This window comes from Amblyomma americanum, chromosome 3 (genome assembly GCF_052857255.1).
Source record: "Amblyomma americanum isolate KBUSLIRL-KWMA chromosome 3, ASM5285725v1, whole genome shotgun sequence".
In the NCBI taxonomy this organism is placed as follows: Eukaryota; Metazoa; Arthropoda; class Arachnida; order Ixodida; family Ixodidae; genus Amblyomma; species Amblyomma americanum.
Genome location: NC_135499.1, coordinates 108,459,367 through 108,603,545, shown reverse-complemented (window position 1 = coordinate 108,603,545; position 144,179 = coordinate 108,459,367). Strand labels below are relative to the sequence as shown.

The 144,179-nt window shown below is 47.9% G+C and overlaps 2 protein-coding genes, 6 non-coding genes and 3 pseudogenes across 8 annotated transcripts; 9 read left to right on the top strand and 2 right to left on the bottom strand.

Moving 5' to 3' along the window:
- The first annotated feature begins 54,087 nt into the window (after positions 1–54,087).
- On the top strand, positions 54,088–55,137 carry LOC144123969 (uncharacterized; annotated as a pseudogene).
- A 10,115-nt stretch (positions 55,138–65,252) lies between these two features.
- On the top strand, positions 65,253–71,247 carry LOC144123968 (uncharacterized; annotated as a pseudogene).
- A 5,361-nt stretch (positions 71,248–76,608) lies between these two features.
- Positions 76,609–78,213, top strand: LOC144123967 (uncharacterized; annotated as a pseudogene).
- A 24-nt stretch (positions 78,214–78,237) lies between these two features.
- LOC144123966 (uncharacterized) lies at positions 78,238–101,152 on the top strand. Its single transcript, XM_077656667.1, has 4 exons — positions 78,238–78,242; positions 81,978–82,774; positions 94,823–95,031; positions 101,006–101,152. Exons 1-4 carry the CDS (start codon positions 78,238–78,240, stop codon positions 101,150–101,152), a joined length of 1,158 nt encoding a protein of 385 aa, XP_077512793.1.
- On the top strand, positions 81,540–81,611 carry TRNAI-UAU (transfer RNA isoleucine (anticodon UAU)). Its single transcript has one exon. It is a non-coding gene; the product is annotated as a tRNA-Ile (tRNA).
- TRNAM-CAU (transfer RNA methionine (anticodon CAU)) lies at positions 81,713–81,784 on the top strand. Its single transcript has one exon. It is a non-coding gene; the product is annotated as a tRNA-Met (tRNA).
- On the top strand, positions 86,736–86,807 carry TRNAI-GAU (transfer RNA isoleucine (anticodon GAU)). The gene has a single exon. It is a non-coding gene; the product is annotated as a tRNA-Ile (tRNA).
- Positions 94,239–94,310, top strand: TRNAM-CAU (transfer RNA methionine (anticodon CAU)). The gene has a single exon. It is a non-coding gene; the product is annotated as a tRNA-Met (tRNA).
- A 13,709-nt stretch (positions 101,153–114,861) lies between the features above and the next one.
- Positions 114,862–114,933, bottom strand: TRNAM-CAU (transfer RNA methionine (anticodon CAU)). The gene has a single exon. It is a non-coding gene; the product is annotated as a tRNA-Met (tRNA).
- Positions 114,934–117,896: 2,963 nt separating this feature from the next.
- LOC144123965 (uncharacterized) lies at positions 117,897–119,904 on the bottom strand. The gene is made up of 2 exons (XM_077656666.1): positions 118,887–119,904; positions 117,897–117,907 (listed from the first exon to the last, which is right to left on the bottom strand). The coding sequence occupies exons 1-2, from the start codon at positions 119,878–119,880 to the stop codon at positions 117,897–117,899; spliced, it is 1,005 nt and encodes a 334-aa protein (XP_077512792.1). The 5' UTR covers positions 119,881–119,904.
- Positions 119,905–139,732: 19,828 nt separating this feature from the next.
- Positions 139,733–139,804, top strand: TRNAM-CAU (transfer RNA methionine (anticodon CAU)). Its single transcript has one exon. It is a non-coding gene; the product is annotated as a tRNA-Met (tRNA).
- Positions 139,805–144,179: the final 4,375 nt, after the last annotated feature.

Genomic DNA, 144,179 nt, shown 5'->3' with positions numbered 1-144,179 from the left:
GTCTGGTAGGCGTTCTCTGCGGGTGGTGTTAGCAGTAGGTCCCGCACCTCGCTGGCTGTCGCAGGCGGAAGGCTGCCCACCACGTGGTGGTATTTAGTGCTGTCAGCAGTGATGCGGCACGAACCAAAGTTCCGGGTCGCCAGTCCAAAACGGAGGTAGCTTCACGTCAAGTATGGCTACCGTGGGTCTGCCGGCGTCGCTTGGCTGGTTCATGGCTATCACGTCCGGGTCACCAATTATTGGCACGCGCGAGGAAAGCAGAGACGAGGCGTGGGGCTTGGAGTCTCGGTGCCAACTAGTTTTATTCTTTCTTTGTGCGCCGGCCCTCTCTCGGCGGCCGGCTGGCTACGGTCGACTACGGTCGGCTACGTTCCGCGCTGGCAGCACCGCGGCTTATCCGCGGCATATTTGTGTTCACCGCAGTGCACAGCAACAACACCTGCAGCCGACAGAAGCGCAAGAGTCTCTGCCGGAGACAGGGAAGAGTCTACGCCTCGTACAATACCTTTCGTGCACGCCAGATGTGAAGGGATGAAGGAACTTACCCGAAGGGGGGTAAAGGATGAGGAGTTTAGCAAATCTCTTACACAAGCGAGGTCTGGCGATCTGCACAGAATCCCGCCGCGTCCAAACTGGCGTACCTTTGAGATCGACCCATAATGAGAAGTCGCCGACTGGAGAGCAGCCCGAACAGCACCAGGGTTGTTCATCTTGATTACACCACCATACTTAGGCACCAGCATGACAGGGATACTGCCGACACCACTGCGCAAAAAAGCTTCTAACGGCAGGAGATCAGGGGACAGAGAAGGCGACCAGAGGGAGCTCCCCTGCCCGGGAGACTGGGTCGACATAGCCCGGGCTTACTGTCTTACCGCGCAAAGACGCAGAGAGAAAAGGCCGCAACCAGCTACCCGGAACTTAGCCCATCGATCCCAGCAGAGCAGAGCTTACGATCACCTCAAGCAGCGGTGACGTCTCTTCTTCCCAGGGCGACATCCCAATTTCGTCCTCATCGGCGTACCCAGTGTGCACACACATGATTGTGATAATAATAATGTTTTATTTGCATCTTGCATATTAGGTGGCAAGGCGGCGGGAAGAAAGCTGCAAGCAGGCAGCTTGACCATCCCACTGTTCCTGGTTTCTTTATACCGGCAGAAGGCGCACATCAAAAATATACGCACGGGTCTGTGCACTGGCATGAGCTGAGCCACAGTCGCTGCCACGTGCAGGCAGAGGAGGGTTGAAAAATGCGAGAGGAAAGATTGAAACAACAGACGCGCGTCGCAACAACCTCTTCCGCCCAAGCACCGACGCTAGCTGTAACAGATACCCCAGTTCCCTCCCGCCCCAGTACTGGATAACAGACAGTACTAATGCGTTGTAAAACAGCACCTTTACCCTTACTAGAAAAATATGCCTAAAGTGAGCGCGTGCAACAAGAGCCGAGGAGACTTTCTAGCAAATGTGTTCGAAACAGCTAGGACATGCTAACTAGCAGGCTGGTTAACTAATATCGAATTGCTAACTTTTTAACTATCTCTGGAAGGCTTTTTATGTATTGAGTGGCGTGTAGCCCACCGTAAGCAATATCCATATCAGTTTTTAGAATTTCAAAAACGCGATTACCCTCGGCGCTATGGTGCAACGAATTTTGGATATTCCGAGAAATTCCGTGCACTGCAGAGGTTTCTTTCCCTGCAGGTTTCTCGAAAGCGCATGATTTGGCGCCATGTAGCCGAAATTTGTTGGGTCACAGCACGGAGGGTAACCCTGTTTTCGAAATTCTAAAAACTGATATGGATATTACTTACGGTGAGCTATATACATCTCAGTAATTAAGGAGCCTAACAGTAATAGTTAAAAAGTTAGCTATTCAATATTAGTTTACCAGCCTGCTAGATAGCACATTTTAGCTATATTCTGCTGTACTCCACTCCTGAGAATGCTATGTGGAAAAAGGGCTCTTCTCCCTCAGAAAGCCTATCTTTAAAAATTCTGAAGTTTTAGGTGAAACACCCTGTTAAGCGCCTACTTGCAACTGATAATGTGTCATTTTCGACACACCGCAGGATGCATTTGAAAAGCGGCACAAGGCTACTGTGCTGTGCTGCAAAAAAAAATGTGGTAAAGATTGAATCTTCCTGTTGAGAAAAAAAAAGGATAGGAGAAAAAAAAAACCAAAACATTAGCAGAGCGTGGTTTCAATCTACGGACCTCTGGGTTATTGGCCCAGCACGCTTCCATTGCGCCACTCTGCTGATTGCGCTGCGCAGCAACGTAGCCTATATTAGAAGGCAAATTGTAGTACAGATTGAATCATACTTTTGTACAGATTGAATCATACTTTTGGAAAAAAGGAAACCCGGGTTCGAACCCGACCGCGGCGGCTGCGTTTTTATGGAGGAAAAACGCTAAGGCGCCCGTGTGCTGTGCGATGTCAGTGCACGTTAAAGATCCCCAGATGGTCAAAATTATTCCGGAGCCCTCCACTACGGCGCCCCTTTCTTCCTTTCTTCTTTCACTCCCTCCTTTATCCCTTCCCTTACGGCGCGGTTCAGGTGTCCAACGATATATATGAGACAGATACTGCGCCATTTCCTTTCCCCCAAAACCAATTATTATTATTAAAAAGGAAAGAAGAAAAAACCAAAACAATAACAGAACTCGGTTTCGATCCACGGACCTCTGGGTTATGGGCCGAGCACGCTTCCACTGCGCCACTCTGTTTTTTTTTTTACTGCATTTCGGAAATCATAGTCTCTATTCGAATGCACACCGTAAACCGGTTTCTTAAGAGGATTAGCTGGGCCTCCTGATCCTAGGCACGGCAACGAATGTCCTTCGCGCCGATGCAACGGGTAGCGGTCGCTGAATACCTGAGGAAGTGAGTGACCTTGACAGCAGCGGCCGAGCTTGAAAAACTCCCGCGCCTGGTCTAACCGGCAGCACTAACTCGAGGGCGTGTATGCCTGTTGCTGCTACTTCCTGTGCTTAATAACAAAAAACGTCGTCTCAACGGCTTACTTTTCTCCATCGAGCTGCTCGTATTGCACGAAGACGGTGCAGCTCGAAGAGAAGGGCCAATGTAACCTTGCAAAATCCGTTCGCGGTGCCGCATTATCTACAAAAGGTTTGCTGGTAAGAAAAAAGCCTGCTTGCAACATATTTAAATAAAAGCATTATTAACAACGTTTTTACATTGCAGTGTTATAGAAATTGTTGCTCGCATGCCCGCCGCCTTTTAAGCGTGGTTAGATTGCACTCGTGGTGCTCTATATGAGTTATTTTCTGGCAGTGTAATTTTATTTGTTTCTTGCATAGCTTGGATTGCATTGAAAGTCCAAGCTGCGGTATGTAGTCCAACAGTGCTCATTTTCGATACTTCTGAACACGTTTCTATTCTAAATTTCAATAAAGTGTTGTTTTACAGCATGCTGTCACTAATGCTATTCGAGGCTGTGATTCACCATGTGCCTGAATGCCTTCTGGTGAGCCGTTCCAGAGCATGTGCTGCAGCAACAGTGCCGAGGCTTCTGCGTCAATCTGGACAAGTTGACATCTCATGATGGGATGCTCTGGCCCCAGGAAACTAAAGAGTTTCTTCTTCTTCTTCTTCTTCTCCTCAAGTAATATGGCACATACCCCTTCCTTCTTCTTCCTTCTTCTTCTTCTTCTTCTTCTTCTTCTTCTTCTTCTTCTTCTTCTTCTTCTTCTTCTTCTTCTTCTTCTTCTTCTTCTTCTTCTTCTTCTTCTTCTTCTTCTTCTTCTTCTTCTTCTTCTTCTTCTTCTTCTTCTTCTTCTTCTTCCTCTTCTTCTTCTTCTTCTTCTTCTTCTTCTTCTTCTTCTTCTTCTTCTTCTTCTTCTTCTTCTTCTTCTTCACCCCAGGTATATGGCACATACCCACGCGGGGGGATTGGCCAAGGTGTAGTAGAATAAACAAAGAAGTTTCCATGGAAGATGGCGACCAAATTGTAGCACCAATCGTGAATTTTGAAAAACCAATCAATAAAAACAACAGAACCATATTGACAGTTAAATAACAGAAAGCATTTTGGTGAAAAGAGAAGAGCTCGTAGACCTTTAGAAGAATTGGCACATAAACCTACCGGTTGCAATTATGTAATCGTGGAGAAACCCGCAAATAGAACCCAATGCAAATCCCTTGGCGTTCGCACCAAACGATAATAATACTGGCAAAGATAAAGGGACCCCTAACCTGGAGAGTGGGACCTCCAGGAGTTCCCTGTTTTGCTCTCTTTTTCATTGTCGTTCAGATACCGCATCAATTTTGTTCTTAGGGAAAATTGATTCTATCCCTAATAACAATGGCGTTTAGACTTTCTATGGATTTTTAACTGACATTGTTGCCTTCCTACATATTTTTTTGCAATTTCATTGTTGATAAACTGCGTATATACAAAAGTCTGCTAATGTTGTTTGGTCATAAATCTCCAGATTGCCTCTACACTGCGTAGAAGATTTTTATTACCTAAAGACTATTCTACAAGATTTTAATACAAAAACTGTATAAATTTTATGAAAGTTTATAGACTTGCTAAAGATATTTTTTGATAGGCAATCGCTCCTTCTGGGTGCGTTGATCCTTGACCTATGACAAGACTAGCCTTTTTGTGGTTACAGACGTGTCTTTCTTTTCCGTTATACTCAAATTCTACTCTGTTTTCCTTCAAACACTGCAGTTTTCTTCACGCTGAGAGCAATGTTCGCAGCCGAGAGCAGCAGTGGCCAGTGACGACATACATTCTGTCCCAGAAACCGAGGCCGCGGAATGTCACTTCAGGCAAGGCTGCAAAGTGCCTTGCCCCAGCGGACCTCTCTTCGTATCTAAGCATCATGGTGTCAGGGGTTGTGCCACCGTTGTACCTCCTTTTATGTCAGCCTGTCAATAGCCGAGTGTAATTCCCAGAAAATTAGCCACATCTGCACCGGCCACGTAGGCTGGGGACTTAAAAAACTCTGAAACGGTTTTCAAGGTTATCGGCAAATGTACTCAGTGCGTAGAACGAATGTTTTTGAGCGTTCACACAAGGTAAGAGTCCTTCAAACAAAACCAGAGATTTATAAATAATATTTCAAAAACAGAATTTTTTTTAAATTTTCAATCGAATTCCTGACCTCGTATTGACTTTTTTTATAACTATTTTTCAACAATATATAAGGCACGAGTCCGGGAAGGTTACGGTGAGCGACACTGATCCCAGCGCTGCTTTTTCTGCAAGACTTACGTCACGCTAAACCTTCGGGAAGGGGTTAGTCGGCTGCTTACACTAGTCCCTATCACTATTCAAATCATCAGCTGAAGCATAGTTATGCTCTGGAACCCACCCCCTCATGTAATACCCGTTGTATGGGGCATTGAAGTAGTCATAAATAAATAAATAAATAAATAAATAAATAAATAAATAAATAAATATTCTGGTGTTGGATTTTCAAGTTGTTTCATATTACCTTTAAGGAAAAATGAGGAAAAGTTGGTGTGTAGGGTAAGTGTGCGCCAATGTTGTATATCATCAAGAGAAAATGAGCGCTGGACATGACTAAGAGAAGCAGATACGCTGAACGAAAGCTGAGCCAGCACTTGTACTGTGATTTAGCGCCTGACGGCGCACCGACATCCTCTGCTTTTGTATACCTTGTGCGTATGTGAGCGAGAGAGAGAGCATTTCTATTCTTCCCAAATGGGGTCCATCGTAGCACACCGACGAAGGGGCTGCTTTTCGCGTAGTACCTGTTTATACTGCCTCACATTTGGTCACTGGGCACTGTCATTTTCCCGGCGACAGTTTCGGAGCAGTGACTTCGAGGATATGCTTCACCAGTTCACACAACACATTCTCAATTTGATTGAATCTAATTTTCATTGACTGGTAATTACAACGCATGTGCTCACAGGTACCGTGGACGCGGAATTTTGCTGATAAGGCTCACTACCACGGTAGAATAGAGAGAGAGAGGTGATCTGACGGCGGAGCGAGGCGTTGCCAGTTAGTGTTTCTTATATGCATGTCGTGGCCGTAATTTGTAGCAACAGCATTGTGGGCCTTTTTTTGTCGCTCTTTTTGCTGGTGCCTCTAGGGGCGCGCGTTACACAGGCGCTTTGTTTCGATGCATATATCGTGCTCACCTGCTTTAAACGACGCTGACCGGTTGGAGGGAAGTATCAGTATACTTCATTCCACATTTCGTGCTATAATTCGATTCAGGGCGCATGAGTGACCACTTAAATGATGAACGTATCAGCGGACTTCTCAGCACATAGCTGCATTCTACTGTAAGTTCGAAGTTTAAGTGAAACGTTATTAATGTAATGGCACTGACTGGTGCAAGAGCACTAGGTAAGGAAAACCTTACACAGCTTCCAACAAGCATGCCATGTTTATAACTAGCTAGCTGTCGCGTGTATCGTGTCATGGCACATTTTTAAGTGTTTGATAATCAAATTGTGAATTGTACACGCGATGTATCAACCTGAAAAAAATTGTAGTCGCTATTTTCATTTTTTTGGTCTTAAGAAAACTAATATCAAACATTATAGACAGGTAGCTGATCTCGTCTGAAGAAGCCGGCATCCGTCTTCTTGAATGCTTAAAACAAAACTTCAAATACTGCAGGAAACATAGAAGAGAAACACAAAACCAGAACCAGCACCGCATTCGTTTGTCACGCAATTCTTGTATGCAAGAGATACTTTCGGGTTGGGATATTAATAAGAAAGGTTTGCGCAGTCACCGGCTCACGCTCGCCTGCGCGTCGCCTGCTCAGCAAACTGCGGGTCCCTCGACGGCCGGAAATGGAAGCATTTGAACAGTGAGTGGTAAGAAAGCTTCGACCTGATCAGAATTAGGCGGCTATAAAAATAAATGAGGCGCATATCAAGGTGGGGGCGTTTTGAATGCAAGATAAGCTCGCAAATTTCTCATTCGTGTTCTTCTGCTACCTAGCAACGGCGGAGAGGATAGCCCCTCGAAACACGTGCTGCCCCTAGCGGCGGCGCTCACTTCCCGTGGCAACAAGTGGCCGCTCTCTTGCCGCACAGCGACCGCGCCGTCGGATCACCACTCTCTTTTCCAGCGTGCTCAGTACGTTAATCATACAGCAGGAACCAGCGGCGCCAAATCAAATTAAACCGAGGTGTCGAACACCTAACTCTCAACTTCTCCTGCATCTTTTTTTTTCCCGCATACTTGGATCGTAGCGTCTTTAATTGGCGAAGAAAATCCGAAAGCAATTATATTTTTTTTATTTCGTTCACTGTTTCTCTTAGTCGTTCGTGCAGAAGTAAAGGTTCGTGCATTTGAACACTATGAACACTGAATATTTTTAACGCCTTTGAACGCAATGCGGCAACAGAAAACGCTTCCATGACACTTGTGGCTGGTCGCACACAACGTAAACTGACCAATCTAGACCATGGTTAGAGCTAATTTCTAAATACCTTGGTCGCTGCTACAGGTGGCATGAGTATTATCCCTTGGTTTTTTTACCTGCAGCTTTTCAGTATACGGAGGGTGTGGAGGCGGATGCAGGATTCGCGTGGCTAAGCGCCTTCAATGGACCAGGATGTCTGTAAATGGCTGAATGATTTTCATCCGCAAGCATTTCTCTTGAAAATGCATAACGATGGAATTTCAGTTTCTATATCTTCTCACAGTGTGCGTTATTAATTCATACAAAATGCGCCCGACCGATAGGAAGGCGGCTTCGGTTACCTCCTGCCATTCTTCATGTATGCCATGTACCTTACCACCATCCGCCACATTCACTTCGTGCCTTGTTAAAAATAACATGATATGGTAGCATAGGTAGCATAAAGTGGCATAAGAGGGTTCTCGCACAGTTTCCGCCCTCACCTTTCGACCATGTTCCTACGTCGCACACGCGCTAATACAGGACGTACTGCGCGGCCGCTATGCGCGAGGGTGACGCTGCTTAAGGCTCTCAAGGTTCGGTTGCGCCATCGACAATACCCTAACTTTCGGCTGCCCCCTGCTACGTTTGCCTTCTCCTGGAATCCACTCCGTTAGCTTTAAGAACCAGTGGTTATCTTGCCTTCGCATTACATGCCCGGCCCAAGCTCATTTCTTCTCCTTGATTTCGATTAGGATGTCATTAACCCATGTTTGCTTCCTCACCCACTCTGATCGCTTCCCCTCTCTTATCGTTACATCTATCTTTTTTTTTCTCCATAGCTCGCTGCTCTGTCCTTAAGCTAGAAGTGCGATGGCTAGGTACTGAACCTTGACGGACACTCGACACATCCAAGCATACAAGCCTGCGAAGCAACAACAGCATATATACTGCCCGTGCGGACCTGCCTTGAATCAAACCTCCTGGTTTCAGCTTACGGAACCCCTTCGTCCATTTGGGCTGAGCTCGTTGCAGTTCAAGAAGGACACTGCTCCGTGGCCGCCATAACTACGCTCCCTGCGGCCCGCGTTGTCATCCGCACTGACACCCTTCAAGTTGTCCGGTTCCTACGACGTGTTAGCCGCTGTGCAACGATATGTCAGGACATCCACCGGCTCGCGGCACGAATCCCGCAGCCAGTACGTATTGACTTTGTCCCACGGGATCTGCTGACCTCTCAAAGCAGGGCAGATTTAATGACCCGCTTTGCAAATCCAGACTCAGCACTGCCTCGGCTTCTTCATTTCGACAACTTTACCCTCCTTTCATCAAGAAAGGAACTCCTCCGGCGCCGCACACGTGCTCTCATCCCTCCGTGTGCGGTAACCCTCCCCGCGGTCTTACCCGTGCAGAGGAGGTTGCGCTTGGGAGGATCCGGGTCTGGGTTGCCCTCACACCTGCCGTTACATGGAAGCGGCCTCAGTACCGAGATTTGTTTCCTCGGCCAGGGTGTTCGATATGTAAACACGAGGACATTGAAGCTGACATTCATCACTTACTGTGCGACTGCCCAGCCCTCAAGCTTACAAGGATCTGGCACCTGAAGGTAGCGGGTCTTTCACCAAGCAACCCTGCTTCATACATTGCCTGGACGCAGGGATCGTGCCATCGTCCTCTACTGGACTTCATCAAATCAGATAGCCTTTCTTCATTATTTAATTACTACTACATGTTTCATCACACCTTCACCCATCATTGAAGCCCTAGGGTAAAACATTTCGCTTAAAAACTTAACTGAACCCCTTTGGTTAGCCTCCACTTTTCTGCCCCATTGATGAGCACCGTTAGGATACAGCTGTTGTGTACAGCTGTTGTGCTGTTGTGTACATGAATGCCCGTGACAGCAGAAGATTGGACATCCGTCTCTCTAGCTAAGCTAGTAGAGCACCAGGTGCGATATTCGGAGTTAGTGGGTTCGAATGCCCCTGGTGGCATGTGGTTGTTTTCTCTACAGCTTGCTCATAAATTTTGTTTAAAATTATTACCATATTATCTTCCACTGAAGAACACCACAAATTTTTTAAAGAGAACACCCCCTTCTCCTTAATTTCCCCACTAGACGCCATAGTTTCCGCGACTGTTGGTTCCGTCATGTATGATAACATACGGTAATTTTAGTCTCGACCGCATGAAACTTTGCATATTAAGGCAAGCCTCTATTTTTCTTCATATATTTGTTAACGTGAGAAATTGGGCATATTTGCACGTATTCATGGTTAACGAGCGAAAGAAGACGGAGACGAAGGAATGATGACGACAGCAAGACAATAACGCTATATATTCCATATATTCCATATATATTCTATTTGGTGCTCTATGCGATCAATAACTACAGGAAAACAACGACGCGTTGCCAGTGCACCGTACAAGAGGCATTCTGAACCAGAGCCCGTCACCAAATCAGGTTTTGTTTCAATGCAATCAATGCGGAAAGTTGGGCTAGTTTGTTTGTCATCATTAATTAAAAGACTAGCGCATAAAACTGGGACGCAGTAAGAAGACAGGACGGGCGGTCGTCCTGTCTTCCTCTCTGTCTGCGTCCCAGTTTTATGCGCTAGTCTTTTAATTACTTAATAATTGCGTTCAAGCTGCGCAAATTTAAAGGTTCAGGGCGAAGTCTATTTTCCAAAAAAAAAGCGACTACCGTGAGTGAACATGTCGCCCCCGTTCCTTCCTGCCCAGTACTCTCACTTTCACGGTACGAGGCCCTTTCTCTGGTCGCTGCTTCGGCATCGGCGGACAGCTTTGATGGCGACCGCGTTGTGTACTTGTTCGACGTTTTTCACTTGCTGTTCTTCCGTCTCACAACACTGCTCATGCCTGGAGGTTCTCCGCTGCGCAGCCGCAGGCAGTGTAGTCGCAGGGCTCGCTTTCTTGAGCTTTTCCGTCGAAGCGATGGCAGTGCGAGACTGCCTATTGCGTGGAGACGACGTCCCGGGTTCTTCCTATGTGGCGTTTCCGTCCGTCCACGATGCTGTACTGGCGCGTAGTGCCGATAACGTTTGGGCTCTGGAGGCCGCCGAAGACGAAGGCTCGAGGAGTGCGGGCACCTGGTCGTACCCCGTGAAGCGACCACGCCACACGTAATACGCGGCCACGACGAGCGCCAGGCCGGAAATTACTCCGATGTACAGCACGCACAAGCAGCCGGGATGGCGGCGGACTTGGCGAGGCTGGGACGGGCTCGGGCCGCCCCGTGCAACGGCGCGTTCGGCTTGGGGCGCTCCCCTGACGGTGGTCGTGGTTTCCGCCACTCTCGATGGCGGCGCCTCTGCGCGGAGCCCGCGGCCGATGTTCGACGCCGATGGGCACCACGTTGGTTACTGCTGCCGGGCACGCACCTCCGAGTTCGTGCAGATCTCTTGCGGGTGTCAGGGCCATGGGTGCCTGGTTGCCAACCGGTGTACGCATGTTTGTCATGGGCTGCTGGCCTTGAGCCCCTGGAGCCGTGGACAAAGCCCTTAGACGGAAGGCCATCACGTCTGCTCTCGATCTACTTTCTCTTCATCTTCTTCGCTGTCGGCAACCATCTCCACAGCGCAATACCATCTCCACAGCGCAATGTCAATCCGAAAAGAGGCTGCGGAAATTCCCGAGTCCCTCTCAAGATTAGAGTTCTTGTTACCTCTGTGTGAATTTTAATTCGACGAAACCCACCTGTGGCTGGCTAACCAGAACGTTGTCCGGTGTACTTACTTATAAATATGTACATTGTGTTATGCGCGATCTTTTTTTTAGTGAGGTAGGACGTATAGTGACCATTCCTGCAATTAGTCGTTGTGTGTTTCTCAGTTTTTCTCTTTCTTTGTCTGACTGTTTGAAGCCGGTTGTGTTGCAGTCTGTTCACATCAAGATTGCTGGGACTTGGATTGTGATGCCGGTTGCTCTTCGCGAGTAGCCGCTCGCCTATTACTGAGCTGCTGCCGGCCCACCTTGTCATCATAAGCCATACTACGCCGACCGCAAGCCAAAGGCCTCTGACATGCCTCTCCAATTAACCCTGTTCTTGTCCAGCTGCGGCTTACCTTATGGCCGCAAACTTCTTAATCTCATCCACCCCTCCAACTTTCTGCCGCCCCCTGCTATGCTTGCCTTCTCTTGGAATCCACTCCGTTACTTTTAAGGGTCAGCGCTTACCTTGGCTTCGCATTGCATGTCCTGCCCAAGCCAATTTCTTTCTTTTGATTTCGAATAGGAATGTCATTCACACGCGTTTGTTCCCTCTCCCACTCTGCCCAGTTCCGCTCTCTTAACCTGTCAGCTATCATTTTTCTTTCATAGTTCGTTGCGTTGTCCTTAACGTAAGCTGAACCCATTTCGTTAGTCTCCACGTTTCTGCCCCGTATCTGATTACCGGTAAGATAGAGCTGTTGTGTGCTTTTCACTTGACGAATGCTAGTAAACCGCTATTAACGAACTGAGAGAACCTGCGAAATGCGCCCCACCCTATTTTTATTCTTCTAGTTATTTCGCGTTAATGATCTGGATCAGCGGTGACTACCTGCCCTAAGTAGACGTATTCCCTTACCACTTCCAGCACCTTGCTACCAATTGTGAACTGCGGTAACCTTACTGGACTGTTAAACATTACTCTGGTTTTCTGCATGTTAATTTTTAGACCCATTGTTCTGCTCTTTGGGTCTAACTCATTGAATATGTTTTGCAGTTAATATCTTTAGAGACTAAGCAAAGTAATATCAGTTAATCGCAGATTACCAAGGTATTCTTCATAAACTCTTATCAGAATAGTTCCCAATCCAGGCCTCAGAATAATTCCTGCAATCATGCGGTGCACAGAATTGGCGAGTTTGTGTCTCCCTGCCTGACGCACTTTCTTATTGGAATTATAGTGCTGAGTTTGTGGAGGACTAATGTAGCTGTGCATCCATTTACAGATATCTTCCAGCATTTCAACATAAGGTTCTTCTACACCCTGATTCCGCAATGCCTGCATGACTGCTGAGGTTTCCAGTAAGTCAAATGCTTTCTCGTAATCAATGAAGCCTATATATAGGGTTCGGTTATATTCTGCGCATTTCCCTGTCACCTATTTGATAGTGTGAATATTATCTATTATCGAGTGTCATTTACGAAAGCCTGCCTGATCATTTATTTCATCAAAGTCTAAGATTTTTCTGACTCTGTTGGAGATTACCGTGGTAAATACCTTGTAGGCAACAGCGAGTGAGCGGATCGGTCTGCAATTTTTCAAGCTGTGGCCCACTGGTTTGGGAGCCAGTTTCGGCTGTGAGAGGTGGTTGGTTTTAAAGCCACCGCTGGACACCCAGTGGTAAAAATGGGAACAAGCATCCCCCGCCTAGCGCCCGGCTTTCTTTAAGGGTGTTCGCTTGGGAGAAGATCCGCAAACACCGCTGTGCCCATCGCGGGTAATGCCCAGTTTCGAACGACTTCGCATTCTGCTAAATGTGGTACCCTTCGGCCAACGGCGTTCGAACGCGAGCAGACCTTCGATGTGCTGCCACTGGGCGCGCGCACGCCCTAGCGCAACAGCCTCTCCTCAACCGGGAGGACACGGCAGCAGTTACCGCACCTGCAGAGAAGGTGGCGATCCGCGGCGTCAGCGGTTCAGCTCCTCCATGAGCGCCACGGTGTCTCCGTGACGACGCCTCTCCTCTCGCGGGATGCATACAGCATCGCCTGCAGTTCTGACCGAACGCACAACTCTCGCCAAGCTTTTGTCCGCTGGCACGCAGCAGCGTCAGTACCAGTCCTATAAAAAAAAACGGCCACAAGTGGGCTTTTATCGGGGTCTGGTATCTCTCCATGGTATAACCGGCGTCCGCTTCGGTGGGCGCGGTTGTTGCGACGTGCGCCTCTTTCAATCTTTTTTCTCACATCTTTCAACTCTCCTCTTTCTTCACGTGGCCGTGATTGTGGCTCAGCACGAGCTAGTGGGCAGGCCCGTGCACGTTCCTTTTCATCCTTCCTTCAGTCGCAGCTACAACTTTTGCCGTGCAAGGAGTTTAATGGTGGAACGAATCACTAGCCCGTCAACGCAGTTATTTAGTCCGAGGCCCTTTTCCCAAGCATTTCACCCCAAGAAAACTGGGCATCAGGCCGGGGGAAATCTGGTACCCATCAGAAAACGGGTGGGTACTCAGCGCCACAGGGCACTGGGGGTCGAATTCAGCATTTCCTGAATGCGAGGCGGATTCTCTGCCGTATTATAGTTCAGACGTAGTCTGCAGCATATCGAGTACCCGAACTCTTTTGATGGATCCTGTGAATCTGAAAGCATTTCACCGGAACTCAAAATGAACTTCACGAGGGCCTTAGTACAACAGACACGCCACCCAAACTCAAGGAAAGTAGACGCGATGCAGGCGCGAAGCCCTGCGCCCCATATATGAAAAAAAAAAAGAAGCTTCTGCTTGCACGATGTGACAAAGCTATGGCAATGGTAGCCACGGCGGTGGTGGAGGACTGAAAGAACTGCACAGCCACCATAGTCATAGTGTGCACCTTTTTGTGGCGCCACCAATTGCGGGCCTACCAATCCACATAGACTGCACCCATCCTCCCACAGTATCCCTCATACTCCACCCCTGTGAGTGGGAAGCCGTCCAGTCTAGCACGGCTCTTGACGACCAGCGTTACCTGATCGCCCGGGCCATCCAGATTTTCTCGTCAGACAGGGCCCTGGGCTAAGTGCTTCACTACGGGGGGTCTCTCTAACTTCATTTTATAATATACGCTTTTTTCCCATGCATAAAATTGCGCAGATAGAGCGGGAAGAGTGGTTTACATGGGAAATGACTCAAATAGAACACTATAACTCAAATAACACAGTGGTAAAAAACGAGGAGCGGTCCGCTTCGATTAGAGTAGAATATTAGTATTCTGTAAACACCATGCATCACCCGCTTCCTATGTCCGGAATTTGCACAAAGTACAGGTGCGAAGAAAAGTAAATGCAGCACGCCGGACAAGGAGCATGGATGGATGGATGGATGGATGGATGGATGGATGGATGGATGGATGGATGGATGGATGGATGGATGGATGGATGGATGGATGGATGGATGGATGGATGGATGGATGGATGGATGGATGGATGGATGGATGGATGGATGGATGGATGGATGGACGGACGGACGGACGGACGGACGGACGGACGGACGGACGGACGGACGGACGGACGGACGGACGGACGGAAGGAAGGAAGGAAGGAAGGAAGGAAGGAAGGAAGGAAGGAAGGAAGGAAGGAAGGAAGGAAGGAAGGAAGGAAGGAAGGAAGGAAGGAAGGAAGGAAGGAAGGAAGGAAGGAAGGAAGGATCGGTGGATGGATGGGTGCGTTCCATTCGAAACGGGGTTGAGAGAGGTGCCACCGTGCTCGGATTTTTTTCTTCATATTAATTGAACAGTCAGTCAAATTTTGGCGCTAAGTTTGCGAGTTTCTTTAAATACCGTTACAATACATAACTACCCTGCTTTTGAGCCACGAGTCTTCCAATCGCTTTTTGCGGACTTCTGCAGCAGATTCATTCACATGACGATTGTTATCTCCTAAACTTTAGCGCCTCTGGGAGAGTCACTATGCCTGCATCACGCATCCGGATGGACACCGCTGCATTAAAGCATTATCATGATCGTCAACATCATCATCATTACTATCATCATCATCATCATCATCATCATCAGTCTGATTACGGCCACTGCATGGCAAAGGCCTCTTCCATGTCTCTCCAATTAACCCTGTCCTTTGCGAACTGCGACCACTGTACCCCGCAAACTTCATCTTATGAGCCCAACTAACTTTCTGCAGCACCCTGATACGCTCGACCTCTCTTGGAGTCAACTCCGTTACCCTTAACGACCAGCGGTTATCTTGCCTTCACATTACATGCCCTGCCCAAGCCCATTTCTTCCTCTTGATTCCGACAAGGATGTCATTAGTCCGCGTTTTTTCCCTCACCTACTCTGCACGCTTCCGATGTTTTAACGTTAAACCCATCATTTTTATTTCCATAGCATGCTGGGTTGTCCTTAACATGAGCTGAACCCTTTTCGTTAGCCTCTGCCCCGTGGGTGAGTACCGGTAAGATACAGCTGTTGTACTTTGTTGTAATTATAGGAAGGTCAATTTTTCTACAGATTTACGCACACTACACATTAGTCATCTTCTATGTTAAATATCCTGTAGCTTCGTGTTCTAAGACTCCGTTCGAAGAGTAGGACAGTACCTCTAGAGTTATCATAGAAGGATTCCTACTTGGTCTGCCTTTTCCAACTTCTATAGAGTTTTACTGTCTCCTTCTTTTTCATTGAATTAATCCAGTTTTTTACCTGTCGCTTAAAGCTTAGTTTCTGTGCCCTTGTTTCGTGCATACTTACTGAGTAGTTTTAAAGTCCTTTCCCGCCACTGTGAGTGAACACTCTTTCTATATAGGTATTTTAACAATCTAGCTGTCCACCTTTTATCATCGTCCAGTTTCCTAATGCGTTCTTCGTATAACATTTTACTCTGAGCTTACCGGGCTTCGAACGATGCGCCACTAATTTTCCCTATACTGCCTTGACGATGGTTTTGCCATGCGCACCCAGTAAAAATCTTCCATCAGCTCTCTGATTTATTTGTAGTCCCGACTGAAGTTCTGCCCTTACACACAAAAGGGCAGTTCCAAATGTATGTGCTGGTACCATTCTTCCCTTTTACCTCTCAGTACCCCATTCTTGTACTCCCATAATGCCTTGTGCTTCATTATCGTGGCATCTCTTCATCCTATTGCCCAAGGAACCTGTTCATGCTTCTCCATGTATGTGTTTTCTTCATTTGCCCATACAACGAGATATTTGCACTCTGCGCTGACTGGGTATTTGATGGCCTTGTAAGCATCTCATCACTAGAATTGTTGTTAACATCAGACCTGACTTAGATGCGCTAACAGTGAGGCCTAAAGCGTCTCCTTCTCCAAAATACTTGACCACTGTGCGTGAAACTCTTCCCAGCTGTCAGCTGTTAATATAATTTCGTTCGCATAGATTAAGCCGAGGAGCCGCTGCTCTACGATGTTTCCATCTGCCTGTATGAGAGACTCTAACCTCGATTACTTTCTTGCAGCCTTCTTTCTATATATAGCATAAAAGCCATGAACAGCAACGGTGAAAGAGGACAACCATGCGTCAATCCTTTGTGCACTTCGACTGTTTAGTACTTCCTATCGCTTCATGTGAAATTTCAGCTTTATTATCTAGCTATATTTCTTTCAGGAAATGAATCATCTAATTACCTATATCTTCATCTTTCAGCATTTTCCCAGGAAGTTTCTTTTCATGTTCTCGTAGAGACCGCTTACGGCCACGAAGGATAAATGAGAAAATCTGTTCTCCCCCCCCCCCCCCCCCAAGCTATTTCTTACAATTAGGTAGGCACGAACAGGCTATCATCCTAGCGCCTACTGCTTCTCAACCCGCTCTGACGTTCTCCGAGTATCTTATTACTTCATATACATGTCTGAATTTTAATTTCATTACCTCCACTACCAGCCTGTATACAACTGACGTTATAGTAGTCGGTATCAAGGATTTTATGTTTGTCCTCTCTTCTTTTCCTTTATAAATCTGTTTGATTCTACTTTCACGCCAACTTTCCGGAAACTCCTGAATTGTTATGACTGATCGCAACGTTTTTAACGACGTTTCCTTTCTTCCTGGACCAAGCTAATTAAAATGATTTACTGGAACTTTGTCGATCCCTACGTATGTTAATTTTGAAATATTTACTCCGCCTTTTCCAGTTGAGATTGCGGAGCTCTAAGCTCATTTACAATTTGCTGTCCTGTGCTCCTTCTTCATTTGGGGAGATTAACCTATCGTCGCTCCTATATGAGTCTGCTATAACGGATGTAATGTAGTTAATAGCGTCGGCTCCCTGTAAACATCTTCCTTCGGCATCTTGAATCTGTTTGTGTTGATTCGTTTTACCGAGCCAGGTTATATATGGTAACTTAATTTCCTTGGACAACATTTAGTTGCACCACGAACTCCAAGCATGCAGCGATCATTGAACTGCTTTGTTTTACACTGGGTAAGGATTACTACTTCGATTATATGTTGGGGATAAAATTCTTATTTTGGTCTATTTGCTTTGGAGAAACCTGCGGCTTCTTTGCTTCTTCGTGTTCTCTTGAAGCCACCCATCGTGGTTTGATGGCCTTTTTAATTGTCGCATTCCACCAATTTAGTGGCTTCCTCTTTTTTTTTTCCAGTGAAAAGCCACTTGTTTCATTTTCGTACTGATCAGTTGTCCTGATTATTGTTCCACATTTCCATGCGCCGCTTTACTTTTTCTTCCTCGACGCCTGCAGCTATCAGCGCTATTTCTTCGTTGTTTAATATTAAACTCCATTTTGTGTTCTCTTCATTTATCTATTGATCAGTGATCAGATCTACAGAATAATAAATTTAATACCGCTTCCCAAACTGTGCTCCACCTCTTCGTCAGATTCCATTTTTACGAGCATGCTAGATAATCCCTGCGACATTTGGAAGTCATCCATTATCATCTGCCTGTTCCGGAATTGCCAGGTGATTTGTCCTTCACATTTAGTTTCTTTGCAATAATTAGGTTGCGCCTCTCACCGATATCTAGTATTAATTTCCTGTTAGAATCTATGCATCCATCCAGATCCTCGATGCGGCCATCGATGTCCACCGATAGAGTAATATCGGCACCGTCTCTAAAATATTCTGTATCGACATTGAGACACTTAACTAGATCCTTGTTTTCTTGGCTACGTTCCCCTATTCCCTATAAATATTAAATTTTATTCTTTCCACTTGTCTCTGGTTATTTTATGATCTATTCTCTCTTTTGCGTCACCTCCTAATATGGTTCGAAAAGTAAGAGTGCTACTTTACTTGCAGTAGCACTGACATCGGCAGCGCAGCTACTGCAAATATAGAGCTGGTCAGATATGTGAATGTATATAACCAGTCCCATTTTGTTATAGCCTTTTTTATAGACATTAAGACATTAAGACATTATAAGACATTATAGTTATAGACATTAAGACATCTTAGTGCTTTGGTAGACAGGTTTAGTAAACCTATGCACCTGAATTTATTTCCAGTTCATTAGTGAAATTTCACGCCCGCTGGACCGCGCAGCCATTATCGCGTTCCTGATGTTAACGCTTGCGTACGCCCCTTACCAACTACAACGAGAAATTGAAATTTTCACATTGAAAAATTTGGTGATGTTCTGCGGAAGTTTCCCAGCGTCGCAGCCACGCATTCCTTTGTTTGAGAAACAAGATTTAGATTCCAGAAGAAAATATTGTGGAGAGAAGTTAGCACACTGTTCCTTTAAATGCGGTTCAATTCGTGTGACGTCCAAGAAGTTCACCCAGACAAAGTCATTGCTTATGTTTGCGAGAAACGTTGTTAAGAATGCTCACTTGCGGACGGAGGCGAAAGTCCGAAATTTTCATGAAATGCATTCGCATCTGTTAATCAGGGAGGTGTGAAACGGCCTGTTGCTTAACAACAGCTACCAATGGTGGCAAAAGGAGGCGCATTTATGGACAACCGCGGCGCATTTCGTGTCGCACAGCATGTAATTCGAGCGGTAGGATATCGAAATTTGGGAGCGCGGACAGGCGGTAAATGTGGAGAAAGAGGTAGGTGGCGGACGAAACCATAAAAACTGCAGCATTTCTTCTTGAATCGTATTTTTAGCATCTTTACCACAAACTAATTATCAGTAAGATTTTGAAATCACAATCTTATGTGGATAATTATTTACAAGAAGTCTGGGTTTAGCCACTATGGGTGGCTCTGTTCCGTCCCTGTGGAGAGAGAGAAGCTCTTTAACTGAGAAATAGATTTTAGCCGGCACTTAAATGCGCTGAATTGTTACCCTGCATGGAGAATGGAGGGGGGGGGGGCGGTTCAGAACACAACCACTTACTATTTCGCAATTTAAACATGCCAAAATAATTCTTATCAGATACTATTTCCAATTCAAGCAGCCACTATCGCTTCTGAGGAGCAGAGAGATTAAGGCAAGCATCACCGTGCGCTAGATAGCGCGCGAAAGGTTCTTCTTTGACTGCACAGCGCCTTGATTTTGATCAAAACCAATCCGCCACTTTTCTCTTGGGCACCCGTTAAATGTTGTTGCCTCAAAAACGATAGCACATACCAGCGCCTAGTCCATACTATAGAGGAGGCGCTGCACATACCCACGGTGAGGGATTGGCCAGGGTTTTGTGCAGAGCCAAAACTCATCCAGGTTTATCTCAAGCCGCTCATAAATACAGAGGAATCTGAGAGAAAAAGAAAGATAACGAATTTTGAGAGATGTTGGGAAATCGAAATCACAATCGACGAAAGAAATCGGTGCGGGTTGAATAACTAAATTTTAAAGCACTAATCAGAAATAAAATAATTTTGAGAGGAAAGTAAAGCCATCAAGAAGTTGACACAAAATTCTCCACGATTCAATACCCGTCAAATGCTCTAACACCTTCCTTTTTCTCGCTGATTTCTTTTTTTCTATTGCTGGGTCTCCACTCCTGCTCATACTTTATTAAATAGCTTCAGTTTACTGACCTCGTGACAATTTTGCGCTGCTCGGATCTCGATAGCCGGAGGAAAAAGACGACAAAGAAGGACATGCCTACAGTATCGGCCTTGGTCCCTCTTGATTCTCCGGAGCTGCTTGTTCCCGACGTGACGTGGCTCTTGGGACGTGGCTCTTGGGACGTGGCTCAGCTACCCAGGCTGCGGGGCAGTGGCTAAGTACCTGGCGGTGTTGCGTTAGCTTGCTCAATTTCTCCTTCTTTTTGTCTGTGCCTGTTTGCTCCTGTTCTGGGGTGATTGGGTGCGGGACGAGCGCTTAATGTCGACTTCTTCTCCTGGCCAGGGGTTTTCCCCTTGGTCGGCATCTCTTCCTAAAGACCAGCTCCCACTTGATCTCTTTTTCCGCAGCGGTGTTTCAAGCATTCCAGTCGCATTAGTGCCTTCCGATGGAGGCGCTATCCGACTGAACAACCCGGAGGCAGTGCAGGCAGCCCTTCAGTCCACATCGAAGCACTTTATGCACATTACCGATGTCCGGCAGTTCGGCAGGGGTGGTGTTTTGTGCCGGTCGTCGGATAAAGACTGTATTGAAGATCTTCTAAAGTGCACGACCTTCGCCAGCCACCCGGTGAGCGCATTCATTCCGCCTCATCTAGAATGTTCCAAGGGCTTGGTCCGAGGGGTCGACTCTCGATTGAGCCCTGCGGAAACGCTTGAGAACCTCTCGCCTGCAGGAGTGATTGCTCTCCATCGCTGCAGCAGGCTGGTTGACGGAGTAAAAATTCCTACTGAGTCCGTCATTGCCACATTTGCAGGAATATTTTGTCCGTCAGAGATTAAGGTGTGGCCATTGGTTTTTCGAGTAGATGCCTTTAACTCTCGGCCCCTTCAGTGTCAAAACTGCTGGCGATTTGGCCACAGCGGCAAGGCCTGCAAATTGGCCTTACGCTGCTGTGCCTGTGGGGAACGTCATGGCAGAGAGGAATGTCCTGAACAGCAAGAGAAGTGTTGTTTGTGTAGCGGTGCTCATCCTGCTGATTCGCCTGACTGTCCTGCACGAGCACAAGAAGTTCAGGTGCTCGAGCTTATAGACAAGCGCAGATGCACGCGGAGAGAGGCTTTTGCCGCAGTCAAGGAGAGAGCCTCAGCCTACTCTAGTGTGGCCGCCAAATTCCCACCCATAATGGATTCTAGTTTGTCCCAGGCTATTACAGCGGCAGTTGAGAAAGCTGTGGCAAATGCAATGGATCGCATTATGGAAACCGTGTCCACGTGCATTTCGCAGGTCATAGCTGCTCAGATGACCAATCTTCTGCAGGCGTCCACCACTCCGCTCTTGTCTTCTTTGGCTTCGGAAGCTACCCCTCCTTCTGTAGTAATGAATTGCACTCCACAGGGCCAAAAACAATGTGAGCAACAAAAGGCCTCTCAGCCCTCTCCTTCGAATAGCGTTATGGACGCATCCTCTATGGATTGTATTGATATGGAGTCTGATCTCCGCGCCCAGAAACGAAGTGGGTCTCCTCTGAATATTGCAGGTCCATCTTGCCCCCAGTCAAAGACAAAGAAAAGTAACGCAAGTCAAAAGGCTAAGACCAGTATTCTAGAAAAGGCAGTCGCGGCTGCGGCACTTCCGCCAAGATAGGGTTCTTAAGTGTACTCCAGTGGAATTGTCGATCAATATTCTCAGCTTCAATAGATTTAAATTGCCTATGCAATCAGCTTCTACCAGATTTAGTTGCTTTACAGGAAACATGGCTAACTCCAAATTTCAATTATCATCTCAAGGGTTACCATCCGTTCCGGCTTGACCGGTCATCACGAGGGGGAGGGTTGTTAGTGCTCATATCTACACAGTTTTGCCACAGGGCATGCATTTCTTTTCAATATGCGGACAATGAATGTGAAATCCTTGCGGTTGACCTCAGTGTCCCAGGTCAACAGCCCTTTACGGTAGCTAATGCATATTTCCCGTCTGGTGTGCGTGACACTCGGCCCCTTGACTCACTCATGTCTAGTAGCCGATCTCAGGTTCTATTACTTGGCGACTTCAATTCGCACCATGTGACCTGGGGGTTTAAAACAGACAGCTTTGGTTCTAGGCTATTTGATTGGGCTTCTGGCAACAACTTGATCTGCAACAATTCCGGATTGCCTACGTTTGTTCGCAGTCAATGCCGCTCTGCCTTGGATTTAACTTTTTCCTCCCCAGGAGTCTCCGTTATGTCTTGGGCGCCTGTTGACTGTGCAACAAACAGCGATCATCTACCGATTAGTTTCAAGTTTGCGTGTAAATTAACTCTTCCTGAGCGACATCAGCGCACGTTAATAAATTACAATTGCTTTAAAGACACTCTAAAATCAGCCCTCCAAATCACTTCAGACACTCGCGCTCAGATAAGTGCCGAAAGCAAGGCTGCACATCTATGTTCAGTACTGGACCATGCAAGGCAAGCGTCTGAATTTTTCGTTAAGAGAACAAAGGGTGCAATCGCGAACAATTGGTGGAATGCTGAGTGCACGCGTGCATATAGACGACGGAAAGCAGCTTGGAAGAAACTTCTCATCAATCAATGCCCAAAAAATTGGCTGGATTATAGGTATGTTGCAGCAACATTTAAGCGCACTGTCGCCCGTGCAAAGGAGGAGTATAATACAAATCATTATGATTTCCTTTCCCAATCAGGAAGTAAACGAGCTTTGTTTAATTTCATGAGGCGCAACAAGGTGCTTCCTCCGACTGCCAACATTGAATCCCTCGTTCAGTCCCCTGCTGACATCGCAAAGGCCTTAGAAGATATTGCGTGTGGCCTAGAGCTTCGCTTTACATCTGCTTTACCTTCTCCTACTATATTCACATGCACCTCAAGTGATTTCACTGAGGTCTCTATGCCTGAGCTGTCGCAAATTGTTCTGCGCTTATCCCCAGCGGCTCCTGGCCCCGATAAGGTCACTTCATCTATGATCAAAATTTTGTTCAATGAATCTCCTGCAGACCTGTTGGCTCTAATTAACCATTCTATTAAAGGTCCTTGGATACCGCATCAGTGGCGTCTTGCTGAAATAGTTCCATTGCTTAAAAACCAAGGGGAGGGCTTAACTTTAGACAATATACGCCCTATTTCGTTAACATCGAACCTCGTTAAATTGGTGGAAAGGGTCCTTCTCAGCCGTGTCATGTCATTCATTTCAGAAAATGCTGTATTGAATCCATGTCAAATTGGTTTCAGGCCGGGTTGTTCAATTTGGTGTGCTCATACTGACCTTGAGAGTCGTATTAAATTAGCTCGCAATAGAAAACAGTTTGCTGCGCTTGTCACCTTGGATGTCAGTAAAGCATACGACAGCGTGGAGCACTCGACTCTATTACTAAGATTACAGGAACTCAACTTCCCAAGCTATTTTGTAGCCTGGATTTCTGTTTTTTTAGAAAATAGAGAATTTTACTGCTGCCAAAATGGTGTTTCCTCAAGGAGATTTCCACAGACAAGAAGTGCTCCGCAAGGATCAGTTCTCTCACCTGTTCTTTTTAACATTTTTCTAAGCTCAATTCCATGCATTCAAAATGTGAAAACTTATGTGTACGCCGACGATATTGCATTTTTTGCATCAGCAGGTGACATTCACACTCTTTATCGAACCCTGCAAAATTACCTCAATGTTCTTGACAACTGGCTAGGAAGAATTCATCTGTCCCTTAATGTGAAGAAATGCGCATTGTTAGTATTTCCAGTTTCTGTTCCTGTAAACATCTGCCTGGTCTATAGAAATAACATAATACCTCAAGTTCAGACGGTGAAGTATCTTGGTGTAATATACGACTCTACTCTCTCCTGGCGGCCACACATTGAGCAAGTTTCTGCAAAAGGAGTTCGGGCCATTGGCATCCTGCGCAGGCTTTGTAGTGCTAGGTCAGGCATGAGAAGGCATACGCTTCTGATGATTTATAAAATGTACGTCCGCCCAATTTTGGAGTTCGGGTGTGTTTTATTCTCAGGAGCTCCTGCCTATAAACTTCGCCCTCTTGTGCTTTTGGAGCGTGAGGCGTTGCGCCTTTGTCTCGGGCTTCCAAAATATGTCGCCAATGCTGTTCTGCACCTTGAGGCGCGAATGCCTTCGTTATCAGCTAGGTTTCGCCTTTTAACAGTTCAAACATTTTTAAAATTGTGCGACTCACCTCTTCACGCTTCCAGTATAATATTTCTTAGTCAACCTTCCGCCTTTTTTGGTGCTGCCTGGTCTCGATTTCATACCCCGCACATATGTTACGTGCAGTCCCTCCTTGATCACATAAATATTCATTTCACTGATGTCCGCCAAATATATAACAACTCCTCATCTGTCCAGATTGAATTCGATGACATTTTCCCATCGAATGCAAAGCTGCAGCCCTTCCCGCTTCTTCAGGGTCTATTGCAGGACCACCTAAGGTCCTTTCCCTCTCATGTTTTTATTGCTACCGATGCCTCGCAGGATCGCGAAAAGGCAGGTGTGGGAATTTTTTCACCTTCACTCGATTGGTCTTTTTCTCTCCGTCTTCCTGACTTCACTCCAATTTTTCTGGCTGAATTGTTAGCAGTAATCTTAGCCTTACGAAAATTAGAATCTACCGTTTCCCAGGTCGTGGTTATCACAGACTCTCTGTCCATTTGCTCTTTCTTATCCTCACCCACTGACTCTCGGCCATTACGCCTCTTTACGTTCCTGATTCCGCTGCATCTAAATTCGGTAAGGTTGCTTTGGGTACCAGGTCACATGGGCTTTCACTTAAATGAGGTTGCAGATTCCTTAGCAAGAGCCTCTCTCGGCGGCCCAATTGTTGCTGTCCTACCATCGTGTGCATATACAGCTGCGGTGAGGTTTCGCAGCTGCACAATATTTCAGGAATTTGCTGCCTCGGCTTTTACATCATCTCCCGAATATCAGCATCTTCTGCATCCTTGGAGTAGCAAAGACTGGCGCTCACGCAGACTAGAGGTCTCTTTCGCGCGTTTGCGTTGCCGGGTTCCCCTTCTAAATTTCTACCTTCACAGATCTGGACTGGCAGCTTCCCCACTGTGCCCTTTTTGTGCCGAACCTGAGACAATGGATCACTTCCTGCTGTTCTGCCGCCGCTTTTCTCATTTGAGGAAGCGTCTTTTGCAAATTCCATTTCATCAACTGGGCTTGCCTGTGTCTTCCGCGGTTGTTCTTTCCATTGGCGCTTCTTTGCTTGGACGAAGCGACAGGAGTGTGCGCTCTGCTGTGCAAAATTTTCTTCAAGAAACGCAGCGACTCCCATTCTAATTTTTTTTCCCGATCTCAGTCAGTAAGACATTGCAACATTACAGGCATTGTGTACTATTATGCACATTAAGCAATTGTCCCGTCTTCGATCTCCAAGTTAACTGAATCGCTTTCCTTCCCTCTTCCAATCAATCAGACTACATACTATTTCCACTGCTTTTCCCGTCAAAAATTTCCTGTATCCAGTAATTAACCGCCTGTGTCTTGGCCACTCCCCCGTAGTGGGTATGTGCCAGCAACGTTTGAGGCCTTCCTTCCTTCCTTCCTTCCTTCCTTCTGTTCAGTGCACCACACAGACGTGATATCAAGGCCGCTTGTATTAGAGTCTCGAGTCAGAGAGCGTTCCGAGACTGAGATGGAGCCAGCTATTAATGAAAGTGCGCCTTCTGGAAACGATGACACCTCCGTTCGCACATCATCGTCCTCAGAAGGTGGCACGAAGTCCGTCAGCCACGACTGGACCACCGGCAGCGGCAGCAAGGTGAGGTTGTCATCAAACCTACGCGCGACCAAGAAGTCACTAGAAGGTCCGATTACACGCGCGAATGCAACGCAACGCCTACGCAACGGTGGTAATGAATCCCATTGGTATGTATAAGCTAAATATTCAAAGAGCCATTCCAGGGAGTACATATTGTCATATAATGCTGCAATCTACGCGGGGATATAGTTTTTGTTATCTATTTTATAACTCAATTCTTTAATTTGTAACAAGTCATACATTTTCATAAGAAATGCTTACTGTTTAAATAAGGGCAGTTATTCAGCGTGCTTCGTGTGCCCACAGGTCAAGCAGGACACATCGAGTTCAAGCAAGAAAAAGAGCGCTAATTCGGCCCTCGTTCTGGGGTCACCCTCCGACCTCAGAGCGGACGAAGAGCTCCACCAGTCAGCGAGGGCGGCCACGGTAGGCGTCATCGCGGTGCTCTCCCTGAGCATGCTGATGCTGCTGCTGCACGTGGGGCGCAGATACCTCGAAGCCACGACCACCGAGGTAGTCTTCGAGAACAACTCCATAGTAGTGCCGGAGACTGAGTTGAGGACGCCTGTCACCTGGCCGACGCTGAAGGAGACGCCCTTTAGGCCGCCGGCCACAGAAGGGGAAAACTCCACCATGGAGGAGGCTACGGAGAGCCTGTCTGAAGATTTACCATCGAACGTAACGGAGCTCACGAGGGTGCCTACCTTAGAAGAACTTACCGACGATTCGTCATCACCGACGTCGAACGTGAACTCATCGGCCACAGAACCGGCAACGGAGTCAATAATGGAATCAACCGAGCATTCGACGGCGACGGAACCAACAGCACAGTCGAGTTTGCCCGAGAGGATTTAGTAGCGTGCGCGTGACGACGGACATGTCGACCGACGTCATCGTGGTCCGACCGCCATGTCTGCAGGTGGTGTACCGTAGACGAGCGAGTCAATACGAGCGACAATGTCAATAAACGCGTTCGTTAAAGATGTAAGCTTTTGTTTCCTTTTGTCCTTAGCGACTGCTTCAGCCCTTCCGTCTTAAATGAACCTGAGGCGTGGAGTGCAGTGTTGCGATGACAAGTAGCCTATATCACAGATGAATAGGCCCCTGCTGTTATGTCCTTTTCGAGGATTTTACTCTCAGCTCCTGATTTACTCCTCATTTCTGTAGACTTGCACGGTCGTTTGTACCAGTGCTTGTTTTTAGCAATGCGAACATGTTTTTAGCTCAATGTGCATTTCAGCCCTCGACTATGACGTCCCCATTGCCTGAATCGCTTTGGGACATTAAACAATCATAGACCAAACCAAACCAACCTTTTGTTTGTTTGTTTCTCCTTATCGTTTGTTCTGCTTTCCTTTGCTAAGTGCCCGCCCGTTGTTTTTTACTGTATATGTTTACATTAGGGGAGGAGAGAGCTACTCAGACTGGCTCCCCAACTTTTTTCCCAGCTGCACGGGCACAACCTTCAGTACTCCACACTACTACTTCCACCCCCACCCCGCATTCTCCATGTTCATAAGCAATCATATTAATTTCATGTCGATCATGCACGCGCTATTAAGATCCTCTGGGGTGGACTCGACTCTGCTGTGTCGCTGCCGATCGAGTCCTTTATTGATTCTGTTATTGACTTTGTTGTTCGTTCTGGAGCCGATGAGTTCGTGTTCGACGTTGGTTACGACGAATCGTCGGGAAGTTCTTCCAAGGTAGGCGCGCCTGTGAGCTTAGTTTCGTCTGCTTCAGCGTTGGCCGGGCGATAGGCGTCCTCCGCTCAGTTCGTTGTCCCCCCCTCCCCCTTGCTGAACCACTGGCAGGGCAGAAAATTGCGTCTTGAATTTCATCCGCTACATAACCCGTTTCTTAAACGCTTTTGTGCGCTTTCTCCCTAGGGACCTCTCCCGCCAGGACGGCGCCTTTCGCTGGTTCAGAATTCCTGGAATGATCGAGGACTAAACGTTTTTGTGTCAAGGAAACGTTTTTGTGTCAGAGCTCGTGTTTCCGTGCATTCATGTATGGGGTCCCCAACGCTATTTCACTAGGTCGTAAGGAGTGGTCTTCGTTTCGTGAGTGCCCGCAGCTAATATGGCGTACGTACTTATTATACCTCGACTGCGAAAGACCGCAGCGGTGGCCAAGTGGTTGAGCATCCGCCTCGTATGCGGGAGGTGCGGGGTTCGATCCCCAGTGCCACCGGGTACCCACCGGTGATACAATGGGTACAAGCTTTCCCCTGGTCTGGTGCTCAGCTTATTTAGGGTGAAATGCTTGGGAAATGGGTCTTTGACCCCACCTTGAGAAAAAGAAAAATACCTTGTGACATGGCGCTCTTTGGCCATAGCTGCCCTTGCGCCATAAAAATCCATCATCAACATCATCGACTGCGAAAAGGATGATATCATTTGCCACAATGCTCTGCTGCCGCTCGTTTTCATCCAGTTTAATTTTGTGTAAACGGGTTTTCATGCTAGATTCGAGACTGTATATAGGAAATGACCTATAGGAAAAGATAACGCAACTTCTGGGACACCTTTCCCTGTTGCTCTATTTTCTTGATGTCAAGGGTGAGTGTCTGTGAAAAATAATTCTGAATATTTTTAAACAGTGATGTTCAATTAGGGGAGTTGTATCTTGTCCAGTGATTTTAGAGAGTAAAATTTAACGAGAGCGATTTTTGCGGAGTTGCAGGAAATTTTCAAACTGAAACTTTCTAACTTTTTCTGAACTGTGAGAGTTTTCAAGCCGCTATAGGGAAAAAGCGCCAGAAAGAAAGATTTTTGAATTGCAATAATATAATTTTTTGTTGCGGCATGCACATAAGTGCTTTACAAAAAATCTTTATTCCTACATGCTTGCGCGCTAATGTTCATACACACGTTAAACGTAGGAGAATAATATTAATTTCATGAGCGGTGCTGCGGTTACGACGTCATTTGTAGCTTTAGGCCAAATGGCTCAAGAAAAGTAAGTTTATTAGACTTCACCTTGTATTTGTCACTCACTTATACTTGAACGTCTCTTTGTTCTTCACGATATTCTGCTAGAGAAAAATTGTTTTTTTTTTTGGGGGGGGGGGGCGGGTGGAAAGCAACTGGCGCAGTATCTCTCTAACATATCGGCCGACACCTGAACCGCGCCGTAAGGGAAGGGGTAAAGTTGGCACTAAGAGAAGAAAGGAAAAAAGAGGTGCCGTAGTGGAGGCCTTCTGAATAATTTCGACCACCTGGATATCTTTTACGTGCACTGACATCACACAGCACACAGGTGCCTTAGCGTTTTGCCTCCTTCGAAACGCTGCCGCCGCGTTCGGGTTTAAACCCGGGAACTCCGGATGAGTAGCCGAGCGCTCTAGCCACTGAGCCGCCGCGGCGGGTAAGGAAGAAAGTGCTTTTTCTGTGAGAGAGAAAGAAAAAATAAACACCCACTTTGCGCAGTTTCTGCTTTTTCTTTCACTGAAAACTAAAATTGGTTTATAGGGAAAGGAAATAGCCCAGTATCTGTCTCACATATCGGTGGACACCTGAACCGCGCCGCAAGAGAAGGGATAAAGTAGGGAGTGAAAGAAGAAAGGAAGAACGAGGTGCCGTAGTGGAGGGCTTCGGAATAATTTCGACCACCTGGTGGTCTTTAACGCGCACTGACATCGCACAGCACACGGGCGCCTTAGCGTTTCGCCTGTATCGAAACGCAGCCGCCGCGGTCGGGTTCAAACCCGGGTACTCCGGATCAGTAGCCGGGCGCCCTAAACACTCAGCCACCGGAGTGTTTCTTCATGTGGTTCGTCTTGTTTTTTCTTGTCTTCTGTAACTCCCTTTCTAAATACCGTTTCTTCTCGTGTTTTGCAACTACCTCTGTAAATAAAGCTGTTATAGCTCACCGAGGCTGCAGGATACGCTGACTATACCTTTTTATTAAAGTACACACAAAGCAGTGATCTTTTAATAATATGCGCAGTTCCTAATAGACGCACTCACTATATAGCAGGTCACTAAAAACTTATTCGGTCGTTCCAGTGACGGCGGCGGCGCCACGCGGCCTTTTTGCGGAAGCAGCGAGCCGGTGATCGCTCTGCGCGGCGCGTGCGATCGCAGTGGTTTGGAAGGCGAAGACACGTGTCAAAAATGAAAGTATTCTGCGGTTCTACAATGCTGGCACATTCCAAAAAGCAAGCAACTTTCTGCCAACACGTAAAAAGTGCAAAACGCAGACATTAGGTGCATACGCCAGGTTGCTAAGGCGCTTCAGCCCCTTGACCCGTGTGCTCCTCAGCAACGTACTTTATGGACGCTACGACAGCGCGTCTTCAATGGTTTCCAGTTCGGAGTTTTGTTGATACGACCTTTGTATGCATGTCGCAGTTACGTAAAAGCAGTGCAGTGCTTGAAGACTCAGTTAATGTGAAGTATATTATATTTTGAGGCGGACGTTTGCAGCAAACGAAAAACTTTCATCAAGCTCAATCCAGTCAGGTCAAGATCAAACACGGCTTTAGGGCCGTACATTGATTGCGAAATGGTGAAATGAATTTCAAGAAAATGTCAATTTTATCTTCATTTCTCTGACATAACATGCAAAGTGGCTGAATAACCGCAAACATTTCTTATCCAGTGTCGCCTGCTCTTTCGATCACAGCGCTTTTCTACCACTAGTCGAAAACACATTTTTAGCGATAATTCCGACTGTATCATTAAGCTTGAATGACCCTCTGGCTGTCACTCCAAACATCAGTATGCACTGCCTCTTCTACTACCGCAAATGTGACCAAAGCACGCTGAAGATAAACTATAAACTAGATAAACTATATAAACTATATATAGTCGGATACAGCTCAATCTGCTGTGAAGCTTCGCCCACATCATTGTTAGAAAATATAGACCGCTCGAAAACATTTTCTTTTTACCTACACAACCAACTGCTTTTTTAAATTCTGTCCGAACATAAACACATACCGTATTTTTGCGGGTAAGGACCGCACTTGTGGCACCAAATATAGCGTCAGACTGTCTGGGTGGCTTAAAAACTGCCCTGTAGAATTTCCTTTTTGGGTAAGCGTCGAAAGCGACCAAAATCACGGAAAAACATGTCTCCCTTACCCGGACGGAGGGTTTAATCACCGCAAAGAAGCGCGCCGAAAGAAACAGAAAGCGGAAGCACAGAAAAATTACTGTTCAAAATGTTTGTTGCGCTTTACTGTGATGAGTTTGGTGCACATTTCACCCATCAGAACCCTCTTTTCTTCTCCTCTTCCGCAATGCAGAATAGTACTAGGCACGATATCAATCCTTCTGGGCAACCTCTTTGCCTTAGTTTCATTAATTATATTTATCAGCTGCGAGCTAGCCAAGCTCATGTCGATAAAAGTTTATTTCGAGCCTGTAATGCAGCTAAACTCAAGCATAGGCTGTCATTAATGACTCAAAATGACTAACTGCCGCTTATATAGGCTCTAAATCGCACACGGAAGATGTCACAGCGTCAAGAAGCCGCTTTGCTTCTACTATGCGCACACCATGGCAGCAGAGCCATCACCGCCTCGTCCGCCATGTCGTACTGCCGCCGCGCCACCTAGAGGCGCTGGAAGGACCGAATATCGTGTGCAGTCCAGCGAGTGCAAAAGACTGCACATCCTTGAATTACTGCCTGTTTTTGTCGGGCGCGGTCGGCAAGGTTTTATTCAGAAACCAATTCTCCAAGAACAGCAAAACTAGAGTTATAAAAGCTGCGATGCACTGATTGGTCCTGATTTAAGCAAACACCAGTAAAGATTCTCAGCAAGAAGAGTGCGATCTGTACACAGAAGGTTTCCCACTGAAAAGGGAAGGCCTTTCTCGATGCTTAACTGACGCATGCATGCAAAACACTCGCGACTGTTTTCCTTAGAAAGCACGGAAGCAGCATAGAAGTCTCCCCTTGTTATAAGTGCATACGACAGGGTAGACATGTCCAGTATTTCACTCATAAATGGTATGAACACTACCAGAAAAGTGTTTCGAATGGCTGGCGATAATATTTTAATCAGGTACTCACAGATCAAGAGCGGCTCTCGTCTCACTAGAGGACAGCATAGTTTCCTGTCGCATGGAAACACTTATTGCAAGGGAGAGGCATATGTCGTGGTGCCCAGATGAGGCGCGTTTGCGGGATATGGTGTGTGCGATGCTGGATACGATGCGCGATAGGGGAGATGCGTCCCTGTGAGGATTGGGGACAGGATGTTTGATTATCGGCGATGATAGTAATTGAATTGTGTTTTCAGTGCGTACTGTTGCTTTAGTGGCTATGTAATCTTTTCGGTCAGCCTCCGCAGTCGTCGCTAACATTGCCATAGGAATTGTCACGTGGTTCGTATAGAGGGTTTCTTGTTTGTTGCCCCAGATGGAGCTAAGGGCTTCTGCCCCGCATAGCGCCTACCCTCGTGGAATTTCGGTGGCGTGTTTCTTGGTACTAGGCCACCCGTGATCTCCGCTTTCAGTTCGGGGATATCCCTTTTAGATTCACAGCATCCATCATTGGAGATTGGGCATCCGAGATGCTGCCGTATGAGCCTTATGTACGGGCTGTGCTTGAGCCTTTAAAGCTCAATGATTCTGTGGGCTTCAGTATGTATCTGGATTACACTGTCCGTGCCTAGTTACAGCAACATTCTTGCTACGGAGTACACGGTATACTATGTATCTGGATTACACTGTCCGTGCCTAGTTACAGCAACATTCTTGCTACGGAGTACACGGCATACCGGCTGTGATTCTAGCCGGTCTACGCATAGACTATCCAGTGATTTAAATTTAGTTTGAACTCAATATTTCAGGATCTTCAAGATAGCCAGAGATCATGGGGCACAGTGCACTATGGAAATGATTGCCCACATCGAAGAAGATGAAGAAGATGATCGAGAGCATGCGGCATGACCTTCCGTCAAGAGGCTTTCTCAACTGAGGCAGGGCCTCAAGGCCAGCCACCCATGACGAATATGCGTACACCGGTCGGCAACCAGGCACCCGGGACCATAACGAGGCCAGCACGATGTTGGAGATGCTCGTCCAGCGGCATCGGCCAACGTGGTGCCCATCGGCGTCGAACATCGGCCGCGGGCCCCGCGCAGAGGCGCCGCCACCGCGGTAGCCGAAACCAGCACCACCACCTTCAAGGGAGCGCCCGAAGCCGAAAGCGCCGTTGCCCGCGGCGGCCTCAGCCCGTTTCAGCCTCGCCAAGTCCGCCGCCATCCCGGCTGCTTGTGCATGCTGTACTTCGGGGTAATTTCCGGCCTGGCGCTCGTCGTGGCCGCATATTACGTGTCGCGTGGTCGCTTCACGGAGTACAGAGAAGTGCCCGCACTCCTCGAGCCTTCGTCTCCTCCGGCTTCTGGAGCCCAAAAAACTGCGGCAATAAGTGCCGGTACAGCTTCGTGGACGACAGGAATGCCGCATGGGAAGAACCCGGGATGCCGTCTCCAAGCCATACGCAGTCCTCCACTGTCGTGGCTTCGACGGAGAAGCACAAGAAAGCGAGCCCTGCGACTAGACTGACTAGAGGTCACCATCAAAGCTGTCCGCCGAGGCCGAAGGCAGCGCGAAAAGAAAGGGCCTCGTATCGTGAAAGTGAGAATTCTGGGCAGCAAAAAACGGGGACGACATGTTCACTAACGGTAGTTGCATTTTTAAAAAATATACCTCAACCTGACCATTTGTATGTACACAGCTTGTAGCGAAACCTGATCGCAGCCGCGCTCTGTTGAGAATGCGTCTTGTGCGGCGGACAAGAAACGAGTCGTTGTTTATGTTGTGTTTTCACTCGCATAGTAGAATAAATGGAATATATGGAGCAAATTAGAGCCTCGCTTGAAAATTCTATGTTTCTTGAGGTCACTACAGAAATAAACGTGCAATATCATGTGCTTTTTAACGAGTCGAATGACACGAAGCGAATGGGACGGTTGGCGGTAAGATCTGTGGTGTACATGATGCAAATGAGAGTAAGGAAAGGAAGACGTCCTGGAATCGGTCCGGCGCACTTTGATAAATTGAATAACGAACACCCTGAGGAGATATAGTCTTGCCCGATATCCTGGAGAGGCAATGCACCAAACTGAAATTCATTCTTACCCATCGCGAGGAGAATGGCATGGGGAATTAAAATTGCTCAGCCGTTTACAGCCATCCAGGCCTTTGAAGGCTCAGAGGCCCGCGAAGAAGGTATGCGGCCCCGCACACCGTAGAATCAAAAGCTACAGGTGAGAAAACAAAGGGACAATACGCATGGTACCGGTAACAGCAACCAACGTTTTAAGAGATGAACTCTAGAATATGGTCATTTTTAAGCAGTTTACGTTCTGTGTAGCGAGCCACGAGTCTATGGGCGGCGTGTTCAGTAACCGCATCGTAGTCAATAGCGTTGGTCATGCTATCGATTCTGCATGCACGAACCGTTCTTCCCGGATGAAACGACTGCGAGAAACAAGAAATGAAATTAAAAACTTGATCGCTGTACGATTTTCCTCGCCAGTAAACGACGCAATGGGCCACATACACACACACACAAAAGAAAATGCAGGAGAAGTTGAGAGTTCATTGCTATGCACCTCGCTTTAAATTGATTTGAGTTCGCAAGTTACTGCTGTCTGATTAACGTAGTGAGCCTGTGAACCTCCCAGGGCGGATGGCAGTCAGGGCTCGTTTAAGATAATGGAGACTGCTGTCATAGCCATGGTTGACTTCAGCACTCAGGAATTCTTACGGAAGTACGGTCCGGTAGCAGCCCATATTCAGGTGAACGCCTCAGGAAGCGACGGCCGCTTCGCTGTTCGTCTTCGGTTGGGACGGCTTCTTTGGCTTTCTTGTGATCTGTCTCCTTGTCGCTATGTGCGATTAACTATGCTGCTTGTTTTCCCTGTGCCGTTTGAATTTTTTGTGTCTCCCAATCCTGTCACGGCCTCTAAGAGAGGCCAACAAAATGTAATAAAAATTATATAAGAAACTGAACAAAATAAATAAATAAATAAATAAATAAAACTGCTACATCGGGACGGCTTGGGATGCTTTGGTGGCTTCCAGGGTGTGAGGGCGACAACGACATCCGTTAGCATCTGCACCAGATTTCACGTATAGTGGTGACAGCAGTCCAGGCAGTGAGCAAGACAATGAGTGAAAGCTATTAAAACTGTTTATTGAGCTGACCTGTTCCCCCAATAAGCTGAATGGCTCGGTGCTGGCGAAACCAATAAGCGTGCTCGACGGTCGTCGAGCAGAATCCCTGCACTTGTTTGCCGCGGTCAATTTAAAGGTGGCAAGGGTCCATCGAGGTAAGGAACCAAAAGCAACTACAACAATCAGGAAAAACGTGGAAGCAGTTGCGTGTGGCCACGATCAATCGGGATAAGTCTGGCTGCATCTGGCGTCACAAACTAAACGATGAAGCAGCCTGCCGGTGGCTTTGATCGTGAACGAAATCAACAGTACGAAGATGCATGGCAAATATACGTAAGATTTTACACAATTTTTAAAAATACGCTTTTTGTGTTAGAAGACCGCTTTTTTGGTCATTGCATTGGCAGAGGTTCAGCACATCAGAATGAAGGTCCCAACAACGAAAACCAACACTTAATAGTTAACTTGTAGCTTATATTATTAGGTGACTTAATTATCGAGAGGTGTGTAGCCCCGCGTAGATAATATTGTCGCCTAGTGGTGACTGCAATCCGGAGAGCAGATCAACAACTAATCAAGCGTGCTGGGTAATCGTCGAACATAATCCCCGCCGCTCTCGGTCGTGCTGAATATAAAGCTAACAGCGAACTTCCGAGATAAAGCTTGCCAAGTTACAACATCCTGCTACAACGTAGAATCGGCTCAGCCTGGATGCGATCAATGGAGATAAATTTGGTCGGGTCTTGCATCACAAGCAAGGCGATAAAGTGGCGTGCCGGCAGCTTCGAAGAATGAACAAACACTGGAAAGATTCGCAGCATTACTCTCCTCTCAAAGAAGCATCAAAGTGAAGATTTAAAATATAAGGCGAATAGAAACAAATAAAACGGATTGTGCAAAAATGAACACCCAGTGGGGAAACACAGCGTCCTTTAGCACGCAAAGTTGGGCTTTAGACGGACGACATGGATAACTTCTGGTCGTACGCGGCGTAGCTGGAATGCCGTCATTTCGTCAGGGACGACTTCTAAGTGCAGTTCTCCTAGCTGACGAATAACCTTGTAAGGAATTAAATAGGGGCGCAAGAGGTTTTCACCACATCCGCGATGGGCGCCCAAACCCAGACACGGTCTCCTGGCGTGTATTCTGCGTTGCGTCTTCGTAGGTTGTATGACTGTCGTCTGTCCGCTGCTGGTCTTTGATCCGCAATCGGGTAAGTCTTCGGGATTCTTATGCGCGCGGAAGTTAGAGGGCCACGTCGACGTTATCTTCTTCGCTGCGCGAAAATCGACGAGACTGTAAACGACGCTGAAGTTCCTTGAAGGGTTCTGCTTGCGGTGCCTCCCATTTAAACGGCACGTCTGCTTTCGTCAGTTAGGTCAGGGGCTCGTCGATGCTTGAGAAGTTTTTCACAAATCGTCGGTAATGTGCGCACTGTCCAAGAGAGAGAGCGAGATAAAACATTTATTATTTCATTGAAGTGTTCTACGAGTCAAGTATGCGGACTCCTGTGCTCAGGACTCCGGTGGCTTGGGCGGATGCTTGGACCAGTTTGATGATGCGACACTGGTCCTGCAGGCCATTGCTGGTCAGGGCTGCCTCCCACTGCTCGTATGATGTCTTTAATGTTTTTAGATGAGGTAGTTTTTGGGGACAATTCCAGGAAATGTGAAACAGCGTAGGCTTTTCGCCGCACCATGGACAGAAGGGGCGGTATTTGGAAGGGTGAATGAAGCTGTACAAGTACAGGTTAGGGAAGGTATTCGTTTGTATTCGCCTCCAAAATGTGGCTTCTTCTGTGGTGAGTTTAATATGGGGAGGGGGATATTTTCTACGATCTAATCTAAGCATCTCCAGCCGTTCCCCATAGTTTGATGGTAGAGGGGTGACGTACGGGCAAGGATAAGCTCGGTTTGTTAGCCCACAAGCTAGATCGTTTGCCGCCTCGTTGCTTTCAAGACCTGAATGGCCCGGGGTCCAAGTAGTGTTATGAGGGCGTTGAAGTGTAGGTGAGAGGCCCGACGGTATGAGCAGAGCCGCTGTCATTTTTCCGACTCTCCCTGTAACGTAATATTGACAAGCTCGCTTCGAGTCAGTTATTATGTGAGCTGATTTGTCCGCCAGATCACAATGCCTTATGGCAAGGGCGATGGCGGAGGCTTCCTCCGCGGCAGGATCCTCAGCCCGGAGTGAAGCACTCGTCAGTAGTTAAAAATTGTGGTCAAGGGCGATTGCAACAAAGATACTCGGTTCAGTCTACGCCGCAACGTCTACATAGACTGCTTTGCGATCTGACTCTAGACGCCGGCGTAGATGAGTGACCCTAGCCTCCCGTCTGCCTTTGTGGATTTCTTGATGCATATGTTTTGGGAGCGGAGCCACCGAGATCTGTCTTCTTAGGTTTGCAGGTAGGGAAGTGTGTCGCCAGAGGTCTTGTAGATCTCGTGGTGTACCAATGCGCTGAAGAATGGCTCTTCCGGTGGTGGTCTGATGGAGTCGGGCTCTCTGCGATGCTAAGACCGCATCTCTGATCTCCTCAATGGTGTTGTGGACTCCAAGCTTGATTAGACGTTCGGTCGAGGTGCTTGGAGGAAGGCCGAGAGCTGTTTTGTACGCGCTGCGAATGACAGTGTCGGCCTGCTAAGGTTCTCCCTTTGTGAGATGATGATAATGAAGGCCGTATGCTATTCTGCAGATAACCATAGACTGTACAAGACGAAGAGTGTCTTCCTCACGCATGCCTTTCTTGTGGCATGTTATACGACGAATCATACGTGTGATTTGGTGCGTGGCTGTTTTGAGAGTTTTTATGGCATGTCCAGCGCGTAGGTTACTTTGAATCCCAAGCCCGAGAATTCAAATGACCGAGACCTCTCGAATCTGTTGGCCTTCTACATAGAGATCTATTTGTCCAGAGTTTTTGTAACTTTGACCGTGCACCTTGATTACTTCTGACTTCTCCGGTGCACAGCGAAGGCCACTACTAGCGACAAATGTTTCGACAATCGATGCCTCTTCCTGTAGGGCTTGTTCCTTCTGTGCAAGGGATCGCTTAGTCGTCCAGATAGTTATATCGTCTGCATACAGTGTAAGTACTATATCGGGTAATTCCTGCAGCCGACGAGCCAATCCTGTCATGGTAATGTTGAATAAGAGGGGAGAGATGATTGATCCCCGCGGAATGCCCTTGTTTGGCATTGTATGGTATCTGATCTGGTATTTCCAATTCCAATTGTTGCAGTGCGGTCCGTGAGGAAAGCTCTAATGTAGTAGATGATCTTCTGTCCACATCCCAGGGAGTTCAGTTCGAGGAGGTAGCTATGCTCCGCGCTGTCCGGGGAATCTGCGCACAGCTTTCTTATCGGCCGGCGGTGTAAACTATGGGATAGGAGCTGTTTTTTGCGGGTGTGGGCGTACTACTTCCTTCCGGACGATGTCGCATAGAAACAGTGGCTCTTAATAAGCTAAGTGGCACTTCTCTCCTTTCATGGTTAGGCCGGACGACTTAATTGCGTCTAGTACTGTTCGAGGCCTTTTTAGGTGCTCATCGAAGTTCAAGGCGAAAACAACGATGCCATCTAAATATACCAGACACATTTGCCACTTCAGGCCTGCCAGCACTGTATTCATTGCTCGCTGAAACGTCGCTGGTGCGGAACAGAGACCAAATGGCATCACCTTGAACTCGAAAAGACCATCTAGAGTGATTAATGCGGTCTTCTCGCTATCTCTTTCACCGACCTCAATTTGCCAATAGGCGCTTTTGTGCTTCATCGATGAGAATTACTTGGCTTTGCAGAGCCCGTCCAGTGTGTCGTCTATGCGGGGGAGGGGTTAGACGTCCTTTGTTATGTTGTTCATCGGCGGTAATCAACGCAGATTCGAAGCGCGCCGTCTTTGCTTCTCACTAGAACAACCGGTGCCGCCCATGGGCTGTTTGAAGGCTGAAACACGCCGTCGCGAAGCATTTTTTCCATTTCGTCCCGCATGGCTTGTTCTCGCCGCGACACACGGTAGGGGCTTTGACGGTGAGGTCGGGAGTGCTGGTCGGTTATAATGCGATGCTTGGCAATTGGCGTTTGCCGGATCTTCGGCGATTACAAAAAACACTTGCTGTAGCTTCGAAGCAGAATGCGGATCTGGTCTCGTTTGTTCCGTGGCGTGGATGGGTTTAGGTCGAATCTGTTCGTGTTAATTTCCTTAGGTGCATCTTTTGGGGTTCGATGGGAGAGGGCGCAGGCGTCGCTAACGTAGGACAGTTCGTCGAAGAAAGGAATACTCGTTCCTTTGTTAACGTGCCGGTATCCTTCGATGATTTTCGCCAGCAGCACTTCAGCTTGACCAATGCGGAAATGTGCAATGCCTCTTACGATGCCGATACCTCGCTCTAGAAGTAATTTCTTCTTCTCCTCGATGAGAGTTTCCATGTTCATGGCCTCCGTGGCACCTACGGTAGCCACGACGCTTGATCAGGGTGGGGCGTTCACTTGTTCATCGACGACACTGAGGCCAACATGCTGCTCTGTGATTGTCATCGAAGGGACGGTTTCGTCCGTCGAAAGCGTGACGAGTTCGGATTGAAGGTCTATGAGCGCCTAATGTTCATTTCGAAAACGCATGCCCAATGTTACGTCGCGGGAACATTCCTATAACATTACGAAGGTCGCAGGATAGATATGTCCCTTGACAACTATTCGCGCTGTGATCTTCGTGAAGGCGTAATGAGGTGTCCTCCTGCGGTGCGCATTTGTGGGCCGTCCCAAGCGGTCGTGACTTTCCACAGTTGTGTAGCGAATGTTCCATTGTCCACCGAGTGATCTGCTCCTGTGAACACCAGACCGGTAACTTTACGGCCGTCGACAACCACTTCTAAGTCGGATGTCCTGGCTCTTGCTTTCGGGTTTATTAGTGGTTGGTACATCATGTAGGGAGAGCTTTTCGGAGTGGCGACGTCGTTTTGAAGGCGCGTTGTGTCGTGGTCAAGGTTGTTATTGTATGCGGTTTCGGCTTGTGGGGGGCGGCGTCTTCATGCGGCATGGTCTGTAGAGGATCTTCGGCGTTTCGCTCGGGAGCAACCACACCTCCGCAGGTTGCTGTCTTTACTTTCTTCTACGGGGCTGGGCGACCTTCTTTGCGGCTGCGTAGCTGCGGCGTGGTGACACAAAGCGCGAGGTTGACGGCGATGGTGAGCGCGAAAGGCGGTTTGGCGCATACTTTTCTCGGTGCAGGTACTCGTCGATTTCTTGCCGACGTTGGCCGAAGCGTGGTTGTAGTGCATCTATGGCAGATCCTCGAAGACAGATACGTGCAGTGACAAAAAATATGCCCGGCTTCACCGCAATGGAAGCACTACGGCCGGTTGTCGGAAGTCCTCCAGGCGTCGCATTTCGTGGGGCTTCAGCGCCGCTCGTAGGCTGTGCGGGCGGGGACAGGGAGGCGGCGTTCTGGAACAAGTGGTTCATGTGGGAGAGGACGTAGGGGTGTCTCTGGGGCTGAGGTGTGCGTACTGCAGCGGCGTACGTCATGGCCTAGGGTTCTAAGGCTGCCGGGGTGCCAAGTTCCTGTTTCATTTGTTCCCGTACGACATCTATGAGAGTCGCTGCTTGCGCCTGTGGGAGGATGGCAGCAGTTGTCGTAGCTTCTCGAGAAAGATTTCGCGGATAGCTTCCCGCAAGCTGTCGCTGGTGGTAGTCATCGTGTCCGAACGAATTACAGAGAAATAAGCAAGGCGGTTGTACTGAGGAGTCCGGACGCCGAGGGCCTTCTCAATGGTTCAGGCTTCTTGCTTGAATTCCTCTACGGTTTTTGGCGGCTGGCGGACAAGGCTGGCAAGGAGTTATTTGACGCCGCGCATTAAAATCTGAATTCTTTTTTCTTCAGTTATATTGTAATCAGATCGACGATAGAGGCGCTTCATTTCTTCGACCGAACCGCGTACGTGCTCGTTCGGAAGCTGAATCCTGAAGTCGAGGATTCATTCGACTCTTTCTTCCCTCAATTGCCCACGTCTCTAGGGAAGACTCGTGGTTTTGATACCACGTGCGTACTGAGCCCTCCAGTGAGAAAAAGCGTGTCCTATTTTATTCGCATCATCCAAGCTGTTGAACGATGCCACGCGTTCAAAATGATGCAACTATCTTCGGGGTCTTCGCCTAGGGAGCCATTGATTGTTGCTGGAATCCGCGGCCGCTGCAGGACGATGGGGGTTGACGTATGTGACGAGGCCATGGTTGACATTGCGGCGTCTTTTGGTTATCGGCTGCGGCCCGGCAGGGTCCCGAACTCAGGCTGCTCTCCCTGAAGACGCCGGCTGGCTAGGTTAACTGGTGGCTCGTCCTCTGGTGCGAAGCGCAGAGGGCTCGCGTCAAGACTTGAAGGGGGTGTCCGGAACATAGACGGTTACCCAGAACCTCCACCAGATGTCATGTAGTAGTGACTGCCATCCGTAAAAATAAAGCAACAATGGCGTCTGAACAAAACTCTTTATTTGGGCTGACTTACGCCTGCAATGGACTGACTCACTCGGCGGCATCGTAGCAACAAGCGTGCTCGGCGGTCGTCGAACGGAATCTCCGCCGCTTTCGGCAGTGCTGAATTTAAAGCTGATAGCGAACTTTCGGGATGAAGCGTGCAAAGTAACTGCAACATTCAGGAACAACGTAGAATTTCCTCCTTCTGGATGCGATCAATTGATATATATGTGATCGCGTCTTCCATCATAAACAAAGCGATAAAGCGGCGTGCCGGCAGCTTTAAAGAATGAACATAAAAACGATACAGTATTCGCGGGAATATTCATATTAATTTTTAAGATTTCGAAAACGCGGCTTGCCTCGGCGCTGTGATTCATCAAATTCTGTTTTCATAGCGCCAAAATACATGGGTTTTCGAGAAGCTTGCGCGCAAAGCAGCCTCTCCAGTGCAGGTAACTCGTCGAAATCTCCATTATTTGTTGGGTCGCAGCGTCGATGTAAACCGCGTTTACGAAATGCTGGGTGTTACTTACTGTCGCTGCACACATCTCAGTAATAAAGGAGCCTAACTGTAACAGGTAACAAGTTATCTTTTCAATATTTGTTAAACAGTCTGCCAGTTAGCATATCTAAGCTGTATTCTGATATGCTGCACCTCTGACAAAGCAATGCCGAACAAAGCGGCCCTCTAACTCAAAAGACCTTTTTTAAAAAATTGTGTAAATTCTTAGGTGAAACATCATGTATTTGGAATCCGTTCGACATACTCATTGTTTCTCTCTGAATAGATTTTTAAAGAATTTTAAACAGCTTGCTTCGTTACAACTGCACTGAGAAGTGATCCTCGAACCTGTGCTTCTAACCGATGACTCCTACGACATCACCGTGAAGAAAATATACTGCCGTGATTTGTCTACAAGGTACCCTTCGTGCTGAATAAATAGGAAAAACTCTATGCGTTGATTTCTTAACTTTTTCGATGCCAGACTGCCAGTTATTTGTAACGCAATGATGCCGTAATTTTTACATATTTGTTGTTTCGCCCTAGAATTGTGCATATAACTATTCGCTGAAAAGGTTTCGCCATTTTTCGATATTGGTGAACGGTGCTTTCTAGTTAAATTGTTATAGTGCTGCTTTTCCAACCAAATGAATGCCTTGAACAATGTCTTTGCATTTTTTTATGTAAACTGTCGTCTACTGATGGATGCGAGGTCCCCGACTATCTCAGTCTGTATGCGACTGCTTTCTAGCAGCACTCCCCCTCAACCTGGAGTTGGAAATAAAGATTATTTGTGATTGATATTTAACGAGGTTATGTAAAGCAGACGAATGACACGTGTTCCAACACTCGTCACCCCATCGCAAGAATTTTCCAGCTAGCATCATTCACACCGAAAATAACGGCGATTAAAAACGGCACTCGTCCTCTCCTGCCTCAAGTAATACACTCCGACGCGCCCTAGTAAAACAGGTTGCTACTGCGTCCCGCCCGAGAACACTTCACCCATTGACAACCGGTTTGTTTACTTCCGGTGGCTGCACCCATTTCTCTCCCGCCAGAACGCTGCCTTCCCTTCTCTGCAGTTTTTTGTTAATTTGTGCTATAATCAGGGAGGCGCCGCTCCCTTCTTGCCACGGCGATGGAAGTGGAGGCTGCTGTGCCTCTATTGGAACCCGGTTGGTCGGCAGCAGCCGCCCAGAGGAAGCGCCTGCACCGCCAGAGTGACTTGAGCAGCCAGGGCACTGCTGTGTACTCGGTGCCAAGTGAAGACTCCTCGTCCTCGGCCGACGGCGGTTTCATACCGGTTGTTGGCAAGAAGGCCAAGCGCCGACTGCGTAGAAAAGCCGAATCGACCTCATCGAGCACGTCAACGATCATCATGGCGCGAAGTTCCTCAGCGCATACAGCCTTCTTTGTGCCGTTGAACTCAACGGAAAACTTGAACCTACTGAACAGGCAAGCCATCTCTATTAATCTGGAGAGCCTCGTACCGGGAGGCATTAAAGATGTCAGAATCAACCCGTTCAAAAACGTCCTTGCCATTGATGTGGTGGAGTGAAATTCACTAGAGAATTTAACCGCAATCACCAAACTCCGCAACATCAGTGTACGCCCCCTTATTCTCCAGGACAGCGGCACTACGGCTGGCGTAATCTACAACGTCCACATGTGATGCATATTTACCCATGTTGATCAAGCCGGCAACCAACGGCATTTCCATCATTCAAGTTCAGCGGTTAGGAAGATCTACATGCATCAAGCTGACCTTCAAGCGTGACTGCATACCATCGTACGTGAAGGTTGGGCACTTTCGTCATCCAGTTCAACCTTTTGTGCCTAAGCCACTTCAATGCAGGAAGTGCATGAGGATCGACCACGTGAGCGGCGTCTGCATCAACTCCATCGTGTGCCCGCGATGCTCCGAGTCACACAGCGGTGATGTTTGCCGCACGACTGCCTTGAAGTGCGCCAACTGCCACGGCCCTCACGACACTTCCTCGAATGACTGCCCCGTCTAAAGACCGAGCGGGCGGTACTGAAGCAAATGGTACGAGACCATTCCACGCACAAACAAGCCGCCGCATAGGTGCGACGACGTCGTTCGCGCCGCCGAAGGTCGTCAAAGAAAGCAGTCACATTTGACAATAATGCCCCAAACGCAACTGCAGCTTGTCCGCCTCCACCAAAAACCGTACCAAATCAAGGGAGCCCGGTGCTTGGTGAGGCTGGACCTCCTGCCTCCGAAGCAACTTGGCCACCACTGCCAAAGCCTTCTACGCCTACTGCGCCAGGGATGTTGGCGCACTCAGGGCAGTGTGCAGCGCCTACGAGTGATCCAGCCAACAGGCACGATCAAGGCCATGGCCCAGATATGCAAGTGAATGCAATGCTAACGTCACTAATGAATGCCATGCGTGCTCTGCTTTCCAGCCTACGCACGCCAGCAGCAAATAGCGCACTTGAAGTGCTGGACGCGCTACATCCAGTTCTTGCGGCTCTACAGTAGACGGCATCATGGCTTCTTCGGACCTGTCTTTTCAAAAGAAATTCAAGCAAGCTTTCATTTTCCAATGGAATGCTCGTGGGCTCCAGTCCCGGATTTCTGATTTACGGCACTACGTCTACGAGAATCACTTCCCCATTCTTGCAAATTTGTGAGCCGAAGACCCCGGCAATTTTGCCACCCCGGCAATTATGCGAATATCCGGTTACGAGGCATTTTCATCACCCACGTGCAACAGACCCAGCAAAATCATCGTCTACATTCGACGTGAACTTACATATGTGCAACATTCAGTTCCTCGGAACGAAGACAATCAGTACGTTTGCCTGACTGTGAAGAGCCGAGACCTGACGTTTACGCTACTGGCGGTGTACTTGGCGCCATCCAGTCATTTCGACGCCAGAAGGTTGAGTGGTTTGATGGCAGCTACACCTGCTCCGTGGGTTATTATGGGTGACTTCAATGCTCATCACACCATGTGGCGAGGCGTTAGGAACAGCGTCCAGTAGTTTTCGGATGTAGAAACCATATGTAGAACCCATATGTAAAAACCATATATGTAGAAACCATAGCGACCATATCCCAACCTATCTGATTATTACCGGCCATTCCACAGTTTCCCCAGCCACGTGCAGGCAGCGCATTGACTGGACAGTTTTTAAATTACTTATGGAGGCTGCTTGCTCAGAGGGCTTCTCTACCGGTCTTGAACAAAAAGTTAAGGAGGCCATGGAACACGCCACCTGCCCCTTTAACCCTGTCGCTAACTGCACCGATTTTGACTTCGAATTGCAGCGACTCCGATCACAACGGCGCAGGGCAGAGCGCAGATAGCGACGCACAAAGTCGCGCCTAGACCTAAGAGATGCTAGGCGCATCCAGAAGAATATTCAGCGCAGAATTCAGGCACTGCAAACAAAACGGTGGAGGACATTTTGCCAAACACTTGATCCACGGAAGCCTTTGTCACGCGTTTGGAGGGTAATTCGGAGTCTTCGCACGTACCCTCAACAGCGCTACCCGTTCAAATCCGTAGCGCTCCACCAAAGGCGCAGTGTGGTTGAGGTAATCGAAGATTTCTGCGCAAGAATAACAGGCCATCCGAATCCAGGCGCAACGCTGAACTGCAACAATGTGCCACCCTCACGGGATTCTCGGATGGATGCACTATTCTCCATGGAAGAACTTGATGCTGCGCTGGCTTGTTGTAGAAGGTCATCATCACCAGGGCCCGATGGTGTGACGTAATCCGCACTTGCCAACCTTGGCAAAGAAGCTCGACGGGCTCTTTTGGACACTTATAACAAGTCATGGACTGCTGGCATAGTTCCTCATGATTGGAAGACCAGTCGTCTGGTTCCACTTCTTAAGCCGGGGAAATCATCGCTTGACCTTTCATCATTCCGTCCAATTGCACTCGCCAGCTGCGTCGGCAAAGTCATGGAAAGAATGCTGCTCACACGCGTGGAATGGTACTTGGAGCGATATCAGATTTATCCAACCTTTATGTCTGGGTTACGACGGGGCCGCTCTTCTATCGACAACGTGGTTGACCTTGTAACGTCGGTGCACCACAGCAAAAGTTTGAAAAGATTGACCGTGGCATTGTTTTTGGATATCAACGGCGCGTACGACAACGTAAGCATCAGGCCATTTGGACGCAATGGAAGCTACTGAGATCGGAGGCCGCACGTTCAGCTGGATACGCAGCTATTTATCAGAGAGGTCGTTTTTTGTCCTGACTGCAGACGGACCAAAATCTTTACACCGAAATTCGCGCGGAGTCCCTCAGGGTGGAGTGCTAAGCCCAGTTGTCTTCAACCTTGCTCTTATCGGCCTGGTCGACGTAATGCCTCAATCTGCTCATAAATCGGTATATGCAGACGACATCTGTATTTGGGCATCAGGGGTGACCCGTCCTCAAGTTTGTGCAAGACTTCAAAAAGCAGCATCGATATTGACATCTTATCTTCGCTTTCAGGACCTGAACATTTCGACCGAAAAGTGTTCACTTGTGGCGTTCACACGTAAAATAATGTCACGTTACACCATTCGCATCAATGGCGAAGCCATTCCCTCTGAGAGAAGCCACAGATTCCTTGGTGTTGTCATCGACAGGAACCTCTCGTGGAGTCCACATATCTACGGCATGAGAAAGAGACTAATTTCGTTTGTCCACGTCCTCTCCTTCCTCGGGGGAAAGTCCTGGGGCGCATCAGTGCACTCGATGCTACAACTGTACCGTTCCCTATTTCTGGGCTACATGCGGTACAGTCTTCCGATGTTCAGTTCCATTAGAAAAACAAATATCAAGATTCTTCAAAGTGTGCAAGCGCAAGCTCTCCGTATCTGTCTTGGACTGCCTAAATGTGCATCAACAGCAGAAACTGTTATTGTTGCCCGGGAACATCCTGTTACTACATACATTGCTGCTGACACCATGAGAACACATATTCGGCACCTCACACGGGTTCGCTGTCATCACCTCGCAACACTCCCAATAATTAGGCCACGTACTGCATTCACCAAAGTCATTGAAGCTCATCGCGCATATCTTCCATCGCAGTTCACATCTGCGTGAAGACCGAGCTCACCCTTATGGAGTCGTCATGAACCTCGGGTACACCTCTATATTCCTGGCATTACAAAGAAAGCTGGTGTATACTTCCCGCTCTCAAACAACTCACATTGAATCAACTGCATTTTTACCACAGTCACCGCATACATATTTACACAGATGGATCAGTTCACTCGACCAGTTCAGCGGGTTCGGTGGTGATACCGGCCAGATCCATCTTCATGAAAGTGAAGACGACCTCTCCAACATCTTCAACTGGTGCGGAACTCGCAGCCTTACGGGCTGCGGTAGTTCATCAGTCAAGAACCTCCACATGGGTGGACGGTTTTCACCGAATCTAAAGCAGCCCTTCAAGCCCTGCAAGCTGCGCTACGCCGTGGGTCGCAGGAGCAACTTGTTGCTGAGATCCGTCTACTGTACCACGGCACCGTTTCCAAAGGTCATGACATCATATTTCAGTGGCTGCCAGGACACTGCTGTATTAACGGTAATCACCAGGCAGATGCGGCGTCGCGTTCTGCTCACAACGACGGACTTCTAGTGAGGATCCCAATATCGAGAAATGACGCAGCGTGTGGGCTTCGCCCTTTGGCGCTGGAGCTCACACTTTCAGCGTGGAACACGGGAGAGTTTTGCAACCTCCGCCTCAAGGCACTGGACCCTGAACTGCGCCTTCGTCTTCCACGTAACTTAGAACGACGCGATGCAACAGTGTTATGCCGTTTATGGATCGGTGTTGCATTTACCAATTACTATGCTTTCCGGATGGGGATGGCCGACAGCCCTGCCTGTGAGAGCTGTGGTTGTGAGGAGACCATCGCTCATTTTCTCTGTGAGTGCCCTGCATTTGCGAGTGCAAGACATACACTGTGTTGTTCCCTGGACCGCCTCGATCCTCGCCCATTAACAGAGCAAAAGATCCTCGGTCCGTGGCCACAGCAGTCGACTGACCGCAAGGCATACAAGGCACTCTTTGCCGACTTGAGAGCGACTGGATTGAGTGACAAATTGTGACAGCGTTGTGCGTGTGTGTGTGTTACGCCTTTTTTTTCCTTCTATCTTCCTCCTTTTAGTCCCCTAATCCCTTTTCCCTAGTGCAGGGTAGCCAACCGGAACCCCTTTCTGGTTAACAACCCTGCCTTTCCCTCCTCCTCTTTATCTATCTATCTCTCCCGCCAGCGCAATCCCCTATGCATGTTTCACCGCTATCATTGCGAGTGCATCATGAACTGCGATCTGAAAGCAAGACTTCTGCAAGTGACCACTGTGTTGGTCTTCGCATACTACATACATGCCCTGTATGGAATCGACTGTGTGGAACGCGCGTCGTTCCCTCTCCCCTTCAGTTATAGCGCTACCGGCGGCCGCGCAGACGACTGGAAACCAGAATGACTAACCGCTTACCAGAGGTGTCGCCGGGACGTCAGGCTTGCAGCGAATGGCAGTGGTGGAATCAATGTCACTCACCATGTTACCATTGCACAGGTTTCGCATATATTTTGAAAAATAATTCCAGAAACCTTCACTACGAGGCGACAATCGGGCAGGAAGTTAAAATATTCAATTTATTAATATCATTTATAAATCAAGAATGGTCAAGAGCACTCGTTCTAAGCAATGAACAGATTTATCGGTAGCCTTCAAAATCGGTGCACAAGAACGTATCTTCTAGCAATTATATTCAACTATCGACAGCCTGGCGCACAAGGCGGTGCAAAGGTGGAACAACACTTCGTATCGTGTTGCTTGGAAACGGAGAGAGGTTTGCTGGAGCCTGTGGTTTGAAGCCCTATGTGAGGTTAGATTCCTTGGAATCGGCTTCCGGGACAAAATATACGTCCCTGGCCGCGGCAGCTTTCTGTTGCGAGGCTTGCTCTTAAGGCGATGAAAGATGAATTGGTTAAATGACACTGATGATAAATTAAATTCGATTTATATTGATATATTAGCGCGATATGCCCACAAAAACGCATCTGTTGCTAAGGGAAACGATCAGCATAGCCAGAGAGCCACCCCTTACGAAAATTTCTTTAGAAAGTCTAGAGACTGTCAGCAGTATTTTGTCGTAGTAAAGCGTGTAGAGTTTCTACAGACATGTCTTATCGACTAGTCTTTAAAGAATAGATATTCTATAACCAGTGTATGGGAAATTTCTCTATGCATGGCCGCAAACGCTTGGTGAACTTTTGTACTTTATAGTTTAATAACTATGAACAGGCAACAAAAGATCTCTAGGAACACGTTAGAGGCTATAAAAATCCATAGATATTCTATATACGATTTTTTATAAGGAATATAACAGATTTTTATCAAGAACGAAATTGAATGGAGTTGTCCCCAGAGTCTCTATCAGAACAAGAACGAAGATGAGAGGGAAACAAGCGAATCTTTCCTCAGCACCACAACATCCAATCATGAGACGTCAAGTCGTCCATACTGTTGCAGAAGCCTCGACAATTGTGCGGCAGAACTCGCTGTGGGACATCCCACGAGGAAGCGTTCAGGCACTTGCTCTCGTACAGCCTCGAATAATACTCGCGGCTGCAAGCTTGGTAAAAAAAAATACAATGAAACTTAAAAATACACCTATTCATCAGTAACGAAAATGAGCACTCTGGCACAATAGTCTGCAGTTAATACTTTCTGTGCCACCGAAGCCACACGAAAAAAAAAACGTTACACTACCAGAAAATAACTGAAATAAAACAATGTGATTGCAGTCAGACCATGTTTAATAAGCGGCTGCAAAACTAGCGACAATTTAAGGAACACTACAATATAACAATGTTTTAACAATGAATTAGTTTAAATACGTTTCGGGCAGGTTGTTTTCATACGCAGCAAGCCATTTGTAGAGAATGCAGCCCCGCATTCGGGTTTTGCAAGTTTGCATTGGCACTGCTGCTTCGAGCTCGATAGCTTTCGCGCAATACGAACACCTTGATGGAGAAAAGAGAGCAATTACGAAGTGTCCGATTGTTATTAAGCGGACACAGTAGCGGCAACAGTGCCACAAGCCCTGGACTTGGCGTTGCCGGATATGGCGCGGGCAGTCTATCCAGCTCGGCCGCTGCTATCAAGGCCATTCACTTCCCCAGGTATACAGCGACCGGCTCCTTTTGCATCTGTGCGAAGGACATTCGGTGCCGAGCCTAAGATCAGGAGGCCCAAATATGCCTCTGAAGAAACTGGTTTACGCTCTGCCTTAGAATAGACACTACGTTTCTGCGGAGTGCAATCAGCAGAGTGGCGCAGCGCAATAAAGAAAACAGAAGCAGAGTGGCGCAGTGCAAGAGTGCTGGGCCCATAACCCAGAGGTCCGTGGATCGAAACCACGCTCTGCTATCGTTTTGTGTTTTTGTTCTATCCGTTTTTTTTTTTTCAACAAGAAGATTCTATCTGTACTGCAATTTGCATTCTAATATAGGATAAGTTGATGTGCAGCGCAATCAGCAGATTTGCGCAGTGTACAGCGGCCATGTCTAGCCGCGGAAACAGGTTTTTTGAAACTGACAACGAGTACAAGTTCATCCTACCAAGTTTTCCTACAGGTAGCATAGTTTTTAATACACTTTTTTTCACGCTGACGTCCGTGCACGACCGTACCGCGTCGAAGATTTCCGTGACCCGTTGGCTCACCTCAAGTTGCTCCCTGACGTAACCGCCTTTGGGGCGTATCGGATGAGTCACGTCTGGGCGGTGACTTTCGACAGTGCTCACGCTGTCAAGAAGATGCTCGCCGCTGGTGAACTGCAAGTGAAGGAACGTCGGTGTTTGATAATTAACCCAGTAAACCAAGATGTTCGACTGAAGATTCACTGGTTGCTTCCCGGAGTACCAGATGAAGACGTGCGAGCGGCCTTTGTGCCGTACGGAAAAGTAACTGAGGCCAGGGCTGAGCGTTGGCGGGTACAAGACGTCACCGATAAAGGGTCGACAACGCGCCTGGTGTCTCTTTCGCTGAAAGCGGGAGTCAAGTTGGGCCATTGCCGCATCAGGTGAGCATCGCTGGTGAATTGATCATGGTTGTGGTACCGGCCAGGGCCCCCCCCTGCTTGCGCTGCCGTGGCAAGGGTCATGTTCGGCGTGAGTGCAAAATTCCGCGGAGTGGTGCGTGCCGTCGGTTCGGGCATAAGGAGAGTGAGTGTGCGCGAACGTATGCCAGCGTGACCGGGCGCTCTTCTAACGAAACAGCGTCCGAGCTGATGATGGATGAGCTTGACGCCGAAGAAGCAGCAACGGGAAAGGGAGGCAACATTTTGGAGATACTGGTGCCCCATTTAAACAGTGTCGAAGAGGGGAGCGGGAGGCTTGAGCCTGCTTCCAGTGTCCCGCAAGACGGATTGCCTGATGAGAAGGCTGCAGTGTTGGAAGACGCCGCCGCCCGTCCTAACGAGGCTTCGGAGAACGCTGAAATCAGCAGGAGGAAATGGCTGCAAGTAGCAGTCACGCTGGAAATCGACCTAGAGAAAAGAATTCCAATGCACCACATACTCCTGAAGAAGGCGCTGAAGAACCCCCGGCCAAAGCTCCTAGAGTGAGGCGTCCGTCTTTCAAGCCGCGGCCTAACGTTCCGCCCGACCCGCGGCAGGCGGCCAAGCCGCCTCCGTTGTTAGGTCGGCCGCGTGCACCTGGGTGCCTTCGCGTGCAGCGGCAGCATCGACGGACAACAGGCAGCGTCGCCTTTCAAGTTTCCTAGTCAGCGCAACCATAGACTGTTGGAGTTCAGGCACGTTGCTGCACGTCGCCTCCTTGTTCACAAAGTAAACAATAGGCAGTACAATTTGCTTTAAAAAGAAAAGATGGAGGGGAAAAAAGATGCAGCATTACGTACAGCAACGCTTAACGTGAGAGGGCTAGCCGCAAAGCGGCGGCAGTATCAATTAAATCGCCTTCTACTACAAAATGACATCGACATTGCGGCTATACAAGAGACAAAAGTAGAATCTGAAGAGCAAACTGACCGCATGTTGTTACCTTTTCGATCCTGCTATGGCATCTGTGTGAGTCATGCTGTTGGCACTTCTGGAGGTGCTTTGCTTTTGATGCGAAACTCAATTGGTATTGTTGTAGAGTGTAAAAGTAGACGCAAGTGGTCGTCTTATTGTTTGCAATTTTTTCTTTGCTCAGATGAAATGGCGAGTGATCTGTATATATGCTCCTAACAAGCAACAAGATCGCAGAGTTTTCTTTGCGGAGATTGTGCCCCATGTCAGTGCGAAGCGAAATTTTGTTTTACTCGGTGACTTTAATTGTGTTTGTATGCCTGAAGATAGGGCAAGGAGGCAACCTGTGCGCGAACGCAGCGCTCTTTACTTGAACACGTTGATCACAGAGCAAAAGTTCGAAGATGTAGGTTTGCTGCTATCGAATTCTAGTCTGCTACAGTACACTCATTTCCAGCGCGATTCTCACGCTAGACTTTATAGAGCTTACAGATCCGTCGCCCTCGTGCCACTGTGTAGCCATTACATGGTGAAACATGTATCATTCAGTGACCATAGCCTGATTATGTTTACATTAGGTACAAAACAAAGGAATTCGCGCTTTAACTTTGGAAGATGAATAACAAACTTCTCGAAGAAGAGACCTTCGTTAGTAAGACACAAGATAGCATACGAGAAGTACTGACAAGTGGGGCTAATAGTTTTGTTTGCGCGTGGAAGTGTTTCAAAGAAAACGTTGAGATGAGCGCAATCGAACACAGTACTGCGAAACAACACAAATCAAAACAGGCTGAGAGGCAATTACAACGCCAGCTGAATTTGTTACTCAGTCAAGAATGTGCGCAGCCGGGACTGCGCAATACAGAAATCAGAGATGTTCGTAGGCAGCTGGAAGTGCTAGACGATGATAAGTACAAGGGAGCAGTTATACAGGCACGGGCAGAAAAGCTTTGATTTAGTGAAATGCCAAAGAAACGGGCACTTGCGGATAAAAAGAAGTACGCAGCGAAAAATGATATCCAAGAGATAAGGCTCGAAAATGCAGTCACCCGAAACAACGAAATGATTAAAAGAGCCTTTGTCGAACACTACAGCGAATTATTTGGGTGCAGCCAAAAACTGGCAGAGGGTTTCGAAAGCACGGTTTTGGCGCTCAAGCGAAAACTCAGGGAAGAAAGGAAATAATTTATAGAAGCTCCAATTACGATTCATGAAATTAAAGCCATAAATAATCTTAGTCCGGGCAAGACGCCTGGTCCAGACGGTTTGGGCCCGGCTTTCTATGAGCGGTTTCGAGAAGTGGCAGAGGCATTACACGCTGTTTTAATGGAGGCGTACGAAAAGAAAGAGCTGCCACCGTCTTTCCGGCGAGCGCATATAGTACTAATTCCTAAGAGTAATGATCGCGAGAAGAAGCAATTGGTTTCGACTTTCAGACCTAAAACGATAAGGAATGTGGATTATAAAACCTATATGAAGGTGCTAGCAAGGAGATTGCAAACTGTCATGAAAGATGTTGTGGGACCACACCAGACTTGTGGCATCAAAGGAAGGTCAATAACCACTAACATTCACATTATGAGGAGAATTTCAGTGTTGTGACGTTTTCTCAATGCGCGCAGCTATGTTACAGGTTGATCTTGAAAAAGCTTTCGATCGCGTCCATCACGACACACTTTTCAACATATTGGAATATGTAAACTTGGGCTAAGTGATTTCGGCTGGTGTGAGAGTGGCATACAAGAGTGTTTCGCCAATATTGTAGTCACCAAATAAATAACTCACCGATAGCATCGAAATCCATTCCTGTGTCAGGCAGGGGTGCCCCTTATCCCCCATGCTATTTGCCATCTATCTGGAGCCGTTTTGCTTGAAAATACTGTACAATGAAAGGGTTAGAGGTTTCCAGTTATTTTCAACAGAAGTGAAGGTGCTTTCGTATGCTGATGATATTGCTGTTATTTGCAAGGACAAAGAAAGTGTCCAGGAGGCCCTGAACAATGCCACAGCATACTGCATATGTACCGGCAGTGTTATAAACTGGAACAAATGCCTGGGTTTCTGGCAGGAGGAGTAGAAAGACTCTTCTTCCGTATTTCAAAGTGTTCAGTGGTCAGACGTGCCTACAAAGTATCTGGGCGTACCAATTCATTACTACAAGGACACTACACAGTATTGACGAGAGGAAACTGAGCATGTCCGTTCGAAAACAACTAAATGGGGGGCAGGGATTTTTCCATTTTGCTCGCGCAACGGTGTGTAACCTTTTCCTTGTCGCGAAAGTATGGTACGTGCTGCAGGCGATATTCATGACAAGAATGTATGTTTAGAACCTGCACAGAGTGTTAGCTGTGTTTGTGTAGGGATCAACATGGGAGCGCACGAGCCGGACAAACTTGTTTCGCTCAGAGCAGAATGGTGGTTTGGGTCTTGTACACTTGTTTTTAAGTCAACTTGTCTCGAGATACGTTTTCCTGCAAAACCAAAAGGATCCCTTTTTGAGGGCAGTGATACAAGTGCGGCTGCAAAACTTTTTACCCGAATTTCTGGTTTGTACGCAATGGTTTCATCGTCGAGGTGTGCAGCGGTATTTGCGTGAAGTGGTTGGAGCTTTTCAAATATTGCAAGTGCGTTTCTCGATGCAGTACTTTAGTGGCGTAAAACGTAGGCTGTTCTATACTGACCTGTCAGATTTGATGTTACAAGTGCCAATTTATCGCATACTGAATGGTAATAGTAAGGGTGGTGATGTTCTTAAAAGTGTGAAGAAGATGGCCGTGCGGCCATCGGTGAAAACTTCCTTTTTCCACTTACATAGTGGCACACTGCCCGTGAAGCCATGGTTGGAAGAGAAGGGTATATATGTCCCATAGGGCACAAACTGTTTAATATGCCGCAAGGCAGAAACTGTACAATATATATTCTTGGACTTCTGCGATGCAGTCTTTCTTTGGGACATCCTACAAAGGACGCTAAGGAAAGACCTTCCAATAACGCCGTATGACATCCGTTTTTTGCCAGTTTATAACGAAGACGGTGCACCGTATGATTTGTTCATGCTGGTGGTACTGCATAGTGTATGGAAGACACGAATGGGTGTCCATCATGCAGATGAAAATATGCGACCCGCTAGAGAGTACTTTGTTGAGAGTATTGCTTACCTGAGAGATGTGTATAAGGAAAAAGTTGCCAAACCAGAATGGTACTCTCTGCTGAATGAACTTGTTGCCCTGAAACGGTTTTAACCTACGAGTGCTGTCTTTGTTAAGATAGCACCTTTTAATGTGTTGTATTTGTTTTTCGTGCCTAGTCGGCAATAAGAAAAAAAGCAGATTTGCGCAATGGAAGCGTGTTGGGCCCGTAACCCAGAGGTCCATCGATCGAAACCAAGCTCTGCTGGTGTTTTTTCTGCTATTCTTTTTTTTCAACAGTAAGATTCAATCTGTGCTACAAATTGTATTCTAATATAGGCTACGTTGCTTTGCAGTGCAATCAGCAGAGTGGCGCAGTCGGATTCTGCTTCCGGCCGCGCTAGCGAACGGACGCGTTATCATGAGCTCCGTTGGCGCGGTGTCAGCGGCCCAGCAGGGCCGCAGAAACAGGTTTTTTGCTCAAGATTCCCAGGGTTATCAAGTTGTGCTGCTGCAATTTCCAAGAGGTGCGTCCCTTTTGAATACCGTCTTTCTTCACGGTGATTTGAAAGCCAGGCCTTTCGTGTTGATGACTTTCGCGACAGGTTGGTTCGCCTGGGGATGCTCCTCGAAGTGCTAGCTCTGGGGGCGTTTCCAATGAACCACGTGTGGGCCGTCACCTTCAGTAGCCCAGAAGCGACGAAGAAAATTCTGGAAGTTGGCGGAGAGAAAGTTAAGGACAAATGATGCCTTGTAATAGACCCGAACAACCAGGATGTGCGGTTGAAGCTGTATTGGGTGCTGCATAACGCTCCAGACGAAGATGTTCGTTCTGCGCTGGCCCCGTACGGGAAAGTGACGGACCTGTCTCGGGAATGCTGGCGCGTTCAAGGCACCGCTGACAAGGGCTCTTCCAACCCGCACAGTCGGCCTTAAACTGAAGCCCGGACTGACTATCGAGGATGTGGCACATCAAGTACGTATTGCCGGAAGTACTGCCCTACTGGTCGTACCAGGTCGCGCGCCGTTATGCCTAAGGTGTAACAGTCGAGGCCGCATCAGGTGAGAGTGCAATGTGCTGCGCTGCACCGTGTGCAAGCGCTATGGCCACGATGAGAGCAATTGTACTCGAACCTACGCCAATATAACAGGACTCGGCACAAGCATTGAAGTCCAAGCTGAGCACCTCATGGATCAGGCCGACGCAGAAGATGCAGCTGGTGGTGCGACTGAACCACAAGCTCAAGACGCCATTAGCCCGCTTCCTGCTGCGGATGAAGAGGCACACAACGCACCAACAGAGGAGGGTAAGCCGGGTAGCGCTACAACATCCGCCGACGACTAGCCCGAAAAGATGACTAACGCCTCTCACACTGCGACCGCTACGCAACAGGCAACTGAAGACGTTGTGATGTCGAGCGTCGGAGCTACCGCGGCGAATCGACTTCACGACGATAGCGGCAACGAGACGCACGACACAAGCAAAGAAGTCGGCGGGGAGCCGCCTGTGAAAACTACGCCCACCCGAAGATCAACATTGAAGCCGGCCACCAAAATTCCGCCCGAGCGGAAGCCGTCGGCGCTGCCGCCGACGTGACCCGACGCCAAGTGAGTGTGTTGAACCCGCCGGCGAGCGACAATGGCTAAGGTAGAGACACTTTATTGCAGGGACATAAGAAGCGCCGCCTCAATCAGCCGAAGGGCGCAAGCGACTGTCCAGGTTGTTGGAAATGCTATATTGATAATAGATTCCTATGGTGAAGGTGATACTGTGCGGTTCGGGTGCTTCTTTAAGGAAAAATGGCAGTCAACCTAGAAACAAGTTTACACGTGGGCACGCTCAACGTGCGCGGCTTGTCTAATCGTAAGAAACAGTACCAACTTAGCCGGCTTTTTATAGAACATGACTTAGATTTAATTACCGTTCAAGAAACGAAAGTTGAAAGTGAAGAGGCAACGAACCGCATGGTGGAGCCTTTCAGAGCGCTGTATAATTTGTACATTTTTCACGCTATTGGCACAGCGGGTGGGTGTGCTTTATTTTGTAAAAATTCCCTTGAAGTGTTCATAGAGAGTGTTTACGCTAGTGACAGTGGCCGCCTCATTGTGTGTGACTACGTTCCGAGCTATTTGTTTATATGCTCCAAATAGTGAAAGTGAACGAAGAATGTTTTTTGAAAGTGTTGATCGACATCTAAACAGTGATGAAAGGATCATTGTCATGTTTGGGGATTTTAATTGTATGTGCAGATCAGATGATCGAGCGAGACAGGCACCGGTTCGAGACGCGAGTTCAGTGTTTCTGAGCGAGTGTGTAGAAGACAGAGCACTAGCAGATGTGGATTACTTTGTCTAATCCAACGTCGCATTACTTTACCAATCAGCCACGAGGCAGCCTCGCCAGATTAGACTGAATTTACGTTTCGGCAACACTGGTTCCAGCGTGTACCAATTATGATGTTAAAAATGTTTCCTTTAGTGAACACAGTTTGGTCACTCTGACGTTGGGTCCGAAAAAGCCACCTAAATTCAATTGGGATCTGTGGAAGTTCAATGTTAAGATTCTTGATGATGATTATTTTATAAAGAAAATGCAAGACAAAATGAACGACGTGCTTGCATGCAAGACGCAAACCTGAACTGATGCGTGGGAACTATTCAAACAAGAAGTGAAAATAACTGCCATTGAAAGAGCCAGCGTACGGAGCAAGATAAGAGGAAAGAAGAAAATGAACTGAAAAAAGTTGGACTGCTATTTGAACGAAGAAGCTTCGTCACCTGGTCGGTTCGATAAAGAAATAAAAGAAGTGAAGAGCGAACTTGGGGTAATCGATGTAGAAAGATACCGAGGAGCAGAAATACGGGCGCGTGCTGAAAGATTGTACATGGGGGAAGCCCCTACTCGACGATCCATGTCAGACGAAAGGAGCTATGCTGCACGCAACGAAATAAGAGCGATAACGTTCAGAGACAGTTGTGCGAGACAGCGAATCGATTAAGTGCGCTTTCCTAGGTTATTGCTGCGAACGGTTTGGCCGGGAACCAGAACTCGTAAACGGATATGAAACAGAGTTCTTAAAGCTCATGCCAAAGCTAGAAGAAGTGAAAGAAAGCTTAGAGGCACCAATTACCATAACAGAAATAGAAAGTGTTATTGATGACTTAAGCACCGGAAAAGCACCAGGACCGGACGGGTTCGGTTCAAAATTTTATATAGCTTTTAAAGATAAGGTGGCAATGGTCCTGCATTGTGTGATAGAGGAAGCATAGAACACAAAATAATTGCCTCCGTCTTTTGGACATAGGCATGTGGTGCTGATTACCAAATCTGATGACCCTTTTGCACTGTTGTCGGTGCGTGCGTACCGACCGGTAACGCTGGCTAACACATATTATAAGTTTTTTGCGAAAGTATTATGTAAAAGACTGCAACGGGTAGTACAACAGCTAGTGGGGCCGCACCAAACATGTGGCATTAGAGGACGTTCTATCCGAATAACATACACGTGACAGGAATTGTTCTAGAGTGCTGTCATTCGTACTGTGAAAAGGTAGCAATGGTTGAGTTGGATTTAGAAAGAGCTTTAGACAAAGTCGCCCACAAAGTCCCTTTTAGTGTCTTGAAACACATCAACATCGGCAAGATACTTTTCGAGAGGATAGAGCTATGTTACGCTAATAATTTTACCAGAATTATAATAAATAAGACAACCCTTCAATCCAAGTGAAATCGTCTGTTAGGCAAGGGTGTCCCTTGTCACTTTTATTATTTGCTTTGCTGCTCGAGCCATTTTCTTTAAGCATTATAAAGAACAAGGCTATTACCGGTTTTAGTTTTTGTTCAAGCGAAGTTAAGCTTTTGTCATATGCGGATGGCATTGTGATTTTCTTCGCGGACAAGCCCAGTGTCACCAACGCAGTAAATGTGACAACCAAGTTCTGCAAGATGACCGGAAGTGGTATCAATTGGATCAAATCAGTCGGTATTTGGCACGGTGAATGGGGCCTCACGCCAGCTGTGTTTAAAAATATGCAATGGTCGCTCTCGCCAACGAAGTATCTCGAGGTGCCTCTGCAGCACTATAAAGACAGCGCAGAATACTGGAAGCACTAAGCGGAACACATCAAGGAAAAAACAGCGAAGTTCGGAGGGTGGGACCTCTCTATATTTGCGAGATCAACTGTCTGCAATCTATTTTTTGCAGCAAAGATTTGGTATGCTATGCAAGTCATGTTATGGTTTAAGGGGCGCTGCACTCACCATCTCCAGCAAACCTTTCAACTCAGAGATGATGTCTGCTGGTGACAACCCGATGGGCGAAAATGTCAAGCCCAGGAAGCGCCAGGTCGTGTCAACCTCCGCCACAGGTATGTCGTCTCCTCCAATGGTGAATTGTCTTGAGGTATCCACTTTGGTGATTTTCCTCTTAGCATCAGGAAGGTACGGTACTGTTAGGCTCTTTGCGGGGTTGATGGTCAATCCTCTGGGAGCCAGGTAGGCGTACAAGGAATCAAGTTGTTCCTGCAGGCCCTCCGGGGTCGATGCCATTATTATCATATCGTCCGCGAATGCCATGGAATTTACTGTCAATGGGCCACTCTTGAATCCGACCTCCGGAGGGCAAACCACCAGCCAACCATCTAACACCAAGTTGAAGAACATGGGGGATAACGGGTCACCCTGCCGAACCCCTCTGGTTGGCTTGACATACTGCGAAGACCCCTGAAAGGTCAGGGCTGTTTCAGCGCCTTCGTAGAAGTCACGGACATATCGTAGGAACGGCTCGTCCAGTGATTTCTCTGAAGACCCTCCAGAATGGCTGCCGTCGTTACTCGGTCAAATGCTTTCGCTTTGTCCAGTGTTGCCATATACGGTGGTTCATAGCTGCGCCTCGCCTCGTGTATTACACCAGCCAAAAGGTGCACATTCTCAGCGCATCCATCAACTGGCATAAAGGCGCGTTGCTTGAGATCAAGAGGAATTGCATTCATCAATCTCGTCGCCAACACCTTATGAAACAGTCGAAGCAATATGGGGGCTACACTTATTGGGTGGGAATCCCCTGGCTCACTCGCATCAGCTTTTTTGGGGATAAGATGGTTCGAGCCCCTTTCAGGCATACCGGCAGTCTCCCCACCAACATCAACAATGTCAGAACAACCTTAAGCACGGGAACCGGCACGCCCCGAAGTTCTCGAGCAGTGAAACCATCCGGTCCCGGGGCCGAGTCCAGTCGAGGCAATGCCGCCTTCAGTTCACCGGTTGTAACGGGTTGAAAAATGGAAACTTCAACGCTAAGGCGCCCGTGTGCTGTGCGATGTCAGTGCACGTTAAAGATCCCCAGGTGGTCGAAATTATTCCGGAGCCCTCCACTACGGCACATATTCTTCCTTTCTTCTTTCACTCCCTCCTTTATACCTTCCTTTACGGTGCGGTTCAGGTGTCCAACGATATATGAGACAGATACTGCGCCATTTCCTTTCCCCCAAAACCAATTATTATTATTATTAACCCCATCCTTCCCTACAGATCCGAGTTGGGAGGCCGGTGGCTCGGACTCCATGACTCTCTTCCACGTACGCAGAAAGTCCGGTACATCTTTCACAATCGACTGCTTCGGGCCATCAAGAATTTCCCTGGCACATCTGGATTGACATTTCTTAAAATGCTCCTGAGTCTTCGCGTATTCATCCTGGAGTCTGTCTTCTACTCATGCTCTTCCTTTGTTTAAGAGCGTACGTTGTTGGGCTAGTCGGCCAATCATGGTAAATACAAGGGGGGGGGGGGGGGGGTACTGCGCACAAAAAGACAAGGACAAGAAGATAACACAACAGGCGCAGACTCGCGACTAACTTTATTGACAACACGACATTCCTTTAATAGTTTCAAACTGTCACATCACACACATGTGCAAACCAAAAACTTGTCTTCATTCTGATACAGTTTTATAGAAGGGTCACTTACGCAATCTGTATCCTTCTGTTTGATACAAAACGCCTCCGCCAACTCACGCGCCACCTGGTCACGGCTCCTCCTCAAAACTTTTGTATCTGTCAGCAAAGGCAGGCAAGGTTTATTGCGCGTAGCATCCGGGCATGCGCCACAATGCAGGGGTAAATTCGACCCTGTCCCTGATTTCATGGAACGCTGATGTTCCCTTAAGCGCTCATTCAGACATCGGCCGCTCTGACCGATGTATACCCTGCCACAGGTGAGGGGAATCTGGTATACGACACCCGTCTGGCACCTGACAAAACGAGTGGCATGACGCTTCTCGCAGTCCGCTTTCCTCTTCCCTCCGGACATGACCTGAGGGCACAATGAGGCCAACTTGCATGGGGCGGTAAAAACTACCGGCACGCCGTAGCGTTTCGCCACGTTCTTCAAGTTGTGGGAAATTCTGTGAATATACGGTAGAACCACTGGCCTCATTTCCTTAGAACGGTCACTATCCCGGCACATCCTATCTTTCAGTTTGCGCAGAAGCTTCTCTGCCACTGCAACAATGATTGAAGCAGGAAAACCAGCCTTCGTCATCCTAATTACCTGATTATTGAGGCTCTCGTGCACCAGGTGAGCGCAAGACTTCGACAAGGCGCCCTGCAAGCAATACGTTCCGATAGCCCGTTTAACAGTCTTGGAATGTGCTGACCTGAAAGGCAACAGGTCTTTCCGTGCACGTGGTAAGTAAATACAGCAAACGTGATCTGGTGTTAAAGTCAGGTTAATATCTAAAAACTGTAGCTTGTCATGTTCCGGTAACTCGTGAGTAAAGGTCAGACCCTTCCCATGTCGTCTGAAAATCGACAAAAATTCTTCCACAATCACAGTGTGCGTCGCACCAGGTCGATCTTTAGGAAACACTAAATAGTCATCAACGTACCTAAATATTTTCAGAGTTGTCTCATCGTCAAAATAGCGCACCAGATCACAGTCAATGCTGGACAAGAAGATGTCAGCCAGTACAGGTGCCCACAGGAACCAATGCAAATTCCTTTGCGCTGAACAAGGACCTGATCGTTAAAAGATACAAAGGTAGAACCAAGATAAAACTCAAGTAAAGACATAAAATTGTTCAGCGTTATACCGCAGGCATTCTGAAAAGCTATTACACCCCTATCTTCAATACAAGACCTGATAGAGCAAAACAGGGCATCGTGGGGTATTGAAAAGAACAGGTTTTCAACGTCAATTGAAAAGGCGTAGCCTACAGGTGGAGCATCCTGTAGGTAGGCGACTATATCATCCGAGTTCCTAGTCAAGAATGGGTCTTCCACTACCACCAATTTCAAACACTTTTGAATAAACACACTTACTTCACGCTGCCAAGTACCTTTTTCACTTACTATGCACCTAAAGGGCTTGTCAACCTTATGTGTTTTAACAGTGAAAAACAATTTGTCGTCGGGGTTGGCTTCCCGTTCTAGCTGGTGGTTCATCCCGGAAGAAGTACTCCCGAACATAGTTGTTCAATGGTACAAGGACATTTTCATTATCCAGAAACAATTTCGCGATTGTCCAGAGGGTGTCTGCCCCAAAAGTCCTCGACACGGCTTATTTACAAATGCTCGTAATTCCTCCAAGTTCAAATCCCGGTCGGACTTTGAAAGTACAAAGTCACCCGAAGCATTTTGTGTCGTGTTCATTGTATCGTTAGCTCCGGCCGGCTCGGCTATCGGATCGAGATCTCTGGCCAGGAGCTCTTTCACTAAACTCTTGTAAGCGTCCTGGTGCCTGTGTGATTTCCGGCTGTCAAATGTACGACCCCTGAACATGGCATGTAATCGTTCATTCATGTTTTAAACGTGAACACCATCTTGTTTGGCCTGCCTCAGGATTTGGGCTTCCCGGAGCGCAAGGCGGTAGTTCTCTTCTGGTAACCATCGCGGCTTAGTTTTGGAAACCACAATATCCGCGTTGTATGCCACAAGGTGGTGCCTCTTCCGGTGAATGCTCAGGCCCACTCGAGTGGTGAATGTCCTATTACAGTCAATGCAGGTGTTGTGTGAGATCTCGGAGGATGAATCATCCGAGTCTGAGGTGAGCAACTCATTCCTTAATCTCCCAAGCGGGTCCTGCCTAGCAGTAGACGGGCCTGGACAGTTCCCAGCCACACTAGTGGGTTCACTCTCATCCCGTTCAACATCGCTCCTACACGCACTGCGCCTAGGGCAAGATGCATCATGTTCATCACTAAGCCTACGCTTCCCGCGCCTAGCGCCAGAAGCATCTAGTTAAACGACGTTTCGGTCAAGTTTCGCAGTCACCACATCGCCAACACTACATACAGATTTTTGTTCAATGTCCGTATCATCACTAGAACTAATAATCACCCTGCGCCCCACTCTGGGCCGCGTACGCACATCACTGTCGCATGAGTGAAACTCGGAATCCGACCCAGAAGCCGGAGACACAACAGATCCGGACGCCGCCGGAGAAACACGATCCGATGAAACACGAGGATGGGACCTGATGGCCTGGACATCACCCCTCAAGGAGCTCCTATGCGAAACAGAGAAATCTGAATGCTCGGCGGAAGTATCCAATCCTTCTAGATCAGGAGGGGATTTGTCCGATCGACGATCCCCACTCTTGGCGTCCGATGCAGTGTCCAGACCCGACACCACGTCTGCCGGGGCGGGAGAAAAAACAAAAACCGCGTCTGCCTGAGCGGCAGGCGCGGAAACCGCGTCTACCGGGGCGGTGCCCCGGCAAAACGCGTGGGGAAACCCCCCCGCAACGCCCTGCAGGTCTTGCTCAGCAGCCTGCGGGGCAAAGCCCGCCCGGCTGCGAGACGACGATACAGGCAAAACAACACACGACTCACCAGGGTGGGAAGCACTCCAAATCACGGCAGGCTTGGGATCATTTATATTCGCGCCATCCCGGCCCACAGTTCGTGCTCCCACACCCGAGTGGTGTGTGTCGGGGTACTCAGGGGGCCTACCTCGCAGACTACTCGCACGCCGAATCACAAAAACTGCACCGAGTGTTTGCTGTGTATATGGCGTTCAACATGGGAGCGCACGAGTCACACCAATCTGTTTCGCGTAGTGAAGAGTGGAGGGCTAGGTTTAGCCCACCTGTTTTGAAGCAAGTGGTTTCCAGGTTTCTGCTTGTGCGAGACCAAACTGATGGATTTCTGCGGACAGTAATTCAAACCAGACTGCGTGATCATTTGCCGTTTTTTGTTGTCTCATCTACTCCGGCCAACGGGCCAAGTGTGCGCGGATTTTTACGGGAGGTCGTTTTGTCCTTCCGCTTCCTTCAGGCACGTTTTTCGGTAGAGTACCTGAGCAATGTCAAGCGGAAGAAACTGTACAAAGATATCGTTGATGTGTGCATGCGAGTGCCAATGTATCGTTCATTGTATTCATATGGAGGGAACAAGGATGTTTTGAAGAGGGTAAAGCGGATGCCGGTTAGGCCGTCTGTGAAAAGCTTCTTTTTTCAAGTACACACTACGACGCTCCCGGTCAAGCCGTGGCTCGAGCAAAAAGGCATCTTCGCCCCGTGGACTGTAAACTATTTGCACCGTAGAAGACCGGAGACCATTGACCACATATTTCTTGACTGTTCGGACGCGGTTTTTCTATGGGACATACTGCAACGCACCATAAAAAAGGACTTGCCAATCACGCCGTACGGCATCCGCTTGCTCCCTACCGACAATGAAGGAGGGTGCCATGTGATATGATTATGGCCTTATGCCTCCATAGCATATGGCGCACTAGGATGGCTGTGCATCATGCCGATCTGAACCCGAGGCCTGCTCGAGAGTACTTCATTGAAAGTGTGGCTTTCATATGCGAAGTGTGTAATGCAAGCAGCGAGCAGCCAAGCTGGCCGCCGGTATTAGACGCTTTCGTCAATTTGAAGCGCTTTTAGACACCGGCGCACGCCAAAGAGCGGCAAGCGCCTTTTCAACTGTTTCATTTATGTATGTGGAAACATGTATTGTTGTTGGCCGCAGAACAGGCAATAAAGGAAAAAAAAAACAGTGCCACAGTGAAAGCGCGCTAGGCCCATAACCCAGAGGTCCGTGGATGGAAACCACGCTCTGCAATCGTTTTGTTTTGTTTTTTGTTCTGACCTTTTTTTTCCAACAGGAAGATTCTATCTGAACTACAATTTGCATTCTAATATAGGCTAAGTTGCTGTGCAGCGCAATCGGCACAGTTGCGCAGCGATTCGTCTTCCGGCCACCGAGCGTGACGGACGTGCTTCGATGGGCTCCCGAGGAGCGGTTTCAGCTGCCCAGCCGGGCCGCGGTATCAGGTGTACAGACAAGCCGAACGGGGATTATCAGTTGGTTCTGCCACATCTGCCTACAGGTTCGTCAGTTTCAAATAGTTTTTTTGCATGGCCACACTCAAGTGCGGCCTTTCCGTGTTGAACATTTCCGAGACGCTCTATCGCGTTTGTCACTGCTGCTGGAAATAGTTGCCCTAGGTGCTTATCAAATGAATCACGTGTGGGCGGTAACATTCATGGACGAAAAAGGGAAAAAGAAGATTTTGCAGGCCGAGGCGTTCGAAGTCAAGGAGCACCGCTGTGTGGTCATAGATCCAAGCAACCAGGGCGTCCGGCTGAGCTGTATTGGCTGCTACACGGTGTGCGCGACGACGACGTGCGGACGGCGTTGGCGCCCTTCGGAAAAGTGACCGATATAGCTAAAGACAAGTGGAAGGTGAGCGGCTGCGTCGATAAAGCGTCGACGACGCGTTCCGTAACGCTCAAGTTAAACGCAGGCCTTACTATTGAGGACCTTCCGCACCAGCTACGTGTCGCCGAGGATGTCGACCTCGTTTACATCCCTGGTAGAGCTCCGCTCTGCCTTCGGTGCTGAGGCACTGGGCATATACGTCGAGAGTGCCGTGTGCCGCGCAGCGGAATCTGCCGTCGCTTCGGCCACGACGAGACCCAGTGTGTGCGTACATACGCGAGTGTGGCAGGCCCGGCCCGATAGGATGAGATGGCAGACCACCTGATGGACGAGGTGGACGCCGCGGAAGCCACGCGTGAAGGTAGCATTGAAGGGTCCTCGAAGGACACTCCCCAAGCCGGATTGAACGCCGAATGTGGACTGTGGCGTGGTGGACGTAACGCCCGACGATGCTGCGACGACAGACGTAGGAAAGCTACGCGACGTCTCGGATGGAGAACCAGCCTCCCATTCGCAGCAGAGTACCGCATGCGAAACGGAGGACGTCGACATGCCCCCGAATTCGAGCGTGCCAGCAAAACGGGCGCACGACGACCGCAACGGAGAAGCCATCAAAGACGGGGACGGCAACGAGCAACCCCCATTAAAGACCCTTCAGGTACGGTGGCCGTCTTTCAAACCGAAGCCTAATGTGCCACCTGACCGGAGGTCTACGGCTGCAACGCCTCCGCTGTAGCGAGGGTGACGCTTCAAACACAGCAGCGGTGTCTCGGTCGGTGACCGAGAACAGTGTCTGCCTGGAGTCACCTTCCGGCTACTGCGACGTGCTCCTGAACAACGCGAGAGATTTACGGACTTGCAACACGACTTCCTGTAATTTAGACGTGCGTAACTTCTTCGGCGACTTCCACATGCTTTCAATGGCGGCCAATCTAGAAAGTAGCCTACGGGCCGCGACACTGAATGTGAGAGGCCTTTCAACGAGACGAAGACAGCAAAAGCTAAATCGCCTTTTATTGGATAACGATATCGATCTGCTGGCTGTCCAAGAAACGAAAATTGAAAGTGTAGAACAAACTGAACGTATGGTTGAAGTTTTCCGTAATAGGTACATAAAACGTGTGCGTTTGTCATGCGGTGGAAAAGACGGGGGGTTCTGTTATCTTGATCCGTAATTCTAGTGCAGTAGTTGAATCCGTGATAACGTGTGACTCGGGGCGGCTTGTCTGTGATTTTCTTTTTTCTGTAATGCCACGGAGAGCTGTATGTGTCTATGCACCGAATAGATGTCGTGAACGTGAAGCTTTCTTTAAAAGTATTCGATCGTACGTGGCGTGTGAAAGGCGTATTATATTGCTTGGAGACTAATTGTGTCTGCAGACCGGAAGACAAAACTACTAGACAAGCTTCACGGGACGTTGGTGCAGAACTGTTACTGCAAATCGTTAATGAAAATGGGCTAGAGGACATTGGCATTGTGCTGAAACCAGAAGACCAAGCAAATTTCACGCACTTTCAAGGTGTTTCTCATGCAAGACTTGACCGCATGTATGTCCCTGTTGAGTTGGTGCCAGTTTGTTGCAGTTATCAGATCCGACATGTAAGCTTTTCTGATCACTCTTTGGTTATGGTCACCTTTGGTAGAAAGGAAAGAGGGGCAAAATTCAACTGGGAGCTATGGAAATTCATTGAGAAGTTATTGCAAGGTGAAATATTTGTTGCTAAAACAAAGGAATATATCAGCGACTTGTTGCTGAGAACATCGGTAAAATTCATATATGAATAGGAAGAGTTTAAATGTAATCTTAAGCTCGCCGCGATAGAAAGAGCGTGTGTACTGAGACACAATCAAAGACAAGAAAAAGAGCTCCATAACCAACTAAACTATATGTTAAGCGCAGAAAGCTTCAAGCCGGGATCGTTCACGCAAGAAATAAAAGAAAAAAATGTAAACTTGAAGTTATTGATGAGGAGAGGTACCGTGGCGCGGTAATAAGGGCACGTGCCGAGAGGCTCTGGCAGGGTGAAACGCCCACAAAACGGGCGCTGAGCAAAGAAAAACGGCATGCGGTGAAAAAAGAGATAAACAATTTGTTATCACAACCAAGTTACCAGTGAAAAGGCGTTGGTTGAGCGGGCCTTTTTCGAATATTATAGAGAGTTGCTTAGCCAGAAACTAAATGCTATTGGCAACTTCAGAGCCGACTTTTTTCCGCTCATGCCTGTTCTGGATGATGACGTCAAGCAGACTCTCGAGAGACCTATAAGTGTGTCAGAAATAGAAGCAGCCATTGACGAATTAGGTGCGGTAAGTCGCCGGGGCCGTTCGGGTTTGGTGCCGTCATATACAAGTTTTTTAAAGCTGAAATGGCTTCTTGCCTACAGCGCGTGATAGCTGAATGCTAAGAACACAATACGACACCTCCGACTTTCAGGATTTCTCATATAGTATTAATACCCAAAACTGAGGACCCTGTTAGGTTACTCTGCGTCGAAAACTACCGTCCTATAAGTCTAACAAATGTTGACTATAAGATACATGAAGGTGCTTGCCAGTCGGTTACAGAATATTATCACGTCAGTCGTTGGTCCGCACCAGACATGCGTCATTAAAGGGAGGTCAATTTTCACAAATATACACACAGCAAGAAGTGTCCTGGAATGTTGCGACGCAATGCTTGATCGCGTAGCTATGCTGCAATTAGATCTGCAGAAGGCATTCGACAGGGTCGGACACGATTACCTGTTCGCTCTCTTGGAGCATGTGAACGTCGGCTCTGTTATCACTGACGGCGAGAAAATGGTGTATAAAGAGTGTCTCGCCAAGTTAGTCATAAACAGGGATTTAAGGGAAAGCATACTAGTGCTGTCTTCTGCCCGACAAGGCTGTCACTCTCGCCCCTCCTCTTCGCCCTTTACTTGGATCCATTCTGTTTGAGACTCCTTACGGGACCAAACATTCGAGGGTATACCTTCTTTGATGCGGAAGTTAGGGTTTTCGCCTATGCTGACGACATCGCAGTGTTTTGTGCCGACCAGGACAGTGTGCGTGAAGTTGTTAAAGAAACCGCGGAGTTCTGTAGGGTAACTGGTAGCGCAGTAAGTCGGACAAAATGCTTAGGATTCTGGCATGGGGACTGGGAACACACTCCAGAATTTTTCTGCCAGATGCAATGGACGATAACCCCTGGCAAGTACTTTGAAATCCCTCTCAAGCTTTACCGGAAAAGTAAAGAATATTGGGACGAGGAAACACAACGAGTTAAATCTCACACAGCTAAATGGGAAGGGCACAATTTTCCCATGTTTAGAGAACCACTGTGTGTAATATATTTCTGGTTGCTAAAATATTTTATGTTTTCCAAGCGTTGTGCATGGTAAGAGCGGCGGTGCAGAAGCTGCACCGAGTTTTCGCGACGTTTGTATGGGCCTCTACATGGGAACGTACAGGCCGATGCAACCTATTCCATGCCGTACGGAACGGGGGTCTCGGGCTATCGCATTTATTTCTTAAACAGGTAGTTTCACGGGTTTTGTTCTTGCGCGATCAAAGTGATCCTTTTCTAAGAAAAATAATACAAGTGCGATTATGTCATTCACTGCCTGAGTATATAGTGTCCACTGTATCAAACACAACGGTGTTAAGTCCATTTTTGCACGAAGTTGTCGCATCCTTTTGCCCAATGTCCCAATGTATTTGCCCAATATATTTGCCCAATGTCTCGCGGAAGGTGTTATATAAGGACCTACGTGATGTGTTCTTGCCTGTACCAGTGTATCGTCCTGTGTATAAATTGGCTTTTGAACGTGATGTCCTTAAATGAGTTAAAAAAAATGCCAATCAGAGCTTCGGCCAAGTCTTTCTTCTTTCAGTTTCATACTGGCACTCTAATAGTGTAGCCATGGCTGCAAAGCAAAGGTATCTTTGTGCATTGGAGCTTTAACTGTATTATCTGTAAAAAGCCAGAAACTATTGAACATATCTTTCTCGACTGCCACGACGCAGTTTTCCTGTGGGATATTCTTCAGCGAGCTTTAAGAAAAGATTTGCCGATAACACCTTTTGGGATACGTTTTCTGCCATGTGCTTCACCTGAAGTAGTGCCGTGTGACATGATGATGCTGCTGTGCATGCACAGCGTGTGGAAAACAAGAATGGATGTAAGACACGAACATGTGGTTATGCGTCCCGCTCGACAGTATTTTGCTGAGAGTGTGATGTACATCAGGGATGTTTTCAAGCCACAAAATGAACCTCACGATTGGTAACCGGTCCTAGACGAGCTGTCCTCAATGAGGCATTTTTAACTGCATTGCACAAGACAAAACTAAACTAGTCCTTTTATCTCTTTGTATATAGCAGTGTTGGCTTTTGTGCGATTGTGTGTATTCGCCAAGTCGGTAATAAAGAAAAAAAATCAGAGTTGCGCATTGGAAGCGTGCTGCGCAGCACGCAGGTTCATGGATCGAAACCACGCTCTGCTGCTCTTTTTCTTCTATCCTTTTTTTTTCAACTAATATTCTATCTGTACTACAATTTGCATTCTAATATAGGCTACGTTGCTGTGCAGCGCAATCAGCAGAGTGGTGGCGCAGTCATTCAACTTCCGGCTACCGTTCGATGCGGACGCAGGATCATGAGCTCCGGCGGAGCGGCAATAGCGGCCCAGTCCGGCCGCGGTAACAGGCTTGAAGGAAACGACGATAGGGAATACCAGATCATTTTGCCGAAACCGCCCACCGGACGTGTTGTTTTGGACACAGTTTTTTTGCACAGAGGCGTGCGAGCGAGGTCGTTTCGGGTCGAGTATTTCCGCGACGCCCTGTCCGATACCGGTACGCTCCCCGATGTGGTCCGTTGGGGGCGTACCAAATCAACCATGAGTGGGCGGTTACCCTGCTGAGCACGGAGGCTGCAAAAAAGTTGCTCGCCTTCAATGAGCTGCAAGTTAAGAGACGCCGCAGCCTCATCGTCGACCCGGAAGACTAGCAAGTAAAGCTGCGGCTACACTGGATGCTTCATGGTGTGGCCGACGACAACATCCGTACGGCATTAGCGGCATTTGGCAAAGTGTCCGCCGTTACGCGAGAGCGGTGGCGGATCCAAGGCGTCAATGACAAGAGCTCAACGACAAGAACTGTCCTACTGAAGTTGAAGCCCGGTCTGAAAGTCGGTGACCTACCACACCGGGTACGCGTCGCCGGAGAGTTGGCTCTTTTCTTGGTGCCTGGACGTCCACTGCAGTGCCTGCGCTGCCACGGTACGAGCCACGTGCGGCGTGAATGTAAAGTTCCCCGCAATTCGAAATGTCGGCGGTACGGTCACGCGGATACCGACTGTGTCCGCACTTATGCGGTGGTTACGGACGCTGTGTCGCAAGACTACTCTGGGGAACTCCTGATGGACATAGCCGAGGCCGAGGAATCTGCAAAGGGCATAGGGGACCCGAAAAGCAAGCAAGCGCGACGGACTCTTCGGGACCCTCCAGCAGCGATGCCGGACGGAAACCTGAAGGGGCAGAATCCTCCAAGAATGGGTGGAGGAGTCGAGTATTGAAGTAAGCGTGCCGGCGCTCCAAGAAACCCAGCCAGCGACTCCGAACGAGGAGAACCATGACCAGAGCGGCGCCCTTACTACCAGTTTTCCTGCCCCAACGAAGCGACCCCACGCCCAGACCGGAACCGAAGGAGACAAGGCGGCAGCCCCCAGTGTCGAGGAGCCGCCTGCAAAAACGACCCAAGGAAGGCGGTCATCCATCCGACCATAACCTAATGTGTCAACGGAGAGGAGAGCCCACGACAAACCGCCCCGGCAGCCAGGCCTGGAACCAGCACCGGATGGCTCCGGTGTCAAGGACGTCGTCTAGCCACGCGCTAGACGGGAAGGGTAAGCACCATGTTCCCGGCCTCTTTCTTCTGTATGAAAATGACTCCTGCGTCCCCCACAAAAGTCGGTACATTTAACGTCAGGGGACAGGCAAGCAAGAAGAAGCAGAACCAGGCATACCGCATTTTAACGGAGCATGACGTCCTGGCAGTGAAGGAAACAAAAATTGACGGGGAAGAAGAGACCGGGAACATGGTGCGACGCTTCACGTCTAGGTTTTTTGCAGTAGTGTCCCACGCTAGTAGTGTCCCACACATTTTCAGCGCTCAAGCCATGCACGGCTAGATCGCATTTATGTGTCGCCGGGCGTTATTTCAAAATGCTGTAGCTACACTGTATTACCGGTTTAATTTTCTGGTCACTGTTTAGTGGAGTGTGGAATAGCGACAAAGAAAAGAGGAAATCAGTTTTCTTGGGAGGTGTGGAAATTAAATAATATGATCATTACAGACGATATTGTTGCGGGAAAAAATATATTTACAGTTATTTACAAAAACGAATGAACAGCTATGGGCGGCACTCAGAACACAGCCAGAGATTCTTCTTCTTCTCCTCAAGTAATTTGGCACATACCAGCCAGAGATGAGTTCTCGTCTTCTTCCTCGTTCACTCGTTCACTCACTCAATGTCGTCGTCGTCGTCGTCGTCTACCCGCTGCAGGCCCCCGGCTGATGAAACGCCGTCTCGGCGTTAGAGTGGTGGCGTAGGAGCGTCGTGATAAGGTTTGAGGCGGCATACATGGACGACGTCGGTAGAGGGGCCAGAGGACGAGGACGCAAGGGGAGCAATTTCATGGTTCACGTCGGTGACTCGGCGCACCACACGGTAAGGGCCACGGTAGTGAGAAAGGAGCTTCTCGGAGAGACCGACGCTGCGCGACGGCGTCCAGAGAAGGACGAGTGATCCGGGGTGATATTCGACGGCCCGGTGCCGGTGGTCGTAGGCGGACTTCTGGGAATCTTGAGAGGCACGGAGCCGACTACGGGCTATTTGGCGAGCCAGCGTGGCCTGGGCGATGGCGTCCTGAGCGTAAGCAGTGGTGGGGACTGAAGAAGGCGGCATGAGTGTGTCCAAAGGCAATAGGGGGTGCCTACCAAACAAAAGGTAGAAAGGGGAATAGCCTGTTGTGTCATGCCGTGAAGAGTTGTACGCAAATGTCACATAAGGCAAGGCTGCGTCCCAATCGCGGTGGTCCGGTGAGACGTACATTGCTAACATATCGGTGAGCGTGCGGTTGAACCGTTCCGTAAGCCCGTTGGTTTGTGGATGGTAAGCTGTCGCGAGGTGGTGCTGCATGGCACATGAACGAAGAATGTCATCAATCACTCTGGACAGAAAATAACGACCGCGGTCGGTGAGCAGTTGACGAGGGGCGCCATGGTGAAGAATTACGTCTTGGAGAAGAACATCGGCAGCGCAGCTGGTGGGCAAAGCACGCGTGATGGCGTACCGAGTCGTATAATCAGTTGCGACAGTGATCCACTTGTTACCGGAGAGGGACGTGGGAAAAGGGCCAAGAAGGTCGAGGCCAACACGGTGAAAAGGTTCCGGAGGTGCGTCGATGGATTGTAGAAGACCGGCAGGAAAAGTGGAGGGCCTTTTCCGGCGTTGACACAGGTCGCCAGCGGCAACGTAACGCTTGACGGAACGATACAGACCAGGCCTAAAGAAGCGTTGCCGCACTCGAGCGTACGTGCGGGACACGCCCAGGTGGCCGGCTGTCGGCAGATCGTGCAATTCCTCAAGGACAGAAGAACGTAGATGTTGGGGTATGACGAGGAGCAGCGGAGGACCGTCGGAGCGTAGGTTGCGGCGATACAAAATGCCATTCTGGAGCACATAAAATTGCAGAGACGGAGATCGGTTTGCAGAGCGGAGGCCATCAAAGATAGGTTGTAAAGATGAGTCGTTGCGCTGTTCGTTGGCGATATCGGTGAGAGCAGTGATAGGTGATAGGCAGAGTAGGGTCTCAGCGTCTTCAAGGTCAGGTGGCTCCACAGGGTATCGGGATAAACAGTCAGCATCCTGGTGGTGACGACCGGACTTGTACACGACAGAGTATGAATACTCGAAGACGCAAAGCCCACCGACCAAGGCGACCGGTGGGATCTTTTAGTGAATACAGCCAACAGAGAGCGTGGTGATCAGTGACGACAGTGAATGAGCGGCCGAACAGGTACGGGCGGAATTTAGCGACAGCCCAGACAAGGGCGAGACACTCGCGCTCAGTAATGGAGTAATTTTGCTCTGCGGTAGAAAGTAGGCGGCTGGCATAGGCGATGACGCGATCTTGGCCCTGTTGACGTTTGGCTAGCACGGCACCGATCCCATTTCCGGAGGCGTCGGTGCGAATCTCTGTGGGAGACGACGGGTCAAAATGGGCTAAGATGGGCGGAGAAGTTAGCAAATGAACGAGGGAGGAAAATGAGTTTTCTTGAGCAGGGCCCCAGATAAAGGGAATGTCGTTCTTAAGAAGGTCTGTGAGGGGGCGAGCGATGGCGGCGAAATCTTTGATAAAACGTCGAAAATATGAGCACAAGCCTACACAGCTGCGCATATCTTTCGACGACCTAGGAAGAGGTAACTCCTTCACGGCTTGAATTTTGACTGGATCTGGGCGTACACCAGAAGCATCAACCAGGTGTCCGAGAATAGTGAGTTGGCGGCGACCGAATTTGCATTTCGATGAGTTCAGCTGGAGTCCGGCGTTACGAAACACTGTCAAAATACTGGAGAGGCGTTCGAGGTGCGTGGCAAAAGTAGGCGAGAAAACCACAACATCGCCTAGGTAGCAGAGGCAGGTAGACCACTTAAAGCCGCGAAGAAGAGAGTCCATCATTCGTTCAAAGGTAGCCGGCGCGTTACAGACTCCGAATGGCATGACTTTAAATTGGTATAAGCCATCAGGCGTCACGAAGGCGGTCTTTTCACGGTCCTTTTCATCTACGGCAATTTGCCAGTACCCCGATCGAAGATCAATTGAAGAGAAATATTTGGCGCCGTGGAGGCAGTCTAATGCATCATCGATCCTCGGGAGAGGATATACGTCTTTTTTGTGATGCGGTTTCGGTGCCGGTAATCAACGCAGAATCGCCAGCTGCCGTCCTTTTTTACCAGGACAACTGGAGAAGCCCAAGGGCTTGACGAGGGCTCGATGATGTCTTTTGCGAGCATCTTATCGACCTCTTGATTTATGACGGTGCGTTCAGCGCTGGACACGCGGTACGGACGTCTGTGGAGAGGAGCGGCATCACCGGTGTTTATCCGATGCGTCACCACAGAGGTACGAGTCAAAACACGGGCATCAAAGTCGAAGATGTCGCGAAAAGATAAGAGGCACCTAAGATCGTGAGCTTGCATCGCTGGTAGGTCAGAACAGATCATGTCGGCGTAGTCATCCGTTGTTTTCTCTGGTGATGTTGCCGCAGGCAACATGCATTGATGAGTGGAAGGTAAGCAGCTGTCCACCACTGATATGACACATTCGGCAGCAGGGCACAGCGTGGCGAGTGAGATGCCTTGCGGGAGCGGTTGGATAGACGAGCCAGAGTTCAGAACCGGAAGGTACGCACGGTTTTCCGACATTGTAAAGACAGTGTGCGCAAGCGCAATACTTCGCGTGCCTGGGATTCTGGCACGAAGAATGGCCGTCAACTCCAGCTTTTTTCGCCACCGTTTCTTGGGTGACAACACCCGTGAAATACCAAGGTGTTCCACTCGAATTTTACAGGGACACTGAGCCTTTTTGGAAAACACAGGTTCAAGAAACGCGTGAGGAAGCTGAAAAATGGAAAAGTGCTAATTTGTCTGTATTTGCAAGAGCAACTGTGTGCAATTTGTTTTTGATAAGAAAGATCTGGTACGTGATGCAAGTACTCCACTGCTGACGGTTAAATGTGCAAAAGCTGCACCGTATTTTCGCTATCTTAATATGGGCCTCAAAATGGGAGAGGTGCAGCCGGACAAATTTGTTCAGGAGCGTCAAGGTAAGGGGACTTGGTCTGGGGCACTTGTTCATACGGCAGATAGTAAACAGATTTTTGTCTCTCCGAGACGTTAGAGACCCCATTCTACGTACCGTATGCAAAGTCAGGCTCGGGCGTGCTGTGCCAGATTTCATTGTTGGAACAGAGACTATGAGTGGAGGTATTTTTGGTTTTCTTAAAGAGGTTGTGTTTAGCGTCAGGTTTTTGACGGCGAGGTTTTCAAAAAATTATTTAAGTGGTGTTCAGCGGAAAACTTTGTACAAAGAGGTTTGTGACGTTTTATTTCCGGAACCTATGTACAGGGTAATATGCTCCGGAGGCCCAGGCAGAGATGTCCTGAAACGGGTGAAAAAAATGCAGGTACCACCGGGAACAAAAAATTTCTTCAAGCTTCACACCGGGACTCTGTCTGTAAAATCTTTCCATGAAAAAAAGGGGTTTTAAATACCTTGGGGATCCCACTGCCTTATATGTAAACAACCAGAAACAATCGGCCACGTTTTTTTGCACTGTTGGGAAGGGGTATATTTTTGGGACGTCCTTCAAAGGTCCATCAAAAAAGAATTACCAGTGGATCCGTATGGAATCCGATTCCTGCCTAAAGCAAAAGAAGATGGCATGCCGTTGGATTCAGTAATGCTCTCGGGCTTCCATAGCATATTACGCTCCCGAATGGCAGGCTTTCATTGTGACCCGGATGCGCGGCCTGCGCGATTGTATTTCCGTGAGACAATGCAGAAGTTCATCGAGGTGCTGAAAACACAAGCATCTCCCCCTGAGTGGCTTTCAAAGCTCGAACCTTTGACGGAACTCAGGGAATTTTAAACTGACAAGGCCTGGCCCTCTGGGGGCTGTAGGCTACCTTTTTTTAGCTTGGGTGTCTACCCGTGTATGTTTTTTGTTGTATTCTGTCGAAGCCCGGCATTAAAAAAAAAGGAAGCGTGCTGGGCCCATAACCAAGAGCTTCGTGGATCGAAACCACGCTCTGGTGTAGTTTTTGTCTTCTTTTTCTTCTATCCTTTCTTTTTCAACAGTAACATTCAATATGTACAGCAATTTGCCTTCTAATATAGGCTACGTTGCTGTGCAGCGAAATCAGCAGAGTGGCGCAGCCATTCTACTTCCGGCCACCGAGCGTGTCGGACGCAGGATCATGAGCTCCGGAGGAGCGGCGATAGCGGCCCTTGCTGGCCGCGGAAACAGGCTTGCTGGCGACGCAGATAAGGACTACGATATTGTTCTGCCTACTCTGCCAACATAACGTGTTGTGCTTAACACGGTGTTCCTGCACGGTGACGTGCGAGCGAGGCCCTACAGGGTGGAAGACTTTCGGGACGCCCTCGGCAACGCTGGTGCGCTCCCCGACGTCGTGGCGTTGGGGGCGTATCAGATAAATTCTGTGTGGGCGGTGACGCTCAGCAGTGCTGAAGCCACGAAAAAGCTTGCTGCGTTGAAGGAGCTACAAGTGAAAGGACGCCAGTGCATCATTTTTGACCCGGAGGATCAACAGGTAAAGCTTCGCCTGCATTGGATGCTGCACGGTGTGGCTGACGAAGACTACCGGGCTGCTTTCGCGGCGTTCGGAAACGTGACGGAGGTGACGCGGGAGCATAGGCGCGTCCAAGGGATGAAGGAGAAAGGCTCAACCACCAGGACCGTGCTACTCAAGTTGAAGCCGGGAATGAAGGTGGATGATTTGCCACACCAGTTGCGAGTAGCCGGTGAGCTGGCCCTCGTGGTTGTGCTCGGGGGACCGATGCAGTGCTTGCGTTGTCACGGCACGGGCCACGTTCGCCGCGACTGAAAGGTGCCCAGGTGTTCCCAGTGCAGGCGCAATGGACACGCGGACGCGGACTGCGTCCGTACCTACGCGTCGGCTACCGGTCTCGGAAAGGCGAACGACACCGCGGAACTCATGGACGTCGCCGAGGCGGAGGAAGCAGCGACTGGCACGGACGAGGCGGGCAAGTCGGCTTCGACGCTTGCCACGTGTGTGAGCTCCGGGGATAGCAGCAAGGCGGCCGACGAACCAGCGAGCCAACCGCCGACGGCAGACTCCATCGGTGCCGATAACGTGACAGCTGGGAACGGGGCTAGCCCAACAGAGCCCGAGGCCATCCAGTCAAACGACCCGCACGAGGACGACCACGGGAAGAGCGGCGCCCGCACAACTAGCGTCACGCCCCCCGTCACCACCCCGGCGAAGCGTCCCCACGACCAGACCAGCCCCGAAGGGGACAAGGTGGTAGCGCCCGGCGTCGAGGAACCCCCTGCGAAGACCTCTCAATCCCGGCGTCCGATGTTCCGGCCGCGCCCGAACCTTTCGGATGACAAGCGGGCCGGCGACAAGGTACTCCTCGAGCAGGCCGATGTTCTTCCGCCGGGTGATACCGGTGGCAACAGTGGCGTCTAGCCGCGCGCTAGACGTGGGAGGTAAGCGCCATGCTGTTGGGTCCTTCCTTTTGAGTAAAAATGGCTCCCGCGCCCGCCTTTAAAGTCGCTACGCTAAATGTCAGGGGCCTGGCGACCAGGAAAAAACAAGTTCAGGTGTATCGACTTATTACGGAGCGCGAGATAGATGTATTGGCCGTGCAAGAGACGAAAGTGGACGGCAACGAAGGAACCGACAGCATGGTGCAACGTTTCACGACTAGATTTTTTGCTGTCGTCAGTCATGCAGTGAGGTCATCTGCTGGTAGCGTGCTCTTTGTAAAGAAGATCCCGGGGCTAGAGGTGCAAGCATATTTTTCGTGTGTGGCTGGCCGGTGTATTGTCCTTGACTTTTCCCTGAATAGCATTGAGTGGCTCATTGTTTTCGTGTATGCACCGAAAGTGGTAGAGGAAAGAGTTGCTTTTTTCCAAAGCCTCCAAGAGCGCGTTCGCACGGAGAGGCAGCTCATCGTCTTAGGCGACTTCAATTGTGTCCTAAATGCGCGCGATAAGTCAAGCATCCGGGGGTTCCGAGGCAGGAGCACTGAAATGTTGATCAGAATTATTGATAACGGAAACCTGGAGGATGTGGCTGAATGTCTTGAGGGTGCGCGGGCAGTGAAGTTCCCCCCTTTTCAGGGCTCAAGCCATGCACGGCTGGACCGCATTTATACATCAGTTGACCTTGCCCCTGAATGCAGCCAGTACGGAGTTGTGGGAGTGTCCTTCTCAGACCATTGTTTAGTTGAGTGCTGCCTGGGAAGTGTCAAGCGAAGCAAGGCATTTTCATGGGAAATGTGGAAGCTAAACAACACGCTTCTTCGCGACGATGTGTATTTCCGAGCATTAAAGGATGAAATATTAAAAATAAACCCCTGCAATCACCTGAACATTTGGCAACAGTGGGAGCTGAGCAAAGAGTCTTTAAAAATCAAAGCAATAGAAAGGGCCACTTTTATCCGGAATAAGGAAAAACAAGACGAAGCTGAGTTAAGAACACTGCTGGAAACGTTTCTGAAGCAGGAATGCAAAGCGCCTGGGAAATGGATAGAAAATGTCAGGAAAACCAAGCAAAAGATAGAACTTACGGAAGAACGGCGTTATCGCGGAGCACTGGTGGTGGCGAGTGCGGAAGACACAGCTGCTGGCGAAGCGCCATCAAAACGTGCTCTCGGTTTAGAAAAAGCCCACGCTGAAAGGAATCATCCATAAAATAGAATGGGGGGTATCTTATCGGCAGACACTGACCACATTGAAGCAGCCTTTAAAGAATTATACGGGAGGCTTTTTTCATGGCATCCGGTAGACGCAGTCGCATTTAAGCATCAGTTTTTTGGTGCAATGCCACGGCTGGACGAAGAAAAGAAAAAGAAAATGGAACTAGCAATAACTGAAAACGAAGTAGCGCAAGCGATAGATGAATTAAACCTCGGAAAATCACCAGGACCAGATGGATTCAGTGCGGCATTTTATAAAGAATTTAAGCATGAAATTTCCCCGGTGCTGTGTACAATGTTTAATGACGCCTATAGAATAAACTTTTTGCCTCCGTCTTTTGGGACGTCCCATACAGTACTCATACCGAAAACTGATGATATAGAGAAATTGCAATCAGTTACCGCATATCGACCAATAGCACTCACTAATGTCGACTACAAAATCTTTATGAAGGTATTGGCGCGAAGACTGCTAACAGTGATATCGGATATTGTTGCACCTCACCAGACATGCGGAATAAAAGGGCGATCGATTTTTTCGAACAGTCACAAAGCGCGCATTGTACTTGAAAGCTGCGATAATATTAATGGGCGAGTGGCCATGCTTCAGATTGATCTCGAAAAAGCTTTTGATTGTGTTCCTCATGAAATCTTGTTGTCCGTTTTAGACCATGTGAATGTCGGTTCAGTTATTCACGATGGTGTATCGAAACTGCACAAGAGTGATCGTTGACAAGTGTCTGGGGGCCCCCATTAGCGTGCAGCGTTCGGTGCGTCAGGGCGGCCCCCTCAGCCCTCTCTTATTTTGTATTTACATCGAAACGCTGTGTATGAAAATAATAGAAAACAATAGTATTAATGGCTTTAGGTTACAAGCTGCTGAAGTTAAGCTGCTGGCGTATGATGACGACGTTGCTGTATTCACGGTTGATCAGGGGAGCATAAGCGAAGCTGTCGGGTGTGTACGCAAGTTCAGCGATGTCACCGGTAGCGGGGTTAATTGGTCCAAATGCCTCGGACTCTGGCATGGATGGTGGCCATCCCACCCGGACAATTTCGCCAACGTACCGTGGGCGACGACCCCGGGCAAGTATTTGGGCGTTCCGCTCGATGCTTATCGCGAAAGCGAGCAGTATTGGAAACAGCAAACGAAAGAAGCACGTGACAGAGCTAAAACACGGAAAGGCACCAATCTCTCAATTTTCGCCAGAGCTACAGTCTGCAATCTTTTTTTTATTAGCAAGCTCTGGTATGTCATGCAGGTTTTGCATTGCTCTCGGGTGAACATTCAAAAGCTACACCGGATTTTTGCCGTCTTTATATGGGCTTCCGAATGGGAACGTTGCAGCCGAACGAACCTGTTCCGGTGGGTAAAAGACGGGGGTCTTGGGCTAGGGCACCTCTTTTTAAGGCAGCTGGCGAACCGTTTTTTGTTTTTTCGCGATGTCTCAGACCCGTTCTTGCGCACCGTGTGCCAAGTGAGGCTGCGGCGATTGCTGCCCGAGTTTGTTGTTTCCACAGAAGAGGTCGCGGGTGGAATTTTTGGTTACTACAAAGAGATTGTAGCAAGTATTAGGTTTCTTTCAGCGCGTTTTTCCAGCGATTATTTGTATAAAACAAAAAGAAAAAAGTTTTACCACGGTCTTTGTGATAGTGTTTTCCCAGAGCCCATGTACAGGGCCCTGTACAGTGGAGGTCCGGGAGCTGAAGTTTTAAAAAGGGTGAAGAAAATGCAGGTGCCACCAGGAGTAAAGACTTTTTTTAAGTTACACACCGGGACATTGCCAGTTAAAAAGTTTTTGGAGGGAAACGATTTCTTTTTACCGTGGGGATCGAACTGCTTAAGTTGTAAACAGCCCGAAAGAATAGACCATGTTTTTTTGCATTGCTGGGAAGGGGTTTATTTTTGGGATGTGTTACAAAGGACAATAAAGAAAGAGCTACCACTTGACGCGCAGGGAGTTTGTTATTTAAGCACTGACAATAAGGATGGGGTACCATTTGATCTCATAATGCTCTTGGGCCTCCACTGTATATGGCGCTCCAGAATGGCAGGCTATAATTGTGACAAAGACGCACGACCTGCCCGAATTTATTTTCGGGAAAGAATGGACTGCTTTCTGGCCATCCAGAAAGCCGCTGCAGAGCCTCCCGAATGGCTCTCGAGGCTAGAGCCGCTCTGTATGCTTCGTGAATTTTAGTATGACGAAGCCAGACTCATGCTGGCTGACCACGACAGTGTCGTATGTACATAGCGTTTTGTGTGTTTTTGTTGAGTGTTTATGTGTAAATGTTAAGGGCCAAAGCCAGCCAATAAAGAAAAAAAAAAAGCAGAGTGGCGCAGTGAAAGCGTGCTGGGCCTATAACCCAGAGGTCCGTGGATCGAAACCACGCTCTGCTATCGTTTTGGCCATTTTTTTCCTTATTTTTTTCAACAGTGATTTTCTCATCTCTTCTACAATTTGCCTTCAAATATAGGCTACGCTGCTGTGCAGCGCAGTCAGCAGAGTGGCGCAGTGGAAGCGTGCTGGGCCCATAACCCAGAGGTCCGTGGATCGAAACCACGCTCTGCTATCGTTTTGGCCATTTTTTTCCTTCTTTTTTTCAACAGTGAGTTTCTCATCTCTTCTACAATTTGCCTTCTAATATAGGCTACGCTGCTGTGCAGCGCAGTCAGCAGAGTGGCGCAGTCATTCTACTTCCGGCCACCGAACGTGACGGACGCAGAATCATGAGCTCCGGCGGCCCTCGCTGGCCGCGGAAACAGGATCACCGATAACGACGACACGGATTATCAGCTGATACTGCCCCAACTGCCAACAGGAAGCATCGTTTTGAACACCGTGTATTTGCACGGCGACGTGCGAGCGAGGCCCTACCGGGCCGAAGATTTTAGGGAGGCTCTCGTGCCTACCGGTTTGCTGCCGGACGTGGTGGCCCTGGGAGCCTACCAGGTCAACCACGTGTGGGCAGTCACCCTGAACGGCGCGGAGGCTACAAGGCGGCTGCTGGCCTTTAAGGAACTGAAGGTGAAGAACAGTCGCTGCGTCATCATCGACCCGCAGGATCATCAGGTGAGGCTTACGCTTCACTGGCTGCTGCACGGCGTGGCCGACGAGGATGTGCGGAGCGCACTAGCGGCGTTTGGGACTGTCATGGACGTTAGCAGAGAGCGGTGGCGTGTGCAAGGTATGAGCGACAAGGGTTCCATGACGAGGACGGTCGGTCTGAAGCTCAAGAAGGGCATGACAGTTGAAGATTTGCCGCATCAAATACGGGTGGGAGGAGAACTGGCCTTAGCCGTGGCACCCGGTCGTCCGATGCAGTGCTTGCGCTGTCATGGCACTGGCCACGTCCGGAGAGAGTGCAAGGTGCCGCGCTGCTCGAACTGCCGGCGTTTCGGACACGAGGACTCCCAGTGCGTCCGCACGTATGCCTCAGCAATGGGCCCGGGGGAAAGGGATGAAGCCGAGCACTTAATGGACGCGACCGAGGCAGAGGACGCGGCGAAGGGAACTGGCGATCCGCTGCCTACCGCTGTGGCAGAGCAAGCAGCCCTCGCTGGTGAGCCGCAGGACACAAGCGCGGAACGTCCGAGTGAACCGTCGTCTAGTCCACCACTGGTGCAGCAGAGTGTCGACAAAAGCGGAGCGAGTACTCATGCACTGCCGACTCTATCGTCTTAGGGCCAGGAACCGCCAGCCAGTGACGCTTCCGTTACAACGGGTACTGGGACTGCAACGAAACGCCCCCACGAAGTCTCCGGAGACCACGACGACCAGGAACTCGCAAGCAGCGTTGACGAGCCGCCAGTGAAAGCGGTGCAAGGACGGCGGGCTACCTTCAAGCCACGGCCAAACGTCAACGCGGAAAGAAAGCCTGCCGACAAGCCACCGCCATCGAGAAGCGAGAGCAGACAACCGGACGGCCCCGGAGACGTCTAGCGGTACGCTAGATGCTAAAGGTGAGCACCATGCTCCGGGCCTCCCTCCTACTGCGAACCGAACTGGCTCCTGAACCAGCCCTCTGTGTAGCTACGTTGGATGTCAGAGGTTTAGGACAGAAACGAAAACAAAGTCAATTGTATCGGCTGGTAACAGAAAATGACACTGACATTCTCGCCGTCCAGGAGACCAAAGTAGAGGGAGAGGGGGAGACCGGGAGCATGGTGCAGCGTTTCACAGCAACGTACTACGCAATAGTTAGCCACGCTGTAGGACTGTCAGCAGGATGTGTACACTTTTTGAAAAAGTTTCCCGGTCTTACTGTTCAAAGCATCATGTCATGCCCGTCTGGGAGATTAATAGTGTGTGATTTCCTTTTGTGTAACGCGGAATATCGAGTGATTTGTGTGTACGCGCCGAACACATTGGAGGAAAGACATAATTTTTTTTGCTTATGTTAGGCAGTACATGATGCCTGAGAAACGCCTCATTATTATGGGGGACTTTAACTGCGCACTGATTTCTCCGGACCTAACCAGCTGCACAGCTTTTCGAGACAGGAGTACGGACTTATTAGCTGAGGTCGTTGCCGAATCGGAATTAGCAGATGTGGCTGAATGCCTACAGAGCGCATGCGCGGTAAAGTACACTCATTTCCAGGGTTCTAGCCACGCACGCCTGGATCGCATATACGTTGCTCTGGATATGATCCCGATGTGCCGTAGCTACGATGTTGTACCAATATGTTTTACTGATCACTGCCTCGTTAAATGCGCAATAGGAACGAAGAAACAACTGAAACACTTTGTATCGGACATGTGGAAAATGAACTCTATGCTACTTGGCGACGAACAATTTGTAACAAAAGCATTAGAAGAAATTAACAGAATAAAACCAAACACTAGCCTTAATCTGGGTCAGCAGTGGGAACTATGCAAGCAGCAGATTAAAGTCACAGCAATTGACAGGGTCAGTGCGATTCGTTTCCAAGGAAAAATGAAGGAAACCGAGCTGCGCACAATATTGGAGAAACTGATAGCAGAGGAGTGCAAAACGCCCAGCATTTTCAAAGATGATATCAGGAATGTAAAGCGGAAACTGCAGTTGATCGAAGAAGAGCGCTATCGCGGTGCGCTGGTGCGTGCACGAACAAATTCACTGAAAGCAGGCGAAGTACCTACGAAGCGGGCTTTAGGGATTGAAAAGACAAACGCCCGACGAAACCACATAGCCGAGATAGAGCGGAATGGCGTCGTGGTGAATGATAACGAGGGCATTCGGCGCCAGTTTTCTGAGCATTATCAAGCACTATTTGCGTTTCATCATGCAGACTTGGACGGATTTAAAAAGACATTTCTTGGCCATATGCCGCGACTGGACGATGAGATAAGAGAATTCTTGGAGCGACCAATAAGTGAAAGTGAAGTGTGCCTAGCAATTGAAAACTTAAACGACGGAAAGTCGCCTGGGCCCGATGGCTTATCCGCCTCGTTTTATAAGTTTTTCAAAGAAAAGCTGGCTGCAGTGCTCACGGTAGTGTCCAATGAGGCGTACCACATGAAAGTTTTACCACAGTCTTATAGTACATCACACACTGTTCTTATACCTAAGACTGATGCCGCAGAAAAACTTAGACTGGTGCCATATTACAGACCAATCTCTTTAACTAATGTTGACTACAAAATTTTAATGAAAGTTTTAGCGAGAAGACTCCAAACAGTGATTAAAAACCTAGTAGGCTGCCACCAGACATGTGGAATCAGGGGCAGGTCTATAGTGACTAACATACATAAGATGCGGTGCGTGCTTGAGTGCTGTGACATCATGAAAGCTTGTGTCGCTGTGCTGCAGCTCGACCTAGAGAAGGCCTTTGACTGTGTCCCACATGTTATTTTGTTCGCTATTCTCGATCATATTAATGTCGGTTCGATTGTCAAAGATGGAGTGGCCATGGCGTACAGGAATTGCACCACGCAGCGTATCATAAACAAGAGTCTGGGGGCCCCCATTGCCGTGCAGCGTTCTGTACGCCAGGGTTGCCCACTCAGTCCACTTTTATTTTGTCTTTACATTGAAACACTGTGCTTGGCTATTATTCAGAATGATTCGATTCGCGGGTTTCAACTGCAAGCTTCTGAAGTAAAGCTCTTAGCATATGCCGATGATGTCGCCGTATGCTGCATCGACCAAGGAAGTATTACAGCAACGGTTGAAGTAGTGAAGTTTTTCCGGGATCTCACGGGCAGTTTAATTAACTGGGGTAAATGCCTGGGATTCTGGCATGGAGAATGGCCGACAACCCCAGACACATTTGCTGGCGTGACGTGGGTGAACACCCCAGCGAAGTACCTAGGTGTCCCTCTGGAATGCTACAAAACAAATGATGACCTCTGGCTAAGCCAGCTGCACGAAACGCGAGAAAAAGCAGACAGGTGGAAGGGGGTTCCCCTTTCTTTCATCGCCAGGGCCACAGTGTGCAATCTTTTTTTTTGTAAGTAAGTTGTGGTATTTGATGCAGGTACTGCACTGCTCGCGGCTGAATGTGCAAAGGCTACACAGAGTGTTCGCCACCTTTATATGGGCGTCGCAATGGGAAAGCTGTAGTCGAACGAACTTGTTCAGAAGGGTGAAAGACGGCGGTCTTAGCCTGTCGCATCTCTTTGTGCGACAGCTCGTTAATAGGTTTATGTTTTTTCGTGACACGAGCGATCCTTTTTTACGCACAGTGTGCCAAGTCAGATTAAGAGGTGCGTTGCCTAGTTTTGTTGGCACAAATGTGATGCATGGATCCATTTCAGGTTTTTTCAAGGAGGTCGTGACTAGTGTACGATTCTTGTCGGCGCGTTTTTCGATTGATTATCTTTCTTCAGTGAAAAGAACAACAGTGTACAAAGATGTGTGTGACAGCATGTTTCCGGAACCATTGTACAGAGCCTTGCATAGTGGAGAACCCGGTCAGAATGTTTTAAAAAGGGTAAAGAGAATGCAGGTGACGCATGGAATGAATTCCTTTTTCTTCAAGCTACACACTGAAACACTGCCAGCAAAGAAATTCCTAGAGCAACGGGGCTTTTTCTTACCGTGGGGAGCTGACTGTATGATATGCAAAAAGCCCAAAACTATAGATCATGTTTTTCTGCATTGCTGGGAAGGTGTGTACTTTTGGGATGTTCTGCAGCGAACGGTCAAAAAAGATTTTCCACTGGACCCACACGGCATTAGATACCTAGCAATAAACAATGAAGACGGAATTCCATTCGACCTCATAATGTGGCCGGACTCCACTCTGTATGGCGCTACCGCATGGCCGGTTTCCATTGTGATCCGGATGCGAGGCCCGCACGGATGTATTTTCGCGAGAGCATAGCGAGATTTGTTGAAGTGCAGAAGTCGCTTGAGCCTGTACCACAGTGGCTGCCTAGAGTAGAAGCCTTGACAGCGCTGAAATAATTTTAATATGACAACGTCAGTATAAAGCTGACTGCTGCGGCATTTTTGTCTGCCTTATTTTTTGTTTCTATTTCTGTGTACCATCATGTGTTACTGGGCACTGTCGGAGACCGGCAATAAAGAAAATAAAAAGCAGAGTGGCGCTGTGGTAGCGTGCTGGGCCGATAACCCAGAGGTCCGTGGATCGAAACCACGCTCTGCTGGCGTTTTGGCCATTTTTTTCCTTCTTTTTTTCAACAGTGAGTTTCTCATCTCTTCTACAATTTGCCTTCTAATATAGGCTACGCCGCTGTGCAGCGCAGTCAGTTGGATTGTGGAAGCTTTAGAGCCTTATGGCACAGTCCTGTCTGTGGAGCGTGAAAAGTGGCGGTGCCCAGGGATGGAGCATATGGAAACGGCGAACCGTGAACTCTCCCTCACACTCAAGGATGGAGTGTCAGCTAGCACCATTCCACACACACTTAATGTTTATGGAGTGCAGGCATTAGTCCTTATCCCAGGGAGACCTCCACTGTGCCTCCGATGTAGCCGCGTTGGACATGTCCGGCGCCAGTGTCGCACGCCTCGATGCACTCAGTGCCGACGCTTTGGCCATACTGCGGAGAACTGTGTCTTGAGTTACGCTGACAGGCTGCGTCAAGGCCAGTGATCGCGGGAAGATGACGTGGCATCAGAACACATTATGGATGTGTCTGAGGTTGTGGACGCGACCGGAGAACTAAGTCATGAGCATCGAATAGATGGGGAACAGAAGACTTCAACACCTCAAAACAACACGGAATATGAAGCGACTGGCCATCTAGCATCCACGCCTCCAGGACGAAAACCGCCGGACCCGGGCCCCCCCGTGAGTGTTGCAGAGACTGCTGTGCTTGCTGCGCAGGAACACCTCGTTGCCACAGGTCAGCGTCCGGATATGCCTCCTGTGGAGTCAGTCGAGGCGATACAGCCAGTGAATGCTCGCCGATCCTCCTCTGATGCTGATTCTGCTTCGTCGTTGGAGGGCAACGGTGAGACGTGTGTGGCGTCGATCTCTGGCGTGTCAGGTTTTCTGTCGGCTGTCAGTGTGGCAGCGAGTGATGTGCTCCCCTTGGGTTCGTGGGCCGAGGCCTTGGCTGTCTCAGAGGAAGACATGGACAGCACCGCACCTTTCAAACGTCCTGCAGATGCTGACGAGGTGTGTATCAATGGCGCTGACCAGAAGGCACAATGTGTAGAGGCCACGGGAAGGGTGGTGTTAAAGAGGAGGGCGATGTCTGCCCGAGAGGCCGCCAATTTAGTGGCGGGTCACCACATTCCAGGGGATGGCGTTTGTTAAGACGCACCAAAATGGCGAGCGTCGCAGCATATCAAGTCGCTACCCTTAACGTTAAGGGTATGCGTAATCGTAGGAGGCAACAGCAGGTACGGCATCTCTTAAAGAAATGGAGTGTGTGTGTAGCCGCTATCCAGGAAACAAAGTTGTCCTCTGATGAAGAGACAGCAGCTGCTCTTGAGCCTTTTTTGTCGGAATACAGCATTATCGTTAGCCACGCGAGAGGCTTATCTGGAGGTTGTATGCTATTCCTGACGAACACGCTAGAGATGACAGCCATGTCTTATTGCATAGATGACGAGGGGCGACTTATATGCTGTGATCTCACAATTTCAGGTGTACAGTGGCGGATTATTTGTGTTTATGCCCCCACAAAGCAGCGCGATAGAAGGCTTTTTTTTTCTGTCATTAGTTGAACATTTGTGCACGGACCGCAAAATTATATTGTTGGGAGATTTTAATTGCGTTTGTAGGGATGAGGACCGTTCAGTGGTATGTAAGAGATACGACCATAGTGCTGCATTACTTACCGATTTGGTTTCTGAATATATTCTTGTGGATGTGGGGCAGGAAAAAGGCGACAGTATACATTTCACTCATTTTCAGTTTTCCTCTAATGCTCGCCTTGACAGAATTTACGTTTCTGTTGACGCATTAGCAAGTGTGTTTGGCTACTGGGTGCGGCCCATTTTCTTCAGTGACCACTGTATGGTGTCTCTTCAGATAGGAAAGTACACTCGGCATGTACTTCACCCTCGATGGGAGTTGTGGAAGATGAATAACTGTCTGCTCTCAGACGAAATCTTTCAGCGTGCTGTACCTACTTGTTTGAAGGACGTATGGTCACGCCGTGATCTTTCCATTTTTCAAAACTGGGACTTGTTTAAACAGGAGATCAAAAACTTGGCAATTGAGGCCTCAGCAAGAATTGCTTTCCTGAAGAGACACCACCTTCGTGAGCTTGGGCGCACCCTAACGGAGCAACATGATCTAGAGAGGGTAAGCACGGGTGCCTATCTCGAAGAGATTAATAACGTAAAAGCACAGCTTCAACAATTTGCGACAGACAGATATAAGGGGGCCTTGATACGATCTAGGTCCCGAAGGTTTCTTGATGAGCAACCTTCTCGTCGGGCCCTGAGTGATGAAAGAGAGAATGCTCTTGCGAAGGAAATATTGAAAATTCAGTATGGTGTTTGCACATACAGTGATGCGTCTGGTATTCTTGCTGCTTTCTTCGACTACTATCGGAAGCTGTTTGGCAGTTGCGAAGATCCAAGTCAGGGTTTCGATTACAGTTCCTTGCTCGGAAACTTCCCTCGACTTGATGATAAGAAGTGTGCTATAGTGAAAGGACCTATCACTTTGGATGAAATTCAGCCATTTCTGCCCTGCAGAGCCAGAAATCTCCTGGGCCAGATGGTATTACTAGCGAATTCTATAAAACATTTTCGCCTTGCCTAGTGCCAGTTTTGATGGAAGTTTTCAAAGCATCTTATGATGTGGGTGTGCTGCCTCCCACTTTTTATTCTGGGCACACAATATTAATTCCCAAAAGCAAAGATACTAATCGGTTGAAAACTGTTGAGGGATATCGTCCAATTTCCCTTTGCAATGTTGATTGCAAAATTTTTGCCAAGGTTCTTAGCAGTCGTCTGCAGCTCGTCATTATGGACTTGATAGGTCCGCATCAGGTCTGTGGTATTAGAGGCCGCAGTATTCAAACACATATCCATATTGCACGTTCAGTATTAGAGACAGTATCAGATGAGATAGGCCAAGTAGCTCTGATTCAAATTGTCTTGGCAAAGGCGTTTGATAAAGTTCGGCACGATTTCTTGTTCGCGGTCTTGGAGTATGCAAATATTGGTGACGTCTTGCTCAAAGGCATAAGGCTGTGCTATAAGAACTCCTATACAAGGGTTATTGTTAATCAGGAGCTAACGAAACCAGTACCACTAGAAGCATCTGTTCGTCAAGGATGTCCACTGTCTCCATTGTTGTTTGCCCTATATCTGGAACCCCTCTGTCTCAGTATAATTAACAGCGCAGCTATCCGTGGTTTCTCTCTAGCTCAATGTGAAGTTAAAGTTTTAGCTTACGCTGATGATGTCGCCCTCTTTTGTTCTGACAAAAAAAGTGTACTCGAGGCTCTAAACTTGACTAAACAGTTCTGTGATGTATCAGGCGCGGCTCTTAATTTAGAGAAATCCAAAGGCTTTTGGTTGGGTCATTGGGGAACTAGGCCAAGCCAGTTCGGTGGTATATGCTGGAACTGTAGCCCTCTTGAGTACCTTGGCGTTCCGCTGCACCAAGTTCGCAACAGTACAGCCTACTGGGATTCACAAACTGTAACTCTACGGCGGCAAACACAGGCTTGGATGGGTAGGGAACTCTCAGTATTTGCGAGGGCACAGGTCTGTAACATTTTTTTGTTTGCAAAGCTCGCGTATGTCCTTCAAGTCCTGCATTGTGCGAGGAGGAAGGTGCAAGCCATACATAGAATATTTGCAGCATTCGTTTGGCGCTCTCAATGGGAGCCGATGAGGCGTGACAACTTGTTCCTTCCCTTAGAGGGTGATGGAGTGGGCCTTGTTCACCTGTTCGTGCATCAACTCGTTTCCCGTTTTTTCTTTTTCAAATCGGCAAACGACCCGTTTCTGGTAGCTGTGCTCATTAGGCGGCTTAGTTTTCATTTGCCTTACTTATTCGCACCGACTGTGCAGGCTCGTGAGGGGACTATATGGGGATTTCTTAAGGAGGTTGCTGACACTTTCAATTTTCTCACTGTGTGCTTCTCTTTAGATTACCTGTATAGCCTCTCGAGAAAGCAGATGACCCAGGCTCTCACTGAGTCTTTGTTCCCTACACCATTGTATCGGCAGCCTTATTTGGGGTCTTTGGACATTAGTGTTCTAAAGCGTGTTAGGCGGATGTGCATTCATGCAGCCGCTTTAACGTTCTTTTTCAAACTACACACAGCGACGCTGCCTGTCAAGACATTTCTTAATGACAAGGGGATGTTTGTACCCTGGAATGTGAATTGTCGTCTGTGTAACGTGCCTGAGACAATTGATCATTGCTTCATCCTGTGCCGTGATGCCATGTTCTTTTGGGACATACTACAACGAACTCTTAAGAAGGACATTGAAATTACACCATACACTATTAGATTTCTGCCTGTTGACAAAAACTTTGTTGTGCCTTATGACGTGTTTGTGTTGATGGGACTATTCAGTCTTTGGAAAAGCCGTATGATGGACAGACATGCCGAGCCACCAAGATCGTCCAAATCTGTTTTTCGGGAACAGTGTGCGTTGTTGAGGAGTGTATATGCTGCTCGCGACGAACCTCCAAGCTGGCTGCCGTGCCTAGATGCTTGTGTGTGCATCCCTGAATTTTGATGTTTTGATGGGGATGCAGTGGTGAGTCAGGGCTATGGGGGGCTCATATTAAGCAGCCCGGTAACTTGAGACGCGAACTAGTCTGATTGAAGTTTCCTCCTTTCTACAGAAGTTCTTCCATGCAATAAAGAAAAAAATCAGCAGAGTGGCACAGTGGAAGCGTGCTGGGCCCATAACCCAGAGGTCCGTGGATCGAAACCACGCTCTGCTAGTGTTTTGGCCATTTTTTTCCTTCTTTTTTTCAACAGTGAGTTTCTCATCTGTTCTACAATTTGCCTTCTAATATAGGCGACGCTGCTGTGCAGCGCAGTCAGAAGAGTGGCGCAGTGGACGTTTTCAAGAAAGGTTAAGCAAGACACATTTGAAGTCCTTACTGGACAAGTTATTAGCTCGGGAATGCAAGGCACCGGGTGTTTTCAGTGAAGACGTACGAAAAACCAAACAAAAGCTAGAAACGATAGAGGAAGAGCGATATCGCGGCGCACTTGTGCGCGCGAGAGCTGAGCAATCCGCTGCGAGCGAAACACCCACAAAACTGGCATTAGGAATGGAAATGGCACACGCTCGGCGAAACCATGTCGCGGAAATTCAATGGGGCGGTGCCACTGCATCTGACGATGACAGCATTGAAAAGGCTTTTTTTTATTACTATCAAGTGCTCTTCGCTTCGAGGCATGTTGACATGGGAAGATTTAAGGAGATATTTTTAGGGGCCATGCCACGTATTGATGAAGCAGACAGAATAAGATTAGAGCTGCCAATTAGCGAACAAGAAGTGGAACAGGCTATTGATAAATTAAACTCAGGAAAGTCGCCGGGGCCCGATGGCCTGAGCGCAGCTTTTTATAAAGCTTTCAAGAAGGAACTAGCACCGCTCCTCTCAGTGGTATTTAATGAAGCGTATGTGTTGCATGCTCTGGCTACATCATATGCATCCTCGCATACTGTGCTCATACCAAAAACCGATCAAACCGAAAAACTCAGACAGGTAACATCGTACAGGCCCATAGCCCTCACAAATGTAGACTACAAAATTTATATGAAGGTTCTTGCAAGCAGGCTACAGACCGTAATGCATAAAATAGTCGGACCTCACCAAACGTGTGGGATCAAGGGGCGTTCCGTTGTTGAGAATATTCACAAGGCTAGGTGCGTGCTTGAGTGTTGTGACGCAATATATGCTCGGGTCGCAGTTCTTCAGATTGACCTTGAGAAGGCGTTTGACTGTGTGGCGCACGAATTGCTGCTTTGCATTCTACATTACATTAACGTTGGTTTTGTTATCAGAGAGGGTGTGGCCGTGGCTTACCGTAACGGCACTACGAGGTTAATAGTAAACAAGACCTTGGGGGCCCCCATTAGTGTGCAGAGATCGGTACGCCAGGGCTGTCCCCTCAGCCCCCTGCTGTTTTGTATTTATATAAAAACCCTCTGCCTAAACATTATAGGAAATGAGGCTATTCATGGTTTTCGTGTACAGGCATCAGAAATGAACCTCTTAGCATACGCAGATGACGTTGCTGTTTTCTGTGTTAACCAAGATAGCATAAGCAGGACAATCGAAGCAGTAAAGGGTTTCAGTGAGGTCACCGGAAGTTTGGAGAATTGGGGCAAGTGCCTGGGATTCTGCACGGAGAATGGCCGTCAACTCCAGCTGTTTTCGCCACCGTTTCTTGGGTGACAACACCCGTGAAATACTTAGGTGTTCCACTCGAATTTTACAGGGACACTGAGCCTTTTTGGAAAACACAGGTGGAAGAAACGCGTGAGAAAGCCGAAAAATGGAAAAGTGCTAATTTGTCTGTGTTTGCAAGAGCAACTGTGTGCAATTTGTTTTTGATAAGCAAGCTCTGGTACGTGATGCAAGTACTTCACTGCTCACGGTTAAATGTGCAAAAGCTGCACCGTATTTTCGCTATCTTTATATGGGCCTCAAAATGGGAGAGGTGCAGCCGGACAAATTTGTTCAGGAGCGTCAAGGTAGGGGGACTTGGTCTGGGGCAGTTGTTCATACGGCAGATAGTAAACAGATTTTTATTTCTCCGAGACGTTAAAGATCCCTTTCTACGTACCGTATGCCAAGTCAGGCTCGGGCGTGCTGTGCCAGATTTCATTGTTGGAACGGAGACTATGACTGGAGGTATTTTGGTTTTCTTAAAGAGGTTGTGTTTAGCGTCAGGTTTTTGACGGCGAGATTTTCTAAAAATTATTTAAGTGGTGTTCAGCGGAAAACATTGTACAAGGATGTAAGTGACGTGTTATTGCCGGAACCAATGTACAGGGCAATATGCTCCGGAGGCCCAGGCAGAGATGTCCTGAAACGTGTGAAAAAAATGCAGGTACCATCGGGAACAAAAAATTTCTTCTTCAAGCTTCACACCGGGATTCTGTCTGTAAAATTTTTCCATGAAAAAAGGGGTTTTACCTACCTTGGGGATCCCACTGCCTTATCGTTAAACAACCAGAAACTATTAATCACGTTTTCTTCCACTGTTGGGAAGGGGTATATTTTTGGGATGTCCTTCAAAGGACCATCAAAAAAGAATTACCATTGGATCCGTATGGAATCCGATTCCTGCCTACAACAAAAGAGATGGCATGCCGTTGGATTTAGTAATGCTCGCGGGCCTCCATAGCATATGGCGCTCCCGAATGGCAGGCTTTCATTGTGACCCGGATGCGTGGCCTGCGCGATTGTATTTCCGTGAGACAATGCACAAGTTCATCGAGGTGCTGAAAACACAAGCATCTCCCCCTGAGTGGCTTTCAAAGCTCGAACCTTTGACGGAACTCAGGGAATTTTAAACTGACAAGGCCTGGCCCTCTGGGGGGTTGTAGGCTACCTTCTTGTAGTTTGGGTGTCTACACGTGGATGCTTTTTGTTGTATTCTGTCGAAGCCCGGCAATAAAAAAAAAGCAGAGTGGCGCAGTGGAAGCGTGCTGGGCCCATAACCCAGAGGTCCGTGGATCGAAACCACGCTCTGCTAGCGTTTTGGCCATTTTTTTCCTTCTTTTTTTCAACAGTGAGTTTCTCATCTCTTCTACAATTTGCCTTCTAACATAGGCTACGGTGCTGTGCAGCGCAATCAGCAGAGTGGCGCAGTCCGGATTCTGCTTCCGGCCGCGCTAGCGAACGGACGCGTTATCATGACCTCCGTCGGAGCGGCGTCAGCGGCCCAGCAGGGCCGCGGAAACAGGTCTTCTGGCGCTTTTTCTTCAACAGGTGCTGAATACTAGGTAGTTCTACCGAGTTTGCCTACAGGGCGTTTCGTTGCCAGCACAGTTTTTTTGCACTGTGATATCAGGGCACGCCCATACCGGGTGGAAGATTTCCGCGATGTTCTGGCTGAGTTATCGCTCCTGCCGTAAGTAATCGCCATCGGAGCCTACAGGATGAGCCACGTGTGGGCGGTTACGTTTAAGGATGAAGACGCCGTGAATAATATTGAGTGCTGGTGAGCTGCTGTGAAAAAGTGCCGGTGTCTCGTCATCGACCCAGCTAACCAAGACGTGCGCATGAAAGTCCACTGGCTTTTGCACAGTGTTTCTGACGACGACGTGAAGCTCGCCTTCGCGGCATTTGGCAAGGTGACTGACGTTGCCCGCGAGCGGTGGCGAGTGCAGGGTATGGCAGACAAAGGCTCCACTACAAGGCTCGTCACCCTGAAGCTGAAACCGGGAGTGAAGCTCGACGACATTCCGCACCAGGTGAGCGTCGCCGGTGAGCTGGCTCTCGTGGTCGTGCCGGGCAGGGCTCCGCTCTGCCTTCACTGCCGTGGCACGGGCCACTTACACCGGTAGTGCCGCATACCGCGGTGCGGTGCTTGTCGACGGTTCGGCCAAGAGGACAGCCAGTGCGAGCGTACCTACACAAAAGTCACCGGGTCCGTTAACACTCAGGACGCTTCAGCCTTCCTCATGGACGCGGCGTATATGGAAGAGACGTCTGCCGCTACGACTGCGACAGCGGAGGGCGAGGCGAATGCCGTGGAGACATCGCAACAGGAAAAAATTGTTGCTGAGGAGGGCGTAACCATACGTGAACCAGCGCCTCGCCAGGACGCAGGGCCGAGGTCGGAGGGCGAGGTGAAATCCCCAGTCGCTACTGGGGCTCCTTTCATTCCTCCTGACCCTGTGAGCATGGACATGTCTTCCGGGGAGGCTAACCTAGCGGCGAGAAAGCGCCCGCACGACGACGGTGAGAGCATGGCGCTTCAACAGGACGGCAATGGCGGAGACGAGCCGCCGTCCAAAGCCGCAGGTATGAGGCGGCCGACCTTGAAGCCGCGGCCGAACACTTCGTCCGAAACACGGCAGGCGGGGAAACCGCCTCCGTAGTTTCATGCCTAGAGCCCGTTCTGGGGTCTGGGGATTTTTTTCTTTAGGCGTGGCGCGAAGGCAGACACCATAAAATAAGGCGTTTTTTTTCTCGATATGGCTCTCATTTTAACTGAAGCACTGCGTGTAGCCACTTTAAACGTGCGAGGCCTTGCAGCAAGAAGGCGACAATGCCAGCTCAGTCGCCTTCTTCTAGACAACGATCTGCACGTAGTTGCAATACAAGAAACTAAAATTGAAAGCCAGGAAGCTACAGAACGTATGGTGTCCGTTTTCCGTACGCACTTTGAAGTATGTGTGTGTCATTCTGTAGGTGCCTCTGGCGGCTGCGTACTTTTTCTTCGCAATAATTTCGGTATTACGGTGCAGTCACTTTTCTCGTGTGATAGCGGCCGTCTTCTTGTCGTATATTTTTTGTACTCTGGCGTTGAGTTCCGAGTTATTTGTGTGTATGCACCAAATGCGGAGTCCGAGCAAAGAGTGTTTTTTGACCGATTTGAGACATACCTAAACTGTGACAAAGTGCTAATCCTACTGGGCGATTTCAACTGCGTCTGTCAGGCTACCGATCGTGCAAGAAGTTCGTTTGTGAGAGATAGGAGTGCTGATGTCTTGAACGAATTGGTCCATGGCCATTATTTAGAAGATATTGGAAGTGTTTTCACAAACGGCCCTTGTACACGGTATACCCATTTTCAGGGCAATAGCCATGCCCGATTGGACAGAGCGTATGTGTCGGCAGAACTTTTTTTCCTATGCACATTGTATGATGTCAGACCTGTGGCTTTCAGTGACCACGCCCTAGTGATTACAACCTTTGGCAGGCAGCAAAGCAAAAAGCGGTTTAATTGGCATTTATGGAAATTAAATATTAAGTTGTTGGAGGACGAAGGATTCGCTAAGAAAGTAAAGCAAGAACTAGAGAAGCTAATTACAGCGCAACCGTCGAACTTCGCTGCAGAGTGGGAGGAGTTTAAGCAAAGGGTAAAAATAAGAGCGATTGAAAAAGGTACGCAGTTGAAATATGCCGAGAAACAAAAGGAAGCAGAGCTTCGTGAACAGCTTGAATACCTCACGTGTATAGAAAGCGCACAACCAGGCACATGCTTTAATGAAATCAGGGATGTCAAAGCCCAGCTGGAAAAATTCGACGCCGATAAGTATACTGCGGCAGTTATTCGGGCGCGAACTGAGCAGCTATGGGCAGGGGAAACACCAACAAAACGAGCGATATCCGATGAAAAACGATACTCGTGCCGAAAGCAAATACGACAAATAAACACTGGGGCACGGGTTTCGGCAGACAGTGGCGTAATCAACGAAACAATCTGTGATCACTTCAAAGATATGCTGGGTCATTCGCGGAAAGCGGAAAGGGGCTTCCGTTGCGAATTTCTACCACTTATGCCGAAACTTGACGAAGAAATCAAAATACGGCTCGAACAGACGATTTCCTTGCAAGAAATAGAGGACGCGATAGATGCATTGCCAACCGGTAAAGCTCCTGGCCCCGGCGGCCTGGGAGCAGCTTTCTACAAAGCTTTCAAAACTGCAATAGCCCAGATACTGCAAGTCATTGTCGTTGAAAGTTATGAGAAAAAACGTGTTCCGCTGTCCTTCACAACTTCGCACATAGTGCTCATTCCTAAAACCGATGATGCTGAAAAGCTCCTGATAGTGGGGTCTTATCGCCCGATAAGCCTCACAAACGTCGACTACAAGATTATCATGAAGGTGTTGGCGAAGAGACTGCAGAGTGTTATAACATCGATTGTAGGCACGCACCAAACGTGTGGCATAAAAGGTCGAAGTATCGCTACGAACATACACGTGGCGCGGTCCGTACTAGAATGCTGTGACTCTTTTGATGACCGAGTGGCGATGATACAACTAGATCTGGCAAAAGCCTTTGACCGGGTGTCTCATGACGTCCTGTCTGCCGTACTAGAGCATGCGAATGTTGGCCGAATAATAACAGAAGGTGTCAGAATGGCATACGCAAACTGTACGACTCAGATTGTTGTGAAAGGCGAACTCACTGGCAGCCTGCAAGTGCGATCTTCTGTAAGACAGGGTTGTCCCCTGTCGCCATTGCTGTTCGCGGCGTACCTTGAGCCACTTTGCTTGGCCATCCGGAATAATGAATGCATAACGGGTTTCAGGCTGCAATCAGCGCACGTCAAAATCTTGGCTTATGCTGATGACATCGCTGTATTTTGTGCAAATACAGAAAGTATTCCTGAGGTAACGAACGTAGTGCAAAAATTTTGTAGCTGCACTGGAGCTCAAATCAACTGGGAAAAAAGCAACGGGTTCTGGCACGGTGGCTGGGACGTCACGCCTGAACACTATTCTCGGATACGCTGGTCCACCACTCCAGCGTTGTATTTAGGAGCACCGCTTGACAGTTACCGGGACCCAGATCCGTACTGGCTTGACCAAGCATCGAGGGCCAAGGAAAGAAGTGATGCATGGCAAGGGAGACAGTTATCGATGTTTTCGCGTGCCATTATCTGCAACCTGTTCCTTACTGCTAAAGTGTGGTATGTGATGAATGTGCTCAGTGCTTCCCGGGCAAGCATTCAAAGACTTCATCGTATATTTGCGGTTTTTATTTGGGCTTCGACCTGGGAAAGGACGAGTCGAACAAACCTGTTTCTTTCTGTGAAGAAAGGTGGGCTTGGCCTGGCGCATTTATTTTTGAGACAAGTTGTCTCGCGTTTCATGTACCTACGGGATGAAAATGATGTCTTCCTCCGGACCGTAATGCAAGTACGGCTTTGTCGACTTCTTCCTGACCTTCTTGTAAGTTCGGTACATATAAATGGTGCGGTAAGAGGGTACCTTAAAGAAGTTGTGCTCGCGTACAGAATGCTGCATGTTCGGTTTTCCATGGAGTTTTCAAGGGATCTATGAGTGCTAAGTAGAGAATGGCCATTTCTGCATATGTGGTCATTAACCTATTAAAGCTATCGCGTCATTCCCTTAACGCGGAGCCTAAGTGCCCTCTCCAATTTGTGTTCGCTTTGTGGTGGTGTGGTTTCCAGCTATGCACGCAGATCTTTTAAGATCCGTAGCATTCGAAGGCGCTTGAAACGAAGTCAGGTGAGCGCAATGTCTGCTGCCGGTTAGGCCTGAAGTCTGTCCGCCCCATCGCTTGGAACCATTCGCGCACCAGACGGGATTTGCGTACCAAACTGTGCTATACTTGTGCACAGCAAAGTTAAAGAAGGGAACAAAGACTCTGAGACATTTTTCTTATAAAAGGAGAAAATACTTCGACAAGCCCAACTAATGTGAACCTTACTCGTCGAGGATTAAATTTGCTTAATTTCGAAGTCTGGTGGTGGCCGTGCATTGCGCGCCGGAACGACTTCCACTTTATGAATTAACTGAGGAAAATACTCACTTTGCACTTGTCAGCATGAGCACGGTACTCACTTAATAGTAGGACAGGTTCACATTTCTTATTCATGTTTTTCTGTGCAAAATCTAAAAGCGCAGTGTCATGACAAGGTGAGAGCGGGCATGTACAAACAAGTTTCTTACATAAAAGTATGGTTAGAGAAAGTCTTTCAACGCACCAACCAAGCCCATACACGAACGTCGGGCGCGAACAGGAAAAGCAGACGACATCATGAAACGTTTCATTTTCACACCGTGTCAACAGAATTAAGCTTGTATAGTATACTATTTCAAATGCTAAGAACTTTTTTTAATATTTGGTCCGAAAAGTGTCTCTCCTAAATGCAAAAAAAAATTTCGGCGGCTAGCAGTATTTGCCGACACGAAGAGAAAGGCATCTCTTTTTCAGGAATTATTTCCCTCTCCCAGTGTACCCATGGAGGCGGCTGTTCGTTAACATTCGGTCAGCACATTGAAAAAGAAGGTGATAGAGTGCAGTACGAAATTTCGACGCACACTTTTTAATGTGTCACGTCAAACGCGTGTTTTCAAGCCGGGCAAACTTCAAGAGAATTTCTATACGCTGGGTGTTTTCCTGAATAGCGCAAGCTTCTCGTGTAGTATTGCATGCTGCCAAGTGCGGTGCACTTGCTGACTAATACAGTCGTAATAAAGTCGTGCTCACTAATTTGAAGAGCACTAATAAAGTACGCTACATTTGCTCAATAATACATGTGCATATGTGTATTGGATGGCTCGCAACCTTCAGTGGCAAAGACCGCAGAGTTTTTCCACCACCAGGCGCTTCGCACTACGCGTTACCAAGCCCTTTTCTTCAGATAACCCCGTCCGAGAGAACTCACGGAACATATGACACGTTCGAAAAGACGGTTCTCAAAGATCATTTAACAAGCGAAACTCTACCGTTAATAGCCGTATTCTGCTAAAGCTATTATCTAAGCTAGTCGTTTACTGACTCTACATAGTACTGCAGGCCAGAACAGTAGAACTAGCATGTATCCTTTCATTTCTCTCCCGTCCATCTTTTTTTTTTGTGCTAGTTGCTATGTTTGGAGTCTTACTATGCTGGGTCAAGTGATCCATTCTTATAGTCCTCACAGCCCCGCAACGAACTTTCTTTCGTTTTAAGTTTTCTCTCGCGCCATATCTCGGTACAGTACAAGGTCTCTAAATGTGCAATTGTGTGCGACGTAATTACCTACACGTTTTTATTTTTTCTTGTTCTTTGCTTTCAAATGGCCGCAAAGTTGCACATGTGGCAGGAAAACAGCCACATGTTCCGTTTGCTTGCGATGTATCTTATTCGCCGCGTTCCTCAGCGTCCTCAACATTTGTCCATCTATTCTCTGGCAACCAAATCAAAAGTAAGTTTTTGCTCTCAAAAGAATGCGTGAAACAGAGCGTTTTCAAGTTGGCTTCCATTTTATCCGTTTTTTTTTTTTGCCTGCTATGTAAGAGACGCATGTTCGGGAGCAACGCAGCACCAACGTACAGGTTCTGTTATTAACACAGCACTTAACCAAGGACGCTCCAAGGGGAGTAACACTAATTCGAAGAGCGGCAACACTTAGTTAAGCACGGCGTCGTCTTGTGCTAGCTTCAGCGCGCCCCCTCGTGCTGCGCTGTCCTCGCACTTTCACGACGCGAGGCGTTCGCTGTTCTCGCTGCCGCCGGCCGCGGCGTCCAGTCCTGAGGGCGACCTCTTCGTCTTGTCGTTCGGTTTCATTCGCTGGCGCCTTCTCCCCCACTACACCTTCCTGATGCTTCGAGGGTCTCCGCTGTCCATGTCCAGTCAGTCTAGTCGCAGCGCTGGCTTTATTCACCTTCTTTGTCAAAGCGGGGGCAGGGGAAGACTGCGTATGGCTTCGAGACGGCAGTCCGGGCCCTTCCATTCTCACGATCCTCGTCGTCCATGCAGCTCAACGCCGACGTCGCTTCAGTTCCGGACGCATTCGAGGACGAAGGTGCGAGGAGTACTGGCGTCCGCAAGTACCCCGCAGTGCGGCCACGCGACACCAAGTACACGGCCACAATGAGTGCCAGGCTGCCCATCCCTCCCAGGTAGAGCAGGCACAAGAAGCAGGGATGGCGGCGGCTTTGACGAGGCTGGGAACTGTTGAGGTCGCCGAGGCCGCGTTCGGCTTCGGCCGTTACCCTCGGGGTGGTCGTGAATTCGGCCACCGCGATGGCGGCACCTCTGCGTTTAGGCCGCGGCCGATGTTCGGCGCCGATTGGCACCGCTGCAGTCGCTGCCGGTGCTGCTGCAGCCGGAGGAAGAGGAAAAACTTTATTTATATTTGATAATAAATATAATATTAGCGGTCGCGGGCTGTCTTCTTCATCTTCCGATGAGTTATTGCAGCCCGTCTTAACAGGTTTGGGGCCCCTGGTCCAGGGCTCCACTGAGGTATGCCGCCAGGTAGCTGGAATAGCTCCTGCTTCGTGCTAGTCTTTGTTGGATTTCAGGAGCCCGGGTGCATGGTTGCTGGCCGGCGCCTTTGTGGAGGTCGGCTGCCCTTGTGTCGTTGCCGTCGTCAAAAAAGCCCTTTGTCGGAAGACTGCATCCGCCATTCTCACACTTGTTCTTCCTCTTCGTCTTCCTCCCGGTCAATAGCGTGGTGTGCTCCATCATCTCTGGGCATCTGGAACGTCTAGCATTCGCAAAGATAACTGGTGACGTTATATGCGATGCTGAAGTGAAATTGCCCCAGAAAATCGAGGACGTATCCGTTGTGGCTGCAGATGAATATCGCGAACATATGTTGCTCCTGCTGCTTCTCATGCCCTTGGAAGCGTGCACACCGTTGACTATACAAACAATATTGTTTTGTTTGCAATCTTGCGTATAACACGGTAGTGCGTCGAGAAGAAAGGTGCACACAGGCAGTTTTCACTAGCCCACTGTTCCTGGTTTGTTTATATTCGCAGAAGAAGCACATAAAAAATATAAACACAATTGGCACCATAAGCGAAATGTTAGATAAGCGTATTAGTAATCGTGCTTTGAACGAAAGCAAATCCCAGTAAAAAAAAACAGACTATTTTCTAAAATAAAAACAAATACTCAAAAGTAAACATTTATTTTGCAGGAGGCGGAGATTCCAGTATGAAGAAAAAACCAACTCTTCAATTTGTAGGCATTCAAAAGAGAGCGTGACGTGTATGATGAACGCTCCTCTCGAGTGTTAATACTTAAAGTAGGAACCAGCCAGCTTTCTGCCTACCGCCCGGCATGCAACACTCAGGTGAAACCAACTTTGCATTTTTGAAAGGGACACCCTGTCACCTTGACAGGTATTTGACCCATGTGCACCCGCTCCCGCAAGTACTTAAAATATTCGGGTGTGGGGCACGTACATGTGTAATAGAAGCTGCTACTTGTTCAGGCAAGGTGAGTCGCTCGGTATGTTACCTTTATGGGAATGAAATTTTTTCCAGCGCGCTTTCTTCATCGATAGCCAGTGTTAAAATAATCAAATACACATTTTCACTCCTCTTTACCACCAGCTTTCGTGCACTATCATAATTCTCATTAATTCTAATGCCTAAACCTTTGATGAGCAGAAAAGCGTTGAATAATTTGTGCATAAAATCGGGGGCGAGGCCCTTTATTATGTCTCTGCTGATGTGCTGTAAGGCAAAACTCTTACTCGTAAACAGGAATAAAAATCTGTCTGAACAAACAGCCTCTGTTACTGCTTTCTTTATCGAAAATTCCTTAAGCATGCCACATCTGCAGTAAGGAAACACATCTCCTTTTATGAACAAGATTTTGATGCGCTATTATCCTGTGGTCGTTAGGACTTGATCCCCCAATGAGGCATAGCGTAAACTTAGACAAATGCGAAGTGCGGTTGAAATGGCAGTGCGGTTGGTTCTGGTTCACTCTAGTTCTGGCAGTAGAAAAAACAGAAAGTACTGAAGATCCACTGCAGCCACCCCTACCAGTTCTGCTGTCGCGTAGAAGGCCAGCAGAACTGTGTTGTACACGAATAAATAATAAATAACAATATTACTAGTAAAACCTGTTCAGAATTGTTCTTATGAAGCACTTTGTAACCACTCATTCTCCTCTGTAATGCCCTCTGCATGAGCTATAAAGTGCCTTGAAATAAAAAATAAACAAATAAAGTAGCAGGCAAACCTAACAAGACACTGCACAGCTATACTCAAACTACAATACATATGAGAACTGCACGGCAAATCTGTGCCTTTTCAGCTGCTTGGGCGACGCGTGCAGATGCGTCTTTCATATTTATATAAAGTGTTCTTGTTCAATAAAGGTTCAGGTGCTTACACCAGGGCAGTGCCATTTTTCACCTCTCCTCTTCTGCCGTCCGCCGTTCTGAGCTGATCCAGTATGGCCAGCCAATATAGACAAGCCCCCGCTTCTGTATGCCCGACTTTGTACTCGACAGCGGCGACTAGTGGACGCCGCCGGTGAGTTATGCGGACGGCTACCTTAACCAGAAAAAGTGCAAAGCAAATTTCCAGGCCTCTCCTAAGGACGCAAACGCTGAAGCAACAACGTTTTGGCCATCATTCGCGACCCTGCCTTCACCTCACCGGGAAGTTGGCACATGGGAACTGTTTCTTTTGTACGACCTCATCGTATGCCTATAACTTATTTAAACGTGTCAAGCTGTTAGCTGCTGTATTGTATTCTTAGCCATTTTTATGCTCGAAAAGCTTTATTGCGTTCGAGAAGATGAAGATTAACATCAGCGGGTGATCCTCGGCGATGCGTCTAAATGCAGCAACCATATGTAAGTGTGATCATCATTTCAATTTTTTTCGTGTTATTTCACGTTCACAACGCAGCGACTTTTTACAGCTCACCTCTTTGTATGGGACATGCGCTCAATTTCAGAAAGGCCTTTACATTTATTAATTGCAGTTGCTGGACATTCTCACCGTTCCAGTGCCGCTTACGCGTGTAAGCAGGTAGACGAAAAAGACTACAAGGTCGTGCCCGCAGAAGCATTCTGTTAGTTACACCCCACGGGCTCCGAGGCCGCTTGCGTTGGAGTTTCAAGTCAAAAAGCATTCTCCGGATAACATGAAGCCCCTCACCAACGAAAGTGCGTTCTCTACAACGGCTGGCGTCTCCTACCCGTCATCATCGTCCTCAACACGCGGCTCTCGGTCTACCAGCCACGACTTGACGGCAAGCAGCATCAGCAGGGTGAGGTTTTCAGTTATTCTCCATGCAGCAATTCGCTTGTAATGCAGATAAATATGCGAGAGGAATCGGTTTGAAGAACTCCCGAATAGGCAGTCGCTTATGACTGACCTGGTTTATACTTATGAATTTTTCTGATGGGATGACGTGCTAAAACTCCGAAGGCTTCGTTGTTATTCAGATTCATAATAACAATTTAAGGATTCTTAATACCTCGTAGTCTCCCCGTTCATGCAGCAATCTAGTTCATCACAGCATTTTTCGGTAGTCATCTTTGGAATCGTGACAAGTCGTACATGGCGATCCAAACTGTTTACTTCATTATTAAATGCAAGGTATGCTTCCTGTGCAGACCGAGAAACGAGGGGCCGACCCATCGCTGCGGTTGGAGTCGCCCGGCGAGATAAAGGAGGACAAAGAGCTCAACCTAGCGGCCAAGTTTGCAGCGGTCGGCCTCGTCTCGGTGCTGGCCTTGAGTATGCTTATGCTTCTGCTACACGTAGGCCACTGGTACCTGGATACCCCTGCGGCCACAGAGAAATTTTCTGACAATTTCTCCGGAATGGTGATGCCGGAGGTCGCCAGCAGAACGCCTCTCCCTGTGCCGACGCTCAAGCCACCGCCCGTCAACCCGCCGGCAACGGAAGTAGACACCTCGACTATGGGGGAGCCTACAATGACCGAGACCATTAGTTTACCAACGACGGAACTGGAGATCACGGAAGCGCCTCGTTCAGAAATAACCATCGAGCCTACAGCGAGGGAAACTGTTAGTTTGCCATCGACGGAAGCAGAGGCCACAGACGCATCTGATTCGGAAGGACTAACCACCGATTCATCAGCAACATTTAGCACGGAATCAATCACGACGGAATTGCCAGAACAAGAATCGACCATCAACTCGACGATGAGCGCGGAAGAGCCCACGCGCGTGCCTCATTCGGATGAACCAACCGCCAATTCATCAGCGACATCGAGCATAGAGTCAACCACGACGGCATCAGCAGAAGCATCTATCCCGGACTTGTCGACGATGGAATCAGAAACAGCACAGTCGACAGTGGACGCGGCCACGGACGCGTCGGTGACAGAACCGGAAACAGCAGAATCCACAACGGGCGCACCCACGGACTCATCAGCGAGACAAGCAGAGACGTCAGAGTCGACAGCGGAAGGCCCTGTAGGCACGTCTGACATGCGTACGCCCAAGGACACTTTGTCGACTGAACGAGGAACAGAGTCAACCGCTGAAACGGCCGCAGACTCGACTGCAGAATCGACCAATGAGAGGTCGCCGTCAGAAGCAGTCACATCAGAGTCGAGCACGGAAGACACGACGGAAACGTTGGCGATGGAAGCAACTGTGTCGACAGTGACCCAGAGCTTTTAAAGAGCGCGCACATCGCAACTGTCGTTAATACCGATATGAACGATCCATCCGCCACTATTCCACGCACTGCTTCGAAGCGAACTTCCATCGACTTAGCGTGAATAAAGGCCCTCGTAAAAAATCTTCATACTTATTCTGTAACTTAGGACTTGGTTGTAGGCCAGTTGGTAGGACATCGTGAGGAAAAAAACCGCCCAGTGTTGTCGCCTGCCTCAATTCCGACCTGTTTTGCGGTTTTGCTCCTCACGATACTTATTCCGACCTGCACGACCTCTATCTTTTCTTCCAACGTTCTAAGAACGTTGCGCCCCCGAATCAAACTCCCCTGTGCTAGAGGTGCCTCAGCATATCATCATCAGCCTGACTACACCCACTGAAGGCCAAAGGCCTCTCCCATGTCTCTCATATTAACCCGCTCCTTTGCCAGCTGCGCCCACCCTATGCCTGCGAACTTCTTAATTTCATCCGCCCACCTAACCTTCTGCCGCCACCTGCTACACTTGCCTTCTCTTGAAATCCACTCCGTTACCCTTCAGGACCAGCGGTTGTCTTGCCTTCGCACTACTCTGCCCAAGCCCATTTCTTCCTCTTGATTTCGACTAGGATGAGGAGAACTCGAGCAGCTGTGTTGGCCGCCTCATTGCCCGTCGAGCATCTGGCACGCAGCCTCTCTCTGACACGGTTGACAACCCCTCACCCTTATTAAGCTACGCAGCAATTACGGAGTACTCTAAGATCACAAGAAGGAAATATCATCTTTCTCACAAAACCCTAAGTAAATATGAAGAGCACATAATCAGGCGACTACAAACTAATATTCTGCCCAATCCTTACCTAATGAGAAATTGGTACCCAGACATCTACGATTCGTCCTTCCTCTTCTGTGGAGCAGTTGGCACACTCTTTCACGCGGTTTGGGAATGTCAAGAATACCCAGACTTGGACAGCAATCCCGATCCGACTTATGAGCCCAGGGAGGCAGCCCTTCATAGCCACCGCCCCGTCGACCAGAAATCGCTGGTTTAGAGGTGCCGGATTATGATGGCGACCAATGGGTTCTCGTACTGAACCCACCCAGTTTTTATGCTCTGAATAAATGTTTTTCCTGCTCCTCTACTAGGATGTCATTAACCAGCGTTTCTTCCCTCACCCACTCTGCCCACTTCCGGTCTCTTAACGTTACACCTATAATTTTTCTTTCCATGGCTCGCTGCGTTGTTCTCAACTTTAGCTGAACCCCTTTCGTTAGCCTCCATGTTTCTGCCCCGTAGCTCAGTTCCGGCAAGATAAAGCTGTTGTGCACTTTTCTTTTGAGGGATATTGGTAAACTGCTATTCATTATCTGAGTGAACCTGCCATATGCTCTCCACCCCATTCTTATCCTTCCAGTTATTTCCCTCTCATAATACCGACCAGCTGTCACTACCTGCCCTAAGTATTCCTTTACCACTTCCACCACCTCGCTTCCATTTGTGAACTGCTGTTCCCTTGATAGGCTGTTGATCATTACTTTGGTTTGCTGCGTGTTAATTTTTAAACCCACCATTTTGCTCTGCCTGTCTAAACCATTGATCATGTTTTGTAATTTATCTCTTGAGGGACTCAGCAAGGCAATGTCATCAGCGAATCACAGATTAATTAGGTATTCTCCATTCACTCTTATATCCAACTGTTCCCAATTCAGGCCTTGGAATACCTCCTGTAAATAAGCGGTGATTAGCATTGGGAAGATCATGTCTATTTGCCTGACGCCCTTCATTATTGGAATTTTACTGCTGGCTTTATGGATGGCTATGGCAGCCGTGCCGTTGCTACAGACGTCTTCCAGTATTTTCACATAAGGCTCTTCTACACCCTGATTCCGCAATGCCTGTATGACAGCTGTGGTTTCCACAGGGTGGAATACTTTCTCGTAATAAGAAGACTATATATAGGGGTTGGTTATATTCAGTGCATTTATCCATCCCCTGAGGGATAATGTGAATATGATCTATTCTTCAATACCCTTACGAACGCCTGCCTGATCATTTGGTTGATTAAAGTCTGAGGTTTCCCTGACTTTATTAGCGATTACCTTAGTAAATACCTTGTAGGCAATGGACAGTAAGCTGATCGGTCTGTAATTTCTCAAGTCTTTGGCGTCACCTTTCTTATGAATTAAGACAATGTTTGCGTTCTTCAAAGCTTCTTGTACGGCCGAGGTCATAAAGCATTGCGTATACAAGGTGGCTAGTTTTTCTAGAACAATATCCCCTCCGTCCTTCAGCACATCTGCTGTTACCTGATCTTCACCAGGTGCTTTTCCCATTTGCATTGCTTCTAAGGCTTTCTTAACATCCTATTTCGCTAATGGCGGGATGACGCGTTGCTATGCTCTACTGTCTCAATCATTAACGCTCTGATTACATTCACTACTGTTTAGATTTGTGTAGAACTCTTCGGCTACTTTAACTATATTAGCCATATTGCTGATGACATTGCCCTCCTTGTTTCTTAACGCATACATCTGATTTTTACCAATGCCTAGTTTCCACCTTCAACGCTTTCAGGCTACCGGCGTTCTTTAGAGCATGCTCGATCCTCTCCATATTGAACTTTTTTATGTAGCTACCCCCCTTTCACTTCTTTATTAATTTCGATAACTATGCTAGTTCTATCCTGTCTGTAGGGTTAGACGCTCTCTTGCTTCGGCGTTTCTTAATCAGATATTTCGTCTCTTGAGATTGCTTTCCGGTATCCTGTCGAACCGTCCTACCGCCTACTTCTACTGCGCACTCTGTAATGATGGGTGCTAGATTATCGTTCATTGCATGGACATTAAGATCGTCTTCCTCAGTTAAGGCTGAGTATCTGTTCTGCAGCGATATCCTGAATTTCTCTATTTTCGCTCTTATCGCTAACTCGTTAATTGATTTCTTCACAAGCTTCTTTCGTTCCCTTCTCAAGTCTAAGCTAATTCGAGACCTTACTACTCTGTGGTCGCTACAGCGCACCTTTTCGAGGACGTCCAAATCCTGAAGGATGCCAGGTTGAGCGCATTGGTATTGTTTTTCTACTCCCCACGCATCGCTTACTGGCCAGTAGTTTCGATCGCCGGTTGGCTATAGGACAACCGCTCACGTATAGGGGGCTACTCGCCGCGGTGGCTCTGGCTTTGGTGTTCACATGCCGACACCAGTGAAGTCAAAATACACAAATGGTCTGGTGGACTGCGGTGTCACCGCACGGTGAACAAGTCCTAGGGGCAAAATTAATCCCAAGTCCTGCAAAACGGCGCCTGTTAGTGCCAATGTGTCGCTTCGGGATCGATCTGGAACTCCAGAATGTATAATCTGAATCCAAGGGGTGCTGATACCAAATGTTCCATCTGTAGACGGCAATTTATTTCATAAGACTACTTACACCTCTGCTCTGTACATAATTAAATATCTTTCTACCCGGAATAAAAGTACCCCGCCAGGCTCAGAAGTCTTACATTCTGCAGCTGAGATGCATACCAGCAGGGCGAGCAGACGAGGACAAATACAGAAAATTCAATGTTAGTCCTATTGGTTACTTCTGTGCTTATTTGGCAGTGTCATTACTACACGGTGTCGCTTACGCAAGTTTACTTTGTTAACTCATAAACCCTGTCTGTTTTCTACATGTGTTCTTCAGTATTGTTACATGGCGATCTGCATCAGTGTCAGCGACACGCAACATCGGCAAGGTCTATATAAGGCGAAATTGGACTGTACCCGACTCTGAGCATGAAGATTCCTTGCTTACCTCCAAATGATACGAATGGAATAAGGGTAACCAGTGGCAGATCAAGGTAAAAGTTTACAGCTATCATGTTAAAACAGACAAGATATAGAAAAAAAGATATTGAACGGCTTCTGCTATATAGGTATTCATTTAGCGTCGCACTTAGCGGACTCAAAAGAAGCACGCCATCATGTTTACACACGCTGGCGCAGCGCTGTCGGGTGTGTAAAGAAAACTGCTAATTTTTGTGCTGGTTTTGATGCCCCACATGATGCGTTTGAAAAACGGTACAAGGCTACTCTGCTGCGGTGCCCAAAAAACTGGGGCCATGGATTCATCGTTCATATAAAAAAGAAAGAGGGTAGGAAAAAAGGCCAAAACGATAGCAGAGCGTGGTTTCGATCCACGGACCTCTGGGTTATGGGCCCAGCACGCTTCCACTACGCCACTCTGCTTTTTTTTTTCTTTATTACCGGTAAACAATACATAAAAATCTCTAGCCACACTTTGGCCGAGACAATGGGTTAAAGCTTTTTCATATTAATCAGTTCATCTATAACTGCCACCCAGTCCGGCGGCTGGGGTTGACTGCGGAGAACATCTCTCAGGAAAACTGCACTTTCTATAAAGTTTTCTCTCACTGGTCGCACATTTGCGTCGGCGTGCCTGGCCGCCATTCTCGTTTTCCAGATGCTGTGGAGGCCCAGTAGCATAAACATGTCGTAAGGACCTTCCTCACTTTCTATAGGTAGAAACCGGATGCCATAAGGAGTTACAGGTAGTTCTTTCTTCAATGTTCTTTGCAAGATGTCCCAGTGGAAAACCGGGTCCCAGCAGTCGATAAACACATGTTCGATGGTTTCGGGTTTTTTGCAGAGTATGCAGTCGGTGGTCCAGGGCACAAAAATGCCTTTATCGTTTAGCCATGTTTTCACCGGAAGGTTACCGGTATGAAGTTCAAAGAAAAAGGATTTGACAGTCGGTCTTACCGGCATCTTCTTAACTCGTTTTAACACATCTTTGCCTGGGCCTCCGCAGCAAAAGGAACGGTATAAGGGGGCAGGTATAAATATATCTAGCATATCTTTGTACAGTCTTTTCCTGGGTACAGCAGATAGATACTGTGTAGAAAAGTGAGCGCTCAAAGTGCGAAAGGCTGCCACAACTTCACGCAAAAAAACCTGTTACAGCACGATTCGTGGCCGGGTAACTGGACAACAAATTCCGGCAACACGTTGCCTAAGCGCACCTGCAACATTGTGCGCAACAAAGGATCGGTTTGATCACGTAGAAACAAAAACCTTGAGACAACTTGCTTCTGAAACAAATTAGAAAGACCAAGGCCGCCCCTTTTGACCGGAAGGAACAGATTAACTCGACTTGTTCGCTCCCAATTTGAGCTCCAAATAAAAGCAGCAAACACTCTATGCAGCTTCTGCAGGTTTGCTCGGGTAATGAGCACGAACTGCAATAAATACCAAATTCTGGCTATTAAAAAATATATTGCACACACTTGCGCGCGCAAAAACAGAAAGGTCACATCCTTTCCAGCCATCCGCTTTTCTCCTTGCACTCTGCGTTATCTCACCCCACAACTCCGTACTGCTTTTATAGTGCTCCAAGGGTACTCCCAAGTACTTCGCAGGGGCGGTCGTCCATTTCATGTTAGCAAACACGGCAGGTGTGCTGTCCGAATCACCGTGCAAAAAACCTATGCACTTATCCCAGTTAATTTCGGACCCAGTCTTTTTGCAATACTCCCCCACAACTTTCACAACTTCTTTAACGCTTTCTTGATCCGCGCAAAAAACAGCAATATCATCAGCGTAAGCAAGCACTTTTACTTGCGCTGACAGTAGAGTGAAACCGCAGATCCCATCATTGTGCAACAGTGATAACAGAAAAGGCTCAAAGTAGATCGCAAAGAGCAAAGGCGAGAGCGGGCAACCCTGCCTGACCGAAGAACACACAATTACAGGTTCAGTCAGCTGTTTGTTCACTATAATTCGGGTAACACAGTTGTCGTACACCATCTGTACACCTTGTATTACCACAGAGCCGACGTTGGCATATTCTAGAATGGCGAAAAGAATGTCGTGCGACACTCGATCGAAGGCCTTTGCAAGGTCAAGCTGTATCATGGCAACTCGGCCCCCGAAGGCATCGCAGCATTCATGAACAGTTCTAGCAATGTGCACATTTGTTCCAATGGTGCGACCTTTAATACCACACGTTTGGTGGGGCCCTACAAGGTCCTTTATGACCGTTTGCAGTCTGTTGGCAAGAATCTTCATAAACACTTTATAGTCAACGTTGGTTAGGCTTATCGGCCGATAAGCCCCAACGGACAGAAGTTTAGCCTGGTCCTCACTCTTGGGTATTAAAACCACGTGTGCTGTTTTAAATGATGGTGGCATTTTCTTTGTCTCATAAATTTCGGTGAAGACGCAGTGGAGAGCTTGGGTGAGTTCGGCTTTGAACTTCTTATAAAATTCACTACCTAAGCCGTCAGGACCGGGAGATTTTCCGGCACTCAGCTCTTCGATTGCTCTTCCCACTTCGCTTGCGCTGATTGGTACCTCCAGCCCTTGTTTTATATCGTCTCCTAGTTTTGGCATACGGGACAAGAACGTGATTGCAAATCCCTCTTCTTCAAGCCGTCGCCGCCCAAGCAATTCCCGATACTGCTCAACAAACGCCAACTGAATCCCTTTGCTATCATTCGTTACCTCGTTTCTGTACCTGATTTGTCTTACTTCATTCTGAGTCGCGTACTTCTTTTCGTCACTAAGCGAGCGTTTAGTAGGTACTTGGTCAAGCCAGAGACGTTCAGCACGGGCCCGTATCATGGCAGCTGTATACTTGTCTTTTTCGATAATCTCAAGTTTACTTTTTGTATCTCTTATTTCTTTCTTATATCTTCCCGGCTGGGAACTTTCCAGGCTTACGAGCAAGTCAAGTTGGCAATGTAGTTCTTTTTCTTTAACACGTTTATCGTGGCATGTAATGCTTGCCCTTTCAATCGCGTTTATTTTCACTTGCTATTTGAAATTTTCCCACCTAATTACCCAGTTCACAGGCTCTGCTGATAGCAATGCTTTAATGCATTCATTAACTTTAATGTCAAAGCGTTCATCCTCGAGTAACTGTGCGTTAAACTTCCACAGGTCCCACGAGAAACGAGATTTCTTGTCTTTGTTCCCCAGGGTAAACGTAACCAAGCTGTGGTCGGTAAAAGGCATGCGTTTTACCTCGTAGCTATTGCACAAAGGAATCAGATCAAGCGACACATACGCTCTGCCAAGTCTCGCGTGACTTTCACCCTTGAAGTGAGTAAAATGCGGCGCTACCGAAAGAACTTCAGCAACATCATCTAAACCATTTTCTTGCACTATCGAATTCAACAATTCCGCACTTTTGTCACGAAGGAGTCTTTTTGTAATTCTATCCTCTGCTTTACAAACGCAGTTAAAGTCGCCCAAAAGCACAATTAACCGCTCACAGCACACATATTGTTCAAGGCGCTCAAAAAATCCCATGCGCTCGTTCTCCCTGTTAGGGGCATACACGCATAGGACTCTCCATAGCAAATTGCAATAAAAACATCCACTACAACCAAACGGCCAGTTTGACACACAGTTAAATTCTGCTCGACAATCCCCAGAGAATTCCTAATAAATACAGCACAACCGCCCGATGTGCCAGAAGAATGGCACACACAAACATTGTAGCGTGCCGTAAAAGGCTGCACCATAAGGTCCGCCTGTTCCTTTCTTTCGACTTTCGTCTCCTGTACGGCTATTATGTCTAGGTCATTATCAACGAACAGCCGGCTTAGTTGGTACTGACGCTTCTTGGAAGCCAGTCCCCTGACATTAATTGTTGCAATGCGCAACGCTCTAAGAGGTGTAGGAGCCATATGGTGCATACCTCGGGACACAAGGCGACGGTGCAGGTGACTTGCCTAGTCTGAGGTGCTCGATGGGTGCGGTGCCGGTAATCCAAAGTCTCTTGCACAAGTGCCTCTTAAGTATGGAATGGAAAATCAGCCCATGCAGTCCGTCACCGAAAAAGGCCATCTCACGCCCACAGAAACCACTCACAGGGCACTCACTCCAACTAAGGCGGCGGCTTAGCCGCCGCTCGTTGATCGGCCTGTACATTCGGCCGCTGTTTCAACGTCGGTCGCCTGACACCAACAGTCTTCTGCGGCGGCTCGTCGCCTTCGCTCACTTTGGGCTCTCCATTCGCACTGTGCTCGTGCGGTCGCTTCCCTGCTTGGTTGCTGGTTGATGCATGTGACACTTCCATGCTGTCACCATGCTGGGGAACGACGGGAGCTGACGCCCCACCGCTCAAGACTTCGTCCGTTGGCGCCTTGACTTCTGCAGGCTGCGCTACCTGTTGCTGCCGCTTACTGCTGGGCTCCTCTACGCTTGTGGATATTTCCGGAGGGGGCACAGCTTGGGCCTTCTCAACGCTGTCCCCTGCCTCTGCTGCAGCGTCTTCCGCGTCAGCCTCGTCCATGACAAGTTCGGACGAATTGTCAGTGTTGACTTGGACGGCAGCACTCGCGTACGTGCGTACGCAGCTGTTTTCTTCGTGCCCGTAGCGACGACAGGCGCCGCATCGTGGAACCTTGCACTCACGGCGAATGTGCCCAATACCGTGGCAGCGCAGACACAGCGGAGCTCTGCCCGGTAAAACCACGAGAGCCAGCTCACCGCCAACTCTGACTTCGTGAGGAAGGTCTTCCAGCTTCACGCCAGGATTCATTTTCAATGAAAACATGCGTGTTGTCGACCCCTTGCTGGCGACACCCTGGACGCGCCACCGCTCCTTAGTGACTTCGCTCACCTTGCCGTACGGAGCAAAGGCTACCCTCACGTCTTCGTCGGGCGCGTTGTGCAGCAGCCAGTGCAGCTTGACGCGGACGTCCTGGTTTGCCGGGTCGATGGAGACAGCGGCGGTCCTTGACTTTCAGTGCGCCGGCAGAAAGAATTTTCGGCACCGCCTCAGCACTCGCGAAAGTAACAGCCCATACATGTCTCATGCGATACGCCCCCAAGGCGATAACCTCAGGGAGCAGCATCAGCTGAGCCAGCGCATCCCTGAATTCTTCGACCCGATAAGGACGGGCCCGCACGTCAGTGTGCAAAAAAACTGTGTTCAACACAACACGTCCTGTAGGAAGGGTAGGCAGAATCACCTGATACTCTTCATCCGAGGCAAAAGCCCTGTTTCCGCGGCCAGACATGACCGCTGTAGCTGCTCCAACGGAGCCCGTCATCGCACGTCCGTCACGCTCGGGGGCCGGAAGTCGAATCACTGCGCCACTCTGCTGATTGCGCTGCACTGCAACGTAGCCTATATTAGAATGCAAATTGTAGTACAGATTGAATCCTACTGTTGAAGTTGAAAAAAAAAGGATAGAAGAAAAAGAAGACAAAAACCATAGCAGAGCGTGGTTTCGATCCACGGACCTCTGGGTTATGGGCCCAGCACGCTTCCACTGCGCCACTCTGCTTTTTTTTTCTTTATTGCATGGAAGAACTTCTGTAGAAAGGAGGAAACTTCAATCAGACTAGTTCGCGTCTCAAGTTACCGGGCTGCTTAATATGAGCCCCCCATAGCCCTAACTCACCACTGCATCCCCATCAAAACATCAAAATTCAGGGAGGCACACATGCATCTAGGCACGGCAGCCAGCTTGGAGGTTCGTCGCGAGCAGCATATACACTCCTCACCAACGCACACTGTTCCCGAAACACAGCTTTGGACGATCTTGGTGGCTCGGCATGTCTGTCCATCATACGGCTTTTCCAAAGACTGAATAGTCCCATCAACACAAACACGTCATAAGGCACAACAGAGTTTTTGCCAACAGGCAGAAATCTAATAGTGTATGGTGTAATTTCAATGTCCTTCTTAAGAGTTCGTTGTAGTATGTCCCAAAAGAACATGGCATCACGGCACAGGATGAAGCAATGATCAATTGTCTCAGGCACGTTACACAGACGACAATTCAGATTCCAGGGTACAAACATCCCCTTGTCATTAAGAAATGTCTTGACAGGCAGCGTCGCTGTGTGTAGTTTGAAAAAGAACGTTTTAGCGGCTGCCTGAATGCACATCCGCCTAACACGCTTTAGAACAGTGATGTCCAAAGACCCCAGATAAGGCTGCCGATACAATGGTGTAGGGAACAAAGACTTCGTGAGAGCCTGGGTCATCTGCTTCCTCGAGAGGCTATACAGGTAATCTAAAGAGAAGCGCACAGTGAGAAAATTGAAAGTGTCAGCAACCTCCATAAGAAATCCCCATAAAGTCCCCTCACGAGCCTGCACAGTCGGTGCGAATAAGTAAGGCAAATGAAAACTAAGCCGCCTAATGAGCACAGCTACCAGAAACGGGTCGTTTGCCGATTTGAAAAAGAAAAAACGGGAAACGAGTTGATGCACGAACAGGTGAACAAGGCCCACTCCACCACCCTCTAAGGGAAGGAACAAGTTGTCACGCCTCATCGGCTCCCATTGAGAGCGCCAAACGAATGCTGCAAATATTCTATGTATTGCTTGCACCTTCCTCCTCGCACAATGCAGGACTTGAAGGACATACGCGAGCTTTGCAAACAAAAAAATGTTACAGACCTGTGCCCTCGCAAACACTGAGAGGTCCCTACCCATCCAAGCCTGTGTTTGCCGCCGTAGAGTTACAGTTTGTGAATCCCAGTAGGCTGTACTGTTGCGAACTTGGTGCAGCGGAACGCCTAGGTACTCAAGAGGGCTACAGTTCCAGCATATACCACCGAACTGGCTTGGCCTAGTTCCCCAATGACCCAACCAAAAGCCTTTAGATTTCTCTAAATTAAGAGCCGCGCCTGATACATCGCAGAACTGTTTAGTCAAGTTTAGAGCCTCGAGTACACTCTTTTTGTCAGAACAAAAGAGGGCGACATCATCAGCGTAAGCTAAAACTTTAACTTCACATTGAGCCAGAGAGAAACCGCGGATAGCTGCCCTGTTAATTATACTGAGACAGAGGGGTTCCAGATATAGGGCAAACAACAATGGAGACAGTGGACATCCTTGACGAACAGATGCTTCTAGTGGTACTGGTTTCGTTAGCTCCTGATTAACGATAACCCTTGTATAGGAGTTCTTATAGCACAGCCTTATGCCTTTGAGCAAGACGTCACCAATATTTGCATACTCCAAGACCGCGAACAAGAAATCGTGCCGAACTTTATCAAACGCCTTAGCCAAGTCAATTTGAATCAGAGCTACTTGGCCTATCTCATCTGATACTGTCTCTAATACTGAACGTGCAATATGGATATGTGTTTGAATACTGCGGCCTCTAATACCACAGACCTGATGCGGACCTATCAGGTCCATAATGACGAGCTGCAGACGACTGCTAAGAACCTTGGCAAAAATTTTGTAATCAACATTGCAAAGGGAAATTGGACGATATCCCTCAACAGTTTTCAACCGATTAGTATCTTCTCTTTTGGGAATTAATATTGTGTGCCCAGAATAAAAAGTGGGAGGCAGGACACCCACATCATAAGATGCTTTGAAAACTTCTATCAAAACAGGCACTAGGCAAGGCGAAAATGTTTTATAGAATTCGCTAGTAATACCATCTGCCCCAGGAGATTTCTGGCTCTGCAGGGCAGAAATGGCTGATTGAATTTCATCCAAACTGATAGGTCCCTTCACTATAGCACACTTCTCATCATCAAGTCGAGGGAAGTTTCCGAGCAAGGAACTGTAATCGAAACCCTGACTTGGATCTTCGCAACTGCCAAACAGCTTCCGACAATAGTCGAAGAAAGCAGCAAGAATACCAGGCACATCACTGTATGTGCAATCACCATACTGAATTTCCAATATTTCCTTCGCAAGAGCATTCTCTCATTCATCACTCAGGGCCCGACGAGAAGGTTGCTCATCAAGAAACCTTCGGGACCAAGATCGTATCAAGGCCCCCTTATATCTGTCTGTCGCAAATTGTTGAAGCTGTGCTTTTACGTTGTTAATCTCTTCGAGATAGGCACCCGGGCTTACCCTCTCTAGCTCATGTAGCTCCGTTAGGGTGCGCCCAAGCTCACGAAGGTGGTGTCTCTTCAGGAAAGCGATTCTTGCTGAGGCCTATATTGCCAAGTTTTTGATCTCCTGTTTAAACAAGTCCCACTTTTGAAAAATGGAAAGATCACGGCGTGACCATACGTCCTTCAAACAAGTAGGTACAGCACGCTGAAAGATTTCGTCTGAGAGCAGACAGTTATTCATCTTCCACAACTCCCATCGAGGGCGAAGTACATGCCGAGTGTACTTTCCTATCTGAAGAGACACCATACAGTGGTCACTGAAGAAAATGGGCCGCACCCAGTAGCCAAACACACTTGGTAATGCGTCAACAGAAACGTAAATTCTGTCAAGGCGAGCATTAGAGGAAAACTGAAAATGAGTGAAATATATACTGTTACCTTTTTCCTGCCCCACATCCACAAGACTATATTCAGAAACCAAATCGGTAAGTAATGCAGCACTATGGTCGTATCTCTTACAAACCACTGAACGGTCCTCATCCCTACAAACGCAATTAAAACCTCCCAACAATATAATTTTGCGGTCCGTGCACAAATGTTCGACTAATGACAGAAAAAAAAGCCTTCTATCGTGCTGCTTTGTGGGGCATAAACAGAAATAATCCGCCACTGTACACCTGAAATTGTGAGATCACAGCATATAAGTCGCCCCTCGTCATCTATGCAATAAGACATGGCTGTCATCTCTTGCGTGTTCGCCAGGAATAGCATACAACCTCCGGATAAGCCTCTCGCGTGGCTAACAATAATGCTGTATTCCGACAAAAAAGGCTCAAGAGCAGCTGCTGTCTCTTCATCAGAGGACAACTTTGTTTCCTGGATAGCGGCTACACACACACTCCATTTCTTTAAGAGATGCCGTACCTGCTGTTGCCTCCTACGATTACGCATACCCCTAACGTTAAGGGTAGCGACTTGATATGCTGCGACGCTCGCCATTTTGGTGCCAGTCTTAACGCCATCCCCTGGAATGTGGTGGCCCGCGGCCAAATTGGCAGCCTCTCGGGCAGACATCGCCCTCCTCTTTAACACCACCCTTCCCGTGGCCTCTACACATTGTGCCTTCTGGTCAGCGCCATCGATACACACCTCGTCAGCATCTGCAGGACGTTTCAAAGGTGCGGTGCTGTCCATGTCTTCCTCTGAGACAGCCAAGGCCTCGGCCCACGAACTCGAGGGGAGCACATCACTCGCTGCCACACTGACAGCCGACAGAGAACCTGACACGCCAGAGATCGACGCCACACACGTCTCACCGTTACCCTCCAACGACGAAGCAGAATCAGCATCAGAGGAGGATCGGCGAGCATTCACTGGCTGTATCGCCTCGACTGACTCCACAGGAGGCATATCCGGACGTTGACCTGTGGCAATGAGGTGTTCCTGTGCAGCAAGCACAGCAGTCTCTGTAACACTCACGGGGGGGCCCGGGTCCGGCGGTTTTCGTCCTGGAGGCGTGGATGCTAGATGGCCAGTCGCTTCATATTCCGTGTTGTTTTGAGGTGTTGAAGTCTTCTGTTCCCCATCTATTCGATGCTCATGACTTAGTTCTCCGGTCGCGTCCACAACCTCAGACACATCCATAATGTGTTCTGATGCCACGTCATCTTCCCGTGACCACTGGCCTTGACGCAGCCTGTCAGCGTAACTCAAGACACAGTTCTCCGCAGTATGGCCAAAGCGTCGGCACTGAGTGCATCGAGGCGTGCGACACTGGCGCCGGACATGTCCAACCCGGCTACATCGGAGGCACAGTGGAGGTCTCCCTGGGATAAGGACTAATGCCTGCACTCCATAAACATTAAGTGTGTGTGGAATGGTGCTAGCTGACACTCCATCCTTGAGTGTGAGGGAGAGTTCACGGTTCGCCGTTTCCATATGCTCCATCCCTGGGCACCGCCACTTTTCACGCTCCACAGACTGGACCGTGCCATAAGGCTCTAATGCTTCCACAATCCTCCGGTGTTCCATATAGCGGGGAAGCCAAAGGAGCTTAACCTTGACGTTCTTAGTATCCGGGTCAAACACCATGCACCGCAGTCCTATGACATTAAACTCCGCTTTGTTAACAAGCTTCTGTTTGGAAGAACTACTCTCGCAGGTAACCATCCACACGTGGCTCATTTGGTATTGACCAATGCACAAAATTTCCCGGAGATCCAATATCTGTGCGAGTGCGTCACGGAAGTCAGGTGCTCGGTACGGGCGACCCTTAAGGTCAGCATGCAGGAAAACGGTATTAAGGACAACATTACCGGTTGGCAATCGGGGAAGGACAACTTTGTACGAGTCCGTAGTGTCCTGAGACGTCGGTAGACCTCGGCCAACGGCCGATGCGCTGTTTCCAGCATGGAGCATGTTGAAGCACAGCCGCTCAGAACGGCTTCTTCCTCTTCTTCTGCGCCACTCTGCTGATTGCGCTGCACTGCAACGTAGCCTATATTAGAATGCAAATTGTAGTACAGATTGAATCCTTCTGTTGAAGTTGAAAAAAAAAGGATAGAAGAAAAAGAAGACAAAAACAATAGCAGAGCGTGGTTTCGATCCACGGACCTCTGGGATATGAGCCCAGCACGCTTCCACTGCGCCACTCTGATGTTTTTTTTTCGTTATTGCATGGAAGAACTTCTGTAGAAAGGAGGAAACTTCAATCAGACTAGTTCGCGTCCCAAGTTACCGGGTGATTGCGGTGCACTGCAACGTAGCCTATATTAGAATGCAAATTCTAGTACAGATTGAATCCTACTGTTGAAAAAAAAAGGATAGAAGAAAAAAAACCAAAACAATAGCAGAGCGTGGTTTCGATGCACGGACCTCTGGTTTATGGGCCCAGCACGCTTCCACTGCGCCACTCTGCTTTTGTTCTTATAAACCGGTTTCTTCAGAGGCTTAGTTGGGCCTCCTGAACCTAGGCACGGCACCGAATGCCCTTCGTACAGATGCAATGGGAGCCGGTCGCTACCTGAGGAAGTGAACGACCTTGACAGCAGCGGCCGAGCGGGATAGACTGTCCGCGTCCGTCCTAACCGGGAGCGCCCGCTCGAGGGTGTGTTGCCCTGCTACATCTAATTTCTCGTTTTAATCATCGAACGTCTTCGTAAGTGCTCAGCTAGCTCCATACAGGGGGCCATAATTCATGAACCCTGTCTCACGCGAATTAGAAATGCCAGTGCGACCATGCAAAATCCGTATGTTGTGCTGCATGCTCCACAAATTGCTTGCTGCGTTCGAAAACAACCTGCTCGAAACATATATAAATAAATTCATTATTCACACATTTTTCATTTTGTAGTGTGATTCAAATTCTTGCTTGTTTTGCAGCCGCTTTCCAAACATGGTCTGATTGCACTTGTACTGTTATATTCGAGTTATTTCCTGGTATTTTTATATTTATGTGTCTATTTGCATGGCTTCGGTAGCATAGAAAATACTAGCTGCAGTCTGTACTCTAAGGTTGCTCCTTTTCGTTACTGGTGAATAGATTTTTTTTCAATATCTTTTTGTTTTCCAAGCATGCAGACACGAATGCAATTCGAGGCTGTAGAGGATCATGTGTCTGAATTCGTTCTGGTGAGCCGTTCCAGAGCATGTCTTTTCAGCAACATTGTCGAGGCTTCGGCATCAATCTGGGCGACTTGAAGGCTCATGATGGCATTTTCTGGGCCTCGGAAACAAAAGAGTTTCTTGTTTCCCTCTCGCCTCCATCCTTGTTCAGATAGGGACTGTAACGTCAACCGCATCAATTTCGCTCTTGGCGAACCTTGTTATATCCCTAATATATATGGTCTATAGACTTCCCATAGACTTTTCACAGACTCTGTTGCCTTCCTATAAACTTTTGTGGCTTTACAAAGTTGATTACTGTCTACAGGCAAAAATCTACAAAAGTGTGTAGCCATAAATATATAGATAGCCTATAAACGGCGTATAGTATTTCCATTCTCTAAAGGCTAGTCTATAAGATTTGTTTATAGGAACTCTCTAGACTTGATCACAAAAGACTGGACAGTCTGTTGACAGTCTAAAAAATTTTTCCTTAGTGATGGTTTTTTTCGGGTATGTCGATCGGTCCCTATAACAAAAGACGCGTTTTTGTGTATTTAGAGGAGTCTTGGCCGTTATAGTGCGGCAACACACCGATACAGATCAACTTCAACTTGTACTCTTTTTTTTTGTACACACTACAGCTTTCACCATGTTGAGAAAAATCTCGCAACAGAAAGCTGTAGCGGCCACTGATGACGCATATTCTGTACTGGAGGCCGAGGCCACGGAATCTGACCTCACATATGGCTGTAAAGCGCTGGCCCCAGCATACCTCTTTTGTTCCCAGGTAACATGATATCAAGGGTTGTACTACCTTTGTACCGCCTGTTGCACCAGCCTGTGAATAGCCGGATGCAATGTCCGGAAATTCAGAAACATCAGCGCCGGTCGCGTAGGCTTGGGGGACTTAAAAGGACTCTGAAACGGTTCTCAAGCTTTTCCGTAAATGTGTTCAGTGCGTATAACGAATACTTTTGATCATTCACACGAGATATGAGTCTTTCAAACGTAACCAGAATTTTGTAAATAAATTTCAAAATCCGTACTTTGTTTAATCTTCAAGTTTATTAATCACCTACGTAGTGACGGTTTTGGGAATTATTTTTCACAAATATATAAAACACGAGTCCGGGGATGTCATGGTGAGTGACAAAGAGCCCGGCGCTTCCATTCCATGCAAGCATGACGACACGGCTAAACCTCGGGACATGACGTCACGGCTACACCTCCCGTGCGACGGGAGAGTCCTATGAGCCAACGAGTCATCACTGCCATCGCCGGCTTTCAGATGCGCGTTTCTACGCAGGGCATGTTTGTAGCTTTCGGAGACCACCGCAGTGGTCCCTTGCAGGACTCGCGGTTTGAGATCGGAGTTCATGATGCGCTCACAGTGATAGCGGTGAAAGGTATACAAGCGATTGCGATGACGGGTGGGTAAGCGAGTGAGGCAACCAGAAGTAAACAAACCGGCTGTCGATGGGTGAAGATTTTTCGGGCGGGGCGCAGACCAAACATGTTTTCTTTAGAAGTCGGACTGTATCACTTGAGGGAAGAGAGGGCAAGCGTCATTTTTATTCGCTGGGAGCTTGGGTCTTAATGAAGCAAGCTGATAAATTCATACTATAAGGTGACTGCTATTGGAATGACTATCACCCGAATGCTTTACTTAGCCGCGGTAGACACCAGTCAATTAATCAATCAATCAAGCAAACATTAAATCAACAAATTTTTATTCCCAACTCCAGGTTCGCGGCACCCCAGCAATATAGCAGTCGCGTACTGTTTGAGCGAGGGTGGTCACCCACAAGCTCCACAGCCAATGAAAGTTTACATAGCAAATATGCCCAGGCATAAACAAGCAGCTTATATTTCAAGGCGTCTGTTCAGCAGGAAAAACAGCTATATAACAATGTAACTTGAAAGCACTGGAACTTGCATATGACAAATACAGGGCAATATCGCAAATTTACAAAAAAAACTCGCAGTCTCTCTTCCAGTAAAAGTAAAGTAATCCACACATTCTTTTTGTATTTATTTAGCAGGAAGGTAACTTGATAGGCAAGTGGTTGCGCTATGTATCCCACACGGCGATGTGGTATGAGCCATCGGTTTAATGCACCGGTTCAAGGATCACTTCTCTGTGCGGTTAGGCTGGAACCAGCACTTAAAAGGGCTTAACAATTCTCACCATAAAAAAACATTGAGTGCACCAAACGAAATTCAAATATATTCGTGGCACCAATGTCAGTAAAATATTGGCGACTTGGTTGTAGTCGCGGCATATTGACAATGTGCCGCAGTGTTTTCATTTGCATCCGATTAATAATGTGCGCATATATAAAACTAGTTTTATCCCGCATAAGCGCGCATCAATTAATGTGAGATGCAAAAGCAGTGTGATAAATTTGCAGAAAGGCTTAAACTGGCAGAAACTGCTTGCATCGGAATAGTGCACCTGCTGCTTATTAGAAGTAATCTGATAATGATTCATTGTGACCAGTCCAGGTCTTATCTGCTGAAAAGGTTATGCCCAATTATTTTAAGCCATCAACTATTGCTATCACCCTAGTCCCGGAAGAAAGAGGCTAGCGTATGTCTGCGTGGTTGTCCTTGGCTTTTTATACCAATTTATAGTCCTTTAAGCGAGAAATGAGGAAACGTTGGTGTCTGCAGGGTCACTGCGCATGAATGATCAAGGTGCATCAAGAGATAATGACCACTGGACATTTATAGGAGAAGCAGACGCAAAGAACGAACGTCGAACCCGCGCTTGTACTGTGAGTTAGTGTTTGGCGTCGTATCGTTCAGTACATCCTCTACTTGTCTATACGTGCGCATTTGTGAGTGAGAGAGCGCGCATTTCTACTCTCCTCAAATCGGGTCCATCGTAAGGTACGTGCGAAGTCGCTTTGTTTGACCTGGAACGCTTCTTACTGCATCGCCTTCACCGCAATTTTCCAGGCGACAGCACCGAAGGAGTTACTTCGAGGACATTCTCCTCCAATTCACACATCACATATATTCACACATCACAATTCACACATATCACATATTGGTCATATCAAAACACGTGCTCACAACGACCGCACATATAGAACATTGCTGATGAGGCTCACTACGTTAATCAGACAGCAGGAACCGGTGAAACCGAATGCAATAAACCGAGGCGCGTAAGGGTGCTCTCAAGTTCTCCTCCCCCTATTTTTTTTTTTTTGCCTAAGCGGCTCACGGCGTCGTTTTTGGCGAAGAAAATCCTACAGCAGCCATAATTTTTTTTTTCATTTATTGTCTCTGTTAAACATTCCTCCCGAGGATAACGGTCCGTGCGTGGCCAATCGGAAGAATGATCAACGCCTCTGAAAACGGTGCGGCTACAGAAACGCTGCCCACAGACTCGTGGCTATGGGCAGCGTGCCCAGTGTTGACATTGTCGTAATGTTCATCTCTAAAGAAGTTGGTCGCTGTCCCCGGTACCGTGCGTATTGTCCCTTTGATTGCTTGCCTGTAGCTTCTGTCTACTGTGTGCGGGAAGGACAATTATGAATTTGACCACACAAAAGACACACGAGAAGATCCGTACTAACTTTGGCGCACAAAATCTGGCCTATCAGATAGCAGACCTAAATTAATCATCTTCCTGAAATCATACCCGTCATAAATAAACTAAATATCTAGAAATCTTCAAGAAGATTCTTGATAAATATGTATTGTCCGTTGATGATTCAACATGTTCTTTCCACAGCTCCTGAAATTAAGTGGTTTTCTTGAAGACCTTTAATTACTGTTAGTTATAAATACTTTACATAACGAATGTGTTTGTAGATGTAGCTGTATGTATATGTTGTTACTCCGTTTTTATTTCTTTTATTTCCATGTTCTGTAAGATGCGTCCCGTGTTACAGAAGGTGGACGCTTAGCCAGGCATCTTTTGCCTTTTCGTCAGCCTCCCTGACACCTGTCCCGTTTCCAAAATAACACTCAGCTTCAGCTTCAACTAACTTTGAGCACCCATTTCTTTTGAAGTCGTCTCCCTCTGTCCGCCGCAACCAATGGGAAAAGACAGCTTGCTTCGCCCGCCGTTCCCGTTCTTTGTCCAGGAAAGACATGTCGTTTGCTTTCTACGACGCCATCCGAGTGGCGCAGCCCGGAGCCATCGTGGACGCCCGCCGAAATTGCCCTGCCAGCGATGTGGGGCTGGATCCCTTTCTTCCCGCAGGGACGAAAAAGGATGGTTTCAAGTATCATCACCGCCGCCAAGGCTATACCGGGACCCGGCTCCGCGACGACGCCTTTCCTGACTCATCGTTGCCCAACCATAGACCGCCTGCTAATCCACTTAGGCTGGAGGTCGACGCCCGATCATAACACCACTGTTACTTGTTTCATTTCCGGACTGCTGATAGTTGTGGTAATAAGGGTCGTTTACATGAACCCGAGCGGGTCGGGTTGAGTCGAGCTATCAGGTCGATAACCGGTTACTTGGTTCATATAAACGCGCGCCGAGTCGGGTTGGGAGTGGAGTCGTCGGCTCCAGTAAACTCTCCCGCGAAGGTTAATTCGACTCAAGTCGACCCTGCCTCGATGTGCTTGTAAACGCTGTGGAATCGAAGAGCTAGGGTAGGGGGAGGGCAGAGAATAAACGGGAAATTGTTTTTCGTTTGCGCCGTCGTGCCTCCTAGACTGCGGTGCCGTTCTGCGATTTTGGAGGCTGCCACTGCTTCTTGGCACTGCGCTGCTCGACGCTTGGCGTCGCCGCAATTTAACCGGTCTCGACTCGTTAAAATCAAGTTCATGTAAACACGCAACCGTCGAGTTGGGGTGACCTTGCTCAACCTGACCCCCGACTCGACCCGACTTTATCAGGTTCATGTAAACAGGGTTATTGTCCCACTTTTCTATACAACGTTTCTCGATTTCTTCCTCGACGCCTTCTGCTATCTACGCATTAATTTAATTATCCTTTAATTCTCCGTATTCGTTCTGTGTCATCTGCATTTCTCTTTTGTTGACGTCTCCCTTTTGCAGAGTAATACGTTTATGATCACTTCCAAAAACAGTGCTCCCCCTCCTGGTTTGTTTCCATTTTTGCCAGCTTGCTATAGATTCCCTGTGAAATTAGGTAACAGTCAATGGTCGACTACCTGCTCCGGAATTCCCGCGTGATTTGTCCCTCAGATTAAGTTTCTCTATTTACAATAACTAGGTTGTGCCACTCACAATGTTCTAGCATTAACTTCCCGTTGCAATCTCAGTATGCATCCAGATCCTCGATTTGGTCATTCATGATCCCTCATTAGAGTGATATCGGCATTGTCTCCAAACTGCATTACATCTTTATTGAGACACTTAATAAGATACTCGTTTTCTTGCCTATATGTTCCCCGTGTTCACATATAACTTCTTCTCCCGTCATTTGTCCCTGATACTTAGAAATGCTCTTTGTATAGTTGATTTTATTCTTTGCCAATTAGTTCCTTGATGTATCAGCATGCCTTCCCCTCCCCTTCTTCCTTGTTGTTCTGCTACACCCTTCCCAGACATAGCCATCGATGAACGCTGGATCTTTTAGACCTCTGAGACGCATGTCGCAGAGACCGTATACGCGTATCTGATCGCCCTTTAACTGCTGTTCTATTTCTAACCAGTTCGCTCTCTTTCTACAACTTTGTATGTTTATGTAGCTGATACTGGTGTTAACTTTCTATTTAATAGTTTTCTTCCTGAACATTATAAAGTCCATTTTGCTGGACTCATCCTCCAAAATTACACTTTCTTCGTTTCCACCTACCCCAGCGCCCGGAGTCCCCGTCGAACCCCTACAGAGTGCTCAGTCTTCGATAGCAGCGCCGCCATAAAGGAGTGGTTCCACTGTGACCCGTAGTTAAAGCGCGGTTTTCGTGTCGTTTGCTAGCAATCGCATTCGTTCATCTAAATCACTGCAGGCCGACCACGTGCGTTACCAAAAAATGTTAGAGATCACAGCGGCTACCCAAAATGCGAAAACCCTGATGCCTCCTCGACACTCGTCGCCTCTTTTTACCCCTCTTTGAGTCCACTGACATTTGTTTCTAGTTAATTAACTAACTAATCTAGATCAATCAAACTTAGACAATGTATGGTAGACAGGTTTATTAAACTTATGCATCTCAGATTGTTTCCCGCTCATTACTGCCATTGCCCGTCGCCTAGGTGGTGCAGCCACCGTCGTGTCCGTGATGTTAACGCTCTTGCAGACGCCAACTGCAAACTACCACGAGAAATTGACAGTTCCACATCTAAAGATTAGGTGTTGTCCTGCGGGAGTTTCTCTACGCCACAGCCAGGCGTTCATTTATTTGAGAAATAAGCTTTCGATTCTTTCAAAAAAAAAAATATTGCCGAGAGACGTTAGCACACCGTCCCTATAAATGTGGTTAAATTCATGTGACATCTCGAAAATCCACTCTGAAAACCTATTTTCTTCTACTTATCAGAAAAGCGACTAATAAAGCCCACCGGACGGGGTCGAAAATTCTTAAAATTTTACGAAAGCCACGCCTATGTGTTAGTCAGGGCGGGTGTAAACCAACCTTTTGCTTAACTGCAGCTACCGATGGTGTCAAAAAGAGGCATATTTATGGGCAACCGCGGCGCTTTTAATGTCAAACAGCATGTAATGCGAGCGCGTGGTGGATGAAACTATGTGTGTTGATGGTTCATACTTAAAAAGAAATAACAGCGCACAAAAGAAGACAGGGCGAACGAGAAGACACAGACGAGCACTTGTCCGCGTTTTTCCGTTCGTGCTGTCTTCTTATGTGTACTATTATTTCTTTTTAAGTAAAACCATAAACACCGAAGATTTCTGTTTGCAACCTATTTCGGAATCTCACCCGCGGGGTCGAAGTTTCTCGACCAGCGACAAATTTCGAGAAAAATTACGATTATCTGGACACCGGCACATGTTGCCGTCCCCGGCAACGAGGCTGCTCACGAGCTAGCTCGAGGTTTAAAGCACTGTGCATGTGACGACCCTCTGGAGCAAGGGAGCGGTGAACGCTTGGCAAAATATGGGGAAATTACTCAACTTTGCAGATTGCAACGCAGGCTAGTATACACCCACCAGACTTGTCATTAAATAATACGCAGACAGTCGCGTGAAAATTACTCTAAACATGTACGTACCCACAACTGGTCCTGGCAAGCCAAATGTTCGTGGAGGTAAGATCAGACGAGTGTACACACTACGAGTTGGGAGGGTCTGTATATTATAATCTGAGAAGGCCCAAATTCACCTATCAGGGCGCTAAATATGGATTCATAAGAATCCTGGGAGACCTTGCTGCGTAGTTCGGGCTCTGAGATCCAGTTCCGCCATGTCCGATTGGCTGAATAAGCCGCCAGGACAAGAGGCCAGCATCTAAAGCAGTGTTTCCAGCCTCCTGCCTCCCCGGCCTAATGCCGAGGGAGGTGGGAGAATGCCATTTGTTGTTGTTTCTACCCTCTATAGGATTGGCACATACCCACAGAGCGGGATAAGCCAGGGTGTCTTCTGATGATGATGATTGCCTCACAAAATACCACATGCCCAAGGCCCAGTAACACAAGGATCACCGCGCCAGACAGAGCGCGAAAGATGGTTCTTCACTGCAACGCGCCTTGATTAAGGTCAAAACCAAGCCACAACTTCTTTCTTGGGCACAGGTTAAATTTGTTAACCCCTTCAATTTTATTTCTCACCTTTTTTATGGCTGGGATTCTACTTGTTCTCATACTTTATTCAATAGCTTCAATTTACTGACCTCATGACCATTTTGCGCCGCTCGGATCTCGATGGCCAGAGGAAAAAGACGACAACGAAGGACGTGCCCGCTGAAGCCTTCTGTTCAGTGCACCACACAGACGTGATATCAAGGCCGCTTGTATTGGAGTCTCAAGTAAGAAAACATTCCGAGACTAAGACGGAGTCAGGTATCAACGAAAGTGCGACTTCTGGAAACGCTGGCACCTCCGTTCCCTCATCCTCAGGAGATTGCACGAAGTCCGTGAGCCACGACTGGACGACCAGCAGCGGCAGCAAGGTGAGGTTGCTGTCAAATATACGCGCGACCAAGAAATCTCTAGAAGGTCCGATTGCACGCGCGAACGCAAACGCAACGCCAAAGCAACGGTGCTAATGAATACCATTGGTTTATGTACAAACTAAGAATTATATATTGTCATATAGTGCTGCGGTTTGAACGACGGTTTTATAATCCAGTTTTTTATTTGTAACCAGGTATACATATACATAAGACAAGCCAGATCTTTAAATAAAGACAGTTATTGTAATTCAAGGCGTGCTTCGTGTGCCCGCAGGTCGACCAGGACACATCGAGTTCAAGCAAGAAAAAGAGCGCCCATTCGGCCCTTGTGCTGGGGTCGCCCTCCGACCTCGGAGCGGACGATGAGCTGCACCAGTCGGCGAGGGCGGCCACGGTGGGCGTCATCGCGGTGCTCGCCCTGAGCATGTTGATGCTGCTGCTGCACGTGGGGCGCAGATACCTCGAAGCCACGACCACCGAGGTAGTCTTCGAGAACTACTCCATAGTAGTGCCGGAGACTGAGCTGAGGACGGCTGTCACCTGGCCGACGCATAAGGAGACGCCCTTCAGGCCGCCGGTCACAGGAGAAACCTCCACCATGGAGGAGGCTACGGAGAGCCTGCCCGAAGATTCACCATCGAACGTAACGGAGCTCACGAGGGTGCCTACCTTGGAAGAACATACCGACGATTCGTCATCACCAACGCCGAACGTGAACTCATCCGCCCCAGAACCAGCAACGGAATCAATAGCGGAATCGAACGGGAACACTGCGACTGAGGAACCAACAGCGGAATCGACCCCTCCCCCAGGCATCTTAGTAGTACCCGCATGACAACGGACGTCACCGCGGTGCGACCGCCACGACTACAGGAAGTGAACTGTAAACGAGCGAGTTTTATCGCGACGGCGTGAGTGAACGCGCTCGTTAAAGGCGTGCGCCGATGCTTCCTTTGACCCGCAGTGACTGCTTCGCCTCCTTCTCTTAAATCCACCTCAAGATTGCACTGCTGAGTTGCGATAACAAGCAGGTTATATAACAGACCAAAGCTCCTGCTGTTACCTTGTTTTCGATGATTTCATACTGGTCTCCCGATTTACTCCTGATTTCAATAAAATAGCTCTGTCATTTATTTGAAATAGTGCTCCTGTGTCTATATTGTATAGGAAACTCTTTTTATCAATGTGCCTTTTCTGCAGCGGTGGTTCAGTAATCATGGTGCTCGGCTGCTGACCCTAAAGAGGGAGTTCAATTCTGGCTGTGGCGATTTCATTTCGATGGAGGCGAAATGCTAGATGCCTGTACACGCTTAAGAACCCCAGGTGATCGAAATTACCTGGAGCCTCTCATAACGGCGTCTCTCATAACATGAGTTGCTTTGGGACGTTAAACTCCATAAAAGTAAATCAATCTTAATTTTATTCTGCTTTCCCGTGCAAAGAGCGCGTGCGTTGGGATACACTGTTTGCTTTAGGCGTACTCAAGTTTCCACTGCAGGGGAGGAAGATATGTGACCTGTCTTTGCAGGTTGTTTTTTTTTGGGGGGGGGGAGGGGTGGGCGGGGGCAGGCACTCTTACTCTCCTCGACTGGGTAACACAGAAGGGTATCTATAATCTTGGTATCGCTAGCGCGAGGGGCGTCGATGCACGGGCAAGGCCAGTCTAGCTGGTTCCACGGCACCGATGAGACTCTTTTAAGGCCCCCGTCTTCCCCCAGCTGAGCCAATGACAACGCAGAATATTACGTCTGTAATTTCAGCTGCTACAGAATGTGTTCCTTATAAGCTCTTCTGTCCTCTTCCCTGTCACTCCAGCAAGCACAGCGGCCAATGCTGGCTCAGTATTTGTGCAATTGAGGAAGACTGATCAGAGTATACCTTGATGTACAGAGGAGGTTTTAAACAGACGCATAAAGAATGTCCAAGGATGGCTAGAAGCTCTCTTAACGTCCATCTCTCCTATAATACTGCTTGATAGCGCTCCAGTTCCAAGGATCGTAGGCAGATGGAATGAGATGCGCAGCCAGAATTGAGCTGAGCTTCAGCTCAGAAAAGATTGTATGCAGTTGTTTTTCAACAGTAATTTTTGCAACCGCTAAAACAACACGGACAAGAAAGGAACAGACAGGACGTGACAGGAAGCGCTCGTCCTCTCTGTTCCTTGTTTGTCTGTGCTCTTTTAGCGCTTTTGAAAAATGACAAACGTGCACCAACTAGCCCGATCCGCCACTCTTTTGCTTTTCAACAGGAAGCGGTTCTTAAATTGTTTGGTTCAGCCTTCGTCATAACTCGGCCGAAAGGTTACGATGCGCACGTCAAAAAATGAATTGGTCACCTCGGAACCGAGCATAGTCAAAGTAGAAGCCTGTGCGAGTTGGCATGCACTCATCCTAAAAACAGCGCAAAAAAAGACAAGGACAGTGCTCGTGTTGTCCTTTCCTTCCGTGGTCCTTGTCTTGTTTGCGCTGTTTTTAGGATGAGACCGAGCATAGCCCGAGCTTAAAAGGTGTGCAAATTTATCATAAAACCAACGGGGTTAGAGTCACGCAGTTTTAGTTGAGGATACCTTCATTCATAACGCGCACACAAGGTAAATTCTTATGACGAAACATTCAGAAAGAACTTTCGTGCCAATATAGTCAAGCGCGATGTGCCGGACGGCATTTCAATAGCTCGTAAGGAGTTGCCTTCGCTTCTTGAGTGCCCGCAGCTGACACAGAGTTCGTATTTATGATATCCAAAGCACAACGCCACTATGATCAACACAGCGAACATGACATTGCTAAATTACACTGCCACCTCTCCTCTAGTTTCATTATAATTTCTTAGTGTCAACAGATTTGCCCGCTAGATTCCAAACTGTAAGCAGCGAAGATAATTTGACTGTTAAACAGTGAGGAGCAAACTTTAGCGAAACCCAATATTCACGGAGTTGCAGAGAATTTAAAAACCGAAATTGCCCCACTTTTACATCGTTTTGCGTTTTTAAGCCACTGCAGCGAAAAAAGGGAGAGAAATACGGATTTCTGGATTTGAATTAGGGAGTTTTCGGTTAAGGCACAGCTGCTTTTAAACTAGCTGTATTCTTATATACTTGCGTTCTAGTGAACTCGTAGACAGCGCAGAACCCTCGTAATAATTTGATTAGCGGTGCTGCGATGACGGCGCAATTTCCACCTTTCGTCGTACTGGCTTAACAAAGAAACGGTTATGGCGGAATTGTGCAAGGCGCGCAAGGATTGACAGTGCGCTGTGGAGATGGTTGCCAGCAGCGAAGAAGATGAAGAAGTGGGTGGAGAGCGGACGCCATGGCCTTCCGTCAAACGGATTTGTCCACGACGGCAGGGGCTCAAGGCCAGCCATCCATGACAAACATGCGTACAGCGGTCGGCAACCAGGCACCCGGGGCCCTGACACCCGCAAGAGATCTGCACGAACTCGGAGGTGCGTGTCCGGGAGCAGCAACCAACGTGGTGCCCATCGGCGTCGAACATCGGCCGCGGGCTCCGCGCAGAGGCGCCGCCATCGAGGTGGCCGAAACCACGACCACCGTCAGGGGAGTGCCCCAAGCCGAAAGCGCCGTTGCCCGGTGCGGCCTCAGCCCGTCCCAGCCTCGCCAAGTCCGCCGCCATCCCGGCTGCTTGTGCATGCTGTACTTCGGGGTGATCTCCGGCCTGGCGCTCTTCGTGGCCGCCTATTACGTGTAACGTGGCCGCTTCACGGGCTACGAACAGGTGCCCTCAAGCCTCGAGCCTTCGTATTCGGCGGCTTCCAGAGCCCAAACGTTATCGGCACCAAGCGCCAGTACAGCAACGTGGACGGACGGAAACGCCACATGGGAAGAACCCGGGACGTCGTCTCCAAGCCATAGGCAGTCTCCCACTGCCATCGCTTCGACGCAAATGCACAAGAAAGCGAGCCCTGCGACTAGACTGACTGCGGATCCGCAGCGCAGAACCTCCAGGCATGAGAAGTGTTGTGGGATGGAAGAAGAGCCAGTGAAGAACGTCGAACACCCACACAAAGAGATCGCCATCAAAGCTGTCCGCCGAGGCCGAAGGCAGCGACCAGAGAAAGTGCCTCGTATTGTGAAAGTGAGAATACTGGGCAGGAAGGAACGGGGGTGACATGTCTACTCACGATAGTCGCTTTTCTGAAGAACAGACTTCGTCCTGATCATTTGTATTTACTCAGCTTGAAACGCAACCTGACTTGGCGACGCGCTCTATTCAGAATGCGTCTTGTACGGTGCACAAGCAACGCGTCGTTGTTTCTCTTGTGTTATTGCTCGCATATCGCACCAAATCGAATATATATCGAATATATGGAATATATAGCGTTGGTGTCTTGCGGTCGTCATCATCTCTTCTTCACCGTCCTTCTTGCGCTCGTTAACTAAATGAATACGTGCCATCTAGCCCAACTTCTCACGTTAACAAATATATGAAGAGAAATAAAGCCTCGCTTGAAAATACTATGTTTCATGTGGTCGTGACTAAAATAACTGTATATTATCATACATGACGGAACCAACAGTCACGGAAACTATGGCGATTAGTTGAGAAACTAAGGAGCATGAAGAAGTTCTCTTTAAAAAATTTGTGTTCATCAGCGTAAAATTATTATGGTAATAATTTTAGACATAACTTATGAGATAGCTGTAGAGAAAACAACCACATGCCACCGGGGGCATTCGAACTTACGAAATCCGAATATCGCGCCTGGTGATCTACCAGCTTAGCGACTAGCTTGCTCATCTATGGGGCAGAAAAGTGAAGGCTAACCAAAAGGGTTCAGCTTAAGTTAAGAGAGATATAGTTTATTGACGGTTGGCCGGAAAAATGAACATCTGGCCTGCTACTCTGCACTGGGGTAGGGAAAGAGAACGAAAAGTGGGTCACAAGGGGTTGATGATGATGAGGGAAGGCTGATGAAAATAAGACAAGGAACATTTTCTAAGATTACAAACTAAGTCCAGGCGCGTGCCGCTTAAAAACCATGAGAGCGCGCACAATTCCTGCAGAGTTTTCAAACTCTCTAGCCAATTGCCTAGGATCAAATCCTCCGAGATGGGCATGCGGTGAAAAGACTACATTAGATGCTAACATAAGTCTTTATCATTCATATGCTGCGCACTCCACTAAAACATGCTCTACAGTCTAGAGCACGCCACATGTGGAACAGTCGGGCAGTCCGTTTGTCCAATTAAATGCAATTACTTACACGTGAACGCGATGTTTATACGTAAGCTGTGTAATAAGCATACAATTGGGCGAGGTATTCCGCGAGGAACAGAAAAAGTCATCGCCGGATCTAGCCGTTTAAGGCGGTTAAGCGGATGTGCCGAGTGTCTGGCAAGGTTCAGTATCAAGCCATCGCATTTCTAGCTTAAGATACGGAGAAAAAAAAAGATGTAACGTGAAGAGAGCGGAAGCGGCCAGAGTGCATGAGGAAGCAAACATAGGTTAATGACACCCTAATCAAAATCAAAGAGAAGAAATGAGCTTGGGCAGGGCATATAATGAGAAAGCAAGATAACCGCTTGTTCTTAAAGGTAACGGAGTGAATTCCAAGAGAAGGCAAACGCAGTAAGGGTCGGCAGAAAGATAGGGTGTTGGCAAGGCGCAACCGAACCATGAGAGTGTTCAGCAGCGTCACCCTCGCGCATGGCAGCGGACGTAGTAACATGGTCGAACAGTGAGGGGGGAAACTGTGTGAGGACCCTCTTATGCTGCAATATGCTACCTATGCTACCATATTATGTTATTTTTTACAAGGGACGAAGTGAATGTGGCGGATTGTGGTAAGGTACATGGAATACATGAAGAATGGCCGGAGGTAACCGAAGCCGCCTTCCTTGCGGTCGGGCGCATTTTGTATGAATTAATAACGCACACTTTGAAAAGATGTAGAACCAGAAATTCTATCGTTTCGCATTTTCAAAAGAAAGGCTTGCGGATGAAAATCGTTCAGCCATTTACACGCATCCTGGTCCATTCAAGGTGCTCTGCCACACTAATCGTGCATGCACCTCCACACCCTCCGCAGACTGAAAAGCTGCAGGTGAAGAAACGAGGGGTTAATACTTATGGTACCGGTAACAGCGACCACTGTATTTAGAAATGAACACTAACCATGATCAACATTGGGAAGTTTACGTTGTGTGCAACCAGCCACAAGTCCCATGTCAGCGTTTTCTGTTGACGCTTAGTGTTCAAAGGCGTTAAAAGTATTAAGTGTTCATAGTGTTCAAATGCAGGAACCGTTACTTCTGTACGGAACGACCTAGAGAAACACTGAACGAAATAAAAATGATGGCTTTGAGATTTTCTTCGCCATTAATAGACGCTACGATCCAAGTATGTGGAAAAAAAAAACAGATGCAGGAGTAGTTGAGAGTTCAGTGTTAGGCACCTTGGTTTAATTTGATTTGGCATCGCTGGTTCCTGCTGAATGATTAACGTATTGAGCACTGTGGAAGAGTGGAGATCCCACGGCGCTGCCGCTGTGCGGCAAGAGAGCGCGGCCACTTGTTGCCACGGGAAGTGAGCGCCGCCGCTAGGGGCAGCACGTGTTCAGGCGACTTTCCTCTCCGCCGATTCTCATGGCGTTGCTAGGTAGCAGAAGAGCACGCATGGAAACTTTGCGACATAAGTTTGCATTCAAAAGGCGCCCACCTTGATATATGCCTCCTTTCTTTATTTAGCCGCCTAATCCTGATCAGGTCGAAGCTTTCTTAACACTCACCGTTAAAATGCTTCATTTTCCGGCCGCCGAGGGACCCGTAGTGTGCTGAGCAGGCGACGCGCAGGCGAGCGCGTGCGGTGGCTGCACCATCGCTTCTTATTATTATCTCAACCCTACAGTGCCTCCTTCAAACAAGAATCATATGACAAAAGTATGCGGTGCTGGTTCTGGTTTTGTGTTTCTCTTCTATGTTTCCTGCAGTATTTGATGTTTTGTTTTAAGCATTCAAGGAGACGGATGCCGGCTTCTTCAAACGACATCTGGGACCTGTCTATAATGTTCGATATTAGCTTTCTTAAGACAAGTACAATCCTCTTTTTTTCTGGTTAATACATCACGTGTACAATTCAGAATTCGATTATCAAACACTTAAAATTCTGCCATGACACGATACACGCGACAGCTAGCAACTTCAAAACATGGCGTGCTTGTTGGCAGCTGTGTAGAGTTCTACTGACCTTGTGCTCTTGCACCACTCTAAATACACATTTGCACACTTAGTTTTCAGTCAGTGAAAATTATACTAAAAACGTTTCCTTAAACTTCGAAGTTACAGTAGAATGCAGCTATGCGCTGAGAAGGCAGCTGCTACCTTCATCATTTAAGGGGTCACTCATGCGCCCTGAGTCGAATTACGGCACGAAATATGAGAAGTATAAAGAGACGTCCCTCCAACAAATAAGCGTCGTTAAAAGCATGTGAGCACCATATATATGTATCGAAATCAAGAGCCCGTCTCACGCGCGCCCATAGAAGCACCAGCAAAAAGAGCGACAAAAAAAAAAGGTTCCCAGTACTGGTGCTGCAGCTTACGGCCGCGCCATGCATATAAGAAACTGGCCACGCCTCGCGACACCATCACATCACCTCTCTCTATTCTACCGGGATAGTGAGCCCCATCAGCAATAGTCCGCGTCCATGCTCCGTGTGAGCACATGCGATGTAATGAATAATCAAAGAGAATTTGAATCAATCAAATTGGGAATGTGTTGTGTGAATTGGTGCAGCATATCCTCGAAGTCACTGCTCCGAAACTGTCGCCTGGAAAATGACTCTACACAGTGGCCAAGGCGAGGCAGTATACACACGCCTTAGGCGAAACACAGCGCATTCGTCGCTGCGCTACGATGGACCCGATTTGGGGAGAATAGAAATGCGCTCACTCTCGCTCACATACGCACACCTATAGACAAGCAGAGGATGGATTGGACGGCGCTCCGAAAGACCCTAACGCACGGTATACAAGTTCTCGCTCAGCGTTCGTTCAGGGTGCCTGCTTCCCCTAGTCATGTCCAGTGCTCATTATCTCTTGATGCATATCGAAAACATTGGTGTACACTGACTCCAGACACCAACTTTCCCTCATTTTTCCTCAAAGGGAATGTGAAACATTATGGATAGCGAAGAACACGCAAACATACATCAGAACTATATTTATTCATTCATTTTTTATTTATTTATTTAGGACTACTTTAAATCCCCCATTCAACGGGTATCACAAGAGGAGGTGGGTTACAGAGCATGCTTCAGGTGATGATTTGCGTTCGGAGAGGGACTAGTGCGACAGAAACAGTTGACAAGCATACAATATTGGGCTTAACCTTTTCAGCTGATATGACGTGGAGTGATGACACGGAATAGCTATCAAATTACTCCTCTTCAGCAACAGGTACAATATCCCGATGCCGCAGTTTCTACTATTATAAGATCAACTGCAAATTTATCACGCTCCCTTAAAATCTTATATTAATTCCTACACGCTTGTGGCTGTTAGCAATAGGCACATTTTTCGGCGTATCCAAAAAAAAAAGCACTGCACTACATTGCCAATTGCCCATCATTAGACCCCTGTCGTCAATTACTTACGAATTTCCCATAGGTAATGTAACGAATATATTTGAATTCCGTTAGGATCACTCATTGTTTTTTTATAAGAATTTTAAAACAGTTTTAAGCGCTTGTTCCAGTCTAACTGCACAAAGAAGCGATCCTCCAACCCGTGCACCAAGCCGATGGCTAATACGGCATTGCCGTACGGGTACAGACTGCAATATTTTGCCTATCAGGTACCTTTCGTGGTGAGTAAATACGATAAATATGGGCTCATTTCTCTATTTTTATTTGAAGACAAATTCGCGAGTACTTTTTGAAGCAGTAGTGGTGTTCTTTTTCTACATTTTCGGTATTGTTCAATAATTATGGATGCATGTACTTATTCTCTGAAATTTTCTTATTTTCGCTATTGGTGCGGCTTTCCAGTTATATTGTACTACAGCTGCTTTTCGTATACTGAATAAATGCACTGAAATGCAAGTTCTTCCTTTGCCTGTAAACGATTATATTTGAATTCCGTTAGGTTCACTCAGTTTTTTTTATAAGAATTTTAAAACAGTTTTAAGCGCTTGTTCCAGTCTAACTGCACAAAGAAGCGATCCTCCAACCCGTGCACCAAGCCGATGGCTAATACGGCATTGCCGTACGGGTACATACTGCAATATTTTGAATATCAGGTACCTTTCGTGTAAACTGTTTTATGTAAACTGTTTCCTGCTCCCGTATCTGTGGGTTTCCGGCTCCCGCCAGCAATATGCGACTGCTTTTTCGCTGGGGTGCCACCAGCTGGATTGTGAGATAAAGATTGATGGATTGATTGATTGATTGATTGATTGATTGATTTTTTCCAGGATTGAGTAATCTAGACGAGTAATGGTATTCCAACACACGTCATTCTAACACAAGAATTGTCGAGCTAGCTTAAGATAACGGGGACTAAAAATGACACTCGTCCTCTGCTCCTTCAAGTGATACCTTCCGCTTTTGTCTATACACAGTTTATCAACAATGAAAATGGGAAAAAATCTGTAGGAAGGTTATAGCGTCAGTTAAAAGTCTATAGGAAGTCTACACACCATTTTTATTAGGGATGGAATCAAATTTCCCTAAGAAAGAAATTGATGCGGTATCTGAACGAGGATGGAGACGAGAGGAAAACAAAAAACTCTTTTGTTTCCAGGGGCCAGAGCATCCCATCATGAGATGTCGACTTGCCCAGTTTGATGCAGACGGCTCGACAATGTTGCTGCAGCACATGTTCTGGAACGGCTCACCAGAAGGCATTCAGGCCCATGGTGCCGTTACAGCCTCGAATTGCATTAGTGACAGCATGCTTGGAAAGCAACACTTTATCGAAATTTAGGAAAGAAACCTGTTCACGTGAACGGAAAACGAGCACAGTTGGACTACATACCACACCTAGGACTTTGAATGCTATCGAAGCTATGCAAAAAATAAAATACACATTACACTAACAGAAAATAAATCATATAGAGCACCATGTGTGCAATCAAACCGCGCCTCAAAAGAGACAGAAAAGCGAGCAACAATTTCTTTAACACCAAAGTATACAAAACGTTGTTAATAATGCTTTTATTTAAATATGAGGAGGGAAGGTTTTTTATAAGCAAGCCTCTGGTAGACAGTGCGGTACCGCGAACAGTTTTTGCAAGGCTACATTGGCAGTACTCTTCGAGCTGCACACGTCTTCGTGCTATACGACCAGCTTGATGGAGCAAACTAAGCCGTTGAGGCGACGTTTTTTAATATTAAGCACAGGAAGTAGCAGACACAGGCTTACACGCCCTCGAGTTGGCTCTGCCGGTTAGACCGGGCGCGGGAGTCTTTACAGCTGGGCCGCTGCTGCCAAGGTCATTCACTTCCTCATGTATACAGCGACCGGCTCGCGTCGCGTCTGTGCGAAGGACATTGGTTACCGTGCCAGGAGGCCCAGCTAATCCTCTTAAGAAACCGGTTTACGGTTGCCATTCGAATAGAGACTGTTTCTGCAGAGTGCAATCAGCAGAGTGGCGCAGTGGAAGCGTGCTGGGCCCATAACCCAGAGGTCCGTGGATCGAAACCACGCTCTGCTATAGTTCTATCTTTTTTTTTTCAACAGAAATATTCAATCTGTACTAGAATTTGCCTTCTAATATAGGCTACTTTGCTGCGCTACGCGACCAGCAGAGTGACGCAAGGGACATTCTATTTCCGGCCACCGAGCGTGACGGTCCGCAGGATCATGAGCTCCGGCGACAGCGGCCCTTGCTGGCCGCGGAAACAGGATCGAGGGAAATGAAGATACGGATTATCAGGTGATCTTGCCACAGCTGCCTACCGGACGTGTGGTTTTAAACACACTTTTTCTGGATGGTGATGTTCGTGTTAGGCCTTTTCGGATCGATGATTTTCGTGATGCGCTGGCCCAGGCTGGTACGCTCCCTGACGTGGTGGCTTTGGGGGCGTTCCAAATCAACCACGTTTAGGGCTGTGACTTTCAAGACCGCTGAAGGAGCCAAGAGGCTTCTCGCCTTCAAGTAACTGAAAGTGAAAGGACGGCGACGTCTTATCGATCCGGAAGACCAACAACGCCCAACCTTGTGGCAGGCAAGCGGGTCGCCGAGAAGGCGCCTCCACTGCCTCTGCAGCAAAACCAGGCATCCGCTCCTGACGGCTCCGGTGGTGGCAACGGCGTCTAGCTTCGTGCTAGACGTGAAAGGTGAGGACGGTGCTCTCAGCGTCTTCACACGTTTTAAATATGGCTTCTGCAACCTCCTTGACTTTTGCAACGCTCAATGTCAGAGGGTTTGCCGCTAAGAGGAAGCAGAGCCAAGTGCACCGCATGTTAACAGATTATAATATCGATCTGCTTGCTATTCAGGAAACGAAAGTGGAAGGGGAACAAGACACCGAGAGCATTGGGCACCGTTTTACGTCAAGATTCTATGCTGTCGTGAGCTATGCCGTCGGAACATCTGCCGGATGCATTGTGTTTATAAAAAAAGCTGCCTAGCCTCGAGGTGCAGGCGTACACATCGTGCCCTTCGGGTCGTTGTGTAGTTGTGGATTTTGCCTTCGCCTGCTCTGAATGGCGACTAATTTGCGTTTACGCACCTAACGTGGGCGAGGATAGGGTAGATGTTTTGAGAGCATTCAGCGTTTCTTAAGCGCAGAAAAACACATGGTATTGTTAGGAGATTTTAATTGTGTCTTGAGCGCGGCTGACAAATCCAGCACGCGGTCCCACCGCAATGAAAGCAACGAACTTCTCCGTCGCTTGGTCGATAAGTTTGCATTGGAGGACGTGACTGAATGTTGTGTTTTGTTGTGTTGGGAATAATGGCACATAAGCAGCTAAGGCTATCATGCGCCAGGCTCAAGGTATATGAACACTTTTCTGTAGGTGGGAGGAAACACTGTTGTGTAGAGGACTTAAATTGCTATTTTGTTCTGGTAGTAATAAGAGAAAGAAGGAATTTTATAAATGGCTAAAAATAAACGCTTTCAAGAAGGTCAGATAACCTCAGTAGCCATCCTTGGCTGGGCAAGGATCCTGAGGCTCCCAGCCATTCAAATAACCACCTCAGCCCTCTTCTCGTGGAATGAGAAAATGGCTGAAATGCATCATATTTTAAAGCAAAGCTGTGGATCAAAGTGTACAGTTTCTGAAGAACACCTGCTTCTTTTAAAAAGCTAAAAACGGAAGATATGTTAACAATGGCACTTTTGCCTAAAAGCAGCGCTGGATGTAAAGGAATGTATTCATTATAAAACTTCGTAAAGTGCTTATTTATTAGTTTTTCGAGTTTTGCACAAGAGAATAAAATATGGTTTATTGTTAGTTCGTCTCCACATCTTTCACAACGAGGATTGTCTTTTTTCGTTAGTAAGAAATTATGTGTAGTGTGTGTATGTCCAATGCGGAGACGACATAAAATTACTTCAATAAATCGTCCCTGGTGCCTACAGGTCTTTCATTCACCCAGGACAGGTTTTACAAAGTGCAGCTTGTTGTTAACCTCGTTGTCCCAAGAAGCCTGCCATTTTTCTCTCAATTTATTCTGGACTGACTTGATGCAGTCCTTATGCGGTATGTTTACTGGTTTTATTTTTGCGTTAAGGGCAAGTGCGGCGCTTGCATCGCCCTCTCATTTCCGCTGATGCCCACGTGACTGGGAACCCAGCAAAACTTTATTTTATGTCCTTGTGAATCAGCTGGTATTACATTATGTATTATGTTTCCTATTAAGGGTTCGGTTGCATTTCTGGGGTTTATTGCTGTAATTACGCTGAGGGAGTCACTGTAGATAACGCTGTTCTGTATGTTTTTCTTCATTATTTGTTCTACAGCTAGAGCAATGGCGTAGCATTCTGCTGTAAAGATTGAAGCGCACTCAGGCAGCCTGACTACTTTTTCTCATTTTCCTTGCACTATCGCGCTCCCTACATAGAGTGCTGTCTTAGATCCATCTGTGTAGAAATCTGTGCAATTCTTGTATTTTTAACTTACTCTAAGAAACTCTTGCTGTATATATTCCAGTGGGGTATGTCTTTTTTGAATGTGTGTCAGTGCGAAATCGCATACACCAGGAAACAAGTACCAAGGTGGCAACCTATCGGGTCTCTGGGCAACATCAGGAAGTGCATCTAGTATGTTTATTTCTTGGCATATTTTTTCAAAGCGGAGGAGCAATGGAATTACAGCTTGAGGTTTGCTGGTGAACAGTGTTCTGGATGGGCATTTTGTAACTATGGTGTAACAAAGATGTTTCGATAGCGACCTTATTTTCAGTACGTATGCACAGGTAAGCATTGTTCTCCTGTTGGTGAGGGTCGGTTCATTTGCTTCTACGTGAAGGCTATTTTTGGGTGATGTTCTGTAAGCACCAGTTGAAAGGCGCAACCCGAGGTTTTGTACTGGATCTAGCTTTTTAAGGTATGATGGCCTCGCAGACCCATACACTATGGATCCATAGTCTAACGAAGAGCGTACTAGAGAGCGATAGATGTGCAATAGGCACCTCCTATCGGATCCCCAACGCTTCCGTGAGAGTACTTTGAGTATATTCAGGGATTGGGTGGCTTTCTCTTTTAGGGTGTTTATATGTGGTAGAAACGTTAGCTTTTTGTTAAAAGTTAAGCCTAAAAATTTGTGTTCTTGTTTTACTGGAAGTGTGGTGTCGTTCAAGTGGAGGGTGGGATCATTCTGCAGTCCTCTCTGCAGCGAGAAAAGAACCGCAACAGTTTTCTCTGGAGAAAACCTAAATTCATTTCTGTCTGCCCAAAGCGCTAATTTGTTTATTGTGAGTTGTAGTTGTCGCTCACACGTTGCCAGGCTTGAAGATGTGCTTGCAATTTGAAGGTCATACACGTAAACCGAGTACATAATGGACTGTGGAATTATACTGGTTAAAGAATTCATTTTTACTATGAACAATGTAGTACTTAAGATGCATCCCTGAGGAACGCCGTTTTCCTGAGTAAAATTATTTGAGAGGGTTGCGCCGAGACGAACTTGGAAAGAACGGTTGGATAAAAAGTCGCACAAATATTTCAGCATCCTCCCGCGGATACCAAGCTCTGTCAGGTCGCGAAGAATACCGAACCTCCAGGTCGTGTCATATGCCTTCTCCATATCGGAAAAAAACTGAAAGGCAGTGTTGCCTGTGTATAAAGGCCTCTCGGATTGTGGTTTCCAGGCGGACTAAATGGTCGACTGTGGAACATCTTTTTTTAAAACCACATTGGTGGACATCAAGAAGCTCTCGGGATTCTAGAATAAACATTCATCTAATATTTATAACACTCTCAAAAGATTTGGCAAGACAGCTTGTAAGGGTTATAGGCCTTTAACTGTTAGGGGAGGTTGGTGGCTTTCCTGGTTTTAGAAATGGAACAATAACGGCTTTTTTCCAAGCAGCTGGTATTTTCCGTACTACCCATATTTTGTTAAAAAATTTTAACACAACTTCTACAGATTGCTCAGATAGATGGGACAGCATTTCATAATGAATTTCGTCGGGGCCTGGTGCGGTTTGATTACCTATAGACAGTACTCTGTATTTCTTGAAGTGTAATCAAATTATTGTAAGGCTCGTTTGTGCTGCCTGCCGTAGGGAGTCTGTATTTCGGTTTTGTTTTTGTATTTTAAGAATGACTGTGTATAGTGGGAAGAACTATAAACTATAAAAAAATGTTGCCCAAAAATCTGCTTGTTCTTTAATACTTGTCTGAATACCAGGATCTGTCAGTAGAGAAAGGATGAATGGGGAATAGCTGCCGTTTACTTTTCTGACCTGCTCCCACAGTTTTTTTTATGTTACCGATCTGTTTATGGACGACACATAATTTTGCCAAGACATTTTTTCCGCGTTCCGCCGTATATATCGGGCTTTAGCTTTTGCCTTTTTGAAAACTATTAGATTTTCGTGAGTAGGATGCCTACGAAATACACCCCAGGCCTTATTT

What these genes read in the sequence shown, in the direction of transcription:
- LOC144123966 (XM_077656667.1), top strand. An exon ending in AGAGCAAGCAGCCCTCGCTG is followed by an intron (nt 82,775 to 94,822) that starts GTGAGCCGCAGG and finishes TCATCGACCCAG; the next exon opens with CTAACCAAGACGTGCGCATG. An exon ending in TCGACGACATTCCGCACCAG is followed by an intron (nt 95,032 to 101,005) that starts GTGAGCGTCGCC and finishes TCGTCCATGCAG; the next exon opens with CTCAACGCCGACGTCGCTTC.
- LOC144123965 (XM_077656666.1), bottom strand. Translation starts at nt 119,880, where the DNA reads ATGCTCCATGCTGGAAACAGCGCATCGGCCGTTGGCCGAGGTCTACCG.